Source organism: Malus sylvestris, chromosome 15 (genome assembly GCF_916048215.2).
Source record: "Malus sylvestris chromosome 15, drMalSylv7.2, whole genome shotgun sequence".
Classification (NCBI taxonomy): domain Eukaryota; kingdom Viridiplantae; phylum Streptophyta; class Magnoliopsida; order Rosales; family Rosaceae; genus Malus; species Malus sylvestris.
The window spans coordinates 12,253,895-12,396,069 of NC_062274.1; the positions used below are offsets into that span (position 1 = coordinate 12,253,895).

At 37.4% G+C, this 142,175-nt stretch overlaps 11 protein-coding genes, 5 long non-coding RNA genes and 2 pseudogenes across 21 annotated transcripts in view; 9 read left to right on the top strand and 9 right to left on the bottom strand.

Annotated features, from left to right (window-relative positions):
* The window catches only part of LOC126603600 (probable sucrose-phosphate synthase 1), a 6,511-nt gene extending 6,461 nt beyond the window's left edge, over positions 1-50 (top strand). The window contains exon 13 of the mRNA XM_050270514.1: positions 1-50. This exon is cut by the window's left edge and continues 487 nt beyond it. The gene's annotated coding sequence lies outside the window, so the exon portion shown is untranslated.
* A 2,589-nt stretch (positions 51-2,639) lies between these two features.
* Positions 2,640-3,814, bottom strand: LOC126602671 (uncharacterized). Its single transcript, XM_050269583.1, has 2 exons — positions 3,286-3,814; positions 2,640-3,085 (listed from the first exon to the last, which is right to left on the bottom strand). The coding sequence occupies exons 1-2, from the start codon at positions 3,812-3,814 to the stop codon at positions 2,640-2,642; spliced, it is 975 nt and encodes a 324-aa protein (XP_050125540.1).
* Positions 3,815-8,677: 4,863 nt separating this feature from the next.
* On the top strand, positions 8,678-11,048 carry LOC126601125 (heptahelical transmembrane protein 1-like). Of its 2 annotated transcripts, none has more exons than XM_050267790.1 (4): positions 8,678-9,166; positions 9,373-9,465; positions 9,952-10,000; positions 10,180-11,048. In XM_050267790.1, the coding sequence occupies exons 1-4, from the start codon at positions 8,832-8,834 to the stop codon at positions 10,828-10,830; spliced, it is 1,128 nt and encodes a 375-aa protein (XP_050123747.1). In that variant the 5' UTR covers positions 8,678-8,831; the 3' UTR covers positions 10,831-11,048. The 2 variants fall into 2 exon arrangements, with proteins under 2 accessions (XP_050123747.1, XP_050123746.1); XM_050267789.1 differs by having other exon boundaries at positions 8,680-9,166; positions 10,135-11,048.
* Positions 11,049-14,275: 3,227 nt separating this feature from the next.
* Positions 14,276-17,944, top strand: LOC126605293 (probable glycosyltransferase At5g20260). The gene is made up of 4 exons (XM_050272661.1): positions 14,276-14,536; positions 16,437-16,588; positions 16,695-17,058; positions 17,139-17,944. The coding sequence occupies exons 1-4, from the start codon at positions 14,276-14,278 to the stop codon at positions 17,799-17,801; spliced, it is 1,440 nt and encodes a 479-aa protein (XP_050128618.1). The 3' UTR covers positions 17,802-17,944.
* Positions 17,945-26,579: 8,635 nt separating this feature from the next.
* Positions 26,580-28,763, top strand: LOC126605588 (probable glycosyltransferase At3g42180; annotated as a pseudogene).
* Positions 28,764-30,076: 1,313 nt separating this feature from the next.
* On the top strand, positions 30,077-32,495 carry LOC126605599 (probable glycosyltransferase At5g20260). 2 transcript variants are annotated; one of them, XM_050273006.1, is made up of 3 exons: positions 30,077-30,228; positions 31,293-31,647; positions 31,833-32,495. In XM_050273006.1, the coding sequence occupies exons 2-3, from the start codon at positions 31,306-31,308 to the stop codon at positions 32,493-32,495; spliced, it is 1,005 nt and encodes a 334-aa protein (XP_050128963.1). In that variant the 5' UTR covers positions 30,077-30,228; positions 31,293-31,305. The 2 variants fall into 2 exon arrangements, with proteins under 2 accessions (XP_050128963.1, XP_050128964.1); XM_050273007.1 differs by having other exon boundaries at positions 30,077-30,194; positions 31,292-31,647.
* A 769-nt stretch (positions 32,496-33,264) lies between these two features.
* On the top strand, positions 33,265-39,363 carry LOC126603617 (uncharacterized). Its single transcript, XM_050270530.1, has 16 exons — positions 33,265-33,543; positions 34,228-34,295; positions 34,555-34,710; positions 35,083-35,250; positions 35,537-35,687; positions 35,785-35,864; positions 35,993-36,265; positions 36,349-36,492; positions 36,590-36,724; positions 37,074-37,172; positions 37,417-37,473; positions 37,787-37,991; positions 38,125-38,243; positions 38,534-38,602; positions 38,748-38,846; positions 38,927-39,363. The coding sequence occupies exons 1-16, from the start codon at positions 33,414-33,416 to the stop codon at positions 39,164-39,166; spliced, it is 2,193 nt and encodes a 730-aa protein (XP_050126487.1). The 5' UTR covers positions 33,265-33,413; the 3' UTR covers positions 39,167-39,363.
* A 3,974-nt stretch (positions 39,364-43,337) lies between these two features.
* On the top strand, positions 43,338-47,975 carry LOC126603618 (putative clathrin assembly protein At5g35200). 2 transcript variants are annotated; one of them, XM_050270531.1, is made up of 16 exons: positions 43,338-43,505; positions 43,934-44,087; positions 44,174-44,243; positions 44,356-44,453; positions 44,632-44,773; positions 44,846-44,946; positions 45,187-45,270; positions 45,406-45,456; positions 45,542-45,607; positions 45,695-45,760; positions 45,853-45,933; positions 46,026-46,103; positions 46,384-46,530; positions 46,627-46,702; positions 46,892-47,004; positions 47,128-47,975. In XM_050270531.1, the coding sequence occupies exons 2-16, from the start codon at positions 43,992-43,994 to the stop codon at positions 47,494-47,496; spliced, it is 1,638 nt and encodes a 545-aa protein (XP_050126488.1). In that variant the 5' UTR covers positions 43,338-43,505; positions 43,934-43,991; the 3' UTR covers positions 47,497-47,975. The 2 variants fall into 2 exon arrangements, with proteins under 2 accessions (XP_050126488.1, XP_050126489.1); XM_050270532.1 differs by having other exon boundaries at positions 43,344-43,505; positions 43,960-44,087.
* Positions 47,976-57,322: 9,347 nt separating this feature from the next.
* Positions 57,323-58,768, bottom strand: LOC126604227 (uncharacterized). The gene is made up of 2 exons (XR_007616527.1): positions 58,224-58,768; positions 57,323-57,756 (listed from the first exon to the last, which is right to left on the bottom strand). It is a non-coding gene; the product is annotated as an uncharacterized LOC126604227 (long non-coding RNA).
* A 284-nt stretch (positions 58,769-59,052) lies between these two features.
* Positions 59,053-61,469, top strand: LOC126604225 (uncharacterized). 2 transcript variants are annotated; one of them, XM_050271382.1, is made up of 3 exons: positions 59,053-59,758; positions 60,124-60,311; positions 60,786-61,469. In XM_050271382.1, exons 1-3 carry the CDS (start codon positions 59,245-59,247, stop codon positions 61,305-61,307), a joined length of 1,224 nt encoding a protein of 407 aa, XP_050127339.1. In that variant the 5' UTR covers positions 59,053-59,244; the 3' UTR covers positions 61,308-61,469. The 2 variants fall into 2 exon arrangements, with proteins under 2 accessions (XP_050127339.1, XP_050127340.1); XM_050271383.1 differs by having other exon boundaries at positions 59,058-59,758; positions 60,127-60,311.
* Positions 61,470-61,673: 204 nt separating this feature from the next.
* Positions 61,674-64,054, bottom strand: LOC126604226 (F-box/LRR-repeat protein 25-like; annotated as a pseudogene).
* Positions 64,055-64,816: 762 nt separating this feature from the next.
* LOC126601847 (uncharacterized) lies at positions 64,817-66,132 on the bottom strand. The gene is made up of 2 exons (XR_007615831.1): positions 65,769-66,132; positions 64,817-65,263 (listed from the first exon to the last, which is right to left on the bottom strand). It is a non-coding gene; the product is annotated as an uncharacterized LOC126601847 (long non-coding RNA).
* A 17,395-nt stretch (positions 66,133-83,527) lies between these two features.
* On the top strand, positions 83,528-85,013 carry LOC126602582 (36.4 kDa proline-rich protein-like). The gene is made up of 2 exons (XM_050269480.1): positions 83,528-84,208; positions 84,752-85,013. Exon 1 carries the CDS (start codon positions 83,613-83,615, stop codon positions 84,192-84,194), a length of 582 nt encoding a protein of 193 aa, XP_050125437.1. The 5' UTR covers positions 83,528-83,612; the 3' UTR covers positions 84,195-84,208; positions 84,752-85,013.
* Positions 85,014-85,756: 743 nt separating this feature from the next.
* Positions 85,757-87,632, bottom strand: LOC126602583 (uncharacterized). Its single transcript, XR_007616162.1, has 2 exons — positions 86,593-87,632; positions 85,757-85,887 (listed from the first exon to the last, which is right to left on the bottom strand). It is a non-coding gene; the product is annotated as an uncharacterized LOC126602583 (long non-coding RNA).
* A 2,410-nt stretch (positions 87,633-90,042) lies between these two features.
* On the bottom strand, positions 90,043-97,134 carry LOC126602581 (uncharacterized). Its single transcript, XM_050269479.1, has 7 exons — positions 96,572-97,134; positions 95,805-95,891; positions 93,917-94,081; positions 93,700-93,786; positions 93,550-93,621; positions 90,388-92,342; positions 90,043-90,265 (listed from the first exon to the last, which is right to left on the bottom strand). Exons 1-6 carry the CDS (start codon positions 96,758-96,760, stop codon positions 90,435-90,437), a joined length of 2,508 nt encoding a protein of 835 aa, XP_050125436.1. The 5' UTR covers positions 96,761-97,134; the 3' UTR covers positions 90,043-90,265; positions 90,388-90,434.
* Positions 97,135-114,123: 16,989 nt separating this feature from the next.
* Positions 114,124-116,032, bottom strand: LOC126602036 (uncharacterized). The gene is made up of 2 exons (XR_007615956.1): positions 115,315-116,032; positions 114,124-115,190 (listed from the first exon to the last, which is right to left on the bottom strand). It is a non-coding gene; the product is annotated as an uncharacterized LOC126602036 (long non-coding RNA).
* A 1,013-nt stretch (positions 116,033-117,045) lies between these two features.
* LOC126605484 (uncharacterized) lies at positions 117,046-122,267 on the bottom strand. 2 transcript variants are annotated; one of them, XM_050272894.1, is made up of 10 exons: positions 121,951-122,267; positions 121,772-121,839; positions 121,596-121,657; positions 121,329-121,478; positions 121,068-121,244; positions 120,629-120,841; positions 118,726-120,443; positions 118,572-118,637; positions 118,409-118,478; positions 117,046-117,913 (listed from the first exon to the last, which is right to left on the bottom strand). In XM_050272894.1, exons 1-10 carry the CDS (start codon positions 122,157-122,159, stop codon positions 117,227-117,229), a joined length of 3,420 nt encoding a protein of 1,139 aa, XP_050128851.1. In that variant the 5' UTR covers positions 122,160-122,267; the 3' UTR covers positions 117,046-117,226. The 2 variants fall into 2 exon arrangements, with proteins under 2 accessions (XP_050128851.1, XP_050128852.1); XM_050272895.1 differs by lacking the exon at positions 121,068-121,244.
* Positions 122,268-129,908: 7,641 nt separating this feature from the next.
* Positions 129,909-131,750, bottom strand: LOC126602082 (uncharacterized). Its single transcript, XR_007615973.1, has 2 exons — positions 131,194-131,750; positions 129,909-130,463 (listed from the first exon to the last, which is right to left on the bottom strand). It is a non-coding gene; the product is annotated as an uncharacterized LOC126602082 (long non-coding RNA).
* Between the last annotated feature and the right edge of the window lie 10,425 nt (positions 131,751-142,175).

Here is a 142,175-nt window from a genome sequence, read left to right on the forward strand (position 1 = left end):
GGAGTTTTGGAGGAGGATGCTCTCTCTGTCTCTGCGATTTCATATTTTCATCCAGAGCTTGCTTTTACTTAGCTGTTGATGTCAAGACATAAAACTAGGAGAGCAATTTCCACCGGACTGGTACACCGTTATAGTGGCGTGCGCTCACACATAACATTTTGACATGAGACGTTACAGTTTTGGTGTATCCATATCATAGGATTCCTCTCTCCAAAAGTATGTTATTAAAGATGTGGATCTGGCTCACTATTTGTTTGTGGTCCTGTGGAGAAGATTTACATGAAATAAATTCATCGTTTTGTGACGTTCAATCCAATAATATGCATTGCTATGTGAAAGAAAATTGCATTATTAAATTGGGACGGTAATTGTGTTGAACTCGTTTCTTGGTAGTTTGGTAAATTGCCTTCATGTTGATGATTGCAAAAGTGTGGGTCCCCTCAACAAGTACACGTGTTGACTTGCCATTGCCAAACTTCCCCTGGAAGGGCATGTGTCCGTAGGGTGACATGTATATTTATGGAAACGTGTAATGTTTAACAAAACACCAACTGAATTCACCACAAAATAAATGCAAGAGATTTTTTTTTATTAATACAACGATATATTTTATATTAAGGAGAATATGAAGTTCGGCTAAACCACATAATGAGCAATCTAATGTGGTATCGAATTTGCCATTCACGAGATTTGAACGTATGACCTCTTACGTATAAGTGAAGAGAAATACTACCAGACCGTATTTTTTTTTTTTTTGAAGAAGTACGATATTCATTCATAATTCATTCATAATAAGAACAACGTACAATCAAATAGAGAGTCCTAACAATGGGCCTCAATAAAAACCTTTCCAAAAAATAACCTGAATGAAGGGAAAAAAACTGTCCCGCACCAAACAAAATAACAATTAAGACTGAATCTTCCAAGGAAATAAATACTAACAATGAACATTATCCTCCGTCAGAAGATCAGTAATTAAATCAGGGGATCCTCAAACCAAGAAACTGGGTGCTCCAAGGTTAGACCGAATCGAGCTAGTCGATGCGCCACTGAATTAGCATATCTACGAACGTAGCCAGCTTTCCATGTTTTGAAAGACTGCAGGATCCTTCGGGTATCTTCCAACAAATGCCCAAATGACCCGTGATTAACCATCGCTTTATTTTGAATTGCGGCGATGACCAACAATGCATCCCCTTCTAATATAAGTTGCTCAGTCATCCATTGCAGCGCAAATACAGCTACTTCAGGAACAGCAGCGATCTCAGCCTGCATAGGAGACCCAACAGCCGTCATTTTCATAGCCAAAGCTTCTATAAAATCTCTAGTTGCATTCCTGATAATGACACCAACACCACCCACTGCCGCACGTTCATCCCACGCTCCATCGACATTACACTTAAACCAACCTTCCTCCGACCTCCGCCAAGTCTGCACAACATTAGGTTTGTCATGCTTGTGTACCACGTTCCACTTTTTAAACTTGAGGAGCCAAGTATGCGCTTGCAGTTGGATTTCCTGAGGTTGTAACACTTATCCCTGCCAAATCATTTGATTATGAGTAGTCCAAATCTTCCATATCAAAACTAGTGCCAAATCAAAGCTCTCCCTTGAGAGAGACTGTGCCAACCGCGCCAACCAATCTTGGAATCCAACTTCTCTGTGCCGCCATGTTTGCAATCCCAAAGGACTGAAAAACCAAATTGCTACTACACGTGAGCAATACAATAGTCCATTCAATTGTTTCTGGTACATTGGCACAAAAAGGACAATAATTATCACTAATGACTCTCCTATTCCTCATATTAACTCTGGATGGCAAAGCATTCAAACATCTCTAAACACAAACTTTAACTTTGCCTGGAACCTTAGCCCTCGACAAAGCTTTCCAAAGAAACTGGATCTCCTCCGTCATCGTTGAAACATTCGGTATATTACCATAAATTTCACTACACGACCAAGCGACGAAGTAAGCACTCTTAGTCATAAAATTTCCATTAGGTTATTTAAACCAAATCAGCTCATCAGGTGGACTAAACAAACTCAACGGAATACTCATAATAAGGTTGGCCTCCTCTTCAAAAAACATCTTTGAAATCAACTGTGTATTCCATTGAACGCGATCCAAATCCACCAAGAGAGATCTAACGGTTAGATTTGGATGTACACCTATTGGTATAGGACTGAGCACCTTTGCATAATTAACTCGCGGGAGCCAACTATCACCCCATATTTTTATACTCAATCCATCACCCACTCGCCAACGTGCTCCATGTTGAATCAAAACTCTTGTTGCCGCCACACTTCTCCAACAAAATGACGAATTTGTCTTCACCAGAACTTGAAGAAAATCCGAATCAGGAAAATAACGAGCTTTGAAGATTTAAGCAACAAGAGAATGTGGGTGGTGAATTATACGCCAACATTGTTTAGCCAGCAAAGCAAGATTAAAAGCATACAAATCTTTAAAGCCCAACCCTCATTCACTTTTTGGTTTACACAATGTCTGCCAACTTACCCAATGAAATACTCCTTTTACCCGCTTCTTTCCCCCTCCAAAACTGAGCCACCATCTGATTTAACTCATCGCACAACGTCTTAGGGAGAAGGAAAGTTTGCATTGTATATAGAGGAACTGCCTAAGCCACTGCTTTAATGAGAATCTCTTTTCTTGCACTACTAAGAAGACTCCCCCGCCACCCATTAAGCTTTTTCCACAGCCTATCCTTAATATAAGTAAACGTTGCCTTCTTAGATTTACTAGTGAGCACAGGCAAACCAGGATATCGATCATGGTATTCCACCTGTTTCATCCCCAGGCAATCATCAAGTAATTGAGCATCAAACTCATGAACATTCGCACTAAACGCCACACTGCTTTTTCCAAGATTACCCGCTTGTCCCGAAGCTCTCTCATAACATTTCAACAACTCATTCAACTCACAACATTCCTGCAAAAAGCTTCTGGCAAAAATGAAGCTATCGTCAGCAAAAAGGAGATGATAAGTGCTTGGTGCCCCATTACAAATCTTAATTCCTTGTATCCGTTCTTTCGCTTCCCACACATCCAACAAAGCTGAAAGACCTTCCGCACAAATCACAAACAAGAATGGTGATAACGGATCCCCTTGCCGATCCCTCTTTTAGGCTGTACCAAACCCACGGGCTCCCAATTAAGCATAAAGGAGTAAGACACTGAACTGACACACATCATAATCCAATTAATCTATCCTTTCACAAAACCTAACCGTCTCATTATTTGCTCAAGAAAAGACCATTTAATACGGTCATATGCTCTATTAATGTCTAATTTCAACGCCATCACACCATTCCAACCACTATTCTTCTTTTTCATAGCATGAGCAATTTCTGAAGCCACCAAACAATTATCTGAAATCAGCCTTCCAGAAATAAGCACACTTTGGGATGGTGAAATAATGTTGGGTAAAAACATCTTCAACATGTTCGTAAGAACTTTTGAACATATTTTGTATATCACGTTACACAAACTGATAGGACGGAGTTGAGTCATGGAAGTGGGGTCCGATTTCTTAGGAATAAGAGTGACATGCGTAAAATTAATTTTGCGCATCATATTCCTAGAAGAGAGGAGAGAACGAACACCTTCACATATATCATGACCAACAATAGGCCAATGTTTCTGATAAAATTCGAGTGTCATACCATCAGGTCCAGGTGCATTTGTAAGATGCATTTGAAACAAAGCAATCTTGATTTCATCATCAGAAAATGGTGCCAAAAGACTAATATTCATCTCAGCCGTTACTTTATGGGAAACGACACTAAGAACCATTGACGCCTCAACGTCCCCCGAGGAGTCAAACAAGTTTTGAAAGTAATCCACTATTACCGTAGTCATCCTCTCCTTACTTTCATGCCATTGCCCATTATCATCGAACAACCCATACAACCCATTCCTTCGTTGATGACGAGTAGCTTTATGACGAAAGTACTTAGTATTATGATCACCAAGTCGCAACCAATTCTCTTTGGAACGCTGACGCCAGAAAGCCTCTTCTTATGCCAATAGCGAATGTAATCGAGTATATAGCTCATGCCTTTGTGCAATAGTTATTTCAGTAAAAGGCTTACCAAAGAAAACTTGTAGTTTATCTTCTGTCTTGACAATTTCACCAGGAATAAAGCGTTATGTGTTCTTGACCCATTTAAGTAATTGCATCTGTGTCGCCTTGATCTTTTCCACCACTCGATACATAGGAGAGCCCACGCAGTTTAAAGACCACCCTTCCTGAACTACATACTCGCACCCATCCCTCACGGACCAGCGATCTTCATACCTAAACCTCTTTTTAACATTATCACATTTCCTGGTCTCCTACTCTAGTACGATTGGAATGTGGTCGGAGGATGTAGGCTTCAAATGTACAATTCTGAACCTTGAGAATAAAGCAAACCACTATTGTGATGCAAGTATTCGATCTAACCAAACCTTAATACCACCACCCCTCGTAGTTGCCCAAGTGAACCTGTTACCAACAAACCTCATATCTTTCAATTCATAGTCCCTCAACGCATTTCGAAAACCTTTAATTTGTCTTTCACTACGTACATCCCTCATTCCTGCTCAATGGCCTGAAGAACTTCATTAAAATCTCCTACACAACACCACGGTAAGGACGAATTCTCCTTAAGACACCGAAGCAGATCCCATGACTTGTAGCGATCAGCTTTAAGAAGAAAGCCATAAAAGAATGTAAGCCTTCAGTGAGCAGCATCTCTCATACCTCCCACTTCAAGATCAATATGATTGGAAGAATAGGTTCAAAGGGAAATTGGCACATCCTCTTACCACATCACATACAAACCACCAGACCATCATAAACTCGAAACCATAAACGCAAACCAAAACTGTAACTGTGATTTCAACTTCTCCATGTGTTCTCTGGAGTTGATAGTTTCGCATAGGAAAGTCACAGCGGGGTCTTTAAAGAGAACCAATTTCTTTAGAGCTCGAATTGCACGAAGGTTCCCAAGCCCCCGACAATTCCAACTGATATAACTCATTGCACTCGGCGGGGCTGAACCTCGTCAGCCTCTTCCACTTTAACAATCATAGAGTTCGAGAAAACACGTTTTTTCGTAGCATGAAAACGTGTAACATAGTCCTTATTGCGAATCACCATTTTCCCCAGCTTAGGGAGAGCCATCTTATCCCTCTACATCCTCATTTTTCCTTTACTCCATCCTAATCGTTGGGGTAACTTACTCCTCTCCAAGTTCCCAATTCCAAAAATGAAAGGGTCCAGATTGAACGAATCAGAGCTCAGCGACAATAAGGGTTCGCGCAGGCTACCATTAGCCTTACCCTTCTCTATCCGAAACCCCTTACCTCCGTTACTAACTTAATACCAAACAATAACAAAGGTTGAGATGGGCGCACCAGTAGCTCTCTCACTGGTGGCCTGTATGGCAATATTGCCACACCATTTGTTTCCTCCATAAGGTCAACATTAAGGTCCAGAATATCCTGAAAATTTTGCCTCCCATCAACCAAGCCCTCAGAGCATAACTCTAAACCACCCTTATCCGTATTCCCCTTCCACGGGGCTTGAATTTCAGATGTTAAGACAATCTGATTCCTTCAACCCGACTCCTCTACAGGACCCTCATCCTTCTTTATAGTCTCTACAGGACCATCATCCTCCTCCATAAACTCATCCATGTCTATAACCATCGGTATTGACATGGACCAACCCCCCTAAGGCACTAAACCAAATTGTTTAGCCACTGGCTTTCTATAATCCTTCCCTAAGACATCATCTTGAAACCACCTCCCATACGGCTTAGAATAATCATTATCCTGGCCTCCATGGTATTTTTCACATTGCTCATCTGCATGATCCATTATTCCATATAAAAAACAAGTAAATGGCAGTTTTTCATATCGAATATCAACATTCAATGTTCGACCGTCAAGCTACAATACCATATACCGTTTCAAGGGTTTTCGAATATCCAAACAGACCCTAACTTTGAGAATGCTTCCGAACTGTTCATCCTTTCAACTCTGATCAGTGAGTACATACCCCCTAACTGGTTACCCAAGAACTTCCCCATCTGGCGTGTCATATAACAGAATGGTAACCCCTTAACTTGGATCTAAAATTCCTGAAGAACCAATGGAACCATAGAAGGAAAGGCCATATTATCTGCCTCGGCTAACACCAACAGAAACTGCTTATTAAACAACCAAGAACCCCCCCTCAGAATTGTAGTTCTCTCAGACTGAGAGTTGAAACTAAACGCGAAGCGATTATCTTCAAGGTTAAAAATCAGCATTTGCGCCTTAGGGCACCATAAACTATGCATCTGTCGCTTAAAGTTTTCCTTGTTAAATGGTTTCGAGGTTAATACCTTCCCCACCAGAAAAACCTTAGAAGATTTCAGTGACCCCATCTCCTGCTTATCAACCACAATTACTTCCTATTCCACATCAGTAATAGCAAACTTGCCAGAGAACTTTGAGACAATTTCTTCCATTGTCGTCAATCCTGTTGTAAACAACGACCAACCCCACTTGCACGTAGTGAAACACCTTATAAAGAATTGTATGATGCACTTCAACACCATTAGAGACCTGGGCCGCACCTAACCTTCACGCCTGCCTCCTAGCTTGAACGAGCAGCCTGAAATAACCCCAGAACCAAGGTTTCTCGATACTAGCAACCAGTGCTCTCCTAGGGTTTACGTAGAAAACCTAGAGAGCCTGATGAATAACCTAAGGGTTTTAACTCCTATAAGAAAGGGGTATTAGACTGTAGTATTGAATGACAAAGAAAAAAATAATTATACCAAATTTTTTTTTGTTTGGTCAAAATCAAATTTGTTTTCTAGTAAAATTTATTTTATTATTCGTACAGAAAAATAATAGAAACAGCTAAGCTTCCCACACCAGAATCTGAATGTACTAGATTCATCTCCAATTTGTTTAAACAAAAGCATTATGAATTGAAAATCCAAATTTTCTTGGAAGTTGTTAACCAATATTATCTCACAAATAATGCTAAGTAGATCTATTTTTTACTATTTAGATTAAATTTGTAAACTATGTGATGTGTCACAAATAAATAATAATCAAATCATAAAAACCATATCGTATAAAATTTAGTCTAAATAATTGGTCTCTCTAACATTATTTTTTACTCACAAATGTTTTATTTCTTCGTAAATATGAAATATTCGAAATATTGACATGCCTAAACTTAAATACTTAATAAATAAAAAATAATATATCGTTTTTTATCTTGACCAAAAAAACATAAGTGCTTTTCGATGTAAGGAAATAAAGACAAATAAAAGTATGCTTGTAAGTTAATCGTTAGGTTGGTAAATGACAGTATCAATGGTGTGTAGGATAACGAGTAGGAATTATAAAATAAAAATTCGAGGTTCGAAATCGAAACTCTTTTTTTTTTTCACTAAAAAACAAGTGGTTAGGTTTGTATATAAAAAGAAAAAGACAAAAAAGTAGTTAGGTCAATTTAAGGTGAAATAACTTATCATTGACCATCCACAATTTTAGAAGCAACAAGGTTATTTTTCATACAAATGTGTTACTGAAACCATGCATTGATCGATCCACGAGCCATAAGATTTACGTATATACATTTATAATTTTTAAGGCATATTTTTTTAGCTAAATTGATAAATAAGATTGACATACCTTTTATTTTGGTCCCTGGGGTGTAATAAAGTAACAATTATACCCTTAATTTTTGTCAAATCATTTTTATTCATTGTTTATAAAATGCACGGTATTTTTGTTATTTTGATCCTTATTTAATAGATAATTTTCATGGAAGACTAAAATAATTGACAGTGGACAAACTCAAAGACCACTTATATCGATTTCGAATATCAAATATCAAATATCAAAGTGAAGAGTTATGCCAATTTTAGACACTATTTTGACTAAAATGTCTTTTTAATTAATATAGTGATGAGTAATGTGAAATTAAGAATTAAACCAAATTAAAAGAGGATTTTTATGTAAATTGGTTGATCAGTTAGGCTTGGTGTGAACGTAATGAAAATATGGTTAACCAATTTGTAAGACTCTTCCTAGAAAGACCAGGCAAAGACGTCATGCATTATTAATGGTTTAGGTATGGATTGCTGAACCAACTAACCATGCCTAGCTAGCTGCTCGTCCCACGCCACCATTCCATGCAAAAAATTCTTCCATCTGCTAATAATACTACACACGTTATTCGACTCAAATTATAACACGTAAATTTATTTTACCATGTTATTCACACATCATAACACGTAAGGTACTACCATGCGTGGCTTATGTTTCTGATACCCATAAAAATGTCTTTGTCAATGTCGAGAAATTTTTCACTGTGACCGGTACACGGGATGGTACACCACATGTCACTATACAAATTGTGGGATATGTATGCCAAAAAAATTAATAACTTAAAAAATAAAATTTTCCACCACTCTTATTAAAACACGCGATGTACCACTTATGTTCCCGTCACAATTAAAAATTTCTTGTCAATGTCCAACCATTTTTTTTTTTCCATTTCATGTAATCAAAACCCTAAAAATTTAATTGAATGTTTGGCGGTTGGTAGGTGCAGTTGTGCGACCTCCAACTGCACTAAATAGGCAGCCCCGTTATCCCATCCAATCCTCTCCCCTTCTTCAAAACCATAACCCCGTCCCTCTCCATATAAATTTTGTCACCCTACAAGCCCAATTTCTCTCTCTCTATCGTTCTCTCTCTGAAGCGAAAGCCTCCTCCCTCCACAACCTCCTTGTGATTATTTTGTCCGGCGACAATGAGTCCCAAGGAAGGAGGAGCTCTTGCCAGGAAGAGATATTCATCAAAACAAACAGCTTCTTCTCCCACGTCTGCCAAACAAGAAGAAGAAATGAAGAATCATCAAACCCTAATCCGTAACATCTCTTCTGCAGATATTAAGAACAAGAGGAAGAAGAAGAAGAAGCAAAACAAGGCGAAACCGAAACGGTACGGGTTGATGTCGTATTGGGAGTTGCCGGAGTACATGAAGGACAATGAGTTCATACTCAATTACTACCGCGCTGATTGGCCTCTGGCGGAAGCCTTCTTCAGCGTGTTCCGGTGGCATAACGAAACCCTCAACGTTTGGACGTATGTTTTTTAATTTTGTTATGATCAATTCAAAATCTAAGTTAATTTATTCATCTGTTCATTAATCAACCTAATTTTCATATTCTTTGATGTATTTTATTTTGTTTGATGGGGTTTCTTGTTTAATTTCATTGAATTTGATTGTTACTTAAATTATGTTTTTTTCTTATAAAAAATTTGGATATTTGTTTTGGAATTATTTGCAGGCATTTGATTGGGTTTGTTCTGTTTCTGGGTTTGACCATGGCGAATCTGTTGGAAGTGCCTCAGGTAGCGGATCTCCTTGCCTTTTTTTCCAGGTTTGTTGAGGATTTTCTTTCTTTATCTTTCTGATTCTGTTTTTGGCAACTTGGAATTTTTAAAACTAATTTTAAAATTAGAATGGATAATGACTGATCATAAAATTAGAAACTTAGCTTTGGATTTTCTATCTTTTGTGGATAAATTTATTTTTAGACAAGCAAGAGTGGGAAAATAAGGATTGAACATTATTCCATACATTAGTCTCAAAACTGCAAAACCCTATGATTTTAGAGTACATCAATTCATTAATATAAATTGCTAATCTAATTGTTGGGTGTGCTCTAAAAAAATTTCAGGGAGTTTACTAATAGCTAATTTTGGGCCATTTAAGAGACAACGTATATATGTGATGGTACACAATGATGTATACTATTTTAAGTATGATTAAGTACTTGATTAACAGTTGTAGCTAGGAAACTGTACTCTTAATCATGCAAATTAATTCATCAACTTCTCATTTAATTTGTAGTTGTATGATGCAGGTCCACGCCTATTCGCGCAGTCACAAATGTCTCCCATAATTTCACTTCGGTAATTAACTTTAGCTTCTAATTAAGTTCCTAATCCTATAACATTATTTCTCGTATTTATATGAGATCACTACTTCTTGTGATCACAATTTGTTTTATATATGACTTCGAAAATTAATATTAGAACTTTAACAGGGGATGACAACAAATCTTACTGAACTGAAGCAAATGACATCTCAGGATATGGAATTTGCATCATCAGTAGCATCAGCTGAAATGGGCGTGACATATTGGCCATTTTATGTGTTCCTCGCCGGCTCTATGTTCTGCCTCCTCTCAAGCACCATTTGCCACCTCTTTTCATGTCACTCCCACCCATTAAACCTCATGCTCCTCCGCATCGACTATGCTGGCATCACCACCATGATCATCACCTCATTCTTCCCTCCAATCTACTACATCTTCCAATGCGACTCGCGCTGGCAGTTCATCTACCTCGGCGGCATAACGGTCATGGGCATTTTCACTATCGTGACATTGCTCTCGCCTAAGCTCTCAAGCAGCGAATTTCGCACATTTCGTGCCTTGTTGTTTGCTTCAATGGGGTTGTTTGGTATCATCCCTGCCATCCATGCCAGCGTTGTAAACTGGGGCAATCCAAAGCGCAACCTCACTTTATTGTATGAAGCTGCCATGGCGTTTTTCTATTTGACGGGGACCGGATTTTATGTCACTCGAATTCCGGAGAGATGGAGGCCGGGGTGGTTTGATTTGGCAGGGCACAGCCATCAGATATTTCATGTTTTGGTGGTTTTGGGTGCGTTGGCGCATTATGGTGCAATTCTTGTAATGCTAGACTGGCGAAACAGCTTTGGATGTGACAGTAATTAAAATTTAATCACTATGTAACATATCAGCAAGAAGCAACTTTATTTTTTTTATTTTTTATTTTTGGTTGTCTTAGGTTGAGGGTTGAGTCTGTGACTGAATTGTATTCATGGGGTAGGGGAAATTGTTAATGATTTGTTGATAGCCAGCTTAGAGAAAAGCTGAGGCTGTCATTGTGTTTATTTCTTAGAAGAATTCCAGGAAAAAAGAAAAGTTGAAAATTTGTTTTCTGTGATTGATTTTTTTTTTTTAAATTGTCTACTACATCATATCAGTTTGTATACAGAATGCACATATATTGAATGATCAAATTGTACAAAGCTTGTTCACATGTAAAACTTCTTTTCTTCACAACGTCTGGATACTGGAAGATGGTTACAAATATAACAAAAATATCTTAATTAGAATTAACATGGTTCTCAGTTTCTCATCCAAAACAGAAACTGTACTAAGGAATTGAGAACTGATCGATATAGAGAGTATGGTAACAAACCTAGATGAATATTGGACTGTTAGGAGACATGGATAGTCACACTCTTTGCATGAAATGACAACATATAAACAAATACATATACTCCTGGTGTAAGGTACATTTACATAATGGGTGGAGTGGCCCAACTACATCATCCTTATGACTTTTCTCACAAGGAGGAATTCATGCATTAGGGATGGGAACAACATGGAGCAAAGTAAGAGTGGTCACACAACTAATCAAGCCGAAAGTTCTTTGTTTAGTATGTTTGTAGTGGATTTTTAGTATTAGTGTTTGAATAGATCAATTAAACAATGGATAATGCTTGTGTCCTCTTGGGGTCGTGGGGGATTTACTTGTTCCCCACATATGGTTAACGAACATTTATCGTCCGAACATCATAATTGAAACTATTTTATTTGTAAAAAATTATTTAATTTGGAGATCGTTTAATCATCCATATATGTTACATCAATTAACTGTTTTGGTAACAAATAGCATCCTCATGATGATCTTTCCATTTATTTTATGCATATGAATGCTCAAAGATCTCCAAATTGAATAAATTTTTACATATATATGATCTCTAGATGATGATAAAGAGAATGTTCAAATTATGATGTTCGGATGGTAAGGTTCTTTAATCGTAAATGGGGGACAAGTCTGTCACCCTATGGGGTGACACAAGCATTATCGTTAAACACTTGAGTCTAAAATTTCATAAAACTTAAAAGTCTCACGATGGGCTAGCAATAATGCGGTTCAAATTCACCTTTGGCGAGAATCAAACCTAAGACCTCTTACTTACAAATGAAGAGGAATACCACTAAACCATAGTACTAAGTGACATTTTGTAAGAATTCTTAAATATTTAGTTTAGGTTATAATATATACTTTGCTACGCTTATTATGATTATGTGTAGCACTGTCTCACATGGAATAGTTAAGAAAGATATCATAGCCTTATACTTCTGTGACAAAAACCTCAAACTTTCTTTAATGACATTAACCATGGTTTGACCACCAATACAAATAAATTAGTTTTTTCATCAACAAATGTAGGATTTACACATTGATCTATTATTCTAATGAATAGAATATTGAATTTTTACTTATGCATCTAGGATTTCAAACTCTCCATTCTTAAATTAACAAAATAGTTAGGAAACCCCCCCCCCCTTAACATTAATAAATTTATCCTATTTAATTTTTACAAGTTTTATTATTAGACCACTCTAACCATTAGGAAGACCCAATTTGGGTTCAGATTTGACACCCAAATCTTGAGCGGGCTCCAATTTTTTTGAATTTTAAATGTAGCTGAATATTAGAGTTAGTGGCCAACAGTCCAACAGTAACTGTAGGCCTTTCGATTCCTAGACCATTGGTTATCAATAGTCCAGATCAAACTCCATTTTTTGAACAATTCTTTGAAATTGATCTAACGGTCCATATTTGTTTTTGTCAAATCCAAAAGTAAAAATTAAAAAAAAAAATCCAATCGCTGAAATTAAAATCCAATAATCAAAATAATAAAATACATATTTGGTGTATGTATTGAAGTTTGATTAGTTAGAGTGTAAATTGAAATTTGGTTGGTTAGTATGATTTGTTTGGTTTTGGAAATTTTGTTGAAATTTAAAGGTTAAAACATTCGTAAAACTAAATTAAGATGGAAATGTGTTGAGTCATTGCATAACAGCGTGAGTTTGAACTTGAAAAAAGAATTAGAGTTAAAACTATTCCACAACAATTAATACATTTTAGGTCCTGAAATTTAGGTCTGGAAGGTTGAGTGACATTTGCGGCTTACAGAGCTAAATTCTATCTTTTAATAAACCTAAATATTTGGATTTGAATTCAAATATTAAAATTTGTCTCCTTAGCATTATTCTACCTAAAAAGTTGTACAAAAACCAATTTTTTCAATGATATATAAATCGAACAAATTCCAAGGTATCCATTAGATTTTCAATTTTTATCTATCTATCAATCAGAAGATTATGATTCAAGCCACCTTTAACAGCACATTACTTTCAATTCAATCAAAACGCAGCACCGCAGCAGTTTCGAGAATTAAATTGGTGCGTGGCGATCCAAGAAATGGACTTCAATGAGTTAAACGTAAAAAACTTATAAACAAATGAGTTGGACTTGCTAGTTAAGTACTCAATATACCTTTTGGGATCAGAGACGTTTCAACCCTCAAAATCCTAAAAGATATCATCCCCCTTCATTATGATACTTTATACTAAGTGATCATTGGACTTCTCATGTAGGTTAATATGTTCTGATACTATAAAAAAAGTTAAAGTTATACTATAAAATTAATTGTTAATATGAAAAGTAACTCAACTACTTATAAGCATATGCAAATTCCCTCATTTCCCCGATATGAGATTGATCACTCAACACACTCCCTCACGTGTGATGAATTTTCAAGTCTAACACGTGGAAACCACAATTGGGTGAGGTGGAGCATATGTGGCCGTTGAGCTTCACAAGTGTGTCAACCTGCTCTGATACTATAAAGAAAGTTAAGGTTTTATATCCTAAAACCAATTAGCAATATGAGAAATATTCTTACTTATAAGCACATGTAATGTCCTTTCATTATCAGGCGTGAGACCGATACTCTCAAAATGTGTGAGGTCTAGTAAAAGTACAGAAAATATCATACTGTGTAAGGGAGGCTCTTCTGTGATCATATACATGGAAAAAGACCGATTTATAATTTATCTAATACATAACTTGCAAGATACTCATCTTGAAATTTTATGTAACTTTAAATTTATCGATATCTGTAGCAATTTTTTCCAAGTTCAATTATTTGCATTAGTATCAGTGTGTGATAATCTTCACACAGTTAAACCGCTAAGAGCTACCCATTTATATACAAGTAAAAAAATGCAGCTCTGCAGAGGTTCTTATAAACGGACACGACATTGAAGAAACAGTCAAGCTAGCTAGCCAGCCATGGCCATGAATTCAGCTTTCCGCTGCCCCACACTTTTTTGGCTAATTATCTTCTTTTTTCTCGTTTTCTTCGTCCTAACCTTCTCGCCTTTGCTTCGTGAAAACAATGTCATTATTCCCTTTGTTTCCTCTTTCAATACTACTACTATACCTTCCGGCCTAACAAAGAGAAACCACACATCTCTACCTCAAGTTTCATATTTTGATGAGCTTCTCACAGGCTCCATGTATCAAAGGAGACACAGGGATAATCTTACCAAAGTAAGCATTTCAATTTCAACTTTTCAGGTTGATAACTGTTTCAATTTTCATAACTTGTTAATTAATTAGTAACTGTTTCAGTTTTCAATTTCAAAAAATGATAGCCAAATTTGGAAAATTCATCATAAAAGTGAGGTTTATGTTTTCATTATTTTGAAAATTACTGTACCTACTATATATATAGATATGAATTTTGAAAATAAATAAAAATTAAAAACAAAATATTATGAAACGACCCTCAATGTAATCATTCTCATGCATGTATTTATTAGAATCAAGGGATGGTAATTATTTTGATAAATTAAAATACTTGATTTTGGTGAATGGTGATCCAAGGAATTCACTTCAACGTATACATCCCTTATTGGGATTTTAGCCCTTACATATTAAACCCAAAAAACTGATAAACAAAGTAGTTGGACTTGTTAGCTAGCTTTTGTTTTTATTTTATTTTTTTATTTTTTATTTTTGTCAAGCTAGCTAGCTAGTTAAGTACTCAATATATATACCTTTTGGGATCGGAGTTTAGTCTATCAAAACCCTTATATTTTGGTACTTTAACTAAGCGGTCGATGATGTTTATCCAGGTCATGCAAAAACCTAATAAAGTGATACGTGTTGACATACTCTCTAATAAATGTGAGTGATCATATCATTGTATGTAGGATCCACATATATTAGAGAGTGTCAAATGGCATTCATGATTGAGTAAACAGTGACTAAATACAAATGAACTAGCTAGATATTCTAATTAATTAGGGTAAATTTATAAAACTACATCAATTATGGATCACAACAGAATCTTATACCTCATGTTTTAAACATTGATATGTCATATCTTAACTTATAAATTTGTTGCAATGTTAACCCTCCGTTAATTTATCTACATGGTCCTCCATGTTAGAAAAATATGGACCCTGCATTTGTCATGTCATCACTTAACGGCCTACTTAATGGATTAAACAACGAAGGTCTAACATTGCAACGAATTCATAAGTTTAGGTATGAATTTGCAATGTTTAAAACATGAGGTATGAGATTGTGGTGCGACCCATAATTGAGGTAGTTTTGTGTAATTTACCCAATTAATTAACTACATAGATTTGTTCTTGAAGATCTATCTATGTATGGTCCTATCCGCATACATTTTTTTACCTATAACACACTCATTTTTTATTTCTATTATGTGATCCTCGGCAATCCATTTAATTTGACGGCTAGAATTTGAGAAGAGTGTGAGAAAGGTAAAAAAGAGTGTGTGGATATAAATATCCTATACCTATATTATATACACTTCTCTATCAAAACCCTTGTTTTATTTTGTTGTTTCTTCGTGCATGGGTTGGTTTCACCTCCTAAGCCTTGATCTATTTTTCAACGCATGGGTTGTTTTATTTTATTGTATTTGGCTTTGTTTTTACCGTCCTTTTTCGTGTTCCGGCTTAATGCATATGCAATCTATATTTACCAAAAAATGAAAGACTGAAAGATTGTACGCGTGCGTATGTATATATGCTAGCTAATCCATAGAACCAGAACAATCAATCAGTACCATATGACGATTACTACTACTGCAGGCGCCTTCCGATCTCCCACAGTAATTTTTTTGTTAGTAACGTTCTTGTTTCTTCTCTTCTTCCTCCTAGTCTTCTCACCTTTCCCTGAATACCATCTCAATAATTTTCCCTTGATTTCCTCTTTCACTACGTCTTTCAATCGTAAAAAGAACAACTACACAACCCTACCACACGTTCTTTCGATGGGATTCTGGAAAATTCCATTGAAGGAGTAGTACGCACAAGGTTAGTGCATGGAACCAAAATTAAGCTTTGTTATAATTACGTATTTGGTAAGTTAACTTGCATTGACTAATTACAATTTTATTGTGTTCCATGATTAGAATAAGACTAGTTTGGAGAGAATCGAAGAAGATTTAGCTAAAGCACGTGCAGTGATTCGTGAAGCAATTCAGTCCAGAAACTATACTTCAGAGAGAGAAGAGACTTTTGTCCCAAGAGGAAGCATTTACAAAAATTCTTATGCTTTTCATCAGTTGAGTATCTATATTGCTAACAAAAACCTGCTTTTATTTTCTTCCCAAAGATAAATTTCATCATGATCGATGTTTTCTTATAATGATTGTGATGCTAATTGTCAGGAGTCACATAGAGATGAGGAAGAGGTTTAAGGTGTGGACGTACAAGGAAGGAGAGTTACCATTAATACACATGGGTCCTATGAAAGACATTTACGGCATTGAAGGACACTTCATAGATGAAATAGAGAGGGAGGAGAGCCCTTTCAGGGCTATGCATCCTGATGAGGCTCACACATTCTTCCTTCCCTTTAGTGTTGCCAACATTGTCGAATACGTTTACTTACCTATCACTAGAATACAAGACTACCATCTCGATCGCCTGCAGCGGGTAGTCATCGACTACATTGGCATCGTGGCAACTAAGTATCGATATTGGAACAGAAGCGATGGCGCTGACCATTTTATGGCATCATGTCATGATTGGGTAATGCTTTACTAAACGCTATCTTTTTGTGAAGGATATGTGTATAGGTCATCTCAATCAATAACTTTATCATATTTCAGGCACCCCGCATCTCATTAGGTCACTCTAAACTCTTAAAGAACTTTATTAGGGTTCTTTGCAATGCCAACACCTCTGAAGGATTTAAACCCCAAAGAGATGTCTCCATGCCTGAAGTTTATGTACTCCCTCGAGAGCTTGGACCACCAGATTTAGGTCAGGCCCCAAACAACCGCCAGATTCTAGCATTCTTCGCCGGCAGAGTCCACGGACCGATTCGAACCGTCTTGCTACATTATTGGAAGGACAAAGATGATGAAGTTCAAGTCCATGAGAAGCTTCCCCAGGACCAAAACTACACAAAATTAATGGGTCAAAGCAAGTACTGCTTGTGCCCCAGTGGGTTTGAAGTGGCAAGCCCTAGAGCTGTGGAGGCAATTCATGCAGGATGTGTACCGGTGCTAATTTCTGACAATTATACATTGCCTTTCAATGATGTTCTTGATTGGAGCCAATTTTCAGTACAAATTCCAGTTGCCAAGATACCAGAAATTAAGACCATCTTACGAGCAATTCCGTATGAAAATTATCTGAAAATGCAGAAGAGGGTGTCCAAAGTTAAGAGGCATTTTGTGCTTAATCGGCCGTCTGAGCCGTTTGATGTAATTCACATGATTCTTCACTCAGTGTGGCTGAGACGACTTAATTCTAAGCTCAAAACTTGATCATGATTCATCAACCTAGTCATCACCTTGTGTATTTTTTAACCCCCTTCCTTTTTTTTCGGTATCTGATCAGTCTGTAGTCTTCCTTGTATGTAAAAATTTGTCAGCAGTAATTATAATGGGACACAAGCTAGCTAGCTATATACCTACGCTCATAAGAGATATATATATCAGATCTTGTTGCATTTTTTCCGCTCAAGCTCCATATCGATCTTTGGTTTTATAATAAAACCAACCTCATTTCTTATATATGCAGGGATATGTGGAACTCACGTGAGACCTAGCTACATATGCAAGCAAAGAATCCCATACCTTGATTAGGCAAGGTAGTTTACTAGCTAGGCACCATTTGACTTTTAATCACATGATAAACTGAGGAATTAATCTTAATGAATCGACTTAAGTCCACTCATCACCTGTATGAGAGTACTAAGTATTTTAAGTAGGCCATGTATAAATCCAGCACGGCTTAATTACTGTAGTACTCTTGAAAGTGTCTTTGAGTTCTACTTTACACTCTGAAAATTATTTTGTTTCACTTTGCCATCTAAATCATGTTTTTGCGTCCCAGTTTACCCTATGCTGTTAAATTCATTTCATTACTCCCGAAGATCAAGATATTCATCAATTTTCACATCTTGATTTCGAATTTTGATATGAAAAATATGGAAAAAAAAAGTTAAAGGAAATAATGGAGAGCTTGTGTGCGGTAGGTGAGAGAGAGATATGAAGGAAATTTTCCATGGGCAACTTCCAATCAAATTTGAGTTAATTCATACCAAAATCGTTTTCCGTCGACAATCTTTTTCTCCCTTGTTTTTATTTCTTTTTTCTCAACTATAAACTATGATTTAAACTAATCTTTTTAACAAACCAAATTTATTTATTTTTCTGCCCACGTGGTGTTTACATGGCATACAGATAAGAAAATTATGAGTCCTTCACAGCCACTGTGGATGCAAATTTCTGCCTTCTTCTTCTTGGACAAAATTGCACCTATAAAACAATTAACACATTTGGTCAAAGCCAAGAGCCTCACGCACCCACGATAAATGGAGAGGGCTTTGGCCAAAGATCCTCCGATGCCAAAGTTAGAATTTGAGGGAAAAATGTTTAGAGAATTTGGAGAATTTGCAAGAGTCTCACGCGCCCACGATGAATGGAGGGGGCTTTGGCCGAAGAACCTCCAATGCCAATATTAGAATTTGAGGGAAAAGTGTTTAGAGAATTTGAAGAATTTTGCAAGAGTGTTGAACTTAGGTTTTTGGAGAAAATGGGGTGGTATTTATAGGGGTGTGGTCGGCCCTTTTGGGAGAGATGAGAACCGGCCACTTTAGTGGTTTTTTTTGGTGTAATTTACAATTAATTGAGTGATAAATAAACTAATTAGCTAATTAATGTAATTTAGGAGAAATAGTTTGGGAGTTACATTGTGAGGGAGATTTGATGAGGATGGATGAAATAGGTTTTAAATAAATACCTATTTTGATCACTTTTGACCTTGTTTGTCCGTTGCTTGCGCGTAGAAGCTTCGGTGTGCCTCGAGGGTACTTTTGTCTTTTTTACCCTAGAATCACGTGTCGCCTCCGTATTTTTCTCGATTATTTTTTACTCCATAAATGCCCCCATACCTGTTGGGCTACTCATAGGAAAATGCATAATATGTAGAGATCTTCAACTTTGATGTAGATTTCCACTTGGACTTGGAATTAGATTCTTCTAGGAAGGGGAAATAGATTACCTCTAAAGTCTATTTAGGACTACCTTAAGTATGGGATTAAATCAACTTCAGAGGGAAATTATTTGTCCATACAAGAAAGAAAGAAAGCTAGATGATATTTGTTCCCCCTCCCTTAGCACTTTTCTTTGCTTGCTCGTGCAAAGAACCGTCTTCTTTTAATTTCTTTGTCTTCTCCGCACTGCATCGATTTAAGAAAACCTTAATTTTCCTTGTCTTCTTCTTGGGTGGTGCTGCCACGGGGCAGCTGTCGGGGTGGTGCGGCACGTCAGCTGGCAAGGGCCAGGAGTCGGCTTGGCATGGGCAAAGGAGGAGGTGTGGCAGAGGCCATTTGCTTGTGCTACTTGGCTTGACTGAAGCCAAGGACTGGCTCGACATGGGCCGAGGAAGTGGCGTGGCATGGGCCACGGTTTGGGCTACTTGCCAAAAATGAGGAAACTGTTTGAGTTTAATTTCTCAGCTGTCATAGATGAAGCAGTCAAGGATGGAGCTACCAAGATCAAAGTTGCTGAAGATGAAGTGTTGGATGAGCAAACTGTTGGGTGCAAAGTGGCTGCTGCCCCCTGACCATTTGTTGCTTAGTTGGTCTTCAAGCATTCGATCTTTTAAGCTATGTGCCCTTTTCGCACTGGAGAGCTTACCCAGATAGGTGTCAAGGAATTAGTTTACCCTTTCGCACTGGAGAGCAATTAGTTTACCCTCTCGCATTGGAGAGTTTACCCATATGGGTGTCGGGGAATTGATTTACCTCTTGCATAAGAGAGTAATTAGTTTATCTACTCGAGAGCAGACCCTTTTAGGTGTCGGGGAATTGGTTTACCTTCTCGCATTGGAGAGCAATTAGTTTATCCTCTCGCACTAGAGAGCTTACCCAGATTGGTGTCTGGGGATTGGTTTACCCTCTCGGATTGAAGAGTAATTAATTTACCCTCTTACACTAGAAAGCAATTAGTTTATCCTCTCGTACTGGAGAGTTACCCATATGGATGTCATGGATTTGGTTTACCCTCTCGCACTGGAAAGCAATTAGTTTATCCTCTCGCACTAGAGAGCTTATCCATATGGGTGTTTGAGCAGTTGTTGTAGACAACAGTTGAGCCAGGCTTATGCATAACTTCTTGAATCTTCATTGAGAATAAAGAAAGGAATCAACTTTACTAGAAGATAGAAACTGCATAATAAGTTGGATAATCATCGGCTTGCGAAGCTTTGTTCGTTAAGCTGTTTGAGACTTCGAGCTTATTTAGAGAAGCCCTAACGGGGTTTAGGGGGTGATGGAGACTTCCCCTGCTTGTACAGGCCTTATCGTTGACCTGTCAAGATACTCGTCGCACCAGCCCTCATTTGTCAACTTCTCAAGGTATTGCTTCCACTTTAGACAGTCGTTGGTAGTGTGGCCCAGTCCTTGATGGAATGCCCAATACTTTGTATGATCCAGCCTGATAAGATTGCCTTTCATGGGTGGCGGCAGTTCGAACCAAGGTTCATTTTTTAGCTTGCGGAAAATTTGACTAATTGGAACTGTGAACTTGGTGAATGTTTCGGACACTAAGTCTTCTCTGGTCAGGGAACGTTCCATGCGTTTTTTTTCAGACTTATTTTTGTTAGACTGCTTGGCCTCGTCCCATAGTGCATGCTTGTCCGTCAAAGCATACGAAACTGCTAGGGTCAGTTCTTCTCCTATGATCAGTTTTTCGAATAAAGGGTGTTCGATGGGAAGCCTATTTCTAAATGCTGCCGTTGTTATGTCCTCTTTGCAGCCAACAATCTTGGCCTTATCTGTTTTAAACCTCTTGATATAGTCACGAATTGTGTCCCAAAGGTCTTTTACGATGCTGAAAAGATGGTCGGATGTTCTTTTGATTAAGCGGTTAAATGAATACTCCTTAATGAAAACTAAGGACAGTTCGTTGAAACTCCGGATCGATTGTGGCGGTAGGGTGTGAAACCAGTCTTTCTTTGCCTTGTAGAGTTGTGGCAAAATTTTTGCACATAAGCGCGTCGTCGTTCTTGAAGAGGATCATGGTTGGATCTGTTCACTCAATCTCATATGTGAATGGTAACATGCCTATGTTGGTCATGTCTCGTGGAAGCACATCGTCAGCAGCCTAGTTGTACTGGAAATTACGCAATCGTTTAATCAGAAGCCTGTTAACTTCTTCTTGAATTTGCCTCTGCTGGGGCAATGGAACTTTCGACTGCCCCCAGTCGTGACCTATTGGTATAAGTCGTTCTTCCTTATGTTTGACTCATCTATGCTGTGGCTACTGTGCATGTGGTATGTTCATGGCAAACGAGCAGGCTGTTTACAGGCTGCCAGTTGAACTTGAGCAGGATTGAGTAACTGCTTCTCTCAATCCGACGTGTTGCCTACTCCGATGTGAGGTAGAGAATGCTCATTGCTAGCCTAGTTGTGAATGAACACTTCACCTGGAAGGTTGTCCATGTTGATAATTGGAGTGTGGCCTCAACTGTGAACGTATGCTCGTCCATGGGCTTGATCGAGAACGAACACTCCTCCGTACGCTAAGACGAGAGTATATGTTATCTTGATGACCTATGCGGGAGCGTAAACTGCAAAAACGCTAGGATCGTGGCTGGTTGAGGGGCTGTTTGCCAGGACGCTGCTGGAGAGGTTCGTCATCTGCCCTTGTCATGCTTCGGGACACCTCATCTAGGGCACGTTGCATCTTGGTGCATTGCAAAAGCTAATTCACCAAGGTCGTCTGATGTGCGAGGGTGTTTGTCAATTCTATAACTTGTTGAGACAAGTGTGGTTCTCCATTTAGGTTGGAAGAATTTGGAAGGAATGCATCTCCTTGAGCAATGCAAGTGTGGTAGACTCCGGACCCAAGATTTGAGTTGAGAAATGTAAAATCCATGGAGAAATGTGGTGAAAATGCCCATGGTTCAATCGTAGGCCCAGAAATTTGAAGCCGGGACGGTTGAACTAATCTTGAACTGATTTGGGCTGCTTGGAAGGCCACGGGAATGGGCTGCTTGGCGTGTGGTGCACGTGGGTGCGAGGCTAAGGCTCGACTTGGCAACGCGTTGGGTTTGCATTGAGCTTAAGTGGCTCGGGCCGTCTCGCCTTGGGCTTGGGCCTGTGTGGGTTTGAATGGCACAGCTTGGGCGATCGTTGTGGTGCCGTGAACCTTGCCAAGGGTGGCTGCCGTGGTGGTTGCCACGATGGTGCCCCGTGGGGGTGGTGCCGCTCCACTTATTGTTGTGTTGAGCTTTGTAGATCGTCACGATCCTAATCCTCAAACATTGGAATTTTCGTTTGTTAAGGTTCTGAATCTCTTGCCATTGTACTTTTCTTTTACGTTTTATCAAAGAATTTTTAGAAGAAAAAAATTCAAGAATAAGAATGTACGAAAAATCTACAAATGAACAAGAAAACGAAAAACCTTGAATGCGAGAGTCTTCTACGAGCATTTGATCAAGACTCTCAATGAAAGCACCAATTTGTGGATGTAAATTTTCGCCTTCTTCTTCTTGGACAAAATTGCACCTACAAAACAATTAACACATTTGGTCAAGGCCAAGAGCCTCACACGCCCACGATGAATGGATGGGCTTTGGCCGAAGAACCTCCGATGCCAAAGTTAGAATTTGAGGGAAAAATGTTTAGAGAATTTGGAGAATTTTGCAAGAGTGTTGAACTTAGGTTTTTGGCGAAAATGGGGTGGTATTTATAGGGGTGTAGCTGGCCCTTTTGGGAGAGATGGGAACCGGCCACTTTAGTGGTTTTTTTTGGTGTAATTTACAATTAATTAGCTAATTAATAAATTAATTGAGTGATAAATAAATTAATTAGTTAATTAATATAATTTAGGAGAAATACTTTGGGAGTTACCTTGCGAGGGAGATATGATGAGGATGGATGAAATAGGTTTTGAATAAATACCTATTTTGATCACTTTTGACCTTGATTGTCTGTTTCTTGCGCGTAGAAGCTTCGGTGTGCCTCAAGGGTAATTTTGTCTTTTTTTTTACCCTAGAATCCACGTGTCGCCTCCATATTTTTCTCGATTATTTTTTGCTCCATAGCCACATCAGCATATTTAACGGAATAATAAAGCACTTTATTAGCCGCAAATAAATTGGGACACAAAAACATGATTTAGAGGATAAAGTGAAACAAAATAACTTTCTGGGGGTATAATGAGACTAAAGACACTTTCAAAGGGCACTACAATACAACTCCCAGGTATTTAGTTAGATAGGAATGCTAGCAATCTTCTCATTATGAACATCCTCATTCTGCCTTCTCTATTCTCCTCCTCATCATGAAATTGGGGTTCCACCATAAAATCAATTGGCAATATGGGGAGTAGCCCAAGACCATATAAGCACATAGAAAACTTGTCCCCTCATCGATGTGGGACAACTCTCAACACGCCCCCACGTATGTGTGACTGATTTTCAAGCCTAACACGTGGACAACACAATAGGGAGACGTGGAGTGCGGCCGTTGGGCTTCACATGTGGAACAACCTGGCTCTGATACCATGTTAACTACATTGAAATGTCTGGGAATTGAAGAGAAAATCAAGAAGGAAGATGAAGAAGGATGAACACAGAGATCTTAGAGAGAAAAGTTTAGAGAGAGAAATATGACTTGTTTTAATTGAAAGAATGAAGATTACACACTTTGTTTTTATACTAGTAAGCCTAACAACTCTAATCAAATATTAACAAACTTGCTAACTATATTTCTAACTGTATTTCTAACTTGTACCCTTAATACTCCCCCTCAATCTCAACTGGGGAAACCCAGTTTGAGATTGGAAGAATTGAGACAAGATAGCACTAAAACTGTAGATTTAGGAAAATCACCATTGGATTGATACCCAAACATCTGTCCACATGTAGCACTTTGACTAGAGTCACCACTTTGGATTAGCCTGCTGCAAACAAGAAAGACAAGACTTGATTATCTTTGAAAAAAAAATCCGAAATTGTTTATTCATCTAACACTAATCCATGACGAAACCATAGTTCTCATTTAAACACTACAATTTTAACAATATTGATTGAATAGTTAAACAATTTCTAATTTGATTGAATTTTGTACTGTCAATTTTTCAAAAGTGACTTGAAAATTAGACGATTGCGGTCATTAAGAAATATGACAAAATAAAAAAGACAATCGAAAACGTAAAATGAGAAAATTTGAGTGAGGAATTAATTAGATATTATTCATATGAGGGCCGAAGGGCACACTCTCTATCTCTCTCTCTCACCATTGATCGATCGGATTGACGACTTATAACAGCACATTACTTGCAGTTTAATAAAAAGGCAGCAACATCAAAAATTCAAGATGTTTGCGTTCCAAGAAATTCATTTCGACCTCATATATATGTATGTTGGCCTCGCGCACACATTAAGCTGATAAATAAATTAGTTTGACTCAATGTACCTTTGGGATTAGGGTTTTTTTTGTCCATTCCCTAGGGAACTAGCCTCAAACTACGACTTTCTACTTTTGGTGAAATATATAGAATCACTAGACAATGATATATTCATTGGAGTCATTTCATTATGACAACTCTCACGCAAGAGTGAGTTCAGGTTGAAGAAACTTGAGGTTCCGTTATAAAATTAAGGGAATTTTAACGAAAAACTTCCGGTACTGTTTATTTTAACGAAAAACCATATTTTTACAATAAAAAGTCAATCATGGTACTATTCACTTTATCTTTTATTTTGTCCTTATCGTTAAAACTCAAAGTTTTCAAGTTATTTTTATTAGTTTTCCTTAAAATTAATTGTTAATAAAAGAAGTAGTGTAGCTTACTTATTAGTCTTGTAAGGTTTATTCTTTTTCCGATATAAAACTCTTTAACCTTCATATCCTCACACGCGCTCTTACGTGTAAGAAAAATTTCAAGCTAAACACGTGGGAAACAATTCAGTGACGTAGAGCACGTGCGGCCGTTGGGCTAAACACATGGACCAACCTGCTATGATAACATGAAAATAGTTGAAATTCCACTATAAAACCAATTGGCAATATGGACGATAACACAACTATATATAAGCATATGCAAGGTCCCTCATTTCCCTGATGTGTGATCGCTCTCAACATGCCCTTTCACGTGTGACGAATTTTCACGCCTAACACGTGGACAACACAATTGGGTGATGTGGAGCACCGGTGGCAGTTGGGCTTCACACGTGGATTAACTTGCTCTGATATCATGAAGAAAGTTAAGGTTTCACCATAAAACCAAATGGCAAGAGGGATAGTAGCCCAACTACTTATAAACACATGTAAGGTCTCTCATTTCTCCGATTGTAAGATTGATAAACACGCCCCCTCACGTGTGGCGAATTTTCAAGTCTAACACGTGGGCAGCATAATTGGGTAGTGTGGAGCACGTGTGGCCATTGGGCTTCACATGTGGGCCAACTAGCTCAGGTACTACGGAGAAAGTTGAGGTTCCACCGTAAAACCAATTGACAATATGGAGAGTAGCCCAACTATTTATAACATGCAAAGTCTCTCATTTTCCCAATGTGAAATTGATATCTCAACGCGTGTGAGGTCAAGTAAAAGTATATAAAATCTCATACTTTGTGAGATATGCTCTTTTAATGACATGGTCGAACACCCCTTCAAAATTAACTCTCCTCATATTCATCACATATGATAACGATTCTTCTTCCGCATGCTGTGATTTTATACACGGCAAATTACTGATCAATAATTTATCTAATACATAACTTGCAAGATAATCATCATCAAATTTTCTATAATTTTAATTTTATCGATATCTGTAGCAATTTGCCATGTTCAATTATTTTTCATTAATGTCAGTGTGTGATAATCTTCACCCAGCTAGACCACTAAGAGCTACCCTTTTATATACATATGCAAGTCAAAAAATGCAGCTCTGCTGAAGTTCTTAAATAAACCCAGATGACCACTCAGATCATCGTCTTCCTCGCCGACTCGCCGACTCATCCCTCTCACTGATTCTTATAAATGGACACCACACTGAAGAAACGGTCAAGCTAGCTAGCCAGCCATGGCCATGACTTCAGCTTTCCGCTGCCGCACACTTTTTTGGCTAATTATCTTCTTTTTTCTCGTTTTCTTCGTTCTAACCTTCTCACCCTTGCTTCGTGAAAACAATGTCATTATTCCCTTTGTTTCCTCTTTCAATAGTACTACTACACCTTTCAATCTGACAAAGAGCAACTGCACATCCCTACCTCAAGTTTCATATTTTGATGAGCTTCTCACAAGCTCCATGTATCAAAGGAGACACAAGGCTAATCTTACCAAAGTAAGCATTTCAATTTCATTTTTCAGGTTAATAACAGTTTCAATTTTCAAAACTTGTTTAGTAACTGTTTTCATTTTTCAAAAAGTGACCAAGCCAAATTTGGAAAATTCATCACAAAAGAGAGCTTTATGTTTTAATTATTTTGAACAAAATGATTATGAAATGACCCCCAAGTGTAATCGTTCTCATGTAGTTATTAGAATCAAAACGATGGTAATTATCTTGATAAATTAATTAATTTGACTAATACTTGATTTTAGTCTATTTAATCTTGGTGATCAGGGTAAGACTAGTTTGGATACAATTGAAGAAGGCTTGGCCAAAGCACGAGCTGCAATTCTTGAAGCAATTCAGTTTAAAAAGTATGCATCACAGAAAAATGAGACTTTTATCCCAAGAGGAACCATTTACAAAAATCCCTATGCTTTTCACCAGTTAAGTAATTTTAAGATTCTTTGTACAATACGATTTATACTCTTCTCTTTTTTATCTTGCTAAGTGATCATTTGCTTTGACCAATTAAGAGGGTTTTCTTACTAAGGTTTACTTAAAGTTTGAATGGCTAGATTACGATTGTCAAACTTCAGCTGTGCAACTCCAATCGTCCACTGCACCAGTGCATCCTATACATTGTCATTCGTGCATTCTAAAGTTTTTGCTAACCATAATATGCATGGTGCAGGAGTCACGTAGAGATGATGAAGAGGTTCAAGGTGTGGAGCTACAAGGAAGGAGAGCATCCATTAATACATTTTGGTCCAGTGAATGACATATATGGAATCGAGGGACAATTCATTGATGAAATAGAGAGGGAGGAAAGCCCATTCAGGGCTACACATCCTGATGAGGCACACACATTTTTCCTTCCCTTCAGTGTTGCCAACGTTGTTCGCTATGTCTACATGCCTATCACTCGGAAGCAAGATTACCATCGCGACCGCCTGCAATGGGTTGTCACCGACTACATCAGCGTTGTGGCTGATAAATATCCCTATTGGAACAGAAGCAATGGTGCTGACCATTTTATGGCTTCATGTCATGATTGGGTACGTATATATGTTGCTTCAACTGTGTCATCAAAATTTTTTTTCCTTTTTCGTATGAACCGTATTGACACTCTGAAATAGTCATTTCCAAAATTTCTTATTTTGAGACCACTAGTATTCATTCGTAACTCAGGCGCCAGAGGTTTCAATTGAAAATCCTGAGCTTTTCAAGAACTTTATTAGGGTTCTTTGCAACGCCAACACTTCAGAAGGATTTTAACTTAAAAGAGATGTCTCACTGCCTGAAATCTACTTACCCAAAGGAAATTTGGACCCACCCAATTTGGGTCAGGCCCCAAAGAGTCGCCCAATTCTAGCATTCTTTGCCGGTCGGGTTCATGGACCTGTTCGGCCCATCTTGCTGGATCATTGGAAGGACAAAGATGATGAAGTTCAAGTCTACGAGAAGCTTCCCAAGGGCCTAAACTACACCAAATTTATGGGGCAGAGCAAATTTTGCTTGTGCCCTAGTGGATTTGAAGTTGCAAGCCCAAGAATTGTGGAGGCAATCTATGCAGGGTGTGTGCCCGTCTTAATTTCTGACAATTACACTTTGCTCTTCAGTGATGTGCTTGATTGGAGCAAATTTTCAGTGCAAATTCCAGTTGATAAGATACCAGAAATTAAGACCATCTTACAAGCAATTCCATTCGACAAATATCTGAAAATGCAGAAGAGGGTGTATAGGGTTCGTAGGCATTTTGTGCTAAACAGGCCATCTAAACCGTTTGATGTAATTCACATGGTGCTTCACTCAGTATGGTTAAGAAGACTTAACTTTAAACTCGAGAATTAATTATATGTATCAACATAACTTTTTTCCCCTTTGCTTGTTTGATGTAAAACTGAGGCCAACAATGAAAACTAGGCCAATAGGTGACTTGCAATTTCAAAATAAAAAAAAAACGTCATCTTATTTTCAATATTGTCATTTTTTCCTTCTTTCACATACAACGTGTATAAGATCTAAATTTGTCTATAAATTCCTTGCGAGGCGAATGAGTTGCTAGTGGCTATATGAATTTGAATTATTTCCTTTTACGAAAAAGAAAATAATATTTGTGATTCTCCTTTTCAACCATGATTTGCCAAGATTCATATTCCTAATGGGTTTCATATGCATATGGTTAAACGGAGATTACATATATAAATTGGTCAATTTTGTTGTAATTAGAGTTATTATATAAGTGTGATTGTGTAAACTTAAATAAAATATAATAAAAACTAGGAGATCTTATCATTATATTTGTACAATTCGAAAATTTACTGTAAATAAAGGCCTGAAACCTAAAAAACAAATCACAATCTCGTATCAGCTGAACCCTTTCTTTTTCTAAGCCGGACCTCCCTTTCTTACTCTCAAACAAATCCATATATTACAACCTCCACGTACCAAATTTTCCTTTATGTATTTCACAATTAACCAGTCATAATTAATACAGTGCGTGTAACCCTTAAATAAATTAAAGACCAGAATCAACTCACTCTCACGACAGATTGTATTTTGATTACTTCATTACTATGCTACATAAGTAGGTTCCGCACATATTGCACGTATGTTTATCACTCCCCATACCAAATACAGTGTTCTTTCTCCTCCTCCTCCCTCCATTTTTTTCTCCTTCAAAGAAGTAAGAAAGAAAGTAAATCCATGGCAGAATTCGGTTCTTCTGCTCACATTGTTACTGCACTGCTACCAACTCTTTCTCTTTTCCTTTTATTTATCTTTTTCTTATCTCCATTAAATCAAACCAACCTTGCCAATATTATTTTCTTATCACCATCGTCGTTGCCATCGTCACCCATTTCATCACCACCATCGCCGTCATCATCGTTACCGTCATATTTATTGTCAACCAATGAATCAAGGAGTATCAATATTGGAATAGTGAAGGAAGAACGTAAAAAAGTATGCCGGGCAATGTATTTTTATTCAGTTTTTTACTTTAATCAAGTATTTTTAGGCACATGAATACAGAAAATGATTTCCACACTCGCTCGTCTCTTATTTCTAGTCACAACGTTGAATTAAACAATGATCAAATAAGGGAATGGAAATAAGCAGAGGGTACAAGTGGATAAAAGAGTGTGAAAATCATTCCTTATGAATGTATGCACATGTTTATCAATTTGTTTTTGTCACTGATTACAATTTTCTCTTCTTTTTTTTTTTTTTGATAGAAACTGAGTAATTTGGAGAGAATTGAAGCAGATTTGGGTAGAGCAAGAGAGGCGATCCGGAAAGCAGTTCATGAAAAGAATCAAACGTCTAATTACAAGGGAAACGACGATGTGATCATCCCAAAAGGATCAGTTTACAGAAACGCACAATCTTTTCATCAGTTAAGTTCTAAGCACAATTATCTCTCCATGGTTAATTTTGATTCAGTGATGTTAAACTTTCAATTTGAATTTAATTATCTATTCGAGGTTTGACCTTTGATGACCGTAAAGTCATGGGAAAAATTAATTTTTATCTTTAATTGTGGACAGTTAATTGGCATTATGAACTTCATAATGCTCGTTAAATCCTGTCTACAGTAAAGTTTCCATCGATTCGCAATAAAATTATTGATGCGTGGTAATTGTAAGTATGGAAGTAAAAAAAAAAAAAAAAAATCTGCAGTTGCCAAATTTTCCTATATGAATAATTCAGATTTACAATTTATGTTGTCCTCATCACAACTGAGAGATTTTTTAGTGTGGCAGAAAACGGACTGAGAGATTTTTTAGTGTGGCAAAAAAATGGTCCGATATACGAAATGTCATAATATAACTGGTTAAATATTTTTTTTAATAAAATTAACCATTTATATTATGACACTTGATGTATCAAGTCGTATTCTGGGCACACTAAAAAATTTTCGTCACCATTAATTTGAGCATTCGGTTGGTGCAAGAAAATCTTCTATATGGGGGAGACCGTGATAGAATACCAAGGGATGGTCAGGATTTTGGCTTTTGGCATCTGATAATTTATAGTCTTCTAGATTCATTTTACTCAATTGTCCATTAATTCGATTCAAATTACTAAGCCTATTTTACGCATTCCTGTCGATTCCTTTGCCTTGATTTCATGCCATGCAGCTAGATTGAATTTACCCCAAAATTTGTGCACCTTAATCAATGCATTATACAGTTTTTTTAGCATAATGCATTAGATAGTTAACTAATCGATTTATCTATGAGAAATTTACGTAAATGAATCCAGATACAAACTTATAATCAAAAGTGGAACCCGAGTAACATGTACGATGTCAATACAAATGCACTAAATGGTGATTTCTATGCGGTTTATCAATCTTATTGAAAGTCAAAAACTAGCTAGTTTAATTTTTGTATATTTTACGTGCTAGAATTTACCAAAGTCTGACTGAGCACTATGATGATATGTACGATCGATCAGGAGCTACGTAGAGATGGAGAAAAGATTGAAGGTGTGGGTTTACAGGGAAGGAGAGCATCCGCTGGTTCACACCGGGCCCTTGAACGACATCTACGCCATCGAGGGGCAGTTTATAGACGAGATGGAGAGTGGTAAGAGCCGCTTCATGGCTCGCCATCCCGACGAGGCACACCTATTCCTCATTCCTATCAGTGTAGCCAACATCATCAACACTCTTTACAAGCCTCTTGTCACGTATAACCGTGATCAACTTCAAAGGGTGGTTATGGATTATATTGGCGTTATAGCTGAAAAATACCCTCACTGGAATAGAAGCCGAGGTGCTGACCATTTCTTGGTTTCTTGTCATGATTGGGTTTGCCTTCTTTCTCTTCTCGATCTTTCATTGCTGTCAAATAGAACTATTTGTAATACATTTACTGATAATATGTTAGAGATAAAATGAATGTGTTGGTCAGTAAATATAGTATAAACAGTTTTGTTTGGTCAATATACTTCATTGTCGATCTATACAAAACTAACTAGTATGTTGGATTTCAGGCACCAGACATTTCACAAGTGAATCCTAAGTTATATCGAAACTTCATTAGGGTTTTATGCAATGCCAATATATCAGAAGGGTTTAAGCCACAAAGAGACGTCTCCATTCCAGAAATCAACATACCGTATGGAAAATTTGGTCCAACCCCGCAAAATACAAGCCTCGACAAGCGTTCAATCCTTGCCTTCTTCGCCGGAGGATCTCACGGCCACATAAGAAAGATCTTGCTTGAGCATTGGAAGGACAAGGACAATGAAGTGCAAGTGCACGAGTACCTAAAAAACAAGAAAGACTACTTCAAGTTAATGGGTAAAGCCAAGTTTTGCTTGTGCCCTAGTGGGTACGAAGTGGCAAGTGCAAGGGTGGTCACAGCAATTTCCGTGGGGTGCGTCCCCGTGCTCATTTCCGATGACTACGTATTGCCCTTTAGTGACGTTCTTGACTGGAGCAAATTCTCCGTTTACATTCCATCGAAAAAAATACCCGAAATCAAGACAATTTTAAGGGGGATTTCGCCCTCGAGGTATTTGGAACTGCAAAAGAGCGTGATGGAGGTGCACCGGCATTTTACGATCCATCGCCCTGCTCAACCTTACGATATGCTTCACATGGTGCTTCACTCGGTCTGGTTGAGAAGGCTCGATGTTTCGTTGCTCTCTTGATTTACAATTATTGGGTGAGAGTTTAGTTCTCCCTATTGTTGTAGCTGAGGTTTATAATTATTTTTATGTTTGTTGTTTTCTTATTCCATTACCTATATACTCGAAATTATTATACTCTTGTCACATATATAGATAGTGAACAAAATAAAAAGGGACTGAAGAATGCAAACATATGAAATTATCTTTTGATTTTTTTGTTTGTATTTAGTGTTACGAAACTTCACAACGAGTCTCATACGTATATAGATTTTCATGTAACGTAAATGTCATGACATATTTGATATTCTTCTGGTAGTTGATGTAAAAAAACACATGATAACATGCTTAATTTTGATATTTTGTAGCAAATAGTATTCTCCATACATGTCACATCTTATAGCATCACGAGCCTCCACATAATTGCCCCATTTATATAATTATGCTAATAATGTAAAAAGCACAATGGTTCGCAACTTAAACTCTTTTGTATTTAAGTTCGCATGCTTCTCCTAATTTAAATTAAATTAGAATGATACTAGAAATATTATATTTTTTTAGACTATACTCTCCAACTATTAATTGATACATGATGTGTTTTACAAAATATGATCTAAAAATATAATGTCCTGCATTCTCATTTAATTAAGCTAGATTATAGTATTAAACTATTGCTCGAATAAATAATAAATAAAAAAGTAGTTTAGGTTTTTCATTTTGTTTAAAGTCAAAATCAAAAGGAGACCGGGTGATCTGATACCAAATAAGATCCGACCCACTTGATGACCTAAAGTCGCCGACCCGCCCAACCAGTCCACGCGCACGCTCTTCCATCCTCGTTCTTCTCAAGCCAAGTGGGCAGCACAGCAGCAACCAACAAGTAAAAGCAAAGAGACTGATATTCCTACGCAGCAGTGAAAAAAAAAAAAAGCATCTGCAACGATGGCCGGGACGACGAGTGCAGAGGAAGCTACCGTGAACCTCCCCTTACCCGACCGCGGCACCCCCATTCCTTCCGGCGATCACACCGTCTGGGCCGACGTCTCTCCCCTCCTCGACGCCGCCTGTAAAGGTCAGTGCTTTTCCCCCCTTGTTGATTGCCCTAAGCTTGAATCTCAGTTCCTCAGCTGCTCTGTTTGGTTCCCGAGAAAATGAAGGAAAATAGTAAAGAAAAGGGATGAAAATCCGAAAGCTTATTGGGTTTCCATATAACATAGTATTGGACTTTCGAATTCGAAGTAAAAACAATTACATAAAGGATAAGACTTTAAGTGGACATAGTAGTTTAATCGCATATTTGTGCAAAATAATGTGTGTGTGTGTGTATGTATATATATTCTATACAGGAATGCATATCTGTATATGTTGCGAGTGTGCGTGGTTAAATCAAGAGCAGTGATTTTGTTTCCATTAGTTCAATGCGATCGTAAGCTTTCGGCTGTTCTTGAAATCATTGATTGAATGCTGAGTTCGTATGCTGAAGATTGTTGAAATGTCGTAGTGTTTTCTCACGGAGGTTATTTGGATGGCAAGGCTTGTGTTGTTGATTTTCTTTGCAATTAGACTGTGGACTGTGCAAACCTGTATTGCTTCTTGTGTATAGAATAAGTGTAACATTTAAGGCAATAGTTGTGTGTGTATGTATGTGCATATTTTTAGTTTTAATGTAGTTGGTCTTGTGGACTGGATTGGTGTTCTACCCGTTTCTTGGGTTCTTGTGCTTAATTTGATTTCTTTTGATGGATTTTGGCCACAGATCTTCAAGATGGTATGCTCATTCACGGAGATAATTTCAATCTTTTTGCTGCCATGTCTGCCTTGGAGGTACACATTGTCTGCACTTTCTGTACATGCAGAATTATTGTAAACTGAATAATTCACACAGAATTTATGATCTTTGAATAAGTTGTTGGGAAACAAATTTAGTGTGAAACTGTTTCTTTCATTGGATCACGAGGTGAATCGCAATCCAGGAAATTAAGAATTAATGAGTTGCACAATCTTTCAGTTTAATGGTTTTGCATTGTTTTTCATGTATTAGCTTAGTCTATATTTAACACTTTCTGTATGTGTTCCTTATTAGATAATGGACCCAAAGATGGATTCTGGTATGGTATGTAAATATTACTCTGTTGATGAAGCAATTGAGGATGGTGCTGCTCCTGTTCCTACTAGCTTTGATAAAACGGTTGATGTTCAACGTACTATTGATATCATGGATCATCTTCTAGCCTGTGAGGTATATGCTACAGAACTTTCCTTCACTGCTTAGGCTTGAAAAACAATCTTTAGATATTGCTAATTTGAAGTAAAGCCTTTTTATGCTCCTTCAATTATACTTTACTTGCTTCCTAATTTCGTAAACCAAGTGTCTTGTTTTTTATTTGGAAAAGATGATAACCATATATTTTTATTGTAAAAGATTAGGATCTGCTATGAAATTTATGCGGACATCACTGCTACTTAGGGGCTTAATTTTTATTTTTTCCTCATTATTTGCCGAAATCTATTCATGATATATGTTTTAAAGCACTATATTTCACAGTGGGATTTGTCTGTTCTACAGTCTTTCCTTTCCTTATGTTTCTATATGTAAATCTTTAAATTGCAGGCAACATGGCACAAGGGTCATTCATTGGCACAAACTGTCTTCTCGTGCATCTATCTTCTCAGGCTTGATAGGACATCTTCACATGCCTTACTGAATTCGTATTGCAGAGTCATACGAGCAACCTGCAAGGCGGTCATTTCAGTCGTCTCAGATGCACGCACTCATGAAGTAAAGTATTTCAACAGCTCTTTTGGCCTATGCTGTTTCAGTATTTCCGCTAAGTTGTAGTAATTTATCTTGTGCCTATGCTGTTTTAGTCCTTTTTATAAATACCTAACTGCTCCCACGAGTGAGTTGTAAATGATTGTTATCCTCAGAGTGAAATATAGTTTCATATTCTGGTGACAATTCAGTGCATTTTGTTTTTCAAGCCTAGTCTCTGAATAGTAATTTGCAGTGATGGTATACTTTTATATGTATTTTTGAATTTTGATCAAACTTGTCTCATTGGCAGGAAGAAGACCTTTTTACAATGACTTATGGTCTTCCTTTGAATGGGGATGGAGATGAAAAGTGCTTGTCAATGCTACATGCTGTTGAAGAAACAATTTCCCGCCAATTACGTGCCTGTAAAGCACCATCATCGAAAACCAGAGTGTTAGAAGGTAGATATCCATTCATTTTCGCAGAAATATTACTTTATCTTGAATTATAGCTTGGAACAAAGCACCACCGTCATCATATTCTTGCTTTTTGTTGCAGACTTGGTGTCACTACAAAATAATTCTGAATTGGAGGAAGGTTACTGCAAGGCTTTGTTATGCCGCTTACGCTTTCGTAAGGTCTTACCCTGTGTTCATTTATCTTATATGCATCTGCTTCATCTGGGAACACATTTCCATGCATTTGAATATAAATGCCCCCATCTTGTAGAAGTTAAATAAAAAGAGCTCTCTTCTTCTTCTTTCAGCATTTTTACCATGTTCTTACATCTATGAAGCGGCCTCAAGGGAGAGGATTGGAGTTGGCCAGAAAACATATAGCCTCCTGCATATCTGAATTAGAATACACTCTTAGCTCTTCAGAGATCCTTAGATCTAGTACTTTTGGAAGTCATGAAGGCAACTTAGAAGATAAAACTACGGCTTCTGGCTGTGAACCAATTGGCTTTGATGCTAGTTTAAACTGTAGATTATCTGCCCCTACACCACCACGTGCAATAAAAATTCTGAGTTGGAAAAAGGTGAGCATGAGATAATTGCTACCGATAATTGTAGTAGTTACTTCCAGTATTATGACATTTTTGCTTTGGTTTTGTTGTACCAGGCTGTTGAATATTTTATTAAACTTCTTCGTGATCTTGATGTTATATGTTCCTACCCATTAGACCCATCATTAGAAAGTGTTTTGCACTTTGTGGTTGAGTTTCAAAAATCTCAGCCAGATTTAGTAGCAAGAGCTCATCTTCAGGTCGGTTTTGTCATTTGTTTCTACTTTATTCTAGATACTCATTGCTAAGAGTTCTGTTGGCATATTTGTGAATTATTGACCTGAAACTTTTGAACAGCGTCTGCTGGTTCAAGACGGGAAACTCTATGGTAGGGATCCTATCTTTGCTGTTATTATTCGAGCTGCAGCATTACCAGAGAGTACAAGGAACCATGATATTCAGAAACAGGAATCTATTATTCAACTGGGACAGGTGAAGTGAATTCTTTCTCTGGACTGATTTTAGATCTCTTTCCATTTCTGTATTTTTGGGTTATGATAGTTTCAAAATATGCTCATGTTATGTTATGGAACTATTCATTTGTTTTCTAATAAGGTGGGTCAAGGGCTATGATGATTTATCAATTTTAGCTTGTGATTATTTGTGCATGAGAAGATAGAACATTTTTTTTTTGGGTACAAGATGGAACAATTAATGAGACTCTCTCTCTCCTTTTAAGCGTGCATGCAACAGAGGGGGAAGGCTGGTTTTAGTTTAGTATGCTTCTAGACACTTACACTGGGTGCTGATTCTAACACGTGCAATATTTTGGGCACTGCAGTTAGTAATCAATTTGCTAAAAGTTTTATGCACAAATGGTGCATGGCAACGGCGTAAGCTTGGAAAGATTTTACAAGATTGGCGCGTTGTTTTTGTACAGGTATGCCAAACTATCTTCAAATCAAGATATTTATTAGTTTTTCTTCGGTTCCAAACTCATTGAGTTGCTCAGGCCTGATAAGGTATTGTGTTTCTGAAGTGATAATCCTATGAAGCACATATATCTTGTGTCTATCATTATCTAATTTTCCTGTTTATCGCTCTACTGATTGTCCAAATTGACTGGTGATTGAATTTTGTTTGGATAGTTTTATTTACTTTTTTTTTTAAATGTTGATTTGTAGATAGAGATGGCCTTCAGAAAGGAGTTTGGAGAAAATGCAAACATTTCAAACGATCAGGTATGCTGCTCTCTGAGAATATTACTTTAATGTTTTTTCCCGCTAACTTACTTGATCTGTTAATCATCAAATACACTTGGATGCATTCAGGTTCTAGATAAGAGGCCGATGACATCATCATTTTTATTGTCTAATAACTTGAGAAATGGCCATGTTTGTGTTGATTATATTATCTCTACCTATGCAGTGTTAAATCTTCTTGATGATTAAATTTTCCTTCATTTTTCGTTTGCTATTCAGTGATCATAGTGAAACCTAAATGCAAAAACCAGTATAATTTTGCTTATCCAATTTGGATATTGGATTTCTACAGAATGTCAGCGTGAAATTATTCCAACACATCCTTCTTTGGGTGGAAAAGCAAACATACTGGATAGCTTGTCGATTTCTCATTTTAGGTTTTGAATTGGAGCTTTATTCGCTCAGTGAATATTGCATGGTATATTGGTATATCTATGTTGTCCTGATCAAACTTGCAGAGAAAACAAGTCTTAAGACGGTGGTTTGCAATGACAGTGGTAAGTATTTTTATATTCTGTAAACTTAATCAATAATTCTGAATTCTCTTGTATATTTGCATGTGATATGGCTCTTCAAAGCTAAGTTACTCTACTTATGCACCATCTGATGCATCCTGTGTTTTATGATCAGGTAAACGGAAAGGAAAGAAGAAAAGGGATTATGTTAAAGATGTGGCACGAGATTATAGGATTCCACCTGCAGTCTTGTTTCTTCAGTGCCAAATATGTCTTGCTGAAGGACTTACAATGGTAATTGTGCTTTAGTTTCTGATTTATGAGTTGAAGAATGACCACTTCCAGGAAATACCTTTTAAGATGGCTGTCTAGAGAATAAGGTCTCTTTGGGCCTCTGACGGTACTAAGTAATATGCTTTTAGGTTTGGACTTTATCTGTAGCAATCTAGTTTTGTGGTTTTATATCATCAACCGGGCCATTTTATATTGTTAATCTAAGGAAAAATCCTGTCCGTTCCTAGAATAAATTTTTGCTTCAACAATTTCACCAAAAATCCTCAGTTTAATGAATCCAATCTATCCAGATGCTCGCTGCTTTGAAGAATGACCGCATGCTTGTACAAAGTCGAAGCCCTTTTAATACTGAGCATGAGGTATACTTGCACGATCCAGTTCCAAAAAAAAACATACTTAGAGGAAATGCATATTGGGAACTACTTTAGAAGTCACTGTTTATAGTTTGCACAAGTTTCTGACCTCGAATGACATATGTCCTTTGTGTTCTCACCATTTCTTTAGAGGTTTATTCAGCAGTTTGAGCTCCTACAGAGAGCTTGCATTCCTGACCACGTCTCATTCTCCCTGTTTGTGGAATCTACAACCCAAGCTTGTTTATCGGTGAGTGAATTTTCTGCCAACACTGGTCGGAATTTCCTTGATATTCTGGTAGGCTTACTGTTACTTATTCCTTTTCACAGAACCTAGTAATGTATGATTACTTTAAGGATGCTCAGAGGATTGCAAAGGAGATCAAGAGTAGTTTTTCAAACGACCCAGAAAAATTGGCCGAACTACGAAGGCTAGAGCAGGTAGCTGAGCACAATAGCATTGCCTTAAACGTGATTAGCCGAGCCGGAGCCCAAGACCCCTCGCTCAAGGTTTCTTTCGAGTTCAACCACCATCCGTGCTTTGCAACGGCTGTTGTTAGGCGATCGTGAAGGTGACGTTTAATTATCTCCACCAATTTTGAAACACTCCCTCAATCCAGATGCAGTCTTGTAGCATAGCACTTGTAACATCAATCTTTCAAGCATTATTTTCCAACTATTCATTTCATTAATTTTGTAATTGCAATGAATAAAATACAAAACCATATCTAAGTGAGCTCTTGTCCGCTCCCTCTTTCTCATCGCCATTTATTTTCCTGCTTTCTACTTTGTTGTTATGGGAAGTCAAGTGGCAAAGAAGTGAATGCGATGCAAACGGTGACAGTATCTTAAGCCAATAACAAACTACAATATGTTTTAATTTTACCGTATGACAGTGTGTTATTGATTTAAGATATTATTCGAGTGGTTAACCATGGATATGTAGTTCTTTACGAGAGGCTTTTTATTGAAATTTCTCACTTTATGGTGATGAAGCAAAAGAACGTAAAGACGACGTGACTCACGCCCAACTTTGAATTTGAATCTGGATGGATCCACCTGAGCTAAAGGAAGTCCACCAAAACTTATTCAAAATCGATCCAACGAACACTTTCACCCACTATGTAAAATTCTTGGGTCCAGCGGATGGGCCATCGCTTGTCGGGCCACACACACAAGGTGAGAGACCTTCCTGCATTGAGAACGGAATCAGTAAAGAGTGTGTGGGACACTAATACAAGAATGTCTCACCTTTTGTGTGTGGCTAATCAGAGCGACGTGGTCTTTTTGGCGGACCTAAGAATTTCTCGCAATTACGCCAATTCATTGTACTTTAGAAGTTCCAATTTCCAAATGTTGAATTTCTTGATTAGAAGTTTGTAGTTGGACGAATCAATTGTCATTTTTCATTTGTTTCTTCATCTAGCATAGGTTGAATTATACGGATCGGGTCTTTAGACCTCCGAATTGGCAAAGTCAGCCGTCAAAAGAGCAAACCGACGAAATTTGGGGCAGCTGGTGCATGCATGCAATCCATATAATAATACAACAAAATCTTGTACCAAAAAGTGCTGCCTAGCACTTAGCAGTTGACATTTTTTAGTTGTTTTTATCATGTATGGTTGATCGAAGTCTCTTTTTTTTCTTGATAAGACGATATTCTAAAATCAAATAGTGATATTTGAACTTAAATACGAATGTGGTACACATTATTTCGAGTTGACCGGCACCTCTGAAAAATATCTACATTGAACGATACAGAAGGTCCCTCATAACCCCCAGATTAGTGGATTTAGTGTGGGTCCCAGAGTTAAGCTGGAATTTCTAGAACGTGGTTTAAAAAACTTAATTAAAAAATGAAAATGGTATTGTTTTCTCATTGTTAATTTGGAGGGTGCGATCGTCTTTTTCGTAAGTAGCTTAGGAAATTAGGATCTGTGCCGGCAATGCATTCAAAATGTAAATTATAAACCCTAACCATTTGGAGAACATAAATTAACACAAAAATGCATTGTGTAGTTCTTTTGGGAAATTGAGGATGTGTTATGGCTTTGTCTAGCTTATGAGTTGTCTATTATGATGACAAATTTTTACGCAAGGCATCTGGATCACGCATAATGTCTGATTCTTCTCACAAAACATAATTTCATGTATCTTAATATCTCAACCGTCCTAATTAATCTTTCTTAGCGTTTGAATTGTACTGATCAATTATTCGTACCAACGCTTTTCTCTTGTACGACATTCTAATTCTACACTAAAGAATTTTTCGCTTATCTAAAATTAACCTCCTCCATTACATCACAAGCAAAGAGAGTAATGTTTAATATGTTATGTAGGTTGTTGTTTTTAAATGTCACATCCGTACCAATGGCTTAATTTATGTTTTGTTTGGCTAAAAATGTTGGCGAGCTAATAAACTATAGAAAACTGGCGTGACTTATCAGCTTTGCTTTTGGAAAATTTATCCTACTTTGAATTCTTATATATAACTATTTTTCTATTTATATCCTAACTATTTTTTTTAGATGGTTGAATGACTTTTTTTTTCTTTTTTAATTAAAGAGACCAGTTCGTAACTTGATCACGACAATTCATTATTCCAAAAAATTATGTGCCTTTTTGCGTTTGAATAAATCTCTATCATTTTTGAAAAAGATTATATCCTAATTTTTGCAATACTCGATGGGTTAGTCAGTATTTTGTAGTCCATGATTGGAATTAGGATAAAGAAATAAAGGGGAGTGGAGTTCCAACTATTTGGCAACCTGTTTATTTAGTATGTACTAATACATTTTGCAACACACGTGTCTTGGTCCGACAAGACAACAACAATTAAGCTTTATTCCATTTAGAGGAGTTGACGGTATAAATTTTAAAACATCATTATGGTTAATTTTACGCTAAGTTTTTTGTTATATTCTGAAGAGAAAAAGAATGATGGCCAATAATTGCTGGAATTTGATAAAATTTGATATTTGCATATGATCTGGTTGAACGTTAAAGATGAATGCTAACTATATTTTAAGTTAAATTAATCCATTAAATAATAAGTTGGGTGGAAAATTTAAATTATATTATTTGCTAATAATGGAAAGGCCAGGATTGAGAAGAGTAGAATCACAATTGATATTCGAATTAGTTGGCACTAATGACTCGTTTGGATGTGCTTTTAAAATGACTGAAAGTGTTTTTAGAGAAAATATTTTTGGGTTCTAAAAGCACTTTAAGTGTTTTGTACAAGAAGCACCAGTTATGTGCTTCTTCCAGGAAGCACTTGCAGTGCTTTTTCAAAATTTACTAACATTTTTATTAAGGATTGTTTTTAAAAATATTTTCACTATAAGCGTTTTCAGTTATTTTAAAAGCACATCCAAACGAGCTCTAAGTGTTTTTCTTGTTTCTAAGCAACTTCTATTTCTTGTTCTTGGACCATGGTTTTTCATATGGTATGGATTGAATTGGACTCTAGATTAGTTCTAAAGCGACTTCTAAAATATAGATTCATTACTAACGTTCTTGCATTTCTTAAAACATTCTCATTTGTATCGTTTATTAGCTCTCAAAGTGACATCGTAACAAATTTTGCTAATTCATGCCTTGTTGCTATGGAGTTCAAAATTTTACTTCATGTAATAATATCATTTTGAAAAGAAAAAAAATCTTTATATATAAATGAGCAAAAAAATTAACTTTCATTTTAGATCAAATTGGATTTGCTACTCAATTATGACTTGATTAATCATTAATTGTTTGATTAATTAAGACGTACTCAAGGAATGTCCAATTAACTTAAACTGGGCAAAAAAATTAACTTTCATATTAGATCAAATTGGATTTGCTACTCAATTATGACTTGATTAATCATTAATTGTTTGATTAATTAAGACGTACTCAAGGAATGTCCAATTAACTTAAACTTTTCCTAAATGATTCTTTTTCACTCGATACAAATGTAATGTAAAAACGTTTTATCAATCTTTATTCATATAATAAAAAATCACATTTTTCATGGCCAAATGAAATTCACTATATTCAAGATAAGAATAATACAACAACGACAACAACAATTTTTTCTCAGGTCTTCCTTTACTCTTTTTATCCCGATAATTACGAGTACTTCGTATCTTTTATTAAAATCTCTTCAAAATAAGAATAATAACTAGTTATTTTTGTATCTTTCTCCTTTGCGAATTTCTTCATTTCACATCTAGTTATTTTTTGTGCAGATTATTGTTATAAAAAAAAAAAAACGTAACTCGTCAGATTGTGCAGTTCTTATTTTTACTTAGTCAGAAAAGGTTTCAGGTTCAACGTTTAAAAATACAATATAATATTTATGTGTTAATGAGATCATGTTTAGGGCATTTTGAATTTACTTTAAAAGAGTAATATTAGATAGACCAATTCTTTAAATCACATTTTGTAAATTATGTGATGTGACAACAATAAGAAATAAAAACATTAATCAATATTTAAATAATAATTCATTGTTGACGATCATGTTATATAATTTACAAAATATAATTTAAATGAATAGTCTCTGTGGTATTATTCACTTTATAAAAATCATATCGTTTGTGAAAAAATAAAAAGAAAAGAATATAAGATTTAAAGGTGGAGGGGAGTATAAAAGCACGGAAGGAGGCATCGTAGAGAATTATTACCCCATCTCAGACAGCCGTATTTTCTGTTCTTCTGACAGACGGGAAACTTCAGTTAAACTAATTAAATAATTAAACACAAAGAAATTTTAAATTTTAAATAAAAAAGAAAGTAATGGTCGAAGACGCCGACGGGCCACCCAAAACCGAACTCATCCTTCTGGTCGACTTTTCTTCTTCTTCTGCTGCTCTCTCTCAGAATCTCTCTCTCTCTCTCTCTCTCTCTCTCATCAACTGGTTCTCAGGTAAGTCATGTCCTCCGATCTCTCTCTCTCTCTCTTCCAGCTTTCCCTCTCCTCTGCCATTTTTCGCTTATTTCTGAGCTGCCACTACTGATTTCTGCAGCTGGGAAATTTGACTTTTGGTGTTTGGATTACGAATTTTTTTTATTGGAATTCAGTCGGTGATAAGTGTTTTATGCTGAACTATTCAACTTTTTAGTGTGTTATGTGGTTATCCGTTCACTTTTTAGCTAATTGGATCTGAATTATGAAGTTGGAATTTGGAAATTTAGGGTTTCGTGTAGCTTGTTGGAGTTTTCTGTCAGCTTGTATTTGAAATTATCGTAAATTTAATTTTTGGAGTGGTGGGTAAGCTGAGTACTATAGTTTGATTTAGTATTTTGGATAATTTCTTCTTATTTATTGGTTGTGATTTGTGGAATGGAGAGAAGATTGAGTTTTTTGGGTTCCGTTGAAGATTGGATTTTCGGTAGATAAAGGAGAGGGAGAATGTCGGGAGGTACACAGAAGAGCATCAGGAAAGCTCTTGGAGCCCTCAAGGACACCACCACAGTTTCATTGGCTAAAGTCAATAGTGATTACAAGGTATTATGGTTTGTTTGTGGTTGTTTTCGATGGTTCTCGCTGTTATGTTGTATCCGATTTTCATGATTGGGGATTGATTCTTGCAGGAGTTGGACATTGCGATAGTCAAGGCTACGAATCACGTTGAGCGTCCAGCTAAGGAAAAATACATTAGAGGTAGATTCTCTCTCTGAAGATGAGCTGCATGTTGTACTTTTCATGATCTGTATCTGGAAGAAAGAGTTGGTAAATCATGACTGATACGGTTTATGTTTGTATTCTTGTGAAGCCATTTTTGCTGCTGTTTCTGCTACAAGACCTCGTGCTGATGTCGCATACTGCATCCACGCTCTTGCAAGGAGATTAGCAAAGACACATAACTGGGCGGTATGTGCATTTACTCATCTGATAAACATACAAGAATTCATCCATAGCCAGGAACTTTTTGTTTCTATATCTATAATAGCAATAGTCCTCATCTTCATTATCATTCTTAGACAAATATAGCAAGTTGCATTTTTTTCTTGCTTGAAATTTCACAAACTGATTATTGGTTGGTGTTTAGGTTGCATTGAAAACTTTAGTTGTTATTCATCGTGCTTTGAGGGAAGTGGACCCTACATTTCACGAAGAACTCATGAATTATGGTAGAAGTCGAAGCCATATGCTTAACTTAGCTCATTTCAAAGACGATTCCAGTCCAAATGGTACCTCCATATCTTCCTGTCTCTCTTTCTCATACTATTTATTTATTCAAAAACTGACCTTTCACTGCCCAGCATGGGATTATTCTACCTGGATCCGTACTTATGCCTTGTTCTTGGAGGAGAGACTGGAATGCTTTCGTGTGTTGAAATATGACGTTGAGATGGATCGCCCAGTAAGAAGTTTATTTTCTTTGTCATCTTTGTTTTGGCTTATTCTTCCATTTCAATTACATAATTTTGTCATATGGCACATTGACATTTCAAAACCGTTTAATTTATCAGAATCTCATTTACCTGCAATTGCTTTTAATTTTTCCCTCGAAGCTTTATTGCTATTTTTTTATTCACACATTCAAGTCACATTCTTATCCCTAAGCTTTGTTTGCAACTTAATAGTTAACATTATGGTGCAGAGGACCAAGGATCTGGATACTGCCGAATTGCTTGAGCATTTGCCTGCCCTGCAACAGCTTCTCTTTCGTGTACTTGGTTGCCAGGCAAGTCTCATATATCACCACTTCAAAATCAATGGGTTTATCGTATGGGACCACTAATGCTTAAACACGAATATGGGTTCAATCATGTGTCAGTTATTGAAATATTGTTGACAGAACCAATTTTAAATTTTGCAGCCGCAAGGGGCAGCAGTCCATAATTTTGTGGTTCAGTTAGCACTTTCAATGGTAGGTGACCCTTGCAATAAATTCTAGCTGAATGACTAGCCAATATGATTTCTTTTCCTCTGATTGTCTTCTGTCATTAAATTAGGTTGCTTCTGAAAGCATCAAGATTTATCAAGCTATAAGTGATGGAACAGTCAATTTGGTTGACAAGGTAGGATTTGATCTTTGCTATGTTGGAATATACCATTTGAAGGTTGCACTATAAGCTAATTATGTACGATGATGATTAATTTCACAGTTCTTTGAGATGCAACGCCATGACGCTATGAGGGCCCTGGATATATATCGGAGGGCAGGGCAGCAGGTACTTTTTCTGCAAATATCTCTGTTCTAATCGATGGAGACTGGGGAGTTACAGTATGCATCAACATTTAAATTTTCATCTACATGTTTCAGGCAGAGAGACTGTCAGAGTTTTATGAAGTATGTAAAAGTCTTGATATTGGGCGCGGAGAAAGGTTTATTAAGATTGAGCAGGTGCCTTTGTACTAGCATTTCCTTTTACTACACATTGCATTCCTTGGACAATTTATAATTTTCTCAATTTGATTTCATTTTGGGTGATGTAGCCTCCTGCATCGTTTTTACAAGCCATGGAAGAGTACGTGAAAGAAGCTCCCCGGGTCTCAACAGTTCGCAAGGATCAGGTATGAAAGTGCTACCTCTTTAGTTCAGTTATTTTGGAAGAGATTTGCAATGTTATTCCTGATTAGGAAAGCGAATAGTGGATAATCAGATGCCCTTATTAGCAAAAGCTATGGTAACCTGTTTGACATACCTAAGTGGTTCAACCATGAAAAAATCGGATCCAAGTTCGGCTTTTTGAAGCTGTTGTAGTACTTGTGAAAATACTGAAATAAACCTTCGTCAACTCTCTACCAGCCGATGGAAAATGATGTATTGGCTACTCAATTTTTAATCTGGCAGGTGGTTGCCCCCAAAGAAATCTTGGCTATAGAGTACAAAAAGGCCCCAGAGGAGGAGGTGCGTCCACCTTCACCACCTCTACCTGAACCAGTGAAAGTTGAACCAGTGAAAGTGGAAGCGCCTGTAGCTGAACCGCCTGATTTGCTGGTAGTACACATAACCCTTCTTGAGTTATTCTCTCTTGAATATTGGCATTTTGTAGTCCCTCTGAAGTTTAATCAAGTATGCTTCCTTTGTTGCTAGGGTTTGAATGATCCTGTTCCAAATACTAAGGAGTTAGATGACAAGAATGCACTGGCCTTAGCGATTGTTCCAGTTTGTAAGCTCTCTCTCTCAAAAATGATCTATAGCTCATAATTATCATCAGAATGTTAAGGTTTAAACTAACCATAGAGGCAGTTTGTTTTTTCTATGAAACATGCACGAAACTCGTTATCTTCTTCTTTGGTTAAGAAGAAAACACACTAAATAAATTTGATGTTCAAAAATGCTATTGTGGTTCTTGCAGCGGATCAATCAACTTCCACGGCTCCAACTCTAGCAAATGGAGCTACAGGTTGGGAATTGGCACTTGTTACAGCACCGAGCTCAAATGAGAGTGCCGTGGCTTCTAGCAAACTGGTACGCTTCTCCTACCAATTTCCCTTATGTTAATGTTTACATGTATGACAATTATTTAGTCAGTACACTTCATTTCTCTTTCCTTTTTCTCCCTTAATGACACCTTTCAAATGTTGAGTGAAGGCGGGAGGGTTAGACTTGCTTACACTAGACAGCCTATATGATGATGCAATCAGACGAAGCAATCAGAATGTGAGCCACAACCCATGGGAGCCTGCTCCAATGACTGGTGCCATGATGCAACAACCAGTTCATGACCCCTTTTATGCATCCAACAGAATGGCTGCACCGCATTCTGTGCAGATGGCAGCAATGGCAAACCAGCAGCAGGCCTTCATGTTGCAGCAACAGCAGCAGCAGCAGATGATGATGATGGGCCAACAACAGCAGATGTCTTCGAATCCTTTCGGAACTCCTCACGGAGCCCCCACCCATCCCTATGGCCCTGGCGTCCCTGTCCAAGCATACAACCCATATACAGGCCTTTTATAAACGAACCATACAAGCAACAGATTTTTATCAAGAATTACAGCCGGAGAAAGAAAGGGACATGAACAAATAGTGAGTTTTAGATGTCTGAGGCAGCCGATCTTCTGAGGGAGAGACGTTTACCATGTGTTTTGTATGTGCGGTAGTTGTTAGCTAGGATTAAGATTCTTTGCTAAATAAACAGTCAGAGGGAGGAGTTTGAGCTACTTGGCGATTCGCGTTGAAGGTCGAAAATAATGTTATTCAGATGGAGTGCAGTAAATTCTTTTGACATGCTCAGTTGTTGCTGACAAACTCAGGCAGGAGATGCTTGTGTTTCTGTTTTTCCTGTTCTTTTCCTCCCTCTGTAAAGTGATAGAAAATAATTATTTGTAAAATTTGTGATTGTTGATAAATATGTAACAAGGATATACATGAAATTTGATTTGTGTGTATAACTTGGCTATTTTTATTAATTATTATTCATTTGGACAACATTTTTATTCCTCCTTGTTTACTATTATACTAAAATGGCTTTTGTTATGGTATAATTACTTGTTTGGATTGTTTAGTTCACTAAACCGACTTTAAAATGTGTTGTAAGTTTTAACTCAGCTTTGGTGAAAGTTTCACGAAAATATTGATCTATAATGAATTTTGACATATTTGCAAAACCTATTAAAAGCTGCGAGTTATTATTCACAATTCTAGTAAAAAAAAATGTGATTTTTAGTTTAAACAAGACCAAGTGACTACATGGCAAGGAAAATATTTTGAGAGTTTTAACGAAACACTTCCGGTACTGTTCACTTTTAACAAAAAACCATATTTTTACCTTTTCTTGGTACTATACACTACACCTTTATTTGTCATTTGTCATTAAAACTAAAGTTTTTTTGAACTTTTCGTTAGTTTTTCTAAATATTTTACGTCATCCAAAAACAATTTTATTTATTTGTCATTTGTCATTAAAACCTTAATAGTATTCAAAGTTTAATCAAAGTCCATTGACTTTATACACCTCATTATATTACTATTAATATTTATATTTTTGACATTAATTGTTTGATATTTTATGAGATTTATAATCCTATAAATTTAAAATCCCTCATTATAATTGTAGACATCGAAATTTCGGTAAATAAATGTTGACCGATAAATCAAAGTTTCAACTCTCATGTATTACATAAATTTTACACGTAGCGTGTGTCTAAACAAAAAATCGAAATAAGTTGGAAAAGTCATCAAACAGGACACGTGTCAACACCTGGCAGAAACGACTTATTTCATCTGAAATATTATATTCAAAATTAGGCCTTGGAAAATTCTATAAATAGAAGGCTAATTCATTCATTTGGGGGGAACAAAAATCATTAGGCAAAATTCTTGAAGCTCTGAAGTTCTGAAACTCCGAAGCTCTCAAGCATCCAGGTTCCCGAAGAATCAAGAAAGCTCTCTTCGTTCTTCGTTCATCGTTCATCCTAAGATCAAGCCCCAACGACCCTTTGGATCAACAATCATCCACCATTTCAAGATCAAGCCCCGACGGCCCTTGAAGAAAGCTCTCTTCGTTCTTCGTTCATCGTTCTTCCAAGATCAAGCCCCGGCGACCCTTTGGATCAACAACATCAACAAATCCACACAACTGTTCATCCTAAGATCAAACCCCGACGGCCATTTGGATCAACAACATCAACAAATCCACACGTCCAACCGTTCTTCAAGATCAAGCCCAAAAGCCCTTGAAGATCCGCTCATCACTGTTATTCAAGATCAAGCCTCAACGGCCCTTGAAGAAACACTCATCCTCAAGATCAAGCCCCAACGGCTCCTTGAAGATTCGCTCAAATCCACCTTCAAAGATCAAGCCCACGACCCTTGAAGAAACTTCCAACAGTTCATCCAAAATCAAGCCTCGACGGCCATTGGATCAACAAAATATCCACAAATCAACACCTTACGAAGATCGAATCAGAGGATCAAATTAGAGAGAGATTGTAACCCAAAAATCATCAAATACAAATATTATTTTGTGCACGTTGTTCTTGTCTCTTTCGTTTCAGGAAAAATTCGTGTTCACAAATTTGGCACGCCCAGTGGGACGATCTCTACCCCTCATCTCTTTCTCCGTTCAAGGAATCCAAACACACCTCAAAGTCAATGGCATCAAGCAAGGGACAAGCCGTTCTCGCAACCACTGAGGGAAGGATCCTAAGCACTTCTGCCGCAAACAGACAATCCATTGGCGCCACAACCGCTCATCAACATGCCACTTCAAAGTTGGTGTCGCTAAAGGAGCAAGGGGAGCATCAAAGGCTCAAGTCCGTCATCAACCTGACCTCGCTGGGGGCACCGAAGCATAATGCTGAGGCACATAAGATGACATCCCAAAGCAGCCAACGACGTTCTTCATCAGCATCCTGGATGTCTAAAGGAAAGTCACGTCTATTGGTCGCACAAGTCATGACTATCAGCATTACCTCCATTGAAGAACAACTGGCTCAAATGAATGAAGCGATTGCAAGGCTAACACAGATTGTGGAAGAAAGAGATTTGCAAATCGCTGCACTCGTCAGCCGACTGGAGCCACAGGACGGCGAGAACCCTAACCCAGAAGATGAGCCTACGGTGGAGAGAATCGATGTGAAGCTGGAGCCAGACCAAGCAGCGGCATTCATGGGATCTCTTTCTATCCAGCAGCTGCAGGAGATGATCACCAACACCATCAAGGCACAGTACGAAGGGAGCTCAAATACCTCCAGGTTATACTCGAAGCCGTATTCAAAGAAGATTGACGCCTTAAGGATGCCGATGGGTTATTAACCGCCAAAGTTCATGCAATTCGATGGAAAGGGAAACCCGAAACAGCACGTTGCCCATTTTGTTGAAACTTGCAACAACGCAGGGACCGAAGGGGACTACCTCGCCAAGCAGTTTGTGCGCTCGCTGAAAGGAAACGCCTTTTAGTGGTACACGGATCTAGAGCCTGGGTCCATCAACAGTTGGGAGCAATTGGAGCGGGAATTCCTCAACCGCTTCTACAGCACCCGCCGCATTGTGAGCATGCTAGAACTGACGAGCATAAAGCAATGGAAGGACGAGCCAGTCATTGACTACATCAACAGATGGCGCACTCTAAGCCTCGACTATAAAGACAGGCTATCGGAAACCTTTTCAATCGAGATGTGCATCCAAGGCATGCAATGGGGTTTGCAATACATCCTTCAAGGCATTAAACCACGGACCTTCGAAGAGCTAGCCACCCGCGCCCATGACATGGAGTTGAGCATCGCCCATCATGGGAAGAAGGAACCGATCACCGACTACAAGAACGACAAAGTTCTTGAGACAAAGGTGGAGAAGGCTACGTGGAAATCCACCAAGGAAGCAATGACAGTCAACATAGCTCCCGTCAAAATCCCTGCACGAGGCAAGGCGATTCAAGCTGAAGCTTTTCATGATCAAGAGATGCGTAGACGCACTTTGAAGGAACTTGAGGAAAAAACTTATCCATTCCCCGACTCTGATGTGGTTGCCATATTAGAAGACTTACTGGAAAAGAAGGTGATCGATTTGCCTGAATGCAGACGGCCAGAAGAGATGAATCGCACCGACAGTCCAAGGTACTGTAAATTCCACCGCTTCATCAGTCATCCAACGGAAAAATGCTTCGTACTGAAAGATCTCATCCTGAAGCTAGCACAACAAGGGAAAATCGAGCTTGACCTCGAAGACACGGTTGCGGTACACACTACTACTATCGTGTTTGGATCACTCGATCATGTGCCTCTCCGAAGCATGCATGACCATTCCCGCCAATGTTCAAGTCACACGGCACTTCCTACACAACCATCACCGGGGGCAAGCAACCAAGATGCATCTACCGGTAATAAGGAATGGTGGACATTGACGACCTACAAAAAAACAAGGAAGCCAAGACCACAAGCCACAAGGCCAAAAGAGGAGCCTAAACCCGCCCCTCGAACTTTAGTCTTCGACAGGCTGGATCATTCAAAACCTAGAATTTCGGCACTTGATCGCATCAGTGGTCGAAACTGAACTTCCGTCTTCAAAAGGCTTAAGACGCCAACACCGCAAAGATCTGTCTTTGAAAGGTTATCAAAACCCAAGAAACAAAGCGGCAAAGCTAGATCTCCCCCGCAACAGTCGGTTGCGGACATACTTGAAGAAATTAAGAAGTCTTCTAGAAACAGGAAGACAACACCAAAGGGAGAAAAGCTCGACAATCTAGCAGGAAAAGACGATGTTCAAAGCTTGATTCCTTCAAGGATGAAGCGCCAAGCAACTTTGGAAGTCGACACAAAAGGACCACTGAAGGTAAGGAGGAGCACCATCATCTACACCGGCCAATCTTCACGCCAACAAACCCAAGAGGATTGCACTGAAGAAAAGGCCCAAGAAGACAAAGAAGACAAAATCCCTGAAGAAGACCTCACTTCCAGCTCTGTCAACTCAAAATCTTCACCTCAATCGCTGGGGGCATGCTCCAAAACCATGCCAGTCAAGCCAAGCGAAGTTGAATGATGGATTCATGTCACTCCGAAGAAACTGCACAAGAAGCATATGTCTTCTCCACAAGTGCACCAATCAGAAAGGGGGCAAAGCAGCTTTCGTCAACCTCCAGAACAATGTGAAAGTGTTGGAGATAATGAAACTTTGACACAAAGATCATCCATCCCCATCACGATGTGTGACATCTTTCTTGAAGACTTCTTCAACTACTCAGTCAAGGCTCATTGCTATGAAGATTGCTAGGAACAACTCTCCCGGATTGCTTGACAAAATTCACAAATTCTCCTCGCCCGCACGAGTCTAAATTGCATGGCACAAAGCTCCTGGTCTGCACGAGCATAAAAGGCAACATCAACGCTCCTGGTCTGCGCGAGCATAAAAGGCAACACCAAATGCTCCTTGTTTGCACGAGTTGAAACTGCAAACGACATCAACGCTCCTGGTCCGCACGAGCATAAAAGGCGACACCAAAGCTCCTCGCCTGCATGAGCCTAAACTGTACATGGCAACAAACACTCCTTGCCTGCACGAGTTGAAACTACAAACGGCACCAAAGCTCCTGGCCCGTAAGAGCATAAACTATGTACGGCAAAATCATCATCAAAATCACTATAAAAATCAGCACTCGACGAGATTTCAGAGATCGAAGAGGCGAGCTCAGAATTCGAAGAAGCCAATTCAAAAATCAAAGAGGTGCTAGCTTTCTCAAAAGCTGGGCTTGCTCGAAAACCACGGGCCAATCTTCTTTTCCAAACACGTCAGCACCCGTCACACACAAACTTAGCTTTGCAGAAATCACGGGCAATTTGTTGAAGCGCCGATCCCAGATATCGAAGAGGCGCCAGTCTTTTTCAGCCGCGTCAACACCTGTCATATGCACACTCAACTTTGCGCAAATCACGGGCAATTTGTCGAAGATTTTCGGTGAAGGAGAAAACACGTGAAGTTTACTGTTCAATCATCCAACGGTTGCCGACAAGAGTGAAAGAACAGTACCGGTTATTAATCCATATAAATGTCCACCTTCACCCTTCATAGCAAGGCAGACATACAGAACCTTTCTTCATCTCCGAGAATGCCTTCCCAACGAAGCCTCTCGGGTCACTCAATGTTCCTTATTCCTTGGGGTACCTCTGCAAGCCAATGACTCCAAAGCAAAAGTATTTCATATCACCAGGGTAGAAAGCAAGAGTATCTCATATCATGCGTTCTCCCTGTCATTTCCTTTGTCCTTGTTCCTACCTACAAAGACAAGGATAAAGAAAACAATATGCCAGAACTTCCACTCAAACTCGGGTAAGGAACCGACTGCTAGGAACCCTTCCCTGATTGCTTACTTAGCACTGCTCTCGAGTACTCGTCTCCCACTGCTGCTGTACTTCCAAAGAAGCTGCCACATCTACCTGAAGAACAGATAAGGCAAGTGAAAATGATACCTTGCAGCATGTGGAGACAACGTGCAGAAGAAACAAGCAGAGAAGAATGCAGCCTGCACAGTCAGCTCAGCAGAAGGGGTCCGAGCTGAGGAACTCAAGAAGCTGCCACATCTGCCTGAAGAAACAAGCAGAGAATAATGCAGCCTGCACAGTCAGCTCAACAAAAGGAGTTTGAGCTGAAGAACTCGAGAATATGCTACATTCTGCCAGAAGAATAGATAAGACAAGGGAAAATGATCATTGAAGCATGTGGAGACAAGCACAACAAAGCACGTGCCAATTCATCCGCTATTTCTTCAAAATCAAAAGTATCTCATATCATCAGGGTTGCAATCACTCTGGACGGTGAACTCGTTTTGACCCTCAAATTCTTGGGTCGACTTACTAGGCGTTGTGGGCTGCACATGCCGATTCACCACCCTTGAATCAAATCCTTAAAGATCAAGTCACCAACTGGAAGAAGAGCCCATCAATCTTGAAGATCATACCGTTGACCAAACTGCTCAGGTGTGAATTAGAAAGATTGAACAAAGCAACAAGTCGTCACTTTCACCTCGTGCCTGTTTGCCATGTGTTCGAGTCAACCTTCAATAAGCAAGCCTTAACGGCCCTTGAAGAAGCTTCCAGCCAAATTCAAGATCAAGCCTTGACGACCCTTGAGGAAATCACAAGTCCGATTCAAGATCAAGTATCTACCACCTTTGAATCAAATCCAGTTCAAGAATAAGCTGTGGAAAGTCAACAATTGGAGGAAACCAGAAAATCCTCCAACCCAGTTCAAGAATAAGCTGTGGAAAGTCAACAATTGGAGGAATCCAGAAAGTCCTCCAACCCAGTTCAAGATCAAAGCTGTGGAAAGTCAACAAGTGCAACAAAATACGTGCCGATTCATCCACTACCAAAGCCAAAGATCATCTACCATATGAAGCTCATTGTGGTCCAATTTCAACCTTCAAGATCAAGCCTCGACGGCCCTGGAAGAAATTTCAATCAAAAGTTCAAGAACAAGCCTTAAACGGCCATTGAAGAAATCTCAAACAAAGTCCAAGAACAAGCCTCAACGGCCCTTGAAGAAATCTCCAGCCCAATTCAAGATCAAGCCTCGATGACCCTTGGATCGACATCTACAGTAAGGGACTTCAAAACGCATCTCCTACACGTGACAAGCACATGTATACGACGCGCCTTGAAGTGGGGGCATTTGTAGACATCGAAATTTCGGTAAATAAATGTTGACCAATAAATCAAAGTTTCAACGCTCATGTATTACATAAATTTTACACGTAGCGTGTGTCTAAACAAAAAATCGAAATAAGTTGGAAAAGTCATCAAACAGGACACGTGTCAACACCTGGCAGAAATGACTTATTTCATCTGAAATATTATATTCAAAATTAGGCATTGGAAAATTCTATAAATAGAAGGCTAATTCATTCATTTGGGGGGAACCAAAATCATTAAGCAAAATTCTTGAAGCTCTGAAGCTCTGAAACTCCGTAGCCCTCAAGCATCCAGGTTCCCGAAGAATCAAGAAAGCTCTCTTCGTTCTTCGTTCATCGTTCATCCTAAGATCAAGCCCCAACGGCCCTTTGGATCAACAATCATCCACCAATTCAAGATCAAGCCCCGACGGCCCTTAAAGAAAGCTCTCTTCGTTCTTCGTTCATCGTTCTTCCAAGATCAAGCCCCGACGACCCTTTGGATCAACAACATCAACAAATCCACACAACTGTTCATCCTAAGATCAAGCCCCGACGGCCCTTTGGATCAACAACATCAACAAATCCACACGTCCAACCATTCTTCAAGATCAAGCCCAAAAGCCCTTGAAGATCCGTTCATCATTGTTCTTCAAGATCAAGCCCAAAAGCCCTTGAAGATCCGCTCATCACCGTTATTCAAGATCAAGCCTCAACGGCCCTTGAAGAAACACTCATCCTCAAGATCAAGCCCCAACGGCTCCTTGAAGATTCGCTCAAATCCACCTTCAAAGATCAAGCCCACGACCCTTAAAGAAACTTCCAACAGTTCATCCAAAATCAAGCCTCGACGGCCCTTGGATCAACAAAACATCCACAAATCAACACCTTACGGAGATTGAATCAGAGGATCAAATTAGAGAGAGATTGTAACCCAAAAATCATCAAATACAAATATTATTTTGTGCACGTTGTTCTTGTCTCTTTCGTTTCAGGAAATTTTCGTGTTCACAATAATACTATTAGAAATGGTTACAATAAAAATATTCAAACATTTTGATTGAATAAATGGATAAAAACTATGTAAAAATAATAAATAATAAATGGCAAAAGAATGTATCCATAGTGTTAAAAAAATTGGTACATTTTTACAAACAAATTGGTAAATTTCACATATAACAAAGTGGTACATTAATAAAGAAGAATGGGTACATTAGAAATAAATTAGGGTACATATAAAAGATTAAAAATTATAAATACAAATGAATTTTTAAAAATATAGGCGCTAAAAGAAATTAATACATGTGTACAAAATAAAACTAAAAAGAAAATACTACAAATTTAAAAAAAAATGTTGCAAATTAAAAGTGGGTACAAACTAAAAATATAAATATATGATACAAAGTTTAGGCATAAAACATAAATATATCATATGTAATTTTTCTATCATTGATTAAATGTCACGTGACGGTATACACATGACTACAAAAAAAATAAAACTTTAAAAAATATGGGCACAAAAAGAAACTAATATATGGGTACAAATTAAAAATGAAAAGAAAATTGGTACAAATTAAAAAATATTTGCAAATTAAAAATAGGTACAAACTAAAAATAAAAATATATGATAAAAAATTTAGCCATAAATATAAATATACTAATTGTAACATTTTTATCATTAAAGGAATATATTTAAAAATAAAAATATTTTATTATTCAAATAATTAATGATTTTATTAATACCCAAGAACCTTGATAAAAAATTAAAAATGAATAGGATTTTATAATCAATAAAGTAACAAAAAGAATGATGTGAACCTAATTTTCCCTATTATTAATCATGTATTTTACGCAATTTGGAAGCCGTTTTGTTATGTGGATTAGGACATCTTCAAAATGCCCTTCATAAAAAATGTTCGTAAATTTTCGAAGTGCAATGTGCAGCAGAAGTATCACCAAGATTTTCCGTTTAGTTTCATTTATTATCAATAAATTTGTTGAAGGAGGAACGGTTGAAGAGTTTCTGAGTGTAACGGTTCTTATCTCTTGGGCAAAGGATAAATGCTTTGCACTAGGGCTGGGCACGGGCCGGGCCGGGCCCATTTTTGAAGGGACCGGACCGGACCCGTAATTAAAGGAGACGGGGCGGGCCGGGCCGGGGTTTACAATTTTGAAAATAGGAACCGGACCTTACCCGGCCCGGTTGAAACGGGCCGGTTCGGTCCGGGTACACGGGTTTTTTTTTTTTCCTGTTTAAAACTGTTTCCTGCACACAAATTGCAGTTTGAAAAAACTGCACAGATTGCAGTTTCTCACAAACTGCACAGATTGATGCCATTTTTAAATAAGGGGCCCAAGGACCAATAAGGTAGTTTTAGCAATGTATCATTGAAACAGCATTTTGCAAACAGCAAGGAAAATCATACAAGTTTGAAGAAAACAGGACGCCATCTAACATAGTGATTAAACCGTTACTCATGTGAAATCTAAGCAAATACCAGCAAGAACCAAGAAGTTGGCTTCGATTATGACTAAGATATAGCAGTGGCCTCGCATTTCAGTTTTCAATTTATCCCAGGAAAACGGAAAAAAGGAACAATTCACAATCTAACCAAACTAACATAGTGATTGCAATTTAATGCAGTTTTAAACCTTCTGCTCCAGGTAGAGTTGAAAAGGAAAAAGGAATAAAGGATGTGGCTGCTCCCAGATATGTATAAAGATCATCAACAAAGAGTATCTAGATACAATGAAATTCCAAAACGCATTTATTGAGCACATATGACAGACTTTACTGCTATAAATTAACTTGATGACAATACACTCTTTATGGGGACGCATGATACATCGTTTACAGTCAAACAAAATTCAAGTCTAATGTATGTACATGGTATAGCTCATAGCTTACTAGGCATGACCAAAAAGTAAATAAAGAACAACAAAGGAAAGGTTAAATCATCTTACAGCAGTGCGTCCTTTGTGAACCCATTCAGTTATTTCGAATGAACTACGACAAAACTATTGAATAAGATAGATATCTGAGATGTCCACCCAAATCAAAAGCCTTGAACTTGATTTTACCAATGCTCAACTCTCGGCTGGTGTTGAACTAACCTCTGCAACAATGCATCATCAACAAAACCCAGAAGCAGAAAACTAAATTCTATGCTAATCAAGTAATTATCAAACAGAATCAAAACAATTCCAAGAGCAAATTGCTTTATTCATTTCTTCTTCTTCTTCCAGATATTAAAACTTGAGTGATTCAATAGCATCTTTAAACTCAATACTTATATTGGATTGGGAGCAGAAAATCTAATGAAAAAAAAAACCCATAGGAATTACACAAAAGAAAGAAAAAAGATTTTCAATTGCACAATTAAAAACTACACTCTCAAAAAAACTATTCCTTCAGCCCATATTTTCTTTTTCTTCACTTTCTCATCAACCAAACAGACCCCGGATTGATTAAACGTAAAACAAAATACACAATGCGCAATGCGTAAACAAAGTTAGCACTTAGCACACAAAATCGCAAAGGAAACAGAGATATCAATCATTCAATGTGATTAGCAAAGCTCACCGTGCGAACGGCAGCCAATCGAACGCGATCTTCCTCAGAGGTGGTGATGGGGGGTGATGATGTTGGTCGCGACTCGCGACAGCGCTGTGAGAGTGGTGGGGTGAGCACTGTGAGTCGGAGTCGAGGGAAGGGATAGGGAGAGGGATTCGAGGGAGAGGGATAGGGAGAGGGACTCAGGGAGAGGGAGTCGAGGAGGGAGAGTCTCTGAGAATCCGAGAGACTGAGGTCTGAGGCTGCTGAGGTTGAGGTGCTTCTGGAACTCGGGACACGGGGAAGTTGGCTAGGGTTGAAAGTTGAAAACTTAAACCGACGGTTGAGATTGGATGGAGAGATGATATTAAATCTCGTCCGTCCAATCTAACACAAACGGGCCGGTCCGGGTACCCGCGGATCCTATAATTTTGGAACCGGCCCGCCCCTAAAACTTCAATTACCCGCCCCGCCCCGCCCCTTTCTATTTTTACAAAACTAAGAACCGGCCCGTACCCGCCCCGTACCCGTATTACCCGCCCCTACCCGCGGGTCCAGGACCCGTTTGCCCAGCCCTACTTTGCACACGACCATTACTGAAGAATTAATCTCACATGATATTTCTCTATTTGAAGTAAACAAGTATCATCCAAACGAAGAAAAATACTATTGAAATACTAATAACCACAGTTGCTATCACCATCCTCACTCTTAGTAGTTAATTTAAAATCTTAAAAAGATGTTCGTCACCGTCTTCACTACGGAATCACCCAACAAAAAGTAAAAATCCAAAACACTAATCAACCGGTAAACCTCCTCTAATCACACGCTCAAGAGTTAGAACTTAGAAGAGAAGAAAGAAGAAAATTAAGAGAATATATAAAATTACAAATTCAAAAAATAAAAATAAAAAAACGAAAGAGGAGAGAGAGCTTCTTCTTCACACCCTTCAATCCCATCATCATCATCATCATCATCATCAACATCATGATGTTGCTGTTGATTTTGTCCCAACAAATCCCCAAAAAAACAAGTTGAATTCCACCAAACAATGTCTTGGCTCTTCAGCTCTCCCCGCCAACCCGACGACGACGACCCGCGTGATGTAGAACAACCCAACCAACCGCAAAACGACCTGTCGTTTCTCCGCCAAACCCTCGGCCGCCAAATCCGCGGCGTCGCCACCTTCCTCGCTCCACCTCCATCACCACCATCACCACCATCATCGCCATCAAACGACGACGTTCCCTCGTCCAATTCTCTGTCGCAATCGCAGGCGCTTTTGGGAATCCGGAATGATCTGTTGGAGATCGGCGGGAGCTTCAAGACTGGCCTCTCCCTGCTCTCTACGAACAGCAACAAAGCCGTAACCGAGATCTCCAAGTTCGCGTCGAGCTTGCTGCAGCTTCAGAACGAAGCTTTAGAAGAAGGCGGAGCTGCGGATGACGACGGCGATGTTGGTGGCGGTCAAGTGCCGGGGATCACGGACGAAGTTCTCGGTTTCGTTGCCGAGATTTCGGTGTTGCCGGACTGCTGGATCGACTTTCCTATGACGCTCGATCATGGTAAAGTTGCTAACTTCCACTTCAATTTGAATGCAATGGCTTGTTTTGCCTGTTTTCTTTGCGTCTGCTGCTTTACATTTCCTATGAAGTTGTGGATTGTGAATTGGTAGCTGAGGAAGCTTTGAATTTGTTTCGAAGAAATCGAAATTTACTCAGACAGCTGTTAATGCAATCGCTGTGATAATTTTCATGCGGTTTGATTTTCGTGTTCTAATTTTGTAATGGTGGATACTGGAGTTGGTATCGAAGACCTCTGAATCTGTGTGTGCTTGGAATACAAAGATTTACATTATAATTTGAAACAAACTGACGTGACATTCGTGCTGGCAATTTTATGCTGATTGAATTTGAGCTTGTTTTGTTAGCAGATTTCAGCATGACGGATGCTCAGAGAGAGCATGCGTCCGCTGTTGAACAATTGGTTCCGGGATTTGCAGATTTAAGAGTCCGACTTTGCAGTTCCATGAGTGAGGAGCAGTTTTGGATGATCTATTTCTTGTTGCTGCTTCCAAGACTAAATGAACGTGATTTTGAGCTTCTATCAACCCCCAAGGCAAGAAGTTTATCTTTCCCGTCTTTTGTCATGGTTCATATCCATATTTACATGCACGATAAATGCCTATGTACAATTTTCTTTTGAGGACACTTTGGAGATTGACTTTTAACCAGAATTCAGCGCGCCTGTGTGTCTCTTCATAAATTTCATTTTATTATATTTGAGATATTTATTTCAAGGTTCTACGATAACCATTCTAACTGCAGCTTGCACAAGTTAGAGCTCGAGAAATGGGCATGATGTGCTTAACCTGTCACCAGCTGCACTTGTACAACTTCGTTGGATGTTGTAGTTTCTCCAACTGTCTCTCCTTTGCTTGTTCCTCATATTTGTTAACCCTAAGTTTTAAGTAACTCAGTAGCCATTTTTATAGTATCCTAGAACTTTGGACGTGTTCAATTCCACGTTGCAGCTTCGGAGAGTACTTGGGGCAAACCCATTATTTTGAAAATAGAACTCCTTTCGTTGCAGATTGTTGAAGCAAGAGATGCACTTCTGCACAAACTTCAAAACAAGACGAACACACAGGAGGATGCCCCAGAGAAGTCAATTCTCGTTTCACCTAAAAGGCACATCCAGGATGGGAAGACACGAGGGGAGGAAGTCTCATCTCAAGAGAAGGAAGCCTTGACTGAGATAGTTAATATTGCAGAAAGGTTAAAGACCGATGACAAAGAGGGCACTGAGCAGTGGTCTGAAGGGGCAAGTATTAGCTCTGGCACTTTAGTGGATGGCCAAAGAAAACATGAACCTGAAGACGATATCTCATTCAGTGATTTAGAGGACGATGAGAATGACCTTTCTAGCAGACAGTCAGGACTAAGGCAAGGACGGGATGCCAGGGCATGTTCACCTAATGGATCAAATGACTGGGTTCAGCTGAACCAAAGCTCGGAAACTGAGGGTGGCCAGAAAAAGGCTGGTCGGTCAAAAGGGAAAGATTCAGAAGGTGAGGATTCAAGTGACTGGTTTGCGGTAGATGAATACGATTAGACAAATTTGGCTGCAGCTTGCTTGCCAACTTATTGTAAAGTTTTCGTTTCTTTTCGGTTTTTCGGGTTGGGTGGGCTGCATTGTGTACTTATATGGGGTATCAGCATCTTATACAAAGCTTCCTTGTTGAAATTAATAATGCAAATGAAGTTTATTTCAAAATTTGCCTTTTATTAGTATAAAAACACTTGAGTTTTCTGAGTAACAAAGAGGGTGGTTATTTTTGGATCTTCCTTTGTGCAATGGAGGATCTAGATAGAGAAAATTCTGGGCTATTTTATCCTGGGGACGGCATGGCATTGAAGCTGCTTGCATAGCTTGGGTAGAGCTGTGAAACGTCTTAAAGAAAGCGACATTGTCCGTGACTCAATCCAAAACATTCACATTCATTTTGGATCACTGGTAATATTGTTCCTTGTTTAGTTTATACTGCTTCAACAATGTGAAACTGTAATTTGCAAGAAAGTACATGCAGTCAACCAAAAATCCACCATTATATTGCTACTATGAACGAGAGAGCTAAAAAAAACTTCACCTTAGTAAGAAGTATTACTAGGTAAATAGTTAACAAAGAAAGATCCTTAAATCCCGCCGAGCCGATGCCGAAAATCAGATTTCTGGACCAGGCCATAGAGCCAGAAATACAGCTACCATCACCATACAGTGCCACTATAATTTTAGCTTTCTTTCCCCCCCATAACACTTTATCTTGTTGACATAGGAAGGCGGGATCGCGACATTAGACTTGTCAAAATGCAAATTCGGGTTACGAGAACGCTGGACAATCTGAAGCGGGGAAAATTTTCTGCTCTGCAACAATCTGATATAAACAAACGAAGTTTACATTAAACATCTACAACTGCAATTTGATGCAGTGAAGAGAAGATTCGAGGCCAAATGAAACACCGATTTAAATCCCGAGCCTTCGTTGAATGGTGAGTAACTGTAAGCCCAATCTGCAACGAAAGACAAGGGGGAGATAGAAGATAAATACAGCGTGACATGTTAGTTCGTTGAAAGCAAAACCAAGTAACAACAGAGTTTTGGGACTACCTCCGACAACTGCTAAGGTCTTGACATGGGGAAGTTGTTTCTCTAACCGAGTGTAAGTCGGAACCACATTAATTTCCAGCATCATAACATACACTTCCTCCAGATTGGGGACCAATTCGAAAGAGAACTCGATTTCATCACCCTTGTAATGAAAACTGGTAAGGTTGGTGGCATTGAGCTCAATCCCCTTTAACCCTTCGCAGCGGATCACAACCAGTGCCTTCAAACATTGAAGAGAATCACCAATGCACAATCTTTCTAATCCAAAACACCGTTGCAATGTTAAATGCTCAAAGTTCATACAAGAAGAAAACATGTGCGGCTCAACATGTCCAGCAAGATTTACACCGCACAACACAAGAGTCGATAAGGTTCTGAAACCTGTGGTAAAATTTGACTTGAGCATGCATCCGCGCAAGGAAAGACGCCTTAATTTGGATTCTTCGTCATTCAGAAGGATCTGAGCAGGAAAATAGTCGACGCTACTCCAACCAGTGCACTTAGGTGGGTTGTCACAAGTAAAGGCAAGGTCAAGATCTTCAACACCCTTTCCGATGGCAAAATCGATCCAGTCATTGACTTGAAGTCGTACATACTTGGAAAGAAACAGAGAACCTTGAAGGAGACAACCTTCCAACCCAAATGACATGCTAAGAATCTTTCAACGTTGCTAGAAAATAATCCACATTTCTCCTGAAAATTGTTCCATGGGGCATGACTTGGACTGGCACGTAAACTACGTCGCGCCAATCAAATTCAAGATTTTATGTGTATGCATACATGTTCCTCCACCTACGTGACAATACGCTCGTTCTTACAGCCTCCCTCGTACTCAATAACGAGATTATGGTATGAAGAACATCATCAGGCAAATTACTGATTCCATCCTTGCCAATGGTTTCACACTGCATGAATATAGATCAAATATCAAAGTAATGCTCAAATACTCCTAAAATCGCATAATGTTGTTTCACTATCTGACAATCATCTTAATTTGTTTCGATGAGAATTTTTATTTTTTTAAAACCAATTGACAATAGGAGCGAGAGGCTCAAAATTATTTAAACAACTAAGGCAAAGCTTCATTTTACGACGTGGGACAACACCCAACACTCTCAACTTTGGAAGAAGTACCAAGGTTGAATCTCTGACTACTGATAAATGAAAAAAGAGTTACGAGTTTGTTTGGTATCCTTCTAGAATCCCTTTTTTCTTGTTTTCAAAACCAACAAGTACAAGTAATTTAGTTACATTTATTATTTTTTTAAACCCAACCGAGTTTTGAATTGAATACCAAACAAAGTTTCTAAAAATTTTGAATCAAACCTTTGAAAATTTATTTAATTCAAACATAAATAAATCATTATATATATTTTTAAATTAATAAATAAAAGAAAGTACCTTTGTTGGAGGAGAGTGCCCTTGTTCTTCATTGCCAGATGATATCAGGCGCTTTCTCTTCATCTCCAAGAGCTTAGGTTTTCTCATGGAAGGCCAGAAACGCCGCAAGGCCCAAATCTTCATCGGAAAAGTCGAAAAAAAACCTGCGAACAAACAATTGACCTGTGAATTTGCAAATGTCCGATCCCAACGATGCTAGACTGATCCCAGAGTGTTATTCTCTGGTCTGATAGTTGTCACACTTTCACGTAGGCAGATTATCTACCCTCCCATTTCCCGTGTCCTTCTGTTTTGTTTTGTGTAGTCACGGTTAAATCACGTCAATATTTTATATTATTTTTTTAATAGAGATAATAAGATAAAAAAGAATAGTAATATAAAATGTTGAAGTGGCTTAACCATGACCACACAAACAAAAGAGCGGCGGAAAGAAAACGATTTTCACATGTCAAGGATACTCTTCTCAGAATCTTTTGTAATTACCAAGGATGCTTTTTTGGTTTTTGTCAAATGGAAATTTCTATTCAACTTTTTTTTTTGCCATGTGTCAAGGTGGAATGACCGTTTTACTCGTGAGAGCGGAAAGAAAACGATTTTCACATTTTCATTTTCGTCAATTACATACTTTTTTTCTTTTTGTGAGAGATATGGGGCTAATGCGCAAAAAGAAACTCCAAAATGGCACAACGCCTAGAAATGTCTAATAAATTGTCATCAAGAGAGGCTTAATACAATCAGGAGGGTCACAAAATACATTGTATAGGTGACTATTGGCTAGTTATATTTACTTTCTTGCATGTAAGTTTTTCTCTTAGTTGTAGTGTTCTTTTGGTGAAAAAAAAAAACACATCCACAATTCACATTTTGCGCTTCGTTGGATAAAAAAGGCACCAAATTATTTGCCCCATTTCTTGTGAAGTAGTCATTCATCACATACTTGCTAAATACAGTTTGATATATTGCATATATTTTTAATGTGACGGAGATTTTGATTTCGGGTTCGTCATACGAACTTCTCGGTTTCGTCATCGGGGAAAGATAAAAACAAAATTAGCTTAATGTGACAAAGAGTAGTAGCGGTTTTATTCTATATGCTATCGGATAAGATAGTTTTGACAAGTAATTTAGATAGTGTCGGATAACAAAACAATATTGTCGCTTATATTAGACATAAACAATAAATGTTGGACATAACGGCACAGCACCCAGGCACCATAGAATTCGGGCTTGAGTCAGCCACCTCGATCGTTCTTCATATCCTTTGTATCAGATGCCTACGCAGCCCATGTCTTATATGCAGTAATCACCGTTTCAGATGCCAAGATACCAACTAGAGATACCTTCTTCCACGCTGACTCGTATCTTTCCATAAATTGTAAATTAATCAATTAAAATGAACTACACATACATATTCTTCCTGAACTCTGGCGAATGTCTTTGATCCTGTTGTGTGGTTCATAGTTTGCTACTACGATTGGCCTTTTTTTTTTTTCAGCCTTCTCCTGAAAAGTAAGGAAAAAAAATGTTGTACAACTCAAGAAAGCATCTACAAATAAACTAAATATCACCGATTTCGGAATGCTCAAGTTGCTCTTCGAATTGTTCATCCATGAGTTCATCATTAATACTGATCTAAAATAAGTGAAAAAAACACTGTTTTTGGTTGAAAAAAAAAAATCAAACATGCATATTTGTAAAAAATCCAGGATAAAGTAAGTTTTGAATGAAGTCACTAGTTTATTATACAAAAATTAAAAAAATATATATCTGAGATAAACTTTCAAGAATATAATTAATCACAAAAGTCTCTTTTATTAGGAATAATCAGAAACGTCGACAGAAAAAGAAAATTAATATTTCTCACCACAATATAAAAATTAAGAAAAAAAAGGGAAGAAAATAATGGTACAATTACAAATATAAGTTGGAAAGAGTAAGAAGGAAGAAATAATGAAGAGAAAAAAACTGGAAGGCAGTGGAAAAGCAAAAGTAGAATTGCAGCCGCACCCGTCCCTCTCGCTCTCCGAGTCCTACTCGATATAGAGTTCTCTGGAAAACATGGAATTACAAGATGAAGAGCAGCGGCGTGGGGAGAGTGAAGGAGAAAGAGATGCACGAGGGTTTTGAATTAGGGTATTTTTGTATTTCTGTCGGATTTTGCATAGCCTAGGCTACCGGATCAAGTGATCCAAGTTTTTTAAATTTCATCAAACGGTAAAAAATTATTACAGCTTTTAAGGCATCAAAACAGATGGACTGTTGGATAAAATTTAAAATGTCCGAATTACTTGATCTGGTGAGCTTGGTGGAAGAGATTCAAAGAGATCTCTTCTCTTCCGTATCCAACCGGGACAAAATAAAAAAATTTAAAAAAAAAATCACATCTGACAAGAATACTAAAGGGTGTACACAAGATTACACTAATCCTGTCAGCTACAACTGATAGGACATTTTCGTTAATAAAAATACAATCCGACTTGAATAGTTTGAAAATAATGAAAATACTTAAAAGGAAAATTAGGTTCATATTCTTCTTTTTGTTACTTCATTAATTAAAATCCTATTCATTTTCAAATTTTTATCAAGGTTCTTGGGTATTAATAACATCATTAATTATTTGAATAATAAAATATTTTTTTTAAAAATATATTCATTTAGTGTTAAAAATGTTACAATTAGTATATTTATATTTATGGCTAAATTTTTTATCATATATTTTTATTTTTAGTTTGTACCTATTTTTAATTTGCAAATATTTTTTAATTTGTACCAATTTTCTTTTCATTTTTAATTTGTACCCATATATTAGTTTCTTTTTGTGCCCAATTTTTTAAAGTTTTATTTGTGTTTGTACCCATGTGTATATCTTCACGTGACATTGTATATTTAATCAATGATAGAAAAATTATATATGGTATATTTATGTTTTATGCCTAAACTTTGTATCAGATATTTATATTTTTAGTTTGTACCCACTTTTAATTTGCAACATTTTTTTAAAATTTGTAGTATTTTCTTTTTAGTTTTATTTTGTACCCATGTATTAATTTCTTTTAGCACCTATATATATATATATTTTTTTAAATTCATTTGTACTCATAATTTTTTAATCTTTTATCTGTACCCTAAAAATTCATTTGTAGTATTTTCTTTTTAGTTTTATAATGCACCAATTCTTCTTTATTAATGTACCACTTTGTTATATGTGAAATGTACCCACTTTGTTATATGTGAAATGTACCTATTTTTTTGTAAAATGTACCAATTTTTTTAACACTATGGATACATTCTTTTGCCATTTATTATTTCTTATTTTTACATAGTTTTTTATCCATTTATTAAATCAAAATGTTTGAATGTTTTTATTGTAACCGTTTCTAATAGTATTATAATGAGGGATTTTAAATTTATAGAATTATAAATCTCATAAAATATCAAACAATTAATTTCAAAACTATAAAAATATAAATATTAATAGTAATATAACGAGGTGTACAAAGTCAAGGGACTTTGATCAAACTTTGAATACTATTAAGGTTTTAATCAAATAATGTTAAGGATTAGGGACCGCATCCAAAGTATCTCATATTTAAAAGTAAAAAACTATACGACAATAATACAAATGGCGGAGTTGAGAGCGGGAATTTTGCCGCTTCGCTATTCTTGTCAAATAATAATGAGTTAATGTCAGTTATATATATATATATATATATATATATATATATATATATATCCGATATTTATTGTTTATGTCTAACATAAGCGATAGTGTTGCTTTGTTGTCCGATACTGTCTAAGTTACTTGTCGAAAACGTCTTATCTGACAACATATAGTATAAAATCGTCACCACTTTACCTACACATTGAGATAATTTTATAGTAGTGTAAGCAGCAGTACTCGTACTCAGTACTATACTTGTGTGTGTGTTTATATGTGTACAGTACATATATAACGCGTGCTCCGCATGGGTTTGAGGGTTGTAGACTTGTAGTCAAATCTTTTGTCTCGTGATAAACTTTCTTCCCTGAGAATTTAGGGTTTGGGGTAATTAGTGATAGATAACCATTGTACAATCAAATTACAACGCCTAGAGCCCTGAAAAATACAAACTTACGCTTAAATATTATATATCCAGGCACAGAAAACTAAAACCAAGTGGGGATAATATTTTGTATATATATCCTGATCCGTCAGTGCATGCATATAATCAGTGGTAATATGTGTGTGTGTGTGTGCGCGCGCACTACGATTTGGAATTGGAGAGATATTAGTTAATTAAAAAGTGCTTATATGGGCAAGAAACTATTTTTGTATATTCCTTTTCTATACATGCTCACTTTATTTTTAACATTTGGAATGAATAAATTTAAAATTAATCAAGGAATATAAGTTCAATTTTTTGAGTCAATAGTAGAAATAATTAATCAAGGAATATAAGTCCAATTTTTTGAGTCAATAGTAGGAATAATCTAATTTATTAAAATAAGTCCAATTCTTTAAATTTAATTATTTTATTATCAATAATTATCTCATCAATGAAAAAATTTATTGTAAAAATCAAATTTCTTCCTAATTATCCCTTTGATTATTTCTTTTTATTTATTTTTTGAGTAAATTACATAGTAGCCCCTCAGGTTTGAGCTCTATTGCAATCTCATACAACATCTTTAAAACATTTCACTTTCATACCTCAAGTACTATTTTATTTCAATTTCATACAACCGTTAGATTTTCCATCCATGGATCTGTTAAATGCTGACGTGGCTGCCACATATATGACACGTGGCTGCCAAATGTCTGCCACGTGGCAAATAAAATAATTTTTTAATTTTTTTTTAAAAACCTGAAATTGGAAGAAGAAAAAAAAAAAAAAAAAAGAAAAAGAAAAAAGTTCTGAGCCCAGAAGAAGAAGAAAGAGAAAGAGAAGAAGAAGAAGAAAGAGGAGGGAGGAGAAAGAAGAAGAAGAAGAAAAAAAAAAAAAAAAGAAAGGGGTCCGAACCCAGAAGATGTTGGAAATGTGCCCTAAAGCCAATCATGTGATGATACTTTACGGACATTTCACATGTTAAACTAATCTAGTTTTACATATAAAGGGCATACATTATTGTTTGAGCCGTCTCATATAAATGTTATATGCTTAAACAATAAAGTCCAAGGAATTTGTGATTGGGAGAATGTAATCTAATGAAGTTAGATTCTTGAGACCATTCTTTCGTAGACACATCCTAAACGTTCCTGATCATAGGATTGCCAATTGGGCATTGACAGTCCGTCAAGATCGGTACGTACTATGTCTTCTCTCAGGGAGAGTGATTAGTCTCTAGTCATTGGTGTGTGTGACATCAAGACAAGTACGGTAGGTGCTCAATAGAGAATGAGTTCACTGAACGCGATCAACGAAGAGTTCTCATATTCCATGTCACATGAGAACTCATGGTTGGGATAATGCAAAGTAGTCCTTTGACCTGAGGCATCATAGTTGTCTTGTGGTTAAGACCTTGATCTTTGATTATGTCAAAGTCATCCCACCAGGAGGGTGTCCACGGCATCGTTGGGGTCAAGCCGCTTAGCTATGGAGACAAGTGAATGCGCAACAAGGGATCTCTAACCTTCAAACCGTTTGAAGGAGAATACTCTCTGATATGATTTGAATCTCTGGCCAGAGTATGAATGAGATTTGGGAATGCGTTCCTAATCACATTCAAGGTAATCATATAAGCACAAGACACACATTGGATAGTAGACATGAGAAAATAAACTATCAAACCAAACAATGTGGTCAAGAGTATTAGATTAGAGAAAGACCGTATTGCATTTGTAATCCCAGACTGAATAGGTTCTCCACCTCTTCTGATTAGCTTGGGTAACCATGACATACGGCTAGGTGTCACTCATGGTTTGTGGAAGCCCTAAACGTGTGTAATCACTAAAGGGAGAATTGAAAATAGTTTCAATTCACAATCGATGTAAAATGGTTTTAATCGCCCACTACCTCGCTAAAAGGAACCTAATGGATCGTACACCGTGTAAGGTAGAGATGGACGAAATAAATGAAATGAGTAAGATTAATTGAATGGTTTAATTATTTATGGCAAGGATTAATTAATATGTTAATTAATCAAACGAATAAGTTCGTTAAAGACTACGGGATAGTTTTGGACCTTAAGGCCCAATGGGCTTCGAACGTCAAGCCCATTAACTTAAGTTGTATGACAATTTAATGAATAAAGATTCATTAAAGCCCAAAAGCCCAAAAATCCCTAAATGGCCAGCCATGATGAAATGAATTAGGGTTTTGGTTGTTTAGGTCACTTAAAGAAGTGACTATATAAATGATTTTATAGCCAAATATTCATTAAGTGAAATAAGGGTTAATTTTGGGGGAAAATTGGTGAGAATTGTCTCTCCATTTTCTCTCTAAAGAGGCCAACACCTTGGAGGTGATTAGCTAGTCATCTAATCCTCCAAGGTCACTCATTCATCATCCAATCTCTCCTTGGTGTAGAGACTTAGAGGTTCTCAATTTTGGGAACTTGGAGAACCTATTCTTCCATCCAAATCCATGGATCTAAGAAGCAAGGAATGAAGGCCCTATCTCTTTGGGTGATTAGCCTTTGCTTATGCAAAGAGGAATCTACAAAGGTATTAATTTCAACTCACTTATTTTTGAGTTGATTATTGGTTCACCAATCTACTAGGCTTTGAATTTCATGGGTAAATGTTTTGTTTTTGAGTGCATGTAAGCATGATTCCGCCTTTAATTGTTAATTGCATGCTATATGATGTTGCTCAAATGAACATGTTTTACAAAATAATTCCTTCAAGTGGTATCAGAGCCTAGGTCTAGTAGTTGGTGAATCCTTTTGTGTTTTGTAGTTCATAAGTTTGTGATCTAAAAGTTGTAATTGTTACAAGCTTTATTCTTGCTTCTTTGAAAGTAAATTTTGTTGGAAAATTTGCTATCTCAAATGTTGTAGATGTTGTTCATATGAGCATGAATATTGGAGCTAAAATTTGGTGCCATGCTTTTGGGAAAATTCGGCCAAAATCAAAGGGTGAATTTTTGGGTTCTTGTTTGACTTGTTAAAAGTGTTTTAATGTGTTCTTTGGAACCCCTAAGTACCCTAGTTTGGTTAGATGTTATTTCCCTTAAGTAAGAATGGTTTTGGAATGTTTTTGGGTGGAAAAAGTTCATGGAAAAATTTGGGTTTTTCATGAATGTTCTTCATTGTTCTTGATGTTCTTGCCAAGAACAAAAAGGTTTGGTGTATTGATTCAAAGTTTTGATTTATTTCATAAAGTATATGTGATATGTTTTTAAATGATTTATTATGTATTTAAAGTGTTAGATATTTGTATAAATGATGATTGAAATAATTGTGATTGAATTATTTCATAAACTTATCTTACATACACTTGCATGTTTTTGACAAAACTCACTAATCAACACACACACCAACCTTATCCCTCCCCAAAACCAGCCACTCCCTCAAAGGGAGTACTTTTGGGGCTTTTATGCAATTACATAAAGTTTTGATACTTTTGTGTATTTGCACTTTGGCCCAAAAGTTTACGTTTTTACGTTTAGGTCCAAAAACGTTAAAGGACAAATTGTTTTGTTCCTTTAATGAAGTTTTTGCATTATTAAAAGTTTGGGTTCTAGTTGTATTTACATGAAGTTGTGACTTTTGTGTATTATACAAAGTGACCCCAAAAGTTTTTTGTTATTGCAATATGGCCCAAAAGTTGAGGTTAATTGCATGATGGCCCAAATAGGATGAGAACAAAATTGTTTTGTCTCTTTAAATGAGAATTGGATTTTCATTTTGTTTAGCTCCATTTAAATCAATTTTATGGATACAAAAACCAAATGAAAATGTTGCATTCATTAATTAGTTAAAGTGTTAATTAATTAAAGGGTGCTTATGAACCTAAGCCTAATATAATTGAGCTATGTGAAAGGCGTTTCAAATTTGTTTGAACCATGGGAATGTGTAGATTAGATTTTGGTTGTAATTTGATTTGATCAAATGTTGTAAAAGGGCTTAAGCTCTTCTTTACTTTAAAGTAATTTGTTATATGCAAATGTTGTAATGAGCATAAGCTCACCTTTACTTTGAAGTACTTCTTTCTTGCTTTATACGATATGCATGAAAATGAAGTAGTTGGGTCCAACGCCCATAAGACAACACGCCTTAATGTGATTAAACGCGTAACTAAAATCAATCTTCATTCCTAGACCGAGGTTCAACACAAGGCTCGTGTTGAATCTAAACAAAGGTTCATAATCATCCTTAGGCCCTAAGGCAACTATGTAGTCCATCAAATGAATGCAAAGTTTATGTTAGTAGTATCATATACTCTTGCTTTAAAAATCGTTTTAAAAGCATAGTGGGAGTATTATGTACAACTAAAACAAAGGGATGGACCAATAGTTGTAATAGGACCAAAATAGTTTTAATAGAGATTAAAATGTATGTTTATATGTGATGAGACCTAAAACCCTCAATCAAACCAATATTAAGTTGATAAGCGAGAGATGTTTAGAATATCTCTTCGTGGCCTTCCACCGTGGTGGGATCCAATCGTTTATGACTTGTACACCGGCTTCACCCTATCATGGGGGAGTACACAGTGCATGCTTATACTCAGGAGGAATCCATATACATATGATGAGGTGAGTGTAGGCAACGAGGATAGCTATATATCGTATCATCGTGAGGCTATTCTTGAACCCCTTCACACACTAAGCATGGTGGGAAGAACTTAACTAAGTGCAATGGAACCAATATCATATCATTGTGAGGTTACATTCTCTAGAGGCCAAATAAGATGGGTACTTGCATGAGTTGCAAATGAGTAAGCGTACTCTCTCATTATTATTGTTGCTAGCCATATATCGTATCATCGTGAGGTGGGCTTGGTAATAGTGAGCCTCCCATAACCTACTAGGAGTTTCATCCAAAACTCTCGAATTCCTATGAGGGATATGGAATTTGCCAAAAATAGTGGGTGGTGCTATTTGATTTAAAGACCCAAATCAAATGGCTTAAAATCAATCAATTTATATTCGTTATGTATTTGATTACCAATATATTTGCAAACGCTATCCAACACTTAACAAATAAAAGCCGAACGTTTAGTTTACGGACTTGGTACTACAAAACCATAGATTGTCTTTAATGGCTTGTAAAAGTACCAAAGTAGTCTCATCCTCACAATCTTACTATTGATAATGTATCATTAGAAGAATATGTTAGAAAAGGTCTATCATAAAGAGGACAACACTTTTAATGTCATAATTCTTCAATTACAATTTGTTGTATGAAGAAATAGGAGTTGCTTTGAACAACTCTTAGTCAATGCAAACACTAGTGCTTATTTCTTTGTTAAATGAACAAAGAACTTGAGAAGAAAGCACAAAGGCATGAACACTTTATGTGCCATGTTTCTTCACTTACAAATTGTTGTATGAAGAAATGAGAGTTGCCTTGTACAACTCTTGAAGGTTTGTAATTATGTTTAGAACATAATGGTTGGTTGACAAAAATAGTCCATTAACATGGACTTATGATGATTTTGAATCATTGAATGTTGAAGTGATAAACCACTTAACGAGACGGAAACTAGGCAAGGACTTCACCTTTGTGTCCCTATCCTAATGGTTCACTAAGTTTATTGTAAACTATATAGTGAACAATAACCACATACTCTCCAAAATTGTTTGATGTGTATAACACAATTGAAAAAAGGTTTCAAGAGAGATAGTGGGAGTTTAGGGACCATGACTAATGTAGTCAAAGGTGAAAGTCAAATAAAGAAGATAAATAACTCCAAGGGAACAAACTTTCTTTATGAAAGGATGGATATTGGAAGGGGTATTTGCAAGAAATGTCTTGCAAGTGTCAAGGACACACCTTTCGAAGGTGTTGTAAATTGTTCTTGAATAGTTCAAAACAGTTGGTTCTTCTACTTGAATGCATGATTCCGTATTAGTGACTATGTTTTACAATCGTTGTAAAAGTGTGGCTAATAAGAAGTAGAAGATTAATGAGAGAAGAGAAAGTACTTCACATTCGAAGCGTGAATCAAATGTAGATCTCTGCGAAAGCAGATGGTACTTACTTCCTCATATGAACTACCAAAGAAATTGGAAAAACATAGATTGTCTTTATATTCCAATTTTAAGGAACTAAATTCCGTCACTATGTGAAATGGATAAATGTTTTGTTTGACAAAACAATGTTCTTTATTAATCAATGATTGGATTATGGTAATCTAATTAATTATCTCTATAGTAGAGATGATATGGTAGTGTTAACTGTTTAGAAAATAATGATGCTTAAAACCCAAAAGGTTGCAAGGTAGTGACTAATCCCAACTAAAGTTGTGATACCTCTAAAACATAAATTACGAGTTGGTCATAGATGGACGCTTTGGATCGTAAGGTCCGGATCCAATACCTTCTTGTTAAAATTGTATGGAGGCGAAATGTTCGAATCTTTATTCTTTTGGAAGAAGAAAGAATCACAAAGTTGTTGAGGTTAATTCACTTAGATGTTAGTGGCACTTGTCCACAAACATAATACTACTCATGTTGGATAACATTCACCGAAGATCACTCTCGGTTGGACTATAGTTTATTTTGAATAAACACAAGTCCGAATACTTTGAAAAATGTTTCAAAGAATTCAAGAAATGTAAGTTGATGAGTAAGACATCTAAAAGTATTTACCTCCTTAGATTTGATCCAAGGAAAGGTAACACTATCATAAGATAATGTATTTCTCCATTAGGAGAAGAACGAACTTGAATAAGATTTAGTTCGTTAGATGTTATCTATTACCCATATATAGGATATATACTTCTAAAAACAATATGATTGTCAATGAGAAGATCTTCCAATATTTTTATGACTCCATAAGATGTAGTTGGAAAGAAAGACAAATCTTAAGCATGTTAAAGATTTGGGGTTGTGTGCTAACAAGCAATATTTGTTTGATAATAATCTTGTAGGATATCCTTAAAATAACTTTTGGATATCGCTTCTATAAACCAACTAACAAATGTTGTTTTGTTGGGTAGTTCATTGTAATTCTACAATGTGATTTGCCTAAAAGCAAATGAACGAGAGATAGAACTCAAAGAATGGGTTCTTTGAGAGACAAGAAAGTAATCAACAAATATAACAACCTAGTTCCTATACCACAAGCTCCAAGGTAGTCGATAAGGATTTATAAACCGTCTCAATTGAATGGTTTTGAACTTTATGACTATGTCATAGAGTTCCACCTCTTAATTCGAAAGAAATAAGAATGAAAATCCTTATGACTACATTGAGTGCATATACGATATATACTCAAGGAAATGGTAAAGTACCATTTGACTCGAAATAATGAAACCTTCAAAGCTAATTGGTAGCTTAAGGTGACTACAATCAAAGAGAATGGTTGACTTTAAAGGAATCATTTTTGACGTAGTCTTAGTTTCAATTAATTCGAAGATTGCTAGCTACAACTAAATGGTGATTCAATGTTTTGACATAATATGGGTTTCCGAAACCATTATTAAGATAGTCTTGATAATATATGTCTAAAACTATAAATCACAAGACATGTAAGTTGTAGAGATCCATCCATCATGGATCTTAGCAAGTTAGTGGGAGCTATTTGCATTTTATGAGAAAAAGGATCAAATCGTTTGATTTCTCATAAAGATGTAAATGAATCTTTTGTTTACTAGTTTTACAAAAGATTAGTGGGAGTTAATCATGTTCCTAAAAATTTAAATATATATGATATATTAATTTTGGAAATGAAAAGAATACTTCTTCGTTAAAGTTATGACTTTAATACATTATATGAAGATAGAATGTATATGGGAGATAAAGTCTATATACATGGGATGAAATCTATAATGATATATTTCATGATATAATTGGATTATATCAATGCCTAATAATAGACAATGGATGCTAGGAAGTTTCTCATATGATGATAAACTTCAATTAGAAGGATGACTCTAGTAAGACTAGCAAGTTGCCCTTCTCAAAGGGAACGTGCCCCTTTGACTCCCAAAGAAATAATGCGTAAATAGAATCCTTTATGCATACGCAGAAAGGTGATTTATGTATTTCATATTGTATGAAAAACATTGATATGAGTTGTACCTAGAACGGTACAAGACGATATCAGTGCAAGCCCAGGATCAGAACCATGGCAACTGTCAAGTTAGTCCTTAAGTATTTAAGAAATACTAAAGGATAAATTCCTCAAAGATCGAGGAAGAATCAAAGTGACGTAATGGAAGCGTAAATGTATTAGATTATGAATCTAATCCATCATTGGATGTTTCTTCATTATGAATGAAGAGATAAACGAATATCTCTTTATTATGACTAAAGAGATATTTGGATGGAAACATTAAAGTAATGACTTTAGTGTGTTCCATTATGAATGCAAAGATATATTGCCATATAGAAGTTTACAACAATGTTGTTTGGATGGGAAAGTTCATTTATGAACTCTCTATTCGGTTCCAACCAGAAAGTGTATGACACTAATGGGGCGATAGCTCAAGCCTGGGAATCAAGGTCTCATCAAGATCCGAACACAAATGAGAGACTGAACCACATGATTGAGAATCATGTATAATGGTGACGTCGGTATTCTCAAGGTTGCTTCTATGGATAACACATATAGATATCCACTGTCTAGGCCTACTATTCAGCCATTTATGAAATGACTACAGAAGAGATATCATCATTGATGATCAAGCTGATTGGCTCTAGTGCAAGTGGGAGATTGTTGGAAATGTGCCCTAAAGCCAATCATGTGATGATACTTTACGGACATTTCACATGTTAAACTAATCTAGTTTTACATATAAAGGGCATACATTATTGTTTGAGCCGTCTCATATAAATGTTATATGCTTAAACAATAAAGTCCAAGGAATTTGTGATTGGGAGAATGTAATATAATGAAGTTAGATTCTTGAGACCATTCTTTCGTAGACACATCCTAAACGTTCCTGATCATAGGATTGCCAATTGGGCATTGACAGTCCGTCAAGATCGGTACGTACTATGTCTTCTCTCAGGGAGAGTGATTAGTCTCTAGTCATTGGTGTGTGTGACATCAAGACAAGTACGGTAGGTGCTCAATAGAGAATGAGTTCACTGAACGCGATCAACGAAGAGTTCTCATATTCCATGTCACATGAGAACTCATGGTTGGGATAATGCAAAGTAGTCCTTTGACCTGAGGCATCATAGTTGTCTTGTGGTTAAGACCTTGATCTTTGATTATGTCAAAGTCATCCCACCAGGAGGGTGTCCACGGCATCGTTGGGGTCAAGCCGCTTAGCTATGGAGACAAGTGAATGCGCAACAAGGGATCTCTAACCTTCAAACCGTTTGAAGGAGAATACTCTCTGATATGATTTGAATCTCTGGCCAGAGTATGAATGAGATTTGGGAATGCGTTCCTAATCACATTCAAGGTAATCATATAAGCACAAGACACACATTGGATAGTAGACATGAGAAAATAAACTATCAAACCAAACAATGTGGTCAAGAGTATTAGATTAGAGAAAGACCGTATTGCATTTGTAATCCCAGACTGAATAGGTTCTCCACCTCTTCTGATTAGCTTGGGTAACCATGACATACGGCTAGGTGTCACTCATGGTTTGTGGAAGCCCTAAACGTGTGTAATCACTAAAGGGAGAATTGAAAATAGTTTCAATTCACAATCGATGTAAAATGGTTTTAATCGCCCACTACCTCGCTAAAAGGAACCTAATGGATCGTACACCGTGTAAGGTAGAGATGGACGAAATAAATGAAATGAGTAAGATTAATTGAATGGTTTAATTATTTATGGCAAGGATTAATTAATATGTTAATTAATCAAACGAATAAGTTCGTTAAAGACTACGGGATAGTTTTGGACCTTAAGGCCCAATGGGCTTCGAACGTCAAGCCCATTAACTTAAGTTGTATGACAATTTAATGAATAAAGATTCATTAAAGCCCAAAAGCCCAAAAATCCCTAAATGGCCAGCCATGATGAAATGAATTAGGGTTTTGGTTGTTTAGGTCACTTAAAGAAGTGACTATATAAATGATTTTATAGCCAAATATTCATTAAGTGAAATAAGGGTTAATTTTGGGGGAAAATTGGTGAGAATTGTCTCTCCATTTTCTCTCTAAAGAGGCCAACACCTTGGAGGTGATTAGCTAGTCATCTAATCCTCCAAGGTCACTCATTCATCATCCAATCTCTCCTTGGTGTAGAGACTTAGAGGTTCTCAATTTTGGGAACTTGGAGAACCTATTCTTCCATCCAAATCCATGGATCTAAGAAGCAAGGAATGAAGGCCCTATCTCTTTGGGTGATTAGCCTTTGCTTATGCAAAGAGGAATCTACAAAGGTATTAATTTCAACTCACTTATTTTTGAGTTGATTATTGGTTCACCAATCTACTAGGCTTTGAATTTCATGGGTAAATGTTTTGTTTTTGAGTGCATGTAAGCATGATTCCGCCTTTAATTGTTAATTGCATGCTATATGATGTTGCTCAAATGAACATGTTTTACAAAATAATTCCTTCAGAAGAAAGAGGAAGAAGAAGAAAGAGGAGGAGGAGGAGGAAGAAGAAAAAAAAAAAAAAAAAAAAAAAGAGGGACCGAACCCAGAAAAAGGAGGAAGAAGAAGAAGAAGAAGAAGAAAAAAAAAAGGTCCGAACCCAGAAGAAGAAGAAGAAGAAAGAGAAAGAGGAGGAGGAGGGAGAAGAAGAAGAGAAGAAGAAAAAGAAGAAAAAAAAAAAAGAAAAAAAAAAAAGGAGGTCCGAACCAGAAGAAAGAGAAGAAGAAGAAGAAGAAGAAAGAGAAGAAGAAGAAGAAGAAGGAGAGAAAAAAAAAAAGGAGGTCCGAACCAGAAGAAAGAGAAGAAGAAGAAGAAGAAGAAAGAGAAAAAAAAAAAAAAAAAAAAGAAAGGGACCGAACCCAGAAGAAGAAGGAGGAAGAAGAAGAAGAGAAGAAGAAAGAGGAGGAGGAGGGAGAAGAAGAAGAAGAAGAATAAAAAAAAAAAAAAAAAAAAAGGAGGTCCGAACCCAGAAGAAGAAGAAAGAGAAAGAGAAGAAGAAGAAGAAAGAGAGAGAAGAGAAAGAAAGAGACAAAAAAAAAAAAAAAGTGGAAGATATGTTTTTTTTTTAAAAAAAATTAAAAAATTATTTTATTTGCCACGTGGCAGACATTTGGCAGCCACGTGTCATATATGTGGCAGCCACGTCAGCATTTAACAGATCCATGGATGGAAAATCTAACGGTTGTATGAAATTGAAATAAAATAGTACTTGAGGTATGAAAGTGAAATGTTTTAAAGATGTTGTATGAGATTGCAATAGAGCTCAAACCTGAGGGGCTACTATGTAATTTACCCTTATTTTTTTGTTATTTCTTGTTCTTCCTTTGCTTTATCCTATTTATAGATTTTATTTTAATTTTTATAATCAACCTATATTATAGGTTAATTGTATTTATCTACCTATATGACAGATTTTTTTCATAGTCAACCTGTCACATATTTAATGTGTTTTGCTTGTAGGTATTCATTCATAAATTTGCTACTTATGTTAGAGTATAATGTTTTATAGATAGATTTATGTTAGTATATTAGTTTTTTTGTTATAAGATATTAATTAGATATTTTGGAGTTGAAAAATGCATAATATTAAAAGATTTTAATTGATTTTTAATATTTTTGGAAAAAATTAAATGAGTATAAAAGAAATAAATACATATAATTAGATAACTTGACTCACTCCTAAAAACACTTTATGATTTTGGACCTGGATCTAAAAAAATGTAAAGTAAAAAAATACAATGTGCGAAAAATCATAGACACTTGGCAGTGGGACAGGAGACTGATCACATCAAGACGAGGGAAGCAAAATCACGGATACCACAAGCAACCAAAACCATACAGCTAGGTAGCTGCATCTGCATATGCTTTCTCAATTCATGTCCATTCATTTAGTCACGGACCATAATATACAAAGGGAGAGAGAGACTAAAACTATTGAGACCCATGAAACATATATAGTTGCATGCATAACATGCCTTTGATATATATAACTTAACTTTCATCCCCACCATGCATTTCAATTTGCATCCTCTAGCTCTTAACACTTTTCTCTCTCCATTCCTCAACCACCATTTCACATGCTTGCCTGCCTGTACTGTGTTTCCTAAAATCTACAGCACCACCAGTACTCTCTCTCTCTCTTTCTCTCTCTGTACGTGCACGTATCATCCTGTTGTCCAGTTCATTTGACTGTGACCAAGCAAGAGGCTCGGTTTGGACTTAATTGAACTTTGAGCTCCTAGTAGGCGTTTTGTTTACCACTTTGGGACGCACCAAGGTACTTGCGATCACAATCGGTTCAATCATATTTATATACGTTCACTCTTCATGCATGCGTAATCACCGTCCACATAATCAATAAATAATCAACCATTAAGTCAAAATATTTGCCTTACCAATCGTAAATTAATAAATGGGATATACTATTTGTGCTCCAATTGATAATTAATTTAGGAAAAAAGAAAGCCACATATATATGGGATTTCGTACGCACACACATGCACCGCTATATATAACAGCATGTGGTCAAAGATAATATAAACTAGGGATAATATTTTGGGGATGGTCACCAAACACATGCAATTTAAATTATAATAAACTATTATTACGATCTAGCTAGTAATATTTCTCTTCACTAGTAAATGAAGAGTTTTATGTTTGACTCTCATAAATGGCATGTCTAACACCATTTTATTATCATAGACCTATTGTATGGCTTAACTCAAATCTCTCAACCCTTAATGTAAATAATCATTGACGCAAAGAAAACCAATCATATAAATAAATGTAAGTTTATAGGAGGGATATGCAGGAATTGCATAGAAGAGAGAAAACGAAGCACAGAAAGGGGTTGAATAACACTTGTGAAACTAGTTTAGGAGAGAAGAAATATAGAGGGGTCAATTAATTATTTGACACAAAAAGAAGTATACATTACTGGGAAGGAGATAAGATATCAGTTCACATTACTGCAGCTACAAATCTTATCACATTTCATAGATATACATCTAGTCACCTCCAAATCGAATATATGTCCAAATTGAAGAAATGTATAAAGAAAGATGCTCTTTGCACATGGTAAAATGCACTCATATCACTTAAACCCATTCCATCAACACGTGAAGATAAAAACAGCAGGGCCGGCCCTCAGAATTTGAAGGCCTTAGAGGAGATAGATATACAAACATGCTATTCTAATCTAATTTTTTACATCAAATATCATTAAAAATTAATATAAAAAGAAGATAGCGATATACAAACATTACTTAAATATTACATCTCACATTTTAGATACAAATGTACTAAATGTTGGCAGTGAGTCTAAGATTGAGAGTGAAGAACAATAAAAATTTTGATCAAGAGAATAAAGAACAATAAAATTTGATTGACGAATATAATAAATTCAACAACGCCATTTGTATCTCTTGTGTTTTTTTCTAAACCATTTAATAATAAATTATTGAAAAACAAAATATAAATTCAAAGTTTTGTTTACCTTAAAGTACAATTTTCAAGACCATGTGATAGTTGATTTAAACATTCGATAGAAATTGAGAGATTTGGAAGTTGAAAGACAAAAAGATTAAAGTACAATTTTCAATACCATGTGATAGCTGATTTAAACATTCGATAGAAATGAAGAGATTGAAAGTTGAAAGAAAAAAAGATTGCAAGGGGACTTGAGTTTTATAACTTTATTTGCATTTGGACACATGGATTAGGAGTAAATTTGAAAAGCAAGAAAAAAATTAGTGACTAAAAAGGCAGCTCCATGTTTTGAACTTAACACCCCAAAGAAAAGGAAGCCGAACATGTCCCCTGCACCAACAAATGAATTATGATTTTTCTTACTTTTTATGTATTTATATGTTCATTACAGGATGTATAGAATTTTTCGGGGCCCCTTCAAAGTGAGGGCCCTAGGTGGGCGCCTACATAGACTACCCTCAGTGCCCACGTGCACAAGTGGGCGAGGCCACTAACCCAATGTTAAATCCTGGCCGGAATTTGCTCCAAAAATAAGTTTAGGGTTAAAACTCATGTTTGGCTCAAGGGTTGTAGCAAGTTGGGATGAGTTTAAAACATAAAATTTGATTTTTACTCCAAGAATTAAAGTAGTTCCTGGAGTATGTCTTACTAGGTGTAACTTTCTTTTTTGATTCAATAAAAATTTTCTTATACCATCGAGGTTTCTTTAAAATATTAAATAAAAATAAAAATAAACAAACATTTTCATACGTTGCAACAAAAAAGACCAGCCAAGGTTTTACAGAGAACATGCATGCAAGCTACCCATATTTGATCCGAATTAGGATCCTATCTGGATTCTCTTTTTTGAGATTTAGATAATCAATCAATCGTGTCGGTTTATCGTATATCGTGCGGCTATAAATCATTTTGAATTTTTTATTATTTAAAATTGAACACAAACAGTACTTAATGAAAACTGACCGCACGATGTACGATGAACGAACATGATTTTGATTGATCTTCAGATCCCCACAAAGAGAATCCGGAGAGGATCCTCATCCATTGGATCCAACCTGGTCCCCATCAATCCCAAGATCACCAAAAGCTTCATTAATTAGTTTCATGCATGCATGCATGATCACTATCTCAGATTTTTTTTCACGATTGTAGTTTAACCAGGAAATTCCTTCTAAGTACATAAAATATAAATATCCATGATTATGCATGTAAATAGGAAGGTCATCAGAAGAAGCAGATGAGATGTGCTTTTCCACAAAATCTTCGAGCTTAAGTGATTTTATAGAGAAACATCTCATGTGCCTTTTTCTAGAAGTGATTATTTGGGTTTTGAATAATCAGCCGTTTCAAAGAAAACGGAATCATGATGAACTACATAGAAGCATAATTTGTTGTCAGATATGCATATTTTAGAATTTTAGGATGTTTTTGGTATTTTACCATTTGTTTAATTTGTTTCTTATTCGAACTCCTAGAAAGTTTGGAGCTAATTAAGAGACATTATATATAAACCACCTTTAGGATGCTAGGATTTATCACCCTTCATATTATCAATAAATTGTGAGGTTCTCTCATATTTTATATATTTTCGATTTCAATTTACTCGTGTAATTGCAAATGGATTCATGCAAATATAAGGAATAAGTTATGCCAACTAGAGTTTTCCAAAAAAAGAAAAAAAGTTCATGCCAACTTGCAAAGTTTGACAGCTGCTTTTGAGCTTAGCTGCTTGCCCCCATGTTCACGTGATGTGCTTTCTAGGGTTTTTTGTTTTCTTCCTGTAATGTTAGAAAGATAAAATTTGTAGAAAAAATTTATAAATTAAATAATGTGTTACCGATAGGAAATAAGCACGTTAATCAAAACTTAAGTTATAATCTAATCATAAACTTTCAGGTCATTTAATTTACAAAATTTAGACTATACATTTAGTTTCCTTAGCATTACCTCATTTTTAACTAAATTTGATAAACTAAATGATGTGGTTGTTATTAATTAGATTATTACTTAAGTGTTGATTAACGTGTTTATTTACTATTGATGACACGTTATTTAGTTTGTAAATTTAATTTAAAATTTTAGTGTCCTACCCCGTCACTATTCCTATATAACTCCCTCGTTTCACTCCAAACCCTTACCACAGCAGCACTCTGCCACTCTCTCTCTCTCTCTCTCTCTCTCCCTCCCTCTCTTCAAAGAGAGACAGACATGGCGGAATCCAGCAAGCTCCATGCTCTCTTCCTCATTTGCTTGCTCTTCATTTCCTCAGCCTCTCCAATCCTCGGTTGTGGCTATTGCGGCAAGCCAAAGCACAAGCCTATGAAACCTACCAAACCTCCCAAAGGCCCCATAGTCATTCCACCCATTCATGTCAAGCCACCTGGCGTCAAAGTCCCTCCAGTCACAGTCCCTCCCATTGTCAAACCACCAGTCACAATACCACCCATTGTCAAACCACCAGTTACAAATCCACCAAGTCCAGGGACACCATGCCCTCCACCTCCAGGGAAACCTAGTCCGGCTTCCAAGGACACATGCCCCATTGACACATTGAAACTGGGTGCTTGTGTGGATCTTCTAGGCGGGTTGGTCCACATTGGGCTGGGTGACCCGGCAGTGAACGAGTGCTGCCCGGTGCTGCAAGGGCTTGCTGAACTTGAAGCTGCAGTGTGCCTTTGCACAACTCTGAAAATCAAACTTCTTAACCTCAACATCTTTGTCCCACTGGCTCTTCAGCTCCTTGTCACTTGTGGCAAGAATCCTCCTCCTGGTTACACTTGCTCTCTCTAGAACAAGACATTTGGGTAAGTACTTAAGTTAATCATTAAGTAATTACTTAATTAGTGCTACGCACTTGCTTACATTATATTTCAAATCCGTTGCCCTAACTTGAAACATGAACTTTATGGGGTAGGTGGATTTTTTATTATATTCTTGTTTTCACAAAGTTATATTTTGTTTTGGAAAATGTTACTAACAGCCTAAGAAAAGTCCTATTAAAATTTAAACATATAAAATAATCATAAAATAATTTTTTTATTATTAAGAGTAACTTTTTTTGTTTATAATAATCATTCCTAGATCGCTATAGGCTAGGAAGTTGGAAAATGAGTATTCTTTTAGGGCTCCAAAAATCCAAGCAATTTTGTTCTATCTGAAGCAACAAAAACATCCCACACTAATATGTCATAACATATATAATTATTAATTAAAGAGGAATTTATTAATGAAATTTCTCTCTAGATCTATCTTTAGCTATCGTAAACAAAAAAAACACACTTGCACTGAAATTTTCTCTGATGAACATTGTCTGATCACAGAATTTGTCATGATTTATGGCATTGCAGGTTGCTAGATTGATGGATCCAAAGAAGGAGCTAGGGAGGAAATAATCGTCATGAGAGGATGTCGAGCCTCCCCTCCCTACGTCCATTTGTTTCACGTTCCCCCCAAACTTTTCTTCTTTTGATTATTAATGGTATTGAGCTGATGTTAATTTGGATGTGATATTGTACACACCATTTGTTTTTAATTATCAGAAGAGTGTTGCATGCATGTGTGTTTTATCTCAGGAATGCAAATGAAGCAATCAAAGATGCTTTTATCTTATCTTTTAATCTTATATATGTCGTACTCGATCGATCGATTCCTTTCCTTTTTCTTTTCTACATTTTCCAATTGACGTCGCATATCCTTATTATTTGAACGGGTTACAACATATTACAACATTTAGATCACGTCATTATATAAGGATTTCAAATTCCAAACTTAACCTACTTTATATTCAGTATTCATTGCTCAACACCGGATACTAATCTTAATGACAAATTGTGTCCTTGTAATTCTAAATTGTGACTTATTTATGTAAGGATTAATTTGGGATTGATATCATTAATTTGACCTAAAACACAATGGATGTAAATTCAGATTCGTATTAACTCAATCATATTGTGTTCACGAGCTAGCTGTGTCAAATATTGACAGCCATATGTATACTAGAAATTTTGACTTTACCGACAAAATGAATTTGTCGGTAAAGATTCTTTCACGACGAAAAAATTTGTTGGCCATTTTGTTGCGCAAGACTTTAGCCTACAAATTCAACATTTCGTCGGCTATGAAGTGGTTCTTTCCCAACAAAACATATTTCCTCTGCATTCTTAAACCCCAATAGAAAATTCTGTCGGAAAATGATTTTTAAGCCTACAAAATGCACCATTTTGCCAACAAGATGTGTTCGTCGGAAAATATATTTTTTCGGCATTGCCTTACTCTACCGACAAAATTAACTTTGTCAGGAGATAATTTTAATTTATAAAAAATAAATAAATGCCTGAAAACACAAAAAAAAAAATTCGAATAATGCTACTTTGATTAGTAATATGTATATGTACAGTGGTTATACAAAGTATTATATTATACAATAATCCTATCCTACTCTCATTCCTCAGTATCGGTTTAGCAATAGCATCGCAGTAATATCCTGCAAAAATAATACAAATGGTAATTATTATGTATGACAACATAAGAAAGAGCATCCTTAAAACCGAAACAATCAAATTGTAGCTAGGAATCTTTCTATAAGTAATAACATTATGGAGTTGCACTGATTCACACTACATCATGAAATAGATATATTCAATTGAAAATACTTTAATGCAATCAACATCTCAGACCACCTACCATTTGAGAGGTACTCTTTAGTCCCTTAATAAGATGCAAATCAAAATGAACGAAAGAAGGTACAAAAAGTTACGCAATAATAATTATTAATAATTAAAAGATATTCAACTCTGGGATTAATTAGTAAGAATACAAAGAAAATCCTCAAACTTAAAAAATTTCTCACAACTTGATCAAAGGGGTGTGCTATCCACACACCCCATTTTACTTATCACACACCCCTTGATAATTTATGTCCGTTGATCTTCTTCAATTTATCCGATCCGACGACCGAAAATTAAAAAGGTGCGTGCGAAGTAAAATGAGATGTGTGGATATCACATCCCTTGATCAAATTGTATTAATGACAACAGTTGTAACTTATTGGGGAATCAAAATTGCTTACACAATGCTCCTTGCTCATGTCTAGCGTAGACATAATCAAACTATTCATTCATGTACTTAGAATAAACACAAGGCAAAGAAAGCAAAATATACAATATATTCCTAGTACGATCAAACTTACCTGTACAAATCTCCTTACTCAGTGTGTTCTTCACAATTCACAATTGAGGGACAAAATATACAATATATTCTTGGCATCAACTGAATGGGAGAGTAACATAAGTTAGCAACTCATAAGAAAATGTAATAGAGGGATAATTTATACGATATACTTGAGATAAAATTCATCATCACTAGCCTCATAAGCAAGTGCAACTATATTAACTTGAAGCACACACACCTGGAATAAAAATAACAAGACTAATTTAATAGTATTATTATTATAATTTTGATGAAGACAAGACTAAGTTAATATGGACTTGCACTTGTCAAACCAAGCTATTAAAAATCTTTCGAAAGAAGAACACTGGACTTGCACCTATTTTAGTTTAATAAAACCACATATAAGCCAATCAAAGGACTTGCACACCAAAACCCCCAAAATAGTACCATAATTTTGCAATGTGCAGGGAATATATCAAACAAAACTTAAACCACAGTCAAGCCCCATCTATGTAAAACAAAATAAGAACCCAAACCACAACCAAAATCTTTAAAATCGATAGAGAGAATCGTACAAAGAACCGATAGCGAAACTGCACCAGCAACGGAGAGCAGCTGACATGGTGGTAGACGAGAATCACTGCTAGGATGGTCAATCCAAGAAGAGCAACTAAGAAGGGAGATAGCAATGGGATCCAAATCCAGGGTGCGGCAACATTGTTATTTTTCCTTGTTTAGATTAAATTTTTTTCACTAGGTTGCGATAGTTGATAAGCTCTAAAAACCAACAGTTTTATCTTTTTTTTTTTCGTTTTCCCAGCACTTGAAAAACATTAACTTTTAAGAGAGGGAAACATCCCGCCTTTTTTAATAAAATGTACCGACGATATTCTCGATCAACTAATAGATATTTCTTCGGCTAAACCTACTACTATTTATTTGTCTGCTTAAATCTATTAGTTTCTAGCCGATAATTCAAATATTTCGTCCGGACAGGAGTGCCGACAAATTTTTGCTTTATTAGTTTAAAATTTGTCGGCAAAATAATATTTTCTAGAGAGCTGGCTTCTTTGCTCTCCCACTTTCCATACACTCTCATCCCCTTCTATTTGTACGGTTACGGTTAAGCCACGTTAATATTTTATATTACTATTGTTTTTTGTCTTATGATTTTTATAAAATATCAATATAAAATATTGACGTGGCTTAACTATGATCGCATACAATACGAGGGATTTAGAATGTATGAGAAGTGGGCCGGCAGAGAAGTGGGGTCTATTTTCTAGTAGGCATGCAATCATGCACGTAAAAGCACCTGGTTTTGGGATTCCTATGGGCCTTGAGGAATCCAGCTTTTTGCTAATCAGTGCTGTTATTGTTTCAACTTTCAACAAAAGAAGAAAGAGTGATAGACGTCTTCAGTCAGTTCAACTTCCGCGTACATACACAGTGGCGCTGTAACTTATAACGACAAGGTAGGTGGGGCGAGGCTTTCTCTAACAATTTTTTCTGATACGTGTTAACTTTAAAATTCAGTGAGTGGAGACCGCTCGTTACAGAACATGTTATGAAAGTTCACTTTTATCTTTACCCTAATGGGTGATAGAGGAGAAAGTCTTAGAGAACTTTAATAAAAAAGTTCTGATATTGTTTATTTTAACGAAAAATCATTTTTTTATACTAAAAAGTTAATCTTGTTACTATTTATTTAACCTTTTATTTTATCCTTATCATTAAATCTCAAAATTTTTAATTTTTTTTCATTAATTTTCCTAAAATTTTAGGTTAAGAAACCGAACCACCTATTTTGTCCGGCTCAGACTCTAAAAAATCTCTCGTGACCCACCACATTCTGATTTGAAGGCCACTACTACCTAATGTTTTGACTCCATCCTCCATCCGCTCACATCATTCAGATTGGGAGTGCCGTAACATCTAGTGAGAGAGAGAGAGAGAGAGAGAGAGAGAGAATGCTGTAGCTTAATTAGAGTAAAGTTAACAGTAGTACAGTACCCAGAGATGATATAAAGCATTATATTTTACTGTAACAAAGTGTCACCGATTATTTGTGGCTAGTAATTTTAACGCTCATATTTTAGTAAGGTGGATCCACGTACCTTTGGCTCACCTCTGCTGACCCAAGGTGGACTTGCACAATTTCTTAGCCAGACGTGGTTAAAATTGCTACTTTTATTGTAGAACATAACTGAGAGAGAGAGAGAGAGAGAGAGAGAGAGAGAGAGAGAGAATGCACCCATAAGAACTAACAGATATTCTTTCAGCTGTGTACTTAATTGATTATATTCAAATTCTTGGTGGGGTAGTTTTTTTGTTTTTACAAGAAGCAATACCAATATTTCATTGATCAATAGGAAACAATTACAATGGGTGAACAAACAAAAGTAAAGAGTAAACTCCTACAAGGCACAAGCACAAGCACAGCCGGTTTAACACTGCCAAAAAATGATAGACGCAACATACTTATACCGGAGCACACACAATTCCGATTCCAGCAATCGATACCATGTCAAAACTATATCCGGGCAACAGACATGGTGGTGGGGTAGTTTATTATTAATCAACAATCAAGAAAAGAAAAGGGATATACCATCACAACAATATCCCAGTAAGTCTGGCCCTGGAAATGGGCAACAACACAGCAGGGATTAAAGTAGAGGAGGAGAGCGAGGGGACCAGTCAAATCTGTTGCACATGGCCATATCAACATGGTTCGCCTCCTATATATCACCATCATCATCTTATCTCAAAATTAAAAAAAATAAAAAATAAAAAATAAAAGATCAAAGAAATATCTAAGTGCATCGTCGTGTCGCATGTGTTGATTGGTTTATTATTCATTTCTCTGAATTCTATAGAATCAATGCAGTACACACAGGAATGTGAATGTTTGATCAATCCACATCCACATCCACATCCACATCCACTTGTATTATTGGACTGTAAGTGTCTGACCGCACACACAAGACATTGCCCCTCGTAGAGGCGTCCAAACAAATGAATCTCTCTAAATATCACGGGGGGTCATGGTCGTCCATCCGCTTGGACTGGAGTGTACAAACGTCCGGCCCACCCAAGTGTCCGACCGCACACACAGGACATTGCCCCTCGTTGAGGCGTCCAAACAAAAGAATCTCTCTGGATATCATGTGGTCGTGATCGTCCATCCGCACACACAAGACATTGCCTTGTCAAAGAGTCATCTTGATCTTGTGGTCCAAGATTCCTCAAGGACTGATTTAGCAGTGTCTTAATTAACAATCTCCAGAGCATTAAAACAAATATTCATTCAAAGGGAAGCAAAAGCTAAGAGGACACCAAAAAACATCAAATGCTCAGTAATACATGCTAATGAGCTTAATTAGGCTGCATAATCGTCCACATTTGGACATTCAAATCGACAGAAACAGACTAGAGTCTAATGGTGGAATCAATACTACAAGAATGACAATTTGCAAGGGAAAAATGACTTCAATGTTGATACGGAATGAATAAACATTTTCAGTTCCTTTCTCTAGAACAACACATGAGATCTAAGCTAGCTAACTATGTTTAACCAACTCGATTAGCCGCTAAAACACAAATCTAATCAGAACAACTACATCTCAAAGTGTGACCAAAAGGTGGGCTTCCGCACTAACCAAAACACAGCCCCCACCACCAATTAATAAGCCCTGCCCAAAATATGAAAATTTCAAAAGAAAAGAAAACAGAAAAATTTATTTCTGAATCGAACTATATTATATGGTACCAAACAGAAAAATATATGGTACAAATCCTACCCCTACTAGCTTACCATTGAGAGGTGGGCCCGGATGTTACAATAATCCACCGATACTATGATCAAGAAGCTTTGTTCAATGTCAATCCGCTTGGTACAAATGTGATTCGACTACAGTGTTTCAGCTTGGCAAGAGCTTCCTGTGACTGACCGACCTTGAGATCCACATACACTGCAGTCAAAGTCGCTTCTGGACTGTTGGGTGTTATGGACAATGCCTGTGCAACAAACTGGCGAGCCTGGTCAAGTTCACCTTGCATAGCGTACAAGGCAGCAAAATTTACGTACAGGTTTGCCTGTGCTTCTTCTGGCTTGAGGAACGCAATACCTAATCTGTCTTCAGGTGATGAGTTTCTGGCAGCCATTGATCCTCCGTTCGACTCTTCATAATCATCGGCCCTGACCCCTTGCAGTTGTTCACAGTCCTCTTCACTGAATGGTAATTCAACGTCGTTACCACCTGACAAATATGTCATCAAATGGTCAGCAGCATCCTTTAGCCTGTTTAGCAAGCAAAGAGCCTCTGCGGCATACACATGACCTAGAAAGATGTAAATTCTCGAACATTCTGGAAGTTCCAAGAGAGATCTTGCAATTGACAAGGCCTTCATGGGATTTTCCAATTCCAATTCTACATATGCCAGATTTGCCAAAAGAGCTTGTTTGATCAACAGATTTTCCTTGTTACGAACATCAGCGTAATATGAAAGCGAGTTCTGCACAAGCTCCTGAGTGGTTCCTGCCTTTTGCTCTTTTCCATCCCCATTTATGCCAACCTGACCCAAGCCTACAGATAGCACAGATGCCTCGGAATTCATGCTGTGAAAGTTCTTGTGGTTCGAATTCTTGGAAGCTGACACTTCCCCTAATTCATTATCTTCTAAGAAGAAATTGGAGGGCAAAGAATTCTTACAGTAGCTTGACTCAGAACGGTTCAGTAAGGACAGGGCATTCAAGAGACACTGCCGGGCAAGGGACACGGAGAGCTTAGGCTGCCGATCACTGCCCAAAAATAAATCGCCTCTTTCAAAAGAACCCAAGTTTCCATTCTTCAAAACCCCATCTTCCATTACAAGTTGCCTCCACTTTCCGTTGCCAATGACATAAACTCTAACTTCTGATGATGCCAGATTGGTTTTCATTAGTCCCTTCTCCAAAGCCATCAGACAGCACTCAGCAAATCGAAGCCACAGCAGAGGCCGATTGTAGAAAACTAAACCAGCCTTCTGAAAACAGCGAGCAGCAAGTAGTGGTTTCCCACAAGCCAAGTACTGCATACCACAGTTGTATACGATTAAGAGGGAATTGTCCTGTGAAAAAGTTGAGAGATTTAGAGGCCGGTCCTTCCGGAGGGATGAGCAATTAAGCAATGCATTGGAGAAGAACACTGATGATGTGTGATATTTCCCAAGCTGGTAATAAATGCAGCCTAGATTATTGTTGATCATGCTCGATAACCTTGTGTCTGTTCGATTACTAGATGCCATCAACAACTTGATGGCTTTACGATAATTACCACGAGCATATTCAAGCTGGGACTTCAAAAGGAGAGCCATAGAAGAATCTCTCCCACGTGCAATATTCATAGCATTCTTCACTTCACGTTTAGCTTGCTTTAAGTTCCTAGTGAGAAGCAGAAACTGAACCTTGTAAAGTTGCATCTTAAGCTTCAGGTAAACAGAAGAGGCAGATATGTCAACCGGATTCCTAGAAATATCGTTTGAAGATAATAGAACAGTAGGTTGTGCATCATCCATGTCAAAATCTGCATTATCATACTCGCTAGTCTCCTCAGGCTCCAAAGCATTTGGATCTGAATCTAAAGTAGGACCATCTGTGGCAGATGAATTGGTAGAAAGGGATGGCGGCCTTGCAACTGGGTTTGCAGGTTGTTGCGAAGCAGTGCTTCCACCATCTCCTTGATTCATACAACTCACACCAAAAGCTTTATCCAGATAAATCAAAACATCCTGAATAAATGGAATTACACTAAGAATTAGTTGGGAATCAAATCAACAGAATACAAACATAGCATGCTTATCTTTACCCCAACGTAGCTAACCACTAAAGGAGCCCCCTCTAATTATAGTGCATAACGAAGCGGGACTCGACGCATGCTTGGACAATTCATACACAAATGAACAGAACAATTGAATCACTATTGAAAAAATCATAACGATAGAAGTTCTTTGACCATACTTAATAGTAGCATCTATATTGCTTTTGCAATTAGTAATAGGCTCAAACTTTAACCTCGCCCAAAAATAATTACATTCCCAACAGCCAACATCAAGAATTTAACCCAACAGATGCTTATTTACATTTGGTGGGCTGCTTGTTAACCTCTAAAGTAATTCAAATGTTCTATATTAATTTTTAACAGAAGGTATAAAGAAACAAATAGCATTCCAAAAAGATGAGCTCTCCTCAAAACCTGATGAGATTGATGTCCAAAAATAAAATAGTAGTTTTTCACAAATTAAAGATAAAACAAAAGGTAAAAATAATACAAGTTCAGTTACAGGTAAAGCACTCGCAAAATCAAGCTATAAGTTAGATAATGCTTGAGAAAAGATCATCAAACCGTACAACAAACATCACCCATCCACATCAAAACAGGCAAGTTGAACACTAGCTTACAATGTTATCTTCAACCAATGTACACTATACTTGACAGACATAAAAACCATTCTATCCCAAACTACTATCAAGAAGACAATTTTAAAAGAAAACTGACATAAACCCATTGAATGCACAAAATTCAAGATGAACCAAGGTGGAAAATCACAGTGCAATTAAATGGATTCTTTTTTTTTTTTTTTCAAAAAACAACACAAAACGACAGATTACAATCAAAGAAAAATTAGTACCCTTTCTTCCAGTAAACCAACTTACGAGACATATATCATCAATCAAAGAATAATTCATAAGTGATCATTGCTTCTTTCTTACACTGTTCTATCAACAACAAACAAATAGAATTTAGAAGAAGGCAAACATTCCTCCTCTTCCATTTGGGTGTAGAGAAGGAGGATCACCAGCTTGATACTAAGGTAAAGGCTTCAGCACACATAAAATTCAACAGTACCATGCCTTGAAAACAATGGGTGAACTAAATGACCACCATGCACAATTATAACAAAAGCAATTACACACACTATTAGTATTAGTACTTACAGCAGATTTCATTGCATCATGGCAAGCCAGCCCAACATCCAGCAACAAAAGGCAAATATTAAGAGCAGTTTTCTGCATACAAATAAAGAAGCACTTAACACAAAATTACAAGTACAAAAAGAATATAATTTTAGGTAATAATTAATCTACCTCATCTATAGGTCCTCTATTTTGAAAAAGAGGTTCAACAACAGACAATGCCTTTGCATATTCATGAAGATGGAACCAGATAACCGCCTGCATAAGCACAGAGTTCCAACAAAAAAATCTACTGAATTAGAGAAAGTTAATTGTTGGATACATATAATCAACAGTTAACACAGAAAAAAAAATGAAAAGTTAACCATGACATGATGAAGCAACATACAATGTTTAAGGTAGCAACATAAGTGTCAAATTCATCCATGTAAACAGCAGAAAAGGAATGTCCCATTGCACCACTTCCTTTGGACCCCAATGCAACTTTATCTCCAGTATTGCTGCCAGACTCCACCTGTTCTGCAGATGTTCGAGCAAGCTCTTCGCTTCGCTTCTAAACCAACACCAATTAGAAGAAATTAGAATAGAAGTTAACATGAACTTATCATATTGATGTAAATAAAAGCTCCTGCATAATGCTGGTGCTTGTCTAAATACCAAAATGCAAATTACTGTACTAACCAAATGATTGTCCCTACATGCTAGCTCTAGTAATCTTCATAGTTGCTACAATTCAGTACTACCAAGTAAACCAAAATTATAATAAATGGAATTCAATACTACCTAACTAAAGTTCACTTTCAATTTGATATGCTAGTTTCGTGATTTGATGTTTCCTTTATTATTTATTTTTTGGAGATGAAAGAACAACAAATACAATGAATAAAAAACTCCAAATCATAAGAATTCTAACTTATGTCTGATTTTCACTTTCTATCTTATTATAGAGGAGGACAACAAAGCCTTATCTATTCCTTTAAAACTTAAAAGATTATTCTCAGCACCATTCCTAGAACCTCGAGAATACCAAAATCATCATTCAAATAGTTACCAACTCTGATGGAAAGCCCAGAATTATAACCTTGCTAAATAATATGAACTTGCTAATCATCAGTAGCCCCCTTTAACAGACTCACTACATAGTTAAATATAATTGTATAACACAGTCAATAAAGTTTCTAAGCTTCCAAAAACATTGTTAGTCAACATATACCATATCTAGCTTAAGGTTCAACTCTGCATGCTTCTGCATGGCAATAGTTCTAAATTGTTCCTTAACTTATAGTTCCACGTCCAACAACCTCTTAACCCTCTCTCAACAAAGCTTTTTGTTCCTAAGTAAGGTTCTAAAAGACGTTAGGCGCTAGTCGGGCGGGGGGCGGGGGGCCGGGGCCTGGGCCTAGCGCCTAGGCGGACTAGGTGGATTTAAGTAAATTTGTTATATACCGTATAAATAATTGTCTGTTTAAACTTAAAAAAATACATAATTCCATTGGAATACGCAAATTGCAAAATAGAATGATATATAGATTATAAAGTATTAGAACATAATGAAAACATGGAGAACCAGCATATAATGTGTGCTCATCTAAGTATTTAACAAGTCCCTTACATTTTATGGAAAAAAATAAAATGCAAAATGAAATTTATTTATTTTCTGCCTAAGTGAGAGTCACGACCTATGCAGGTCTGGGCGGGCTAGGCAGGCGCTCTTTCTTAATTTCAAACGCCTAGGGAATAATCGAGGCGGTGGCCAACCGCCGCTTAGGCGGGGATTTTTAGACAGATAATACCTTAGACATCAAAGAAGGAATGAGTCTAGAATAGAAAAATGATAAACTCTAACCCCAAGAAAAAAACAGAAGTACTTACAAGACTAGCCAGCTAAAACATAATCTCAATATATTAGCCATGATAGAAAAACAGAGAGTGCTCCAAGGCACCAAAATTCTACCACTGCTCCACCCATAAGCACTTAAGTATACACAAAGAAAGAACCCACCACATCTCCTCAAATCTCCCTCTCAGAAACTTTTTCCAGCATCACCCTAATACATTTAGAGCCACTCAAATGAAAAGTTAAACAATTTTAGAATTAAAACAAAAAATCTCATGACCTGTCCTTTGACAACTCAGATAGTTTGAGTGTATAATGACGTAAAGACGTTGCAAGAATGCCATATGCAATTCTGTACTTATGTGAGCAGTGTAATACTATTTATATGTGTGTGTGTGTGTGTCTGATGATGGGAAGAAAAAGAGAAAATTTAAGATACCTTGACATCATTAAGCACATCAAGCAACCTCTTAGGATCTGAACAACCATCTCGATAGAACTCCACAAGTCCAATATTATGAGATATCTAATAACAATGTCCATAATATGCAGATTAGCAATGGTATACAAAAAGTTGATAAAACACATGTTATAAGCCATTTGAGCCAAAATGCAGAACCAAGAAGCAACATAATCCAATCTCAATCTATGTAAGTAAAAATAATCTTACAATTGTTCTAAAGTACTCAAAATAAGAACTTTTGGTACAGCAAAGCTAGATTATTCCATCAATTAATCTGAAACATGATTTGATGTTCAAGATCACGGTATTTTAAACCATTCATTTCCTTATAGTACATTTCACCAAATTATCCTTTACAACTAGTAGATATATTTTTTGATCATTTTCACTCACATGGGGGAGCAATCAGCTTTTTCAAGAAGACGATATCAAACTTAGCATTAGCGTAAGAATTCGTATAATCCGCATTAGCTTAACTACAATTTTAGTAATCAAAGCAACCAAATCCCATAATTCAAAAGTCCTTAAAATTCTGATATATGATCCAAACACCAATTATAGATAATCCAGAACTAAACAATTAATTCAACTAAAGAAAAATAAAGAAATGACAAGAAACCTCAATCATTACAAAAATACAAAATTAAATCATTTATCGAATCATTTCAGAAATTGGGTTTTCGAAAAAGGAAAAAACTTAGCTTTTCAAAAAATAAAAAATAAAAAACCGAAAAGATAATTACTTTGGGATCGTTGGGCTTCCTCTTGAGGCACTCGGACAAGGCGGTAAGGCACTGATCGAACTTGCCCGACTGGAATTGCAGCAACGCATCCTGCGCAAAACCTCGGGTCACGGACATGACGGCTTCGACCTCGGCAGCTGAAGCAGAGCCGTCCCGATTCGCAGCAGTTGATGACGGAGACGAAGCCATCGGCGAATCGATCAATCAGAGCCCAGGAACCAATAAGCCTTATCTGAATACACAAATCCCCAAGAAGAAATGATCCAAAACAACGAACCCTAGAGGGTAAAAGGTGCGTTTTGGGGATTGATATGAAGTCGGAGTTGGGGGGTTTGGGGGTTTTCGAACCCTAAGAGGTTTGCAGGAGAGGACACCTGTTCGAGCGTCTTTTGCTCGAATGTGCTGATTTGCAGAGAGAGAGAGAGAGAGAGAGAGTAGAAAAGGATACGACTGAGAGGGATACAGATAGAGAGAGAGAAAGAAGAGAGAGAGAGCGAGAGCAGTTGTTTTGGGGGCTGGCTATGGGAATTTCGACGGAGGGTGTTTGCCGGGTGCACGCAACAATTGGGCTTTTTACAGATAACTCTGCTTCTGTTTCTCTTCTGTGCTAAACGGGCCATGGTTTGAAACTGATATTCTTTGTGGGGTGTGATTGGAATTTTGTGATGATCTTGTTTTTAGCTGTGTTTCATGTTTTGTTTGATTTAGTAAAGGGGTGTGTTAATTTATGTCCTTTGATTTTCTTTAATTTATTCGATTCGACAACCATAAATTAAGAAGTTGTGTATGAAGTAAAATGGGGTGTGTCTAAGCTAATGGTGGGAGTTAAGTTTTCAAAACAATGAAAGTGATTAGTATTGTATGGAGATTTGGAAAGCTGTTTTTGGACACACCGGTGTGTGATTTACATAATGAAATAATGATATTAACATGCTATTTTTAGAATTATAATTACACTCATCAAGTGGGTACCATGTTCAATTTCATTCATAAGGGAAACCAAAATTTAATTAGTGTGGGCTCTAGTCTACAAAGTAATCTTGTACCATAATTAATACTAGCCTTCATGCATGAGCTCACGCGCGTGCAAAAGATATTTTTTGAATCACCGCATGCTAAGCGCGACTTACATGTTTTAAATGTATTTGTATGTGTAAATTGACAAAAGGAAAGTCAAATATTTGAAGTAAATGAATAATCTTAGATCATGCTAGAAGAAACCCCTCATAAACCAATTAAAGCAGTTGAATTCACATAATAAAATCGGTCTTTGTAGAATTTACATTAAGAATAGAGAAAATAATATTTAATAAACAACTGATTGAATCATATTATTGCTAGCCTATTGTGATGCTAAGCCCACCCCCTCCCTCTTAGTGTAGATAATATCATTTGTTAAAATAAAAAAAAAATCATTTGACAACTAATTTAATCACATTATTATCCGCACGCAAAAGACTTTTTTTATAACCGGCATTTAATAAACAACTGATTGAATCACATTATTGTTAACTCATTGTGAGGTTAAGCTCACCCCTTTCACCTTAGTGTAGATAATATCATTTGTTAAAAAAAACAATTATTTGACAACTAATTTAATCACATTATTATCTGCATGCGAAAGACTTTTTTTTTAAAACCGGTATTACGTGCCTCTTAAGATGTTTTGAACGTTTTTAAAAATAGAGAAAATAATATTTAATAAACAACTAATTGAATCACATTATTGCTAGCTCATTGTGAGACTAAGCCCACCCCCTCCCCCTAGTGTAGATAATATCGTTTGTTAAAATAAAATAAAAATCGTTTGACAACTAATTTAATCACATTATTATTCACGTGCGAATGACCTTTTTTTATAACTAGCATTACACGCCTATTAAGATGTTTTGAACGTGTAAAAAAAAATTATTTGACAACTAATTTAATCATATTATTATCCGCGTGCGAATGACTTTTTTATAACTGGCATTACACTCCTCTTAAGACTTTTTGAACGTGTTTAAAAATAGAGAAATTGAATCACATTATTGCTAGCCTATTCTAAGGTACTAATTATTAAAAAAAAAACACACACACACACACACATACACACAAATTAATTATTAAAAAAATACTATTAATATGACGAAAATGCCCCTGCCTTATTTGATGCATTATTTTGGGATGCCTTTAAAGTTTTTGTTTTTGGGGGCATTTTTGTCTAATTATTTTTCTTGAAGATTGGTGATGACACACCCCGATCCTGAGAATCAAGGCATGCTGGCCGTCACGTGAGCGTGATGTAGCCAAAAGTGCGACACGGAAGCAAGATACAATAAAAATATGCAGGGATTTAAACCAATCACTAGCAGAATAACCTACTAGCATAAAAGAGTGAGTTATAAAGTAAAACACACGAATTCAGAGCGTAGGTATAAGTGCAGTCAAGTAGGACTATAATTAAAAGTACAACACCCGCATGTGAGTCCTACATGCAGAACGTCTGTTAGAATGCCGAAAAAGACCTCGTGAGCCACCAACTGCTAACTAGAACCTGGAGGGGCGCAAAACAAAGATGAGTGGGTCAGTAAAACCAAAGATTTTCCAAAACATTTCATTTAAAACATTTCTAACCCCTCACCGTAAAACCTGTATACTTTCCCAGAAAAATAGTATATAAACATATATATACATATATCATCAAACTCGGCTCACCATCTATCAACACAACATCACAGAAAGAATATGACATGCCATGCTAAAATATAATATGAATGCATCGATATAAATCAGGTGAAATAATAAATCAACCGGAGACCCTACAGTGGTCCTGTACGGCTGATTCTATAGCTCAACATCCCACTCAGCCGGAGTCACCACAGTGACCTATACGGCCTAACTCTGCACGTCACTCGGAACTACGTATGGTAGTCTGTACGATGAAAGGTGTAAGAATACGCTCTAGTGCTTCTCTCATCAATCATCGGTGCGCATAACTAAGGTCACCCACTAGTCGGAATCACATCTAATGATCTATACTACTAGCATGTCGGAACCCTCACATGGTCTGTACGACATCCACCTACTTAGATCCAAGGCGAGCGTGCGGTGTGGTGAATAATAATATAAGCATTAACACCTAGGGTGCAGGTTATGAGCTTTCAATATAATTCACATAAATAAATCGCATGAATAATGTAAAAACTCACATGTGCGTCCACAGCGTCAATTCACATATATATACATCAATTATCAATTCAAATATCTCAACAATTGCATGCATGGCAAATTAAAACATATTTTCATATAAACGCATTTTCTGGGAAAAACAGTAGTATATAGGTAATACGAAAACAAAATTGCCCACTCACTGGTAAGTCGTTGGGTCGTAACCCCCGTGACGTCCCTGGCTGCACTCGTCCTCGGGATAGGTGTCACCTATATGCGAAACAACTATAAAAACGTTAATTTAAACACATAACCAACAATTCGAAATAACTTCTCATACGATACTCAATTTGGGTATATGAATATACCACATTGACTTACTCGACGTCACGGACGTCGAGAAATTTTTAGAAAATTTTTTAAGCTTGCCACGCGCCCCCACGTGTTGTGGGTGGCATGGGTCCACGCGCCCCCACGCGCATCATCTTCCTCAGCCAGTCGCTGGACTGGTTTTTCCGGTGGCCGGATTCCGGCGAGTTTTAAAATCACTTGTTCTCCTTCGTTTCTCAACCGTTTTCTTCGAATTTTATATCAATTTGAAGCCCTCAACATGTAGAATCACGATGGACAAGTTTCAAGGTCTAAAATTCACTAGATTTTACTTGGGGAAGCACGATAGTTCAGAAATTTTGAGAACCTCCGTTCTCGGTCATCCGACGTCCAAATATCACCAACGAAGTACCCCAAAGCTCGTGAGGATGTCCTTAAGCTCACTGTGAGCTTGAAATTCCCTGAAATGCAAGATTTCACGTGTGCATGAACAGTGCACATTTTTGGGGTTAGGGTTTCACAACAATTCCGAGGGTTTCACTTCCTAAAACTAGTACCAATCGACTCAGAACATCACAAGGATGAAGAATCATACCTTATTTGCTTCGATCCGCAAAGTTTTGGAGGGTTTTGGGCTTGTTCGTACAATCGAGGGTGAGAGAGAGAGTCGAGAGGGAGGAGAGAGAGAGAGGTACGGGGAAGAGGGAGAGAGCAAGGAGTGCGTGAGTGTGTGTTGTGTGGTCCAACACCAAACCACATCATCAATTTTTCATCTTAATTCCCTAACCACACAACAATCCCACATAAGCAAATTCCAAAGTTTATAAAGTTTAAGTCTAAATAATGTCACATACACACATACCTTAATACCCGTCAAGGGTAATTCTGTCATTTCACGTTCCCGATATAGAATTTTCAGGACGGGCTGTGACAATCTCCCCTTCTTATAGAATTTCATCCCCGAAATTCCCACAACCAAATAAACCGCTTAATACCCATAGAATAACCTTGGGTACATCTTTCTCATTCGATCTTCTGTCTCCCAGGTAGCTTCCTCTACAGAATGGTTCTTCCATAACACCTTTACCAAGCTCACCGTCTTATTCCTTAGAACCTTATCTTTCCAATCCAAGATAGTGACTGGTTCCTCATCATATGTCAAATCTGGATTAATCTCTAGCGGTTGAGGAGGGATCACATGTGAAGGATCAGAAATATAATGTCGAAGCATAGAGACGTGGAACACATTATGAACCTTAGATAACTCCGGAGGCAACTCCAACCTATAGGCAACTTCACCAATCCTCTCAGTGATCTCATAAGGCCCTATGTACCTAGGACTTAGCTTTCCTCTTTTTCCAAATCGTACCATACCTCTCCAAGGTGACAATTTCAAAAATACCCAATCACCCACATCATACACTCGATCAGTAGCATGTCGATCCGCTAAGCTCTTCTGTCGATCCTGGGTTGCTTTCAGGTTAGACTTAATCACCTGAATATTTTGAGTAGTCTCATCCACAATCTCTGGGCCTTCTAACACTCTTTCACCAACCTCAGACCAACACAATGGCGTACGACACGCCCTACCATAAAGTGCCTCAAATGGTGACATACCAATGCTCGAATGAAAACTATTATTGTAGGCAAATTCCATCAAGTCCAGGCGATCATGCCAGGAATCACCAAATTGTAACACTGAAGATCTCAACATATCCTCCAACGTCTGAATAGTCCTCTCTGATTGCCCATCAGTTTGAGGATGATAAGCAGTGCTATAAAGCAATTTCGTACCAAGAGCTTCCTGAAAAGCTACCCAAAATTTAGAAGTAAATCTTGGGTCTCGATCAGATATAATATTCACTGGAACTCCATGATACTTCACAATCTTCGTGATGAACAACTTAGCCAATTTATTCAGAGGGTGACTTTTCCCTCACTGGAATGAAGTGCGCTGACTTGGTAAGTCGATCCACAATCACCCAAATACCATCGAATCCATTTCGTGTACGAGGAAGCTTATACACGAAATCCATAGTTATATTTTCCCATTTCCACTGAGGAACGGGAAGTGGCTGCATTCGCCCAAAAGGCTTATTTCTTTCTGCTTTGACTTGCTGGCAAATAATACATCTACTTACATAATCTGCAATTTCCCTTTTCATACCCGGCCAATAATAAAATGGTCGAATGGTATGATACATCTTAGTTCCTCCTGGGTGCATCGCATAAGCTGAACAATGCGTTTCATCCAAAATTTCTTTCTTTAATTCCTCATTATTCGGTACATACATTCTGTTCTCCTGCATAAGCATGCCATCTGATTCTCGAATCCTGAGGTCTTTCTTTTTCCCTTCATTTCTTAATTGAACCATTTCTTGAATTTCCTCATCCACCATCTGAGCTTCGAGTATACGATCAACCAAAACTGGCCTGACTTGAAAACTAGCAAGAAAAGCTTTGCTTCGATCTTCCAACTCCAACTTTACTCCAGTTGCCCTCAGTTCAGCACGAAGAGGAACACGACAAGCATATAAAGCATTGAGTTGACCTTGAGGTTTCCTACTCAGTGCATCAGCTACCACATTAGCACGACCCGGATGATACTCAATAATGCAGTCATAATCACTTAGCAATTCCATCCATCTTCGCTGACGAAGATTAAGATCATGTTGAGTAAATAGATACTGGAGACTCTTGTGATCAGTGAAGATCTTACACTTCTCACCATATAAATAATGCCTCCAAATATTCAAAGCAAAGATAATGGCTACCAATTCAAGATCGTGAGTAGGATAATTCCTTTCATGATTTTTCAACTGCCGAGAAGCATAGGCAATCACTCTATTATGCTGCATCAAAACACATCCCAAACCATTCAAGGAAGCATCACTGTAAATCTCAAAATTATCGCTATCATCAGGAAGTACCAATATTGGAGCATGAGTGAGGCAATATTTCAATTGCTGGAAACTCCGCTCACAATTCTCATCCCACTCGAATTTAACATCCTTCCTGGTCAACTTCGTTAACGGCAAGGCAATCATAGAAAAATCCTGAACAAACCGTCGATAATAACCTGCCAAACCAAGAAAACTTCGTACCTCAGTGACGGTTCGAGGTTGTTCCCAATTCTCCACTGCTGCTATCTTTTGAGGATCTACTTGAATTCCTCGTGCCGATACAACATGCCCAAAAAATGCCACTTCAGTCAACCAAAACTGACATTTACTGAACTTGACATACAACTGATGTTCCCTCAATTTCTTTAATACCAAGTTAAGGTGTCGGATATGATCCGCTTTAGACTTAGAGTATACCAGAATATTATCAATAAAAACAATAACAAATTTATCAAGATATTGCTGGAATACCTTGTTCATTAACCTCATGAAAGCTGCAGGTGCATTAGTCAACCCAAATGGCATAACCAGAAATTCATAATGTCCGTAATGGGTTCGGAAAGCCGTCTTAGGTACATCTTTATTTTTAATCTTCAACTGATAATAACCAGATCTCAAATCAATCTTAGAGAATACACACACACCTTTCAGCTGATCAAACAAATCATCGATGCGAGGCAATGGATAATGGTTTTTAATCGCTACCCGGTTCAATTGCCTATAATCAATGCATAATCTCAGAGTTCCATCTTTCTTCCTCACAAATAATACTGGAGCTCCCCAAGGTGACGAACTAGGTTGAATGAAACCTTTAACAAGTAATTCTTGTAACTGAATTTTCAATTCTCTCAACTCAACTGGAGCCATTCTATAAGGAGTTAGAGATATAGGATCAGTACCTAGAAGCAAATCAATAGAGAATTCCACATCTCTGTCTGGCGGCAACCCCGGTAAATCATCAGGAAATACATCAGGATAATGCCTGACCACACCAACTTCTTCTACACTGCTGGGAACAACATCATTTAACACCACATGTGCTGAATATCCTTGACAACCCTTCGATAATAACTTCCTTGCTCTTATGGTAGAAATAACACCATGTCTCATCCCCCTTCTTTCGCCAACAAAAGTAACCTCGGGTAGTCCAGGGCGATAAAAAGTAACTGATTTCCCATAACAATCAATATGGGCACGATTATAATGCAACCAATCAGCCCCTAGAATCACATCAAAATCCACAATATCTAACGGAATAAGATCAGCTGGCATAACTACGCCCTCTACCATCACTGGACACCCAAGATACACACTATCAACATAACATTTATCTTCTCTAGGTATGGCAAACTCTAAATCAAATCCTAGAGGTGAAAGGTGAGGTTGAGTCATTTGAGTAAACGTATGAGAAATAACAGAATGCGTAGCACCACAATCAATCAAAACTCTAGCAAAATGACCAAGAACATTTAACGTACCCATGATCAAATCTGGATGGTTCTGAGCATCTTGCAGTGAGATGTGATTAACACGCCCTTGAGTTTGCTGTCGTCCACCACGACCTCTGCTGCCTTGATTACCTCGCCCCTGAGAAGTACGTCCCTGGCCTGACTGATTGGACTGCACCACCAGCAGCAACTTCCCCATGACAGGGCTGACCTCCCTGATGCCATTAAGATCCACCCGCTGGCATGGATGAATAAGAAGAATAACCCCCAAAGTCCTGTGAATACCCCGTCTGAGAATAAGTCTCCTGGGGATACTGATAAGGTCCGGAAACATACGAAGCAGCATCCCCCTGGTAGTGGTAAGCACCACCACGACCCGACTGGCCATAACTGCCTGGTCCAAAGCTCTGCTGAATCGGTGTTGGAGGTGGCATAGTGGTCTGCTGAGGTCTCTGCTGACCCTGGGGACATTGAGAAGCCCGATGTCCCATTTGCCCACAAGTATAACAAGCACCACCACCTCTCCTGCACTTACCATGATGACGAAAATTACAACGGCGGCACCACAGAGCACCAGAACCACCAGCACCACCGGAATTCCTCTGCCTCTGGAATCTGGGTCCACTAGAAAATCTTCCACCACCTCTTATCGGGCCAGTAATACTATATCCTCCACTAGAAGAACTCGAACTCGCTCAACTCTTCTTAAAATTCTGCGTCTTGCGAGGTCCCGGAATGAAGATACCCTTACCTTTATCATCCTTCTTCTGACCATCATTCTTGTCCTCGTCATCCTCACTGTTACTGGGAAGATTATCGGAGTCCTCCATCCTAACCAAAATCTCAAAAAACTCATGATAATCGGCGCAGGGAAGTGCACTGGCAAAAGTCTGCCATTTTCTCTTAGTTCCCAATTTGAAACGTCGAAGCATCTCTACCTGATTACCAGCTGTATCAGGGTCATAACGAGACAAATCAGTAAACTTTCTGTAGTACTCATGTGCTGACATTTTCCTTTGTTTCAATCGAGTAAATTCCTGTTTCTTGCGATCAATATACTCTGGAGGGACAAATCTTTTCTTGAAATTCTCCTTAAATACCTCCCAATCAGCTGCCATTTCTGGGGACATAAACTGAGTTTGATTCCTCCACCAACATGACGGCTCTCTACCCAAAAACCAGGTAGTGGTCTCCACCCACCTGTCAGCAGGAAAGTTTCCCTGACTTTACCTCACCTGAAACGTCTTCTCAATATGGTCTAGCCATTTCTCTGCCCCCTCGTGACCCTCATCACCCATAAAACGATCCAATTTCAAATTGTACATAGTCTCTAGGGGTGTCATCTGAGAAGGGGGAGGAGGACGAATTGCATTCTGAAAAGCCTGGGCCATTGCTTCCCCTAACGGAGTGATATCCGGGAAATTAGGTTCAGAAGTACGGCGGGATTCCCTACGTTCCCTACGAGGCGACATAATTCTGACAGAAAACATCAAAAGATCATTAGAGCATTAACAATTATACAAGACTGCAACCTAGGCTCTGATACCAAACTGACACACCCCGATCCTGAGAATCAAGGCGTGGTGGCCGTCACGTGAGCGTAACGTAGCCAAAAGTGCGACACGGAAGCAAGATACAATAAAAATATGCAGGGATTTTAACCAATCACTAGCATAATAACCTACTAGCATAAAAGAGTGAGTTATAAAGTAAAACACACGAATTCAGAGCGTAGGTATAAGTGTAGTCAAGTAGGACTATAATTAAAAGTACAACACCCGCAAGTGAGTCCTACATGCAGAACGTCTGTCAGAATGCCGAAAAAGATCTCGTGAGCCACCAACTGCTAACTAGAACCTGGAAGGGCGCAAAACAAAGATGAGTGGGTCAGTAAAACCAAAGACTTTCCAAAACATTTCATTTAAAACATTTCTAACCCCTCACCGTAAAACCTGTATACTTTCCCAGAAAAATAGTATATAAACATATATATACATATATCATCAAACTCGGCTCACCATCTATCAACACAACATCACAGAAAGAATATGACATGCCATGCTAAAATATAATATGAATGCATCGATATAAATCAGGTGAAATAATAAATCAACCGAAGACCCTACAGTGGTCTTGTACGGCTGATTCTATAGCTCAACATCCCACTCAGCCGGAGTCACCACAGTGACCTATACGGCCCAACTCTGCACGTCACTCGGAACTACGTATGGTAGTCTGTACGATGAAAGGTGTAAGAATACGCTTTAGTGCTTCTCTCATCAATCATCGGCGCGCATAACTAAGGTCACCCACTAGTCGGAATCACATCTAGTGATCTATACGACTAGCATGTCGGAACCCTCACATGGTCTGTACGACATCCACCTACTTGGATCCAAGGCGAGCGTGCGGTGTGGTGAATAATAATATAAGCACTAACACCTAGGGTGCAGGTTATGAGTTTTCAATACAATTCACATAAATAAATCGCATGAATAATGTAAAAACTCACCTGTGCGTCCACAGCGTCAATTCACATATATATACATCAATTATCAATTCAAATATCTCAACAATTGCATGCATGGCAATTTAAAACATATTTTCATATAAACGCATTTTTTGGGAAAAACAGTAGTATATAGGTAATACGAAAACAAAACTGCCCACTCACTGGTAAGTCGATGGGTCGTAACCCCCGTGACGTCCCTGGATGCGCTCGTCCTCGGGATAGGTGTGATCTATATGCGAAATAACTATAAAAACGTTAATTTAAACACATAACCAACAATTTGAAATAACTTCTCATACGATGCTCAATTTGGGTATATGAATATACCACATCGACCTATTTGACGTCACGGACGTCGAGAATTTTTTAGAAAAATTTTTAGGCTTGCCACGCGCCGTGGGTGGCACGGGTCCACGCGCCCCCACGCGCATCATCTTCCTCAGCCAGTCGCCGGACTAGTTTTTCCGGTGGTCGGATTCCGGCGAGTTTTAAAATCACTTGTTCTCCTTCGTTTCTCAACCATTTTCTTCGAATTTTATATCAATTTGAAGCCCTCAACATATAGAATCACGATGGACAAGTTTCAAGGTCTAAAATTCACTAGATTTTACCTGGGGATGCACGATAGTTCAGAAATTTTGAGAACCTCCGTTCTCGGTCCTCCGACGTCCAAATATCACCAACGAAGTACCCCGAAGCTCGTGAGGATGTCCTTAAGCTCACTGTGAGCTTGAAATTCCCTGAAATGAAGATTTCACGTGTGCATGAATAGTGCACATTTTCGGGGTTATGGTTTCACAACAATTCCGAGGGTTTCACTTTCTAAAATTAGTACCAATCGACTCAGAACATCACAAGGATGAAGAATCATACCTTATTTGCTTCGATCCACAAAGTTTTGGAGGGTTTTGGGCTTGTCCGTACAATCGAGGGTGAGAGAGAGAGAGTCGAGAGGGATGAGAGAGAAAGAGGTACGGGGAAGAGGGAGAGAGCAGGGAGTGCGTGAGTGTGTGTTGTGTGGTCCAACACCAAACCACATCATCAATTTTTCATCTTAATTCCCTAACCACACAACAATCCCACATAAGCAAATTCCAAAGTTTATAAAGTTTAAGTCTAAATAATGTCACATACACACATACCTTGATACCCGTCAAGGGTAATTCTGTCATTTCACGTTCCCGATATAGAATTTTCGGGACGGGCTGTGACAGGTGACACCAAAACACTATTCTCTTTTTCTTCTCTCTTTATATATAATAGCCTTCATGCACGCGCTCACGTGTGTACATAAGAGAATTTTTGAATCACAGCGTGCTACTCGCGACTTATATGTTTTAAATGTATTTATATGCATAAATTGACAAAAAAAAGTCAAATATTTGAAGTAAATGAATAATTTTAGATCATGTTAGAAGAAATCCCTCATAAACCAATTAAAGCAGCTGAATTCACATAATAAAATCGGTCTCTGTAGAATTTACATTAAAAATAGAGAAAATAATATTTAATAAACAATTGATTGAATCATATTATTGCTAGTCTATTGTGAGGCCAAGCCCACCCATCCCCTTTAGTGTAGATAATATCGTTTATTTAAAAAAAATCATTTGAAATTTAACTTAATCACATTATTATCCGTGTGCGAAAGACCTTTTTTATAAATGGCATTACATGCCTCTTAAGATGTTTTAAACGTGTTTAAAAATAGAGAAAATAATATTTAATAAATAACTGATTGAATCACATTATTGCTAGCCCATTGTGAGGCTAAACTCACCCTCTCCCCCTTAGAGCAACTTCACCCTTAGAGCCTTCCCCCAGGCAATCCACTATTCAATCCACCCTGTAAACAGTACCTGCCATAATGAACAGTAATTGTCTTTTGCATCTCCACCCTTGCACTTAAATAGCCTTGGCAATAGGCAATAAAATATTTATTAATTTTTTTTTACAAAATAATACTAAATAATTTTTTTTGTAATTTCGGATAAGATATTTTAAATCGTTCTCGTTGCGCTACATGCCATTTACCCAAAATGACTATTATTGGTCATAGATTTCGATAAGATTTTTATCCAATGTCATCGTGCCACATGTCGTTATATTTTCAGAATATTTGAGGATAGATTTCGATCAGATTTTAAATCGTTCTCGTTGCACCACGTGTCATTATCCGAAAAGATAATTATTGGTGATGGATTTCAATAAAATTTTTATCAAATGTCGTCGTGCCACGTGTCGTTATCTTTTCAGAATCTTTTAGGATAGATTTTGATCAGATTTTTAATGAATGATGGCATGCCACGTGGCACTATCTACAACCTAATCATTTCAAAATTCTCCATATAATCCATTATCTATCCTTTTAAATCTCACACTAATTTTCTCAATATCTCTATCATTATTCATAGTTACCGTTTCCTTCTTCACCAAATCAAAATCTGTATCATTATTCATAGTTTCTACTTACAATGTCTTCTTCTTCAAGCATGATGTGAGAAATCAATCAAGAAGAGGAAGAATTGTTTAACTAATCTGAAGGAATGTTCAATCTCCATATAGCCCAATATGAGAAGGAAGAGGATGAGGAGCGGAGAAGGAGAGATGACGAAGCAAGAATGGCCAGAGACTCACATTCCCGTCGAGTCATCCAAGCTGTGGCTCAGATATGCAGGCCCACCTGTTCCGAAAACCTTGATAGAAGCAGGCAACAACGAGGTGAAGAGGTGTTGGACGATTATTTTGTCCATAATAGTGCATTTCCTGATACGTACTTCAGACGTCGTTTTAGAATGGAACGATATTTGTTCAACAAAATCATGATTGCTATTTGCAACCATGATTCTTACTTTGTGCAAAAGAATGATGCTTGTGGTGCTATGGGTCTCCTTCCCGAGCAAAAAATTACTGCTGCGTTGCGGATGCTTGCGTATGGAGCATCTGCAGACCAAGTGGATGAGATAGCGAGGATGGGGAAATCAACCATTCTTGAGTCCTTGATGAGGTTTTGCGAAGCAATCGAATCTATCTACACCGTAGAGTACCTCTGGAAACCTACTCACATGGACTTGGAAAGGCTTCTGAAGAAGGTGGGGATACGAGGTTTTCCTGGGATGATTGGGAGCATTGATTGTATGTATTGGACGTGGAAAAACTGTCCAAGTGCATGGCAAGGCGCTTATGGAGACAGAAAATGAGCAAAAAGTATCATTTTGGAGGCGGTGGCATCTTTTGATACATGGATTTGGCACGCCTTTTTCGGGGTTTCGGGAGTTCAAAATGACCTCAACGTCTTTGCCCAATCCCCAGTGTTCAATGATGTCCTGCAAGGAAAGACACCAAAATTCACGTATGAGGTTAACGGATGTATGTACGACGGGCCATACTACCTAACTGATGGCATTTACCCAAGGTGGTCAACATTTGTCAAAACAGTGCCACGACCACGAAGTGCAAAGGAAAAACACTTTGCAAGATGTCAATAGGGGTGCAGGAAGGATGTGGAGCGTTGTTTCGGTATCCTCCAAGCTCGCTGGGCGATCGTCAGGGGTGCTGCCAGATTGTTTGATGTAGAGTCGCTTCGATCCATCATGATGACGTGCATCATTCTTCACAACATGATTGTGGAAGATGAGTACGATTATGAAGCCATTGATGAATATGAGCCAGACACGATGAACAATTCAAGAACACGTATATATTGTGCTCATGACGCCACCAATAAGCCCGTGCAACATGAGCCATTAGAAAGGGACAGACGTTACAATGAAAGGGTCATTCAACGATATACTTCATTTCAAAGGCCAGACATGCACAATGCCCGGCAAAATGACTTGATAGAGCACCAGTGGGCATTGAAACAAGCTGAAGATAATTAAGTTCATTTAATGTGTTTTTTATTATTTGGTATGTTTATGTAATTTTATTTGGTGTGTTTTATTTTAGTTCATTTAGTGAGGTTTTTATTATTTGGTGTGTTTATGTAATTTTATTTGGTGTGTTTTATTTTAGTTCATTTGGTGAGGTTTTTATTATTTGGTGTGTTTATGTCATTTGAATAAAGATTCTCTTATAGTATAAATATATTACCATATTAAATAAATTTATTCTCACTTTAAATAAAGTACTAAATTCAATAAATTCGAAACAACATAAAATACTCAATTCAATAAATAATAAATTACAACCCAAGGTGATTGGAAAACTATGGGCTCCGATTACAAAAAGTACTTTAATCATCATCACTTAACCAATTTGTGGTGCTAGGATGATCTTCTCTTGTCGTGCTAGGACCATCTCCTCTTGCTCTCGCTTCTCTTGCACGCCTCCTACGCACCACATCCTCTTTCTCCGACTTCCAAAAAATATTTAGAATTTGGAGACTTCCCTTCTAAAGGCGTGTTCATAATCTCACGATCTCGTTGAGCCATTCTTTCTTCTCTAACCAGTTCCCTTTCTTGCCTAAGTAGCTCTCTTTCTCTCTGATTAACTTGAAATTCTCTCTCAACAGCTGCAGCTTTTGCCTCATCTCTAGCCTTATCAGCCTTAAATTTCGCCATTTTCCACGCCAAAGTCAATTCACTATGGCGAGTAAGTTCTTCCATGTACTTTGCATAATCATGCTTGAAAGCACTTCCTTTTCTTTTTGAAGCCTTCTTACCTTGAGGCCTAATTGGATAACGGGTCAAACCCGACGCTTGTTCAGGGATGGGCGTTTCGGGCACTTCTGCATTATCTTCATGCGAGCCATTATCAGGTGTAGAGTATAGCGGGGTGCTGTTCATGACAACTTCTGGACCGACAGGCACAACTCTGAATTTAGGACAATCTTTGACAATATTCCAACATTCCCACTGGTTGAATGATTTATTTTTGGTTTTGGTTTTGGCACCATACCAAGCTTGTGCTTGAATTAGCTACACAATGGGGGAGAATAAATAATTATAATCAAAGTAGGTAACAAATAAATAATACAAACAAATAATTATAATTAAAGTAGGTAACAAATTATTGGTAACAAATAAATAATACAAACAAATAATTATAATTAAAGTAGGTAACAAATAAATAATAAAAAAAAATAATTATAATTAAAGTAGGTAACAAATAAATAATACAAACAAATAATTACAATGTAAATTTGGGTATAGTATAAACAAATAAATAATATATTGTTACCTGATTCGTGTAATTTTCCCTACTTCGAAGATTACTACTAGCTTGTGCCAAGGCGTCTCTCCAAATAGTAAACGATCGGCTAAGTAATTTCCAACAACTAGACATCGATTCTTTGGTTCTACTCCCACCAATTTTCTCAAGATAATTGGTGTTGAGCAAAAATTGTACATAATATGTAAACAAATAATTCACTCGACACAATTTCACCCTCGTTCTTTTTTCCGAAGAGGGTTTTATTAATTCGAGTTCGACCCATTCTAGGCTATGCGCCTATTAATTACAACCCTTCTTTTGGGAAAGGAATACCCTTTGATTCCAATTCGAATAAAATGTAACTTGAGGATTTTGGTGTTTGTTTGATTTTTTGACTGCATCTAGGTCGAATCCTAGATTGCCTACGTACCCTCTTGAGGGTTCAAGTCACTCGTAGTTCATGATGTATTTGTTGGAGTTTAATGCCTTGTGCAGTTTTAGCTCATGCGGGCAAGGAGCAACTGATGCCTTGTGCAGTTTTAGCTCATGCAGGCGAGGACTTTAAGCTGTTGGAGCTGTTTAGTGCCTTATGCAGTTTTAACTCATGCGGCGAGGAGCATTAGAAAATTTGATGTGGCTTTATGCCATTTGAGATTTTTCTTCGGCTTCGTGCCACTTGGGATTTGATACGGCTTTGTGCCCTTTGAAACTTTTCTTCGGCTTCGTGCCATTTTGGTATTTGATAGTAGGAGTGAATTTAGTTTATATAAACCAGAGATTCGTTTCGGTTTCACGGTTGCGTCTATAACTTGATATCAGACTGCCTACGTATCCTTAACGGAATCAAACCAGCGTAGTTCGTTATCTTGATTTCATGGTTGTGATAGAAAATTGATATCAAACTGCCTACGTATCCTTAATGGAATCAAACCAGCGTAGTTCGTAATGTATTTGAGACCTTTCTTCGGCTTCATGCCATTTGGAATTTAATACGGCTTCATGCCATTGAATCGGCTTTTAGCCATTTGAGGCAGCTTTGTCCCATTTAAAGTGGTTTTGTGCCGTTTGAGCGTAGAGTAAATTAACGGATTTATTTCTGATAAACCCACTAATATTTTGGCATTTGACTCTAGCTTGGTACCATTTCTTACTCCATGTTTAATTTTACTTTTCCTTTGCAGCTTTCTTTCTTCTGACAAATTTGTAGGGGATCATGCTTGGAATAGAGAAAATATTTTATCTAACTCCTTCACGGGATTCATCCCATACGGGTTATGTGTTGAAAGCAGCCTTCCCCTTTGTTTTTATACTTTTATTTTGAACTTTCAATCCCACTCAACATGGGATTTTAGTCCCATTTGTCCCAAGCTTCTTTCTAATATGTCAGCAAGCCTTTTTTTCTTCTTTCACCTTTCCAAGTCCAAACAGGACCTTTTCATGGAGTCAGGAAGATAGTTATCTTCTGCTGTTCATTTGAGTACGCGGCGTAGTTTTCAGAATTTTATGAAGTCAACGAGAGTCGTTGCATGTCCTCTTTATTTCCTTGTGAGATTAACATAATCTTCTTTTTGCATGCAAATTCCGTGAGTCATCTCCCCATTATTTCTTTAGGAAACAATGATATTTTTTCAATCTTTGGTGTCTTAGAGCAGCTGCTGTATGATTGAGATGATAGTGTTGATTATTATTTCTTTTTTATTTTGCTTCATCTTGGTGCTCGTAGAGCAGGTGGAACATGGACTGCAGCTGTACCAATTTTGGTGCACCTTGAGCCCGGTCTTAGCCTTCCAATTTTGTTTGACTTTAACTAGTGTCGTAGGCTTTTTGTCCCCATGCCGTGAAGATATCAAGGGGCAAATTTGTTTTGTACCCTTTAGTTAGTTTGCTTCCATATTTTCTTTTCTTCCTGCACCATATTCGATTAAATTGGGCCCTTCTCATAGTGCCCACGTGAGTGGAAAGTTTTGGAGGGGCTTTTGTTTCCCTCTCATGCCGTAGCCTTTTCATCTCACCATTTTATATGTTTTTTTTTTTGTCTGGTACCACACATTATGATGGAGTTCTTATAAACTACAATACAATAGCCTGAGAACTTTCTTTTAAACAAAAAAAAAAAAATCTTTGAGGCAACTTCTCCCACCATGTGTGAACTTGGAAAAAAAAAACACGAGGGCTCTTCCCTTTCTTTTTAAAGAAACTTGCAGCCGCAGTTCTCTGGGCACCAGAAAATCGTGATGATAATCACTCTGCTACGGAAGAAAATTGAAGGACTGGCCATTTTCTTTAAACACTCATAACCAACGGTTGCGCGGAAGGAGGGAACGGTACGAGCTGCTCATTTTCTTCTTGACATGGACAAAAAGTATGGATGGAAGGTACTGCTTCGGGGATAAAGAACTTGAAATCTCAATTTCAAAATCTTATTTGTCCAGGTGTTGCCGCAACGTCATTGTTGTTGCCTTGTTCGAAACTATCCTTACATTATCGGCGGGTTTCAGGACCATAGCTGGGCACGATGGTTTCTTCCTTCCCATTTGTTCGATCGTGGAGGATGATAGTTTCTTTTCTGTTGTATCTCTTAAACTTCTTTAAACACCCAAGAAGTTGCTCTTTCTCTGTCGCATTTCTGAAAAGAGAAAGATGTCAAAACTTCTTTAGACACCCAAGAGATTGCTGCTTCTCTGTTGTATCTCCGAAGAGAGAAAGAAAGATATAGAAACTTCACGCAAGAGATTGCAGGAGGCCGTGGGAAGCGGATCTGCTGCGTTTTGGTGGGATTCATGCCGCCCGGAGTGAGCATTGTGATAATGGTTGTTCTTTGTGAGTGGCTTTCTTCGAGTTCTTCTGGTTTTATGCAACACAGCATCACCAAACCCATTTCCTTCAAGCCACATCGACTTCCTTCGGGTTCTTCTGGTTTTATGCAACACGGCATCACCAAACCCATCTCCTTCAAGCCACATCCTGCGACTTCCTTCGGGTTCTTCTGGTTTTATGCAACACGGCATTACCAAACCCATTTCCTTCAAGCCGCGTAGTGCACGGGTTCCATCTGGAAAACCACCGGAGACGACGGTTGGAGACGTGGTACGACTGCCATTTCTGTTTGGGATTTTTTTTGTCTAACGTCGACAGTTGCTAGCATATAAGTTCTTGTTGCTGCCCAAAGTTTTTTAAAGACAACGTTTGCCTGCAAAATAATTTTACTAGAGAGCAGATGAAGAGAAAAGAATCATAGTTTTGTACCTTTTGATTGTTGCTTGTAGTTTGCTCTTCTTCCTTGAAAGTCTCATCTTTCGTTGCTCAATTTCTATCTCAATTTCGGCAGCGTACCTTTCCTTTTCTTTCGTCCTCCGTGTGCTGCAATTTCTGCAGCGTCTCCCTCTTTTTTTCCTGTCCTCCCTTTTTTTGCTGTGGTTGATGCCTATTTATAGGCATCTTAGGAGGTTTCCAGAGTTCTTACGTGGGGGAGGATAAAGGCCTTTCTTTTCGCCACCTTCTCTTAAACTGACTCCACTTTTCTTTTTTTGTTGCAGGAAATGGGGGAGCCGCTGATTTTGTATGTTTCTTCCCTCTTTTGTAGGGAAATGCATATTTTATTTTATTTTATTTATGGATGTATGTAAAGCCCATCCTCATTTTTGTTGGGCTGGATTACATCTTGTTTTGCCTTGTAGTTTGACCCAATTTGTATGGACCTTATTTTTTATACGTCATGTATTTTTATTGTTCAACAATTGGTATGAATAAGACTCCACATTTCTCGCAACTGCATCTCATTACCCGTACACGAACTATGAGTAACTTCAACCCAACTAGTACACAATGCAACATCTTCAAGAGACGTCCAATTTGTACCTGCATCAGTAGTCATTTTGTTGAAAAAAATTGGATTGAAATTTTGAGAGAAAGATAGGAATGTGATTGAAAGTAGTTGAGAACATATGAAATTGTGGTGTAAGGTAGATGATAATGAGAAGGTATTTATAGAAAAGTAGAAACATTTTTTTAAAAAAAATTTCAGATATTTTTGAGGAATTTTTTTACAATTTTTTTTAATTTTTTTATTCAAATAATTAATCTCTACCGTTGGATTTAAAAAAAAATTGAATTCCAACACTCCAAATTATGCCACGTGTCACAACGGTAACTTTTCTTAATTTTAAAACTATTTTTTCGTTTTATGTATTTATTTATAAAGCATATTAATATCGACCGTTGATCTCAGATCGAACGGTTGATATTAAATAAGATTTTTTGTATTTTTTTTACCGTTGAGATCAAACGGTCCAAGTTAAATAGCCATTGAGATCAAACGGACCGTGGCTTCCCAACAGTCACATTGAAGTCTGAAAAGGCTTCTGTTTTTTCTGAAAAGTTGTCGGGCGACACGCCCCCACGCTCGAGTGGGGTGCACGCGCCTGACAGAAAAAAAATTAAAAAAAGGCCTGGAGCTCGGGCTTGTGGGCTGTCAACTCTTCACAGGCCCGGAGCTCGGGCCTCCACCTCCGCTCGGGCTCCTTCACGCTGGAGCAAATCTACAGGGCCTCGGGCCCTTTTCTCTTACTTGTCCCCCGAGCAATCTACATGGGTGGAGTTGCTCTTAGTGTAGATAATATTGTTTGTTAAAAAAAACAATTATATCGTTTGTTAAAAAAAAAAAACAATCATTTGATAACTTATTTAACCACATTGTTATCCGTGTGTGAATTTTTTTTTTATAACCGCCATTATACGCCTCTTAAGATGTTTTGAACGTGCTTAAAAATAAAGAAATTAAATCATATTATTGCTAGCTTATTGTGAGGTACTTATTTAAAAAAAAAGCATCAGAAAGTAAATTATTAAAGAAATACTATTAAAATGACAAAAATGCCCCTACCTTATTTGATGTATTATTTTAGAATGCCTTTGAAGTTTTTTGTTTTGGGGGCATTTTTGTCCAAATATTTTTGTTGAAGCATGACACCAAATCCCTATTCACCTTTTCCATTCTCTTTATATATAATAGAATAGAAGATAGATAATACAGAAAACATAAGTAATTCAGTTATGTACATAACATATGCCCAGCTCCAACATTTGGGGCTCTACATTTCTATACACAGGAAACTGTCAAAGTAGAAGCTGAAAGCCTGAGAGTACTGAGATAGCCAAACTATCCCTTTCTCAACAGCTCCAAGATGCACTCTGCATTCCGGATATCTTGGTTGTCTTGCGTATCCTCGTTCCCCTGCGAAAAATCCATGCTTGTGAAAGTCTGGATGCCCGGGCCGTGACCGCTACAATCCCTCTCCCTTCCTTGCTGTGCTCGCCTTACTTCCTTCTGATGCTCAGTTAGTTCCAACCTTTTCCTTTTCAAACTCGAACATGGAGGCATTTCTTTGAGCTCACCGCCTATCGTGTCCTCTTGCAGTTCTACTCTTTTTGAGCCTCTGTTATGGGTTGCATTGACCCTGTATCTTGGTGGAGCGGTAGCGGATCCCGGTCTTGATTGACATCTTTGACGTGGTGGGCTTCTCTTATGGAGGCTTATTCTTCCATTTCTCCAGAGCTTGTCTAAGACATGACGTAAGGTCTGGGGGTAATCCAATTCAGTTTGTTCGCCATATGTGGAATTCCAGAAGGTGATGGTTGGATTTGAAATGGACAGGTTTGAGTGATCAAGAGTTTTTGCAAGGATGGGTGCTTGGAGTTGGAGAAATGCAGAGTCAAAGATTATTGGAGGCTGACTCCTCCTTAAACAATTAAGCGTTTCTGCCCACAGGAGTTGAAATTGATTGCTGGTGTTCTCATCTTGTGTTTCCATGAGTACCAGCCACTGAAGCAGTGGATCAGATACTATCTGCAAGTACATGACGCATTAAACCAACATTAACAATATTTTAGCTATGCATTTACACACTGAACAATAAGGAAACCTGAAATAACAGATGAAACGGCAAGAAATTTCAGTATCTTGATCACCAACTCCAACAGATAAGGACAACGCTCTCAGAACAGCTTTCCTATGAGGAACATACTCTAATAGAAGGTTTCCAGCACCCATAGTTTAGATGAATTTATAGTGAAGATTCTACGGTTTGCCAAAAATAAAAAATAAGATAAAATTTTAAGAGCCGGTGCATGCTCATTGCACATTTGTTAGGGTTTAAGAATAATTTGAACAGATATCATTCACTTCCCACTTGCAACAACTTTGATCAGAAACTGATTCAATTTGGGAATAAAGAAAAACAATCTAAAGATCTATGGCAGTGAACTGGTACACAGCCTATCATATCGCTCCACCTCAGTATGAAATGAGACAGAACACAAAACCTTGGAAATAAGCACAAACCTTGAAGAAGGATAGGATATCCTCTTTCAAGTGCAGGGAACTCAGCAAGTGTGCCAATGCAGAATATACCCTGCAAATTTCACATCAAAGGAGAAATTGACATTAATGTAATTACACAAGGAACATAAACATGAAAGTTGACAAAATGGCTACCTAAACTAACCTTGAGACTGCACTAAGACCAATTGGTTCGTCTGATCCTATCTTTGTCTGCAACAACTTCATATATCTGTATAATAATAACACATTCAACATAAAAACTGACGGCGGAAGCATTTGACTTTGACTAAATCCAAACTAGCAACATTTGGACTAACCTGATGATCAATTTCAAGCAGAATTGAATGGCACTAGAGACCTTGTGGTTAGAGCCATGCTTGTTATCTCGATATGAATTAAATTCTGAAGAGCAGAATTTTTCCAAAATACATATCAACACATCGCCATATGAGGAAATGCAATGAAGAGCCAGATCCTTGAATTTTAAGACATACTCATCAGCACACACAAGCATGCTAGTACACTTTTCAAGGCACCTATCCAATATTGAAAAGAGATCCTCAAAGAAACTGCCGCCAATGAAACACCCAGATATTGAGGTGCAGAGGGAACAATAGAGGGACTTCCAGAGTGTGATAACTTGGTCAAGCTCAACCTGTATGTGATGTGAAGCATGAGATTCTTTTGAGGGGCTTCCAAGCTCTGCAGACATAACGTATTTCGGAGTACAGGAGCATACAACTAGTGGATAGGACAACAGATCGCACACGGCAAAACAACATTTGCTGTCAGACTCCATTTTCAATGACGAAAAATCCTTCATATCATCAATGTAGAACTTCAAACCTTCTGCCACTGCAATCCACATCCTTAAGCAGCTAGGCCCACTGTGCTTGTACAATAATCCAGTAGTGACAACTAGGCTTTCCAGGGGATCAAACATTGATAACAGATATTTGAAATAATTCTGCATTCTCTGAAGATTGTTGTCTGTTTTGGGTTCAGTCATTGTTGACTGAACCACTAAGCAGAAGTAAAGTACACTTAAATAAACCATTGGTGAAACCATATCCATGTAAGCGTTAGTGACACCAGATTTTCCACATCCAATGTCAACTAATATTTGCAGGTTATCAATACACTTGATGTCAAATGGCACCCTGTAAAGAGGGGATCCCACTATAGTATGTTCAATCTCCTCACAGACAGCCTCCACCAACTGAAGCGATATGTGATGTAAGTCATTTCTGTCACTACAATCTGAAATAACTTTTTCACAAGTATTTTTTACGAACTTCAATATTGCATTCAAACAAAACATAATATCATCATAACTGATAGACGACCTTTTCAACTCCAACTGAACTCCTTTCAAAACAGATCTAAATAACCTTAAGGAGGCATCCGCAGCTGAAATCCTGTTATCGTGGGAGACAGTTTCCCTTAACGCTTGACAGATAAGAATGTAGATCATCTTTAAATGGAAGTCTAAAAGACTCAGATCCCATGGAAACCATTTGATGGGATACTGCTTCCAAGAGAAACTTCCGGATACAAAGGGAGCAATCCTAGAGGTTTTGCCCAATAACTGATGGTTCACTTGATTAAGTGAGTCATAATCTATATCTTTACATTTTGCCAATATGAAATCATTAAGCAAATCTATGCACAGATTCCTGGCCCAGATGCTCTTACTATCAGGATCAACTTGAAAAATTGCCTCAACAACAGGCTCTAGTACCATTCTGATGACAGAAGAATCACTGAGAGAGATATCAAGTTTATGCAATAAATAACACCACGTGTTCAAGCAAGCTAAATGAACAGATACATCACATTTAGTCGACATGATGCCTATCAGTGGTGTCATAATGAGCTTTGTGCCTTTTAAGTATCCATTTTTTTTAATTTCACTACCGTTTCCCTTGCATGTTCCTATTTGTTCCATACCATTGTCCTTTTTTGTCGCATTTGTCTCAAAGGGTAATATCATGGTAGGGTGAACAAGGGCATCAATAAGACCTTCCCAGGCAACCTGCAAAATTGGAGTACATAACAATCTTAGCTTAAGACATGGAATCAGAAAGTCTGGTTATTCTGAGACTAGATTAAGTTTTAACGCTGACAAGGATTAGGGACTTGGATCTAGCTTCGAAGGAGCATAACATAAATGAAATCATTAAGAAAAGGATATCATCTATTCTTTGGAATTAGACTTACTTGTGAAGCAATTTGAACTTGTGAGTCATGATCTGAAAATGTCTGCTCGGGAATTTTTAGCATCTGATTAATTAACTGCCTGTTCTTCAAGGCATGAGATCCCAGTAAGCGGATAAACCATCCCCATGCTTGAATAGTTTGAACCTTCATGCCGTTGGTTAGCATGTGGTGCATCCCAGTAAGCAACCTTGGCTTCAAATCTTTGACAACTGCCTGTTTATGGAAGAAAATGAAGAAAAAGGAAATGTACATGTCAATATAAATTACAGAATAACCAGCAAGACAAGATCATGGAAAGCCACCTCATGGTTCTATGTGAGACCCGTGAAGCCAATGGAAGGGATGCTATATAATCTTATGGTTAATTTTTCCGTGACACGGCATAATCTACCCATACTAGAAGTCATACTTCAAGAAAATGACATGAGCAAGTGAGTACCTTGGAAAGATTTAGCGGAGGGGGTAATATTGTAGACCTAGTGTTCAATAAACAACTCTCCGACATATCCCTCTCCCTCTTATCAGAGCTAAGGAGTCTTCTATATACTGGAGGAGCCCATATATGCGACATCTCTCTCATATTCTCACTTAACAAAGTTGCTAGCTTCATAACAGCCTGTCACAATAACATAAGGCATATTCAGAAGAATTAGTATGAAAACAACGCTGTTTAAAACGCATGATACTTGCGATGTATTACCTGAATAGCCTCAAAAGTAGTCGACAAAGAACCGATAGGATTGTCAATGGCATGAACAATCGCAAGCAAAAGAGAATGGAAATGGGCAGCTAAAAGTGGTGTACTCAATTGTTGGATAGATATGCACCACACCCCTAAATTGCAAACAGACTGCAGTTATGAAATCAGCAGGTTAATATTCGGACACACACGCGAAAAAACAAAAACTAAAAACACAAAAAGATTATCGCTTTTAGTAATAAATTCCCGTTAATATAAAGAAATAACCTTCATTTTTGTGGTTGTAATGAGCTTTGCCAGTGAATCTAAAACAAATTTGACATCATCCGCTGCGAAACAAAGAAATTGGTGACAGAAATTTGGTTATCAGTTTAATCTCAGCTGCCTAAAAAGTTCAAAATTTAAATTTCAAACGAAACAGATTTTTGAGTGGCTACATGTACCTGCGATTTCGGCAACGATGGACGGATGATATATCATAAAGCCCAAGCATTTCAATGCCTGAGTTGCACTGCAAAATTTTTAAATAAAAAAATAAAATCCAAGACGTATTCAGTTACACCATACCATTAAAATAAATGAAAAACCCAGAAAAATGACATGTCGAATCCGAAGAACTCACATTTCTTCGTCATTGTTCCGAACATCGGCGACGGTCGGACGGATGAGGCTCCGGCAGCTCCGCGCAAGCATTTGAATTGAATCGTGGCAGTCGGAGGATTGCTGCTGGAGGTGTAAGAGGGTGGAGTAGGCGAAGGACTTGTTTGCTTTGGTGGCGGCTGAAGATATCAGGGATTTTATTTCTTCGAGCTGGTCTGAAAATCCGGACATCGTTGCGGTGGGGGAGAGGAAGCAGCAGTGCCCGGACTACCGGTAGCATGTGAGGTGAAACCCTAATGTCGCACTGGATTTTTGGAATTGGTAGTCTTTTCGCGCCATAGCGCGGAAAGGGGTGACGGGTTTATCAACTTGGGGCCTGTTGGGCTTTGGGCCTAAATAAATGGAAAGAAATATTTCAAGTGTTTTTAGAACTCAAAAATATTTCTTTAAAAGCGTTTTTAATTGCTAGTGCTTGTTAAACGAGTCCTAAGGCCATCTCTAACCGAGGGCTGGCCAGTTAATGAACAGTACAAGGCCATATTTGCCTCCGTCTCCAACCGAGGGCCAGAGGGCCAAAGGGCTCATTTTAGCCCTGTCACAAAAAACCGTCTCCAACCGAGGGCCAAAGGGTCATAGGGCCAAACATAATTTATTATTTATAAACTACAATTTAAATTCAAATCTAACGGCTAGGTGACGTCAACATGATGTCAGCTAGCCGTTGGTAGCTGACATCATGCTGACGTCAACTAGCCGTTGGATTTGAATTTTTTTTTGCTATAAATAGGGTGGATATTGGGCTATAATTCACACAACTTTAAATTCAATCTATTTCAATTCAATCTCTTGCAATTCAATCTCTTTCAATTCAAGTTTGCAATGAATTCCAACTTTGGATCTTCATCCAATTCCAATTGGGGGTCCTCATCCAATTCCAAATTGGAAGCAAAATGGGCGCAAATGAGACGAGAAGATGAGGAGTCTGATGAATAAGTTCAAGTAAGGCGCAACAAACAAAACATGGCAGCAGCCATGGCTGCGGCCATGATGTGTCAGCTAACTGAGGAACAACCTCAATGGGGTGGCTCTGTTGCTGGTCGCTCTTACAAACCACAAAACAGAGCGATGTCGCATGCCAATCTGATGAACAACTACTTCAACCCCAACTCGGTGTACACAGAAGAGGATTTCAAACGTCGCTTCTGGATGAGGCGTCATGTCTTCGAGCGTTTACTTCGTGATGTCCAGCAGGTCAATCCATACTTTCGACAGAAGTGGGACAGAGCAGGCCACCCTGATTTCTCACCTCATCAGAAGGTTACTGTTGCACTCCGAATGATGTCATATGGCTCCTCAGCTGATTCGATGGATGAAACCCATGGTATGTCTGAGTCTACATGCCTTAATACTCTTGAAGAATTTTGTAACATAATTGTTCAGGTTTACAAAGACGAGTACCTCTGAGAGCCAAATCAAGAAGATTTGAATCGGCTCCTTCACAAAGCTGAAGACCATGGGTTTCCGGGCATGATAGGGTCATTAGACTGCATGCATTGGGATTGGAAGAACTGTCCCACTGGATGGCAATGAGGCTTTAGCGGAAGGTCGAGAAAGCCAACTGTTGTGTTAGAGGCAGTTGCCTCATATGACACATGGATCTGGCATGCTTTCTTTGGAGTCCCTGGATCCCAAAATGACATTACAGTTCTTGGGCGTTCACCCCTCTTCAATAACTTGACGGAAGGTAAAGCACCTCAACTTGACTACTACATCAACGGCCGTGAATACAATATGGGGTATTACTTGGCAGATGACATCTACCCAAAGTGGGCGACACTTGTCCAAGCAATTCCAAACCCTAGGAATGATGCAGAAAAGTTGTTTACCTTACACCAAGAGGCATACCGGAAAAATGTTGAGAGAGCTTTCGGTATTCTACAAGCACGGTGGAAGATTATCAGCGAACCGGCAAGAGGGTGGAGTCGAGAAAATTTGAACTCCATCATGATGTCTTGCATCATATTACACAATATGATAGTGGAGGATGAGCGAGATGGGTATATTGATGGAGAGTACGATGATGACCAAGAAGATCCAAATAGGTCAAGAAGGGCTCTAGCAAAAATATATGATGGGCCTAATTTGAGTTTCAATCCAAGAACTGGTAGTATCTCTATAAATGAGTATATGAGGCGCTATAGAATAATACGTTCTCGTGCAACAAATAGGTACCTACAACAGGATCTTGTTGCACATCTTTGGGCCAAAAGAAGCATGGAGTAGGCTTTTAAGTTTTATGTTGTTAAATGTTTTTAAAAATATTGTTTAAGTTTCATGTTGTTAAATGTTTTTTTATGTTGTATAATTTGTATGTTGGTTAATGTTATTTAATGTTGTTTCATATTGTTTAATGTTGTTTCATGTTACTTAATTTAATTTAATGTTGTATAAATGGCCTAGGAAGTTATAGGAAAAAAATAGAATTGAAAAAAAATATGAAACAAATTTTGTGAAATAGAAGTTATAGGAAAAAAAATGGAATTTAAAAAAATATGAAACAAATTTTGTAAAATAGAAGTTATATGAAAAAAAATATGAATCAAATTTTGTAAAATAGAAGTTATAGGAAAAAAATAGAATTTAAAAAAAAATTGAAACAAATTTTGTAAAATAGAATTGAAAAAAAATATGAAACAAAATTTGATTCATATGAAAAGGAAAAAAAAAAGGGAAAAAAAGAAGTTTAAATTCATAAAAAAAAAGGCCTAATAATACAACGGCTACTAGCCGTTATATTAAAAAACATTCAAACTATTAGTGTCGGTTATAACCGACACTAATAGTAAAACTATTAAAAAAAAAAGAATCTCTTTAATGCTGTCGGTTATAACCGACAGCAATAGGAAAACATTAAAAAAAAATAGCCAGCCCGTGGCTGGCTGGCTGGCCGAAAGCAGCTAGCCCTCCAGCCCTCCAGCCCTCTCTGATCCCGTGGGGCCCTCCCAGATTCCAGAGCCCTCTGGCCTAGCCCTCGGTTGGAGACGGTTTTAGGGCTATTTTCGGCCCTCTGACCCTCTGGACCCTTCGGTTAGAGATGGCCTAAGTCCCACTAGGCCTGGAAAACGGGTTGTGTTTGTTATGTTCGTGTTGTTTTCGTATAACATCTGTTATCTTAACGGGTCATGTCGTGTCACACCCGTTATCTTAACGGATCCTTAGAGTAAAGTGACCCGACCAGTTATGACCCCTTAAGAAAAATATATATTTTTTCTTAAATTTGCACATACCACACATTGCCACATAAATATTACTTCAAAACATTAAAACACATTTGTCATTTAAGTACTACATCTACACTAAAAAATAAGAGCCTAATAAACAAATATCCATACACTACTAGTCTATTACAAAATATTAAATGTGCAAGGATATGCAAAAAGAAAGAGTTTTTGTTTTCAAGGTTATGAAGCATTTCTCAAAAGTTTAAACCTTACTAATGGAACTCAAAACTTGCATGTTATTCCTTTTACAAAATCCTCAATTTTCATCGATCATCATGACATAAGATTTTGTGGCATCCACTTGTGTAAATATTTTAAATTGACAATCAAATTAGTTCATTGTATTCATATAGGATTAAGGAGTGTAGCTTTTAAAAATCATCAAAATCGGAGTTAAAATAACCGTTAAATGATTTTTAGTTTATAACCGTAAAATTTTTTTGTCCCATTACTTGATCTCTGAATGTTTGTTTTTTTGCAATTTTTGGCGTATGTGATCTCGAAGTATATACAAACATGTTTGATGGTTGGATCGTTGAAACTAGTTTCGTAGAATGCGTATCCCATCAAAATAATAGATTCACTAACACTTAAGAGTTTATTCATATTTTCATTAAGTATAACATAAAATTTTGTAGTATCCACTTGTGTAAATATTTTAAATTGAAGATCGAGTTCATTCATTGTATTCATATAGGGTCAAGGAGTGTAGCTGTAAAAAATCATCAAAATCGAAGTTAAAATAACCGTTAAATTGTGATTTTTCTTTGATAACCATCGAAAAGTTTTGTCCCGTTACTTGATCTCTAAATGTTTGTTTTTTTCAATTTTTGGCGTATGCGATCTCGAAGCATATACAAACAAGTTCGACGGTTGGATCGTTGAAATTAGTTTTGTAGAATGCATATCCCATCAAAACGATAGATTCACTAACACTTAGAGTTTATTTATACTTTCATTAAGTATAACATAAGATCGAATTCATTCATTGTAATCATATAGGGTCAAGGAGTGTAGCTGTAAAAAATCATCCAAATCGGAGTTAAAATAATCGTTAAATCGTGATTTTTCGTTTATAACCGTTGAAAAGTTTTGTCCCGTTACTTGATTTCTGAATGTTTATTTTGTACGTATAACACTTAAGAAATTGAATGATATGTATATTTAAGCCGATCCAATGGTCACCAATTTTAAAATTTAATATACATATATATAATTATTATAGTTTTTAGGGGTATAAAATTGTTAAATTAATATATATAATTATTATAGTATTTTTTTAGGGTTATAAAATTATAAAATTCATATTTTACTTATCGTGTATCGTGTTACCCACGTGTATACCCGAACCAACTCGTTATCTTAACAGGTGCTTATCGGGTTACCCAATAACGACATGATTCGTTATCGTGTTGATCCGAACACCTGTTAATTTCGTGTCGTGTCGTGTCAGGAATTGCCAGGCCTAGTTCCAAGTTTGCTTGTAGCGCACGTAAACGATAGTTGAGTTTGTGATAAGTTCAATTTCTTCATTATACATGAATTTCTCCATATATATATATATGCATATTACGTACTTATGTGTGTACTATAGTTACGTAGGTGAGACATTTGTACTAAAACTTATGTACTAATGTATTCGTACCACAATTTTATGTACCTATACATTTGTAACAATACTCTGTACCTATGAGTTTTTTTCATATAAATTTTTTATGTATTGTTGTTGATTTTTTTTTAATTATAAGAATTTAAATTTTGGATAAATTTTTATCTATTTGTATGATTGGAGCATAAAAATATACATGACTTAAGAATAGGTTTATAAATGTTATAATACTTAAATATGGTAAGTTTTAATAATAAATACTTGAATTAGATTTAGAAAACGATTCATGTTAAAATATAAAAATATCTTATTTAAGTCATAAAATCTAAAAACTCCATTTTTTTCAAAACTAGTAAAGGAAAAAGTGACGATGAAACATTGCGGACAACAATTGGAGTCGCTCGGGTTAAATTTCATGTCTTTTGGAACAAGTATGGCCATATCAGCGGAGTCACTCGAATTTCACCTATTGTCCCGGAACAAGGTGATGGTGGCATCGCTACTCTGTCAGGTCAAACTCTTCACAGAGTTGTTGAGTCATGACCATATTTTTGAGGTAACGTTATTCCGATCATCCTTTCTCCAACTTTAGAATACGTACTGTTTGGTCTTCTATCTTTGTATATGATCCAATTTCGTACAATGTAGCAGAGACATTTCCGACTCAGTGGTGCAATCTCGAACGTCGTGCAAAAAAATTGTGATGATGATGAATACTGTTTGCTTCCTAATAGATTAATAGAGTTTAATCTGTCAATCTTTTCGAAGTAAGGAGTGTTGAGGAAAAACATAGGTAAGCTTATGGGCCCGGGGTAGAGTTCAAAAGCCATCTTCGGTGACGTTGTTTTGGAAAAAACATCACCTCCAAATTTAGTATTTGTAAAGATTTCCACCGCGATATCCGGAATACCACCTTACTTCGATACTAGGTATTAAATATTAAGCTAATGGAAAACCTTTAGCCCTAGACTCACGGTAATGCATTGACCAGATTAAGGTTGAGGAAGTGTCGAATCATACCCGGAAAGACCTTTAGATTTAAATGTTAGTCTGACATGTTTGAGTTGTCTTTGTTTGTTGATTTCGTTTGTTCTTTCACCTTGTCCCCACTCCAAGTCAGAGAATTTCAATAGTGCAACGTATCATTCTCAGTCCGAAGTGTGTGTCCATCCCTAGTGATTCTTAAACGAAAGATCATTAGGAACTTGGTTGGCTGCATGTAGGTCGGAAACACTTTGTAAATCCTTTTATCAGACCCTATGAGTCAGACTCGCGGACTTTGAATGTCGTTTTCGGTTTCTCCGAATGTGTCACACATATTGCATGTGGTGATGACCGGTTGTTGTTTGGATGGGATATTTTGCATGCGTACGATATCCCTTATGTGCACCCCACTGCGTTATGGTCTTGGTAGTTATTATATTTTACTTGGTCATCAGGCATTGTTGGTTTATAGTAATGTTTGGGTAATCACTTACCACTCTACTCTCTTATTTACCCACCATCACTTCACTCTTCATTTCTCACCGAATCTCTCTCTCTCTCTCTCTCTCTCTCACTCACACTCCACCCTCTTGTATTATGTGTATAATGATAGTAGAAAAAGTGGCAGTGGAGGTTGTCCAGAGAAATATATTGGCGCCAATACTGGATGATATTCATGTGGAGGTTGAGATAGGAGGACCTCAATTTTGGTAGATTTTAGATGCTGTTATCTTGTAAAATGTTAGACAACTTCATTCACTTAATATATATTACCTAGTTAAACTCATTCTATTTTCTCTTCAGATCTTGTTTCTAATCTTAATACCTCACCCAATTCGTGAATTTGAGTTAAGTTTTTTTTTTCCTTCTTCTTTTCAATTTTCTTCTCAACTAATGCAGTTTAAGGTTTATTAATTATAGATCGATATAATTAGTATGTGAGTGGGCAAGAATCCGATATAATTCATGTGAAAAAAAAAAATTTCAATTCTTTTTAAAAAATTTTGGTATAGGGCACGATTATACAGAAGTGCCCAATCAGTTGAGAAGGGTTGTCAGACCTATCTGAATGAAGGCACAAATTAGGCTTTATAGTGCGTTGCCTTAATAACACAAACAACTATATTGTGCCCTTTGACCAAAGGACACACTCATAAAGGGCACACATAGAATTATCGTTGCTGCACTGTTGCTATTTGTCTACGAGCACATATGTTGGTGCTCTTTGGTCTCAAAGGGCACAAATAGTTTAAGGAAAACTAATGAAAATGGCTTGAAAACTTTGAGTTTTAATGAGAAGGACAAAATAAAGGGTAAAGTGAATAGTAGCAGATTTGACTTTTTTGTGTAAAAATGTGATTTTTCGTTAAAATGAACAGAACCGTAGACTTTTCGTTAAAACTCCCAATAATTTATTGTGTGCAGTACCCATATTTTTTGTAATGTGCCGAGTGCTATGCATATATATGCAACCGGAGAGCTTGTCTAACAACCGATTTCAGCAATCTTGGTCCAAGATTTCAAAGATCTGTCATCGTAGTCTATTTCATACAATGCAAAGTGAGTTATGGGGAAGGTCCAGCTAGTAATGCTCTCGTCGAGAATATTAACAATTTCCCCAGCTTTTTTCCTTTCTTCTTCCGTCAACTACCCGTAGAGGAGACTCAAATATGGCATAGAACCTGCATCAAATATTGCAGACACGCAGATTACATACATACATTCCCGTCAACACTTTAAGAAATTAAGTTACTGTAAATAGCAACTTACTGTTGTAGAAACCGAAATGGTAGCTCCAACTTTGTAGCTCCAACGTTGATCCATCTAACAGCAATGCATATATAAGTTTAATGATGGAGTGAAACCTTGAGCAATTTGAGCACGCCGTTTTTCTTTGGTTGACTCTTGATAAGCCTGTTATAGATAACAAACCTTTAAGTTTCTGAGAACAAATAAGATCTTACACAGAGAACAAATAAGATACTGATTGCATAACAACAAAGTTGACATGAGGTTTATATTCACATATCTAGCTCACTTCTCAAAACCTAAAAAGCATTTCTAAATAATGAATAAATATAGCAACAATAATATGGAACTACAACAAAAGCAAAACATAGAATTTCCAAATGAATGTTCATGTTTCTCTGAGACCTCATTTGTGATGAGTCAGAGATGGTTCTTGTAGAATGTTACAACCCCTAGTTTTATGGTTAGAATTCAAAACTAAATATTGGACTTTCTAACCAAGTTAGTGGTATGTCCATACAATTTATGAATTGATTATGAAGCCTTCTTCTTTTATAGCTACCTCATATACATAGACAACTTTTATGTCTTCCTTTTTAACAATTTTGAAAAGAAAGACAAAAAGAGTACAGTCAACCAGCTTTGTGGAGTTTGTGTTAACAAAAGAGGTTCTTGGTTCAAAGGAAACATTTCCAGAAAGAGTTGAACTAACAAACAAGTACTACCACTGCTACATAAGAATGGTTACCAAAAAGGAACCAGAAAAATATGAGAAACAACAAAAAGTGCAATAAATACAGATATACAGCACCTGCAAGTTTCCTGTGCAATCAATGTATGGTTGAGGTTCTTCTTTTACAGGATCAGCTTTCAACAGACCCTTCACATTAGCCCTTTGACGCTTTAAGAGTGCTGTAGAAAGAATGAGAAACAATAGAAGTGAGATTTTGCTTGGTTATGATCACAAGAACAATATACGTTGCAAGCAAGAACAAGAAAAAGAAAAAGAAGAAGAAAAATTAGAAGCAAAACAGTTCAAACAGGGAAGAAAAAAATAGATACTTTGAACACATTTGAACGACTAAATTAAACAGATTCGAAGAAAGAAACAGACAATTTAATCCTTTAAGATTAGGACAACTCGTCATGGGATGGAAAAGCAACGTAAAGGATGGGAAAATCTCAAGCAAACGGAAGGAGGAAATCTTGTATAAAACAACCTCAGAAAAGATATTAACTTAAGAATCAATTCAAGTAAATTATAATCGAAAGCAAAACCGCAGTTCTTCTAACTTTATTCTTTGGCCTAAACATAATTTGTGGGCAACAACCCCACAAAACCCTTCCTTTATTTTGTTAAAATGAGCAAACTTTGAATCAAATGGCATTGCAAATCCCAATATATGAAAACCAAAACAACGGCAAGCAACTTCACTGAGGTGTTGTATGAAACTTAAGACCAGAATCAATCAAGAACTCCAAAAAAACAACAAAACCCAGGATTTTAATGTTGAAAATTTACTCTACAATCGAAACAATCCAAGCATGCAGTGATAGAAATCAACCCAACTCAAAATTTCCAATTCTCACCAAGAAAAAAAGCCAATGAAATACAGTGGATTTAGAAAGACGAAGTCTTTACCTCGGAAGAAACAGTAACGGAAAGCTGAAAATCAGCAGAAAGGTGAAGCTTCAACGGAGAAGTGCTTTTGGTGGACTGCAGAGAAATGGGTTTTTCTCTGACAAGAATTTGCCTTCAATTGCTCTCTCTCTCTCTCTCTTCAAAGGTGCGGACGTTTCTCCATTGATTATCGCATCAGCGGAGACTGCCAACGAGGAACCCAGTGCAAGAAAGTCAGTGGCTGAGAAGAAGATGAGGAGGAAGGTTGAGAAGGGGAGAGATGGGGTGAAGAGGGTCAGCGGCTGAGAAGAAGAGATATAGTTTTTAGGGTTTGTTATATGATTTTGATGCTGTAAATTTTGAAAAAGATAAGGGGCATTTTTGTCCTCAAATGTTAAAATTTTCTGTCCCACGGACGTGGAACAACCCGTTCCAGGGAGGGGAGGTGGAACCAAAAATCATCCAAAACTTGTCCCTAGGAACGCCTCGTCCCACTCATTTTAGGCGTACCAAACGCGGGACGGAACGCCTCGTTCCACCCTGCACCGTCCCGTCCCGCGTACCAAACACGTCCTCATGGAACATGTAATTTGATTTTAGCCCGAGTTCATTTCTTCTGTCACATCGTGTCAACATGGCATAATGTGGATTATGCCTTGATTTTAGCCTGCATTATACTGTGAAGATCCATTATTCGGAAAAAAATGTATAATATTTGCATTCTTAGAGTAGATATGAATCATGTCAATTTTACTGTATTGAGATATGCATTCATTGCATCTATATTTTGGGTAAATATCAGTTTTCTACCCTCAAGTTTCATGGTTTTCAATATTTGGTACATGAAGTTTTTTTTCATTCCAGAGTCATACCTAAAGTTTTAATTTTAGGACAGTTTCATACATCCGTTAGTCAAACTATTAACTCTGCCGTTAACTAATGATGTAGCGTCTATGTGGACAATGATTGGACGCCACGTGTCATTAAGGGATCCATGTGGAAATTAAAAATTAAAAAAAATATATATAAAGAAAAGTTAAAAAAAAAAAAGCAAAAGCAAAACCTAGATCGTTTTCCCCAAATCCCCCCGTGCCCACCCTCTCACCCTCATCACCCGCAACCACTTCCCGTCCCCTATCATCCCTCCTAAAAATCTCGCCGTCGCCCTCCTTCTCCTATCCCGCCGTCCCCTCGAAGCCATTGATAGAGAGGTCCAAATCCTTGAAGTTTTTGAGATGACCCAGCGAGTCGGGAATCTCTCCAACTAAGTTTCACTCGGTGAGCCAGAGCACCTCAAGGTTCGTCAAATTGCCGAGCTCCGTCGGGATCTGACCAAGGTGAAACGGGTTGTAGGAAAGGTTGAGCATTTTTAGGGTGGAAATGTTGTCGAGAAACTGGGGGATGGTGCTTTCAATGAGATTGTAGACGAGAGAGAGGACCTCGAGTTTCTGGAAGCGACCGAAGGAGTAAGGAATTGGTCCGGAGAAATTGTTTACTGTGAGGTTGAGGTATTTGAGGTCAGGGAGGGTGGCAGGGAGGGCGTTGGTGAGAAGGTTCTGGGAGAGGTCAAGGTGCTTGAGATTTTGACAAGGGAAGAGTGAGGGAAGGAGGGTGGGGAGCGAAATGGTTGCGAGTGATGAGGGTGTGAGGGTGGGCACGAGGGATTTGGGGAAGACGATCTGGGTTTTGGTTTTGCTTTTTTATTATTATTATTTTTTAAATACTTTTCTTTAAATAATTATTTTTTTGAATTTTTAATTTTCACGTGGACCCTTTAATGACACGTGGCGTTCAGTCATTGTCTACATGGGCACCACATCATCAGTTAACGGCAGAGTTAACAGTTTGACTAACAGATGTATGAGATTGTTCCAAAATTAAAACTTTAGGTATGACTCTAGGACGAAAAAAACTTCATGTAGCACCAACCCACCAAACCCTCATCTCCTCTCCTTTTCGACTTGTCATACATCCACCCTTCCTACTCCATCTTCGACTCCACCCATCCACCCACCCACCCAACCCTCATATTCTCTTCAATGGCCTTCATGAGCTCGAACCTCCGACCCCCATCTACCTGATTTGACAGCGGTGGAGAGCCACGAGGTGCTAACCAAAACTACAACCCCTTCGCCACTGATCTACTGGATCTCGGATCTCCTCCAATTGCAACTGGTTTCGGTGTCTTCTCCAAAAACCCTAAGAACCACCTCACCTCCTCCTACGAACCCTTCGATCTTTTCCTCTCCTCTGCCAACAACATCCAAATCAACAACACCACCTTCTTCTGTTCCGTCTTGTCAACGTCACAGACTCTCGAAGGTTACCAAGAATAACATCTCCCCTCTCATCCCATACGGAAATCCCATTTCCCCAAATCCAATTGATTTTACAACCACCCAATTTCCCAAAATTTCAAATTGAATCAGAAAAATAAATAAAAAATTAATTTTTTTGAGTTGCTTGAGCTGCTTTAATGGCATTGTCGGAAAACATGGCGAGCATGATGGCGTTGGCTTTCCAGCCCAACACCTTAGCCTACTCCTGAATCTCCAAAGCCTTTGCTTGGGACACCAAAACCCTCACCAAGACCCTCCAAAAGCACTCTCCAGTTTGACCCACAAGACATTGGAGTCTGGAAGCGATGGAGGAAACTAATTTATTGGGAGAGAGGAAGTGGGTTTTGGCGAGGTTCTGGGGAAGCAACGGCGGTGAGAGAGGGGGGTGGCAGCTGCGAAGAACAAGGAGGTTGGAGATCTCAGAGAGCCTTGGAATGTATTAGGTCTTGACGAAGGTTCCAGCTCCAAAAATGGCAATATAGGTGCTATTTTTCAGAACTCAAATGCAACTTTTCTTGAAAATCTAGCAAATGGGGTATAGCCAAATTTTTTGTCTTTGGCGATAAGGAAATTGGCTGAGATGATTTTGGGAAGATGGTAAGGAGTTAGGGTTGGGTGGGTGGATGGGGGAGTCGAAGATGGAGGGGGAAGGGTGGATGTATGACGAGTCAAAGAAGAGAGGAGATGAGGGTGGGCACGGGTGGGATTGGGGAAGATGAATGTTTTTTTAATTTTTAAAATTTAAAATTTTATTTATTTATTAATTTTATAAATAATTTATTTTTAATTTTCACGTGATTGACACGTGGCGCCCAATCATTGTCCACATGGCGTCACGTCACAGTTAGGGATGGGCAAATACCCATTGGTTATGGGTAACCGCGGTTACCTGTCCATTTAAATTAAACGGTTACGGTTATGGGTAGCCATTTAGATAAATAAATGGTTATGGGTATAACCGTTTACCCGCAAAATTTAAATGGGCGGTTATGGGTATTAACCGCGGTTATAAACGGGTAACCGTTTACTCATTTATTTTATATATGTAAAAGTAACACAAACCATGTTCTCGATCCAATAATACTTAGCACCCAATAAATTAGCAAGGAATTCATCGGTCATTCTCTCAATAACACTACTACAGGAATGATGATTCTCATCATCAAGGAATTGGCCAAATTAATTTAAATTCCTTGCGGGTAACCGTGAAATTGACAAAAATGTCTTCTAAACAATTTTTGTAACCCAATAATACTTAGCAAATATTATATTTACCTTCATTGGTAACAGTTAAAAATATAGTCCGTAAACTATTATTTCAATTATTGGAATGGTATAAGGACTTAAAAATTAAAATATGGAAATATATGATAATGTACCTATAACGGTGTTTAATTGTCAAAAAAAAGAAAATTATGACAATTTTTTTTTAATTTTCAAGTTGTTAAAAAACATGTAGACGGGTGAAAAAGGGGTAATGGTAAAAAGAAGAAGATAAACAGGTTAAAAATGATAAATGGGTAAACGGGTAGTAAACAGTTACGGTTAAATGAGTATGCGGTTATGAGTATGGTTAACCATTTATAAACGGTTATGAGTATGGGTATAACCGTTTAGGCAATTACCCAACGGGTAAACGGTTATGCAGGTATGAGCATAAACGATTATGGGTAAATAACCGCGGTTACCCGCCCGCCATAACCGTTACCCATCCCTAGTCACAGTTAACGGGAGACTTAACAGTTTGACTAAAGGATGTATGAGACCGTTCCAAAATTTATACTTTAGGTATGACTCTGGGACGAAAAAAACTTGATGTACTAAATGTTGAAAACCACAAAACTTCAGTAGTAAGCAGAGTTTAACCCTTTATTAAATGACAACTACTTAGAAATTAACTAAGCAGAAATTACATGCCCTATTAATAAAGTTCATATGCTGAGTAAATTAGATAAGTGAAAACCATAAAATTATGAGAGTACTCAATAATCAAATGACATAATTTTCTTTTACCAAAACAGCTAAAGAGTACTTCCGTGTATGTCTCACAATTCCAATTCACAATTCTTATCATCTCATCTTCATACTTCCTTGTCATATATTCATAATTCCTTGTCATCATCTGCAAATAGACCTCTGTACACGAAATTTTTCTAAATCCCACAATTTGAATGATATTCTGAAATTCATTTGGAAAAAATTCATCAGTGATGACGTCTACTAGATTAAAGATAAACTCATATAACTAATAATTTGGTTGAAAGGAATATAACTCCACCAAAATATTTATAGCAAAAATGTCATTGCCATGAACAGATTGTGATCATGTTGGAATTTGCACAATATCAGATATAGCTAAAAATTAATAAATAATACACAAGTTAATGTAACTTAATGAATAAAAGAAAGCCGCACAATTTAAAATATGCCATTAATTTTAATATGAATATTCCTCACAAAGGGTTCTCCTATAACCCCCACAATTTGAATGATCTCCTAGAATTCACTCGACCAAACTCATTAGTGATGCATGAAATAGATGGAATGTAAAACTCAAATTATATGATACTAATAATCACATGGTACAATGCATCTAATTTAATTCCTCCAAACCAAATAGTGACCCCCACAGTTTAAAGATGCTATAAAATTTATATGCCAAAAGTGTTTCTTATTTCAACTCTCTACAAAAAAAGGGTCCAACTAAATTATATTAGTATAATAGTGAAGCAAGGCAATATAGCAGTAACCAAAAGGATTAATATAAAGACCAATGGGTGATAAAACGTAGGTTAATAGAAATAATAGGGAACGACTGTTTTATCTCTTAGGCTCAAAACCAGTAAATAAGAGAGAAGGAAATCAAATCAATTATACATTTGCTAAACGATAGGCTTTAGCTATCAATATAATTCGAAGAGAATAAGGTACAAAATGGATCTTACTTATCAAGGCTTCTTTCTAGCTATCGACTCATTAATGGAAATAAAACAACGTCAATGATATAAATATATAATTATATTATATATTATATATATTGTGATCAATTTAATCATAGTCATCAAGCAATCAGAGCCAATCAACAAATTGGACTGACTTTTGTAGTGTCCTCCTACAATGAAATCAACAGGATTGAGCTCTCAAAATGATTAAATGCAATAGTTAGCATATGTACCAAAGAACATATAATTAATTCCCTTTTGATGTAAATTCTCAATATATAGTGGCTTGTCCGCAGAATGTGAATTCATATTTGATCAAGGAAGGTTGTAGTAGTATTTTTAGTAGCAACTAAAATCTACTCTTAAGATTGTTGAAAATATTTGAGATATGGATGCTACTTCTCCTACAACAAATCACAAAATTAATAGTAGTACATCACAATTTTATCACCACAATTTATTAAATAAAATAAACCAAATAAGATAAAATAAACCACAATTTTATCACCACAACATATCTCTGATTTCATTAAATACTAATTATTTATATTGCCGTACACAGGCATCGGTCATAATTATGACAGTATAAGTAGGTAGATTTTTCAATGTGACGAAAATATGGGGTGGTGTCCATGCAAATTTCCGCCGTCTTCAGTCTTGACGAAAATGCACCTGCAAAACAATTAACACCTTTGATCAAAGACCTAAGCCTCACGCCCCACGAGGTGGGGGGGGGTTAGGTCAACGGATCTCCGATGTCTAAGTTAGTTTCGAGTAAAGTGTTTAGGGCCTTTTTAGGGTTGCCAAAAGCCTTTGAAATTTGACAGAATATGGGGTATTTATAGGGATAAGGCCGGCCATAGTGTTTAATGGAGAGATATTCTCTAAATATTTCCAAGATATTAAATAGGAAATAATATCTTGAGATAATGATGTAATTATCCCTAATTTATTTGAATTAGGATTACTTACTTGATTGGAGTCAATCTTCAATTGGGATTGTATTAAAGATAGGATTTAGGCAATTAATCCTTATCTTTAATTCCTTGCCAAGGGTAGGTGAGCTGTGGGCAGTCGTATTCAGTTCCTGGGACCTCCAGGGATGTAAGCTGCGCGTGGGAGCATCTGAGAAGCCTACCCATATATTGAGGGCAATCTTGTCTTCCTTGAATAAAAGTCCATGTGTCGCCCCTAGAATTTTTGAGATTATTTTAGGCTCCACAAATGCCCCCACACCTACTATGCTACACGTAGGAAATGATAGGAATCCCAAGATGCTTAGGCTTGTAGAATTGTTTCCCAATTTGAACTTGATCTTCTTTCTTGATTTGCAGATAGACTTCTTCTAGGAAAAGGAAATCAATTACCCCCAATACCTATTTAATTCTGCCTTAAGTAGAGGATTAAATCAATTTGGAGAACAATCATCATTCCTACAAGGAAGAGAAGCCAAAGGAAATTTTTATTCCCCCTCCCCTAGCGTTCTTCTTTTCTTGCTCTTGCTAAGAGTCGTCTCTCTTTGTTGTTCTTCTTCTCCGTGCCGCACCAAGGTAAGAAAAATTTGAATTTTCTTCTTCTTGAATTTTTTTAGGAGTTTTGGGACTTGAAAAATTAGCTCGGCGGGTGCCAAGGAGGTGTGAGTGGCGTGGCAATGATGCCATGGGGCTGCAGGTGGTGTGGCAAAAGAATCGGCTTGGCTTGGCCGAGGTTTTGGCGGCCCTAGGGCACTGGGTAGGGGCTCGTGTAGGTAGATGGCAAGAGGGAGAGAGATCGGGACGGGCCAAATCTCTCTGGCTAGTGCGCTGGGCTATGGCCCGTTGGAAATTGGAGAAGATGATGAGAGGTTGGCTCGGGCCGGACCCCTTGTTGGTGCCTGCAACCTGGGCCGAGAGGCCTAGTCCTGCTTCGGGGCGCCTGGCGCCTGAAGGAGGAGAGAAGAAGGAAGTGCAGACTTCCCTTCTTGCTGGGTCGAATGGCTTGGGCTGTGTGTAGGGCGAGCTAGAGTGAGGGCTGGGCCTTTTGTGGCCTAGTCGTGTGGATGAGCTGGGTCGTGGGGCTTGGTGCTTGGGCGTTGGGCTCTGCGGTCTTTCATTTTTTTTCTCATCTCGCAAGCTACCCTCTAAATATTTTTTTCCCTTGTACTTTTGCAGAGACTTTGAGATGTCTTCCCTTGATCGCAAGAGTGCCGAATATCCTTCACCCTTGTACCGTCAAGGTGGTTCTTCCTGCAAGGTACGCTATTTCAAGGCTCCGCATGTCAAGATTAATTATGACGAGCTATTTTGGGATTTTCTTGAGGCGTATAAGCATGCGATTCCATTAGGGGTTCGCGTCAAGTGGGTGAAAGATGACAGCGGCCATGAGCCATGCGACGAGGGCACCACTGCTAGGAAGAGGGCCATCAAATTCCATCAGTACTACTTTGTGTTGGGATTCACTTTTCCCATGTCGCGTTTTTTCCAGGAGGTGATATGCTCCATGAAATGTGCGCCTGCTCAGTGTTCCCCAAATGCAGTTCGTGCGATAGTGGGATTCTCGAACTTGAGCAGGTTCTTTGATCTTAGCTTGACCATAAATGAGTTATGGTACTTCTTTGAGATCGGCCACAAGGAATGTGTGGGGCAGCTGAGGTCTCACCATAGGCTGCTCGATGTTTCTAGCAAAAGCAATCATGAATGGGCGAGAGATACCTTGGAGGTGAGCGGAGAATGGGAGTCTGACTTTTCTCCCAAGCTGCGTGTCCCGACTACCTTTATCAGTGGTAAGTGAACTGCTTCATTCTTGTCCTGCTTGAATTTTTGTTAAGTTGCTCCATGACTTCAATTTATTGATCGTATTTCTTACTTTGTGTCAATTCGGAGTTTGGCTCAACTCCAAGAACTTCGGCAGATATGAAGAAAGTTAGACCCGGCAGTTTCTGACACGACACGGTGACACAACACGAAAACGACGGGTTTCGGGTCAACACGATAACTTATCGGGTCATTATCGGGTGACCAGTTAAGAACCCATTAATAACAGGTTCTTAACAGGTATACATGCGGGTAACACGGGGGTAACCCGTTTCGACCTGTTAAGAAAAAAATTATTTTGACAATTTTAAAGTTTAATTACTAAAATATTTATTATAAAATACAATAGCCATATTAATATATACAATATATTCTATATTAAATATATAGTTTTGTATTATTATTCTATATAAGTTTAAAAAAAAGTTTTAGTTATTATTTATTTTTATTATGAGAGTTCCTTATTATCATTACTAGGATAAATTTTACTTAACATGTAGTTGTCCAAAATTAAAATAAACTAATATAGTATTTGTATAGGCAAGAACTAAGAAGACATATATACAAGTATGAAAAATATGAAAGAATATATAAACACTCGTGATTCGTCATTATTCTTTCACGAGTAGATAATGGTTACACTTACATTATCATTTAGATTTTTAAAATCCTCCAAACCTTCATGAATAATGTTTTTTATTTGAGGGCAACATTAATAAAATTAATAATAATTATTGTAGAAGTGTAAAAAATGTAAAAAAATAAAATATACAATCACTCATAGTGACAAACTTTACAACTTTCATGAAGGGGTCAACTTCGAAATCCAACACTATAATTCATAAACCTTAAATTTATATTTAACCGTCGATTGTCATTTACGCTTTATTCTTCTTATTGAATTTCATTTTTGAAATTTTCTTTTTTGAAAACATGATCATCTGATGAATGTAAGAAGATGAACGGTTTAGATCTTTGATATCACATTTCGATATTTTATGATTAACTGAAATATGAGTCGATGTCATATAGTTTGTAGAAACTTTATAAACATCAAGTAATATTTTCACTAACCGTAAACTCTGAATATATTATCAATGATCTAAACCGTTCACCTTCCTGTATCCTCTAATAGATCAAGTTTTCAAAAAAGAAAATCTGAAAAAAATAAAAAACAAAATTTGATGAGAACAATGAAGCGTAAATGTAAACAACAATCAACGGTTAAATTTTGATCTATGATTTATATGATTATAGTGGCGAATTTCGAAGTTAAGCTCTTCATGAAAGTTGTAAAGCTTGTCATTACAAGCGTTTATATATTTTTTTGGGTAAAAGACTGTTTACTACTCTCATGTTTCGTGGTTTTCAACATTTAGTACATTAAGTTTTTTTCGTCTCAGAGTCATACCTAAAGTGTAAATTTTGGGACAGTTTCATACATCCATTAGTCAAACTGTTAAATCTGCCGTTAATTGTGACGTGGCGCCCATGTGGACAATGACTGGGCGCCACGTGTCAGCCACGTTTTTTTTTTCTTTTTTCTTCTTTCTTCCTCCGACTGCAACTTTTTTTTTTTTTCTTCTTCCTTATCCTTCTTCCTCCCCCTTCTCATTCTTCCTTCTTCTTCCTTCTCCCTTCTCATTCTCCTTCTTCTTCCTCCGAATATGGGGAAGTTTCTTATTTTTTTCCTTCTTCCTCCTCCTTCCTCCTTTCTTCTTTCCTTCCTCATTCTTCCTTCATCTTCTTCTTATTCTTCCTCCGAATCTGCCCAGATTCGGTTTTTTTTTTTCTTTTCTTCTTCCTTCTTCTTCTCCTTCTTCCTTCCCCCTTCCTCCTTCTTTCTTCTTCCTTCTTCCTTTCCCTTCTTCTCCTTCTTCCTTCTTCTTCCTCCGAATCTGGGGAAGATGAAGGTTTTTTTTTTTTTTTTTTGAGGAAGATGAAGAAGAAGGAAGAAGGAAGAAGGAAGAAGGAGAAGAAGGGGAAGGAAGAAGGAGGAAGGAAGAAGAAGAAAAAGAAGGAAGAAGGAGGAAGGAAGAAGGAGAACGAAGAAAAAAAAAAGTTGCAGTCGGAGGAAGAAGAAGAAGAAGAAGAAAGAAGAAAAAAGAAGAAAAAAAAATAAATAAAAAGCCGAATCTGGGTAGATTCGGAGGAAGAAGAAGAAGAAGAAGAAGAAGAAGAAGAAGAGGAAGGAAGAAGGATGAAGGATGAAGGAGAAAGAAGATGGAGAAAAAAAAAAAAAACTTCCCCAGATTTGGAGGAAGAAGAAGAAGAAGAAGAAGGAGAAGGGGAAGGAAGAAGGAGGAAGAATGAGGAAGAAGAAGAAAGAAGAAGAAAAAAAAGAAAAAAAAGAAAAAAAAGAAAAAAAAGAAAAAAAAACCGAATCTGGGCAGATTCGGAGGAAGAAGAAGGAAGAAGGAAGAAGGAAGAAGGAAGAAGAAGGAAGAAGGAGGAAGAAGAAAAAAAAAAAACCATCCCTAGATTCGGAGGAAGAAGAAGAAGAAGGAGAAGGAGAAGGGAGAAGGGAGAAGGAAGAAGAAGGAAGAAGGAGAAGAAGGGGAAGGAAGAAGGAGGAAGGAAGAAGGAGAAGGAGGAAGAAAAAAAAAAGTTGAGTCGGAGGAAGAAGAAGAAGAAGAAGAAGAAGAAGAAGAAGAAAGAAGGAAAAAAAAGAAAAACGTGCCTGACACGTGGTGCCCAATCATTGTCCACATGGCGCCACGTCACAATTAACGGTAGATTTAACAGTTTGACTAACGATGTATGAGACTGTCCCAAAATTTACACTTTAGGTATGACTCTGAGACGAAAAAAACTTGATGTACTAAATGTTGAAAATCATGAAACATGAGGGTAGTAAACAGTCTTTTACCCTATTTTTTTCTATATTTTTTTTACACTTATACATTAATTAAAAAACTATTAAAGACTTT

Excerpts from the sequence above, each read along its gene's own strand:
- LOC126602581 (XM_050269479.1), bottom strand. The coding sequence starts at position 96,760 with ATGGCTTCGTCTCCGTCATCAACTGCTGCGAATCGGGACGGCTCTGCT. Across the intron at positions 93,622-93,699 it reads ATAGAGGACCTATAGATGAG|AAAACTGCTCTTAATATTTG; the intron begins GTAGATTAATTA and ends ATTTGTATGCAG. Across the intron at positions 92,343-93,549 it reads ATGATGCAATGAAATCTGCT|GATGTTTTGATTTATCTGGA; the intron begins GTAAGTACTAAT and ends CCATTTATTCAG.
- LOC126604225 (XM_050271382.1), top strand. The coding sequence starts at position 59,245 with ATGTCTTGGCTCTTCAGCTCTCCCCGCCAACCCGACGACGACGACCCG. Across the intron at positions 59,759-60,123 it reads TCCTATGACGCTCGATCATG|CAGATTTCAGCATGACGGAT; the intron begins GTAAAGTTGCTA and ends TTGTTTTGTTAG. Across the intron at positions 60,312-60,785 it reads AGCTTCTATCAACCCCCAAG|ATTGTTGAAGCAAGAGATGC; the intron begins GCAAGAAGTTTA and ends CTTTCGTTGCAG.
- LOC126605484 (XM_050272894.1), bottom strand. The coding sequence starts at position 122,159 with ATGTCCGGATTTTCAGACCAGCTCGAAGAAATAAAATCCCTGATATCT. Across the intron at positions 120,842-121,067 it reads CTCCGCTAAATCTTTCCAAG|GCAGTTGTCAAAGATTTGAA; the intron begins GTACTCACTTGC and ends TTCCATAAACAG. Across the intron at positions 120,444-120,628 it reads AAGTTCAAATTGCTTCACAA|GTTGCCTGGGAAGGTCTTAT; the intron begins GTAAGTCTAATT and ends CCAATTTTGCAG.
- LOC126603617 (XM_050270530.1), top strand. The coding sequence starts at position 33,414 with ATGGCCGGGACGACGAGTGCAGAGGAAGCTACCGTGAACCTCCCCTTA. Across the intron at positions 38,244-38,533 it reads TTGCTGAAGGACTTACAATG|ATGCTCGCTGCTTTGAAGAA; the intron begins GTAATTGTGCTT and ends CAATCTATCCAG. Across the intron at positions 38,603-38,747 it reads CTTTTAATACTGAGCATGAG|AGGTTTATTCAGCAGTTTGA; the intron begins GTATACTTGCAC and ends CCATTTCTTTAG.
- LOC126603618 (XM_050270531.1), top strand. The coding sequence starts at position 43,992 with ATGTCGGGAGGTACACAGAAGAGCATCAGGAAAGCTCTTGGAGCCCTC. Across the intron at positions 45,457-45,541 it reads TTCAGTTAGCACTTTCAATG|GTTGCTTCTGAAAGCATCAA; the intron begins GTAGGTGACCCT and ends TCATTAAATTAG. Across the intron at positions 45,934-46,025 it reads GGTTTATTAAGATTGAGCAG|CCTCCTGCATCGTTTTTACA; the intron begins GTGCCTTTGTAC and ends TGGGTGATGTAG.
- LOC126602671 (XM_050269583.1), bottom strand. The coding sequence starts at position 3,814 with ATGGTTCTTAGTGTCGTTTCCCATAAAGTAACGGCTGAGATGAATATT. Across the intron at positions 3,086-3,285 it reads CATTAATAGAGCATATGACC|GTCTTTCAGCTTTGTTGGAT; the intron begins GTATTAAATGGT and ends TTTGTGCGGAAG.
- LOC126602582 (XM_050269480.1), top strand. The coding sequence starts at position 83,613 with ATGGCGGAATCCAGCAAGCTCCATGCTCTCTTCCTCATTTGCTTGCTC.
- LOC126605599 (XM_050273006.1), top strand. The coding sequence starts at position 31,306 with ATGGAGAAAAGATTGAAGGTGTGGGTTTACAGGGAAGGAGAGCATCCG. Across the intron at positions 31,648-31,832 it reads TGGTTTCTTGTCATGATTGG|GCACCAGACATTTCACAAGT; the intron begins GTTTGCCTTCTT and ends GTTGGATTTCAG.
- LOC126601125 (XM_050267789.1), top strand. The coding sequence starts at position 8,832 with ATGAGTCCCAAGGAAGGAGGAGCTCTTGCCAGGAAGAGATATTCATCA. Across the intron at positions 9,167-9,372 it reads GAAACCCTCAACGTTTGGAC|GCATTTGATTGGGTTTGTTC; the intron begins GTATGTTTTTTA and ends AATTATTTGCAG. Across the intron at positions 10,001-10,134 it reads TCTCCCATAATTTCACTTCG|GGGATGACAACAAATCTTAC; the intron begins GTAATTAACTTT and ends GAACTTTAACAG.
- LOC126605293 (XM_050272661.1), top strand. The coding sequence starts at position 14,276 with ATGGCCATGAATTCAGCTTTCCGCTGCCCCACACTTTTTTGGCTAATT. Across the intron at positions 14,537-16,436 it reads ACAGGGATAATCTTACCAAA|AATAAGACTAGTTTGGAGAG; the intron begins GTAAGCATTTCA and ends TTCCATGATTAG. Across the intron at positions 16,589-16,694 it reads AATTCTTATGCTTTTCATCA|GAGTCACATAGAGATGAGGA; the intron begins GTTGAGTATCTA and ends GCTAATTGTCAG.